Source organism: Urocitellus parryii, chromosome 7, assembly GCF_045843805.1.
Source record: "Urocitellus parryii isolate mUroPar1 chromosome 7, mUroPar1.hap1, whole genome shotgun sequence".
Lineage (NCBI taxonomy): Eukaryota > Metazoa > Chordata > Mammalia > Rodentia > Sciuridae > Urocitellus > Urocitellus parryii.
Genome location: NC_135537.1, coordinates 91,675,388 through 91,819,566, shown reverse-complemented (window position 1 = coordinate 91,819,566; position 144,179 = coordinate 91,675,388). Strand labels below are relative to the sequence as shown.

Sequence of the window (144,179 nt, the reverse complement as noted above, 5' to 3'; positions counted from 1 at the left end):
GTTTAAAGAAAGCAAGTATATGCTTTCAGTTTAAAAAAATAAAAGAAGAAGGACCACAGCCCTCCCACCTTGGTCCCCTGGACCTTGAATAGGCACTGCCAATTCCCTGGGCCTTACTGTTTCCAATGCAAGAGGGGTGGCATGCTGCCCAAACCTGTGTGGGAGATGCTGTGGAATGGAAATGATGGCTCATGACATTGCTTAACCTTGAGATCTTCTCCATGTCCCCTTCTTCAGGTCTGGGGCTCTCCTCCAACATATTCAAATTAGATTTTTTTTCTAGTGAGAGGAAGAGCTTTGATCTTTTCCTGCTTTTCCAAATCTACCTCCTGCACAGCATCAAAGTCCTGGTTGGGAAATCTGGGTCCTCACACTAATGTCACTGTCAGCTTGCTGTGTGTTTCTGGTTTCCTAATTTGTTACCTTGTCAGTTTTCACCAGGGATTATTAATATGAGTTTTATGTGATGTGGAAATAGATGATCAATTTTTTGTTTATACAAATCCCTAAAAGCATTAGGCATTCATTAAGAGACAAATGCATGAGGGAGTTATAAAAAAAATAGTTACTATAGTCCGAGGGATGGGCTTCTCTAATTTTCTATTTTTTAACAAAGGAAAAAAGGGAAGTTGATATCACAGCTAAGGCAATACCTGGCTTAGGTGCTGACCTTTCCTACCCCTGAGGTCCCTCCTTGGTTCCTCAGACTGTGACCAGCATAGGAAGCATTGCCATTTCATTTGTAGCTGATTAAGATGAAGTTATCCTGGAGCAGGCTGGACCCTTAATCCAACATGACTGGGGACCTTATAAGAAAATAAATTTGGACACAGATTTAGACATACACACCGAGAGGGCACCATGTGGGCCCTGAACACTGCATATCCAGCCAAGGAACTATTAGGCGCTAGGAGAGAAGCTGAGGCAAACCCTTCCCTGGAGCTTCCAGATGGAGCAGGGTCCTGCTGAGGCCTTGTCTTCACCTCTGGTCTCCAGAACTTTGAAATGCTATTCACTGCTCTAGCCAACCCATACGAGGCTCCCAGGAACCTCGACACCTCTCTGGGCCATCACCACATCTTCATGACCAACCAATCTGTTTTGCTTGGTGATCAGGAATTCTTTCCCCCACATGTCTTCAGGGACCAACTGGAGCTGCCCTCAAAGGCCAGCCTGCTACATTCCCTGCTGTAGAAAGGCACATGTGTGGTCAGGGACTTTGATCCAAACTCTGGGCACTTATTATTATAGTGTGACTTGGAGAATACAGCATGTACTAAGCCCCAGTTTCTTCATCTGGGAAAGGGGATGCCAGCTTCTTTCTCACAGGGTTGTTGTGAGCAATGGGTGACATAATGCTGAGAAGAGCTTTAGCAGAATGCCGGGTGCAGAAATGCATTCAATGAAATGCAACTGTTTTAAGTACTCTTCTCTCTCCTTGAGATGTGAAGAGCATCAATTTTTCTTCCTCTACTTCTCATTTATTGGATTTAATTAGGACCCTGATTTACTTTCTCTTAAGTAAAATTCTGAGTTGATATGGTGGCTGATGTTAATTATCAATCAAGTGTACTCCTTAATCCAAAGTCAAGGGGGATCCAGGCTGTTTTTGCTTTGTTGCTCGGCCATTCCTGGGTGCAGCATCCCTTCATTCTCAGGTGGTGTCCACATTGCTGGTATGGGGAGTGGAAGAATAGGGTCAAACCTTGCAAGAGGCCTGCCATAGTCCACCAGCCAGAATATAGTATAGTGGCCAGTGCTGATCACCAAGGCCCTAATCCTGAAAAGCCCATGAGAAGTGTGTGTCGTACTAGGAGCAAGAATGGAGGGAAATGGAACTGGAGGCAGCTGCCTGTCTGTACCTCAGCTACACATGAGCACATAGATGACCATCCATAAAATGTGGTAGAAGCAATGAATGTCACTGACTCCTAGGGGTGTGGCCTGAGCACTGGCCAGGTGAGAAGGTGTCCCACCAAGTCATGGTCCACCAACCACAGGGGACTGAGAAATGAGTGGGCACTGGGACCTCCCCACCCTTGATGGTTTTCCCACTCAGTGGTTGCTGCTGTGGAGTTTTGTGTAATGTGGGACAGATGGCACTCTGGGGAAGCAGGTGAGATCACTCAGCCTAACTGCTTATTGTGCAACCCCTCTCCACCCTGGCTCCCAAATTATAAAATTATAGGAGGGGAGAAAGTTGAGGTGGGGTGGGTTGGAGTGTAGGGTGGGTGGTGACACAGAACACAGAGGGCAGTGTCCAGCATACTGGGCCTGTGCTTCCATGTGTCTCTCCTGTCAACCTGGGTGTCTTAAAGGACAAGAAAAGCTATTCTGTGGTGGGGAAAAAGTGTTTGGAAAAGGAGTATCTGTGCTCCTACAGTACATACTACTTTTATGTCTATCAATCATCAATGTAAAACCCGAGTTGGATGCTAAAATATTAATGGCTTCTCCTTTTGGTAGAAATATGTTCTTATTTTAAATATGTTGAGGTACTAAGTAAGTGGGGGAAATACATTTCTGAGTGAGATATCATATCAGACTAAGTAACTGGATAGCTTATCTGTCAAACACCTATGTCAAAAAGAAGAAAACATGAAAAACCCACATTCACCTGTCAGGTTGAAATGTTTGATAGGCTGCAAGGTGCTATAGAAAAAATAAAGTAGGAAGTATTTGGGTAATTTTCAGCTTTGGGTAAATTTTTGAATTTGGTTTAAAAATTTTAGATAGAATATACTTCTACTATATGAATAATTGTGTAGTTATATGGTTAAATTGCTTCTAGTTTTACCAGTATTTAAAGAACAACCACAGAGAGAGGTAAATCAGCAGAGATGGGGAGAGAAGCAAAAATTCTCTGCTATCCTCTGAGGGTGGGTGTGATTGAGTGATTGTAACAGGGGACCTGTTACAACAGAGTCACCCATAGGAGTATTGGCCCAGGACCTTGTGAAAGAGGCCAACTGGCCAGAGCAGGAAGCCATAACTGTAAAATACCATGCCATTCTGCAGGGAACAGAAGTTGAGGGGTTTTAAGAGGTATCTAGCCTTGGCAGAGAGAAGGACATGTCTGGACCCAGGAGATTTTGCTGCAGATAAAGAAGTTTCTTCTCCTGAAGGTCCTCTAGAGAATCCAGGGCAGAATTCAGAAGAAAAAGACTCAGTTTTAGTGCCTGTCATGTGTGTGGGATGCAAAGCCACCTTATTACAGTGCTAAGGAAATAAAACATGCACAATCTATGTTCTTCCCTGGGAACCAGAACCCTTAGCTGGTGCTGTAGTCCAAATGTCTGTGCCCTCAGGAAACTGGACAGTGCCCCAGCCCACAACTATGCCCACCTGGGAGTTTTTTATTATTGCAAGGGCAGAGATTCCACAGGCCTTTCTGAGCTCTCAGACCAACTCTGAGAACTGAATTGACACTCAATAAATACAGTATTGAGCCAGACTGTTTTAATAGCTGAAAATGTGGGTGGGAATCCTCTCCCTGCAAACCAGAAGAAACTAACTAGGATTAACCTGAGAAAGAGGTGATTAGAAATAGATAAAAGCAGGAGTAAAAAGCTCTCTTTTGGCCTGGGATTGGCAGCTGAGGCAGCCAGGAAGATGGGAAGGAGGCCTCACTAATGAGCACTCCCATGACCCATAGGGACTAGGACAAGGAATCTTCTGCATAAAGCAGAACATAAGTTCTTTCTAGTAATCTGTCCCTCCATTTACAAAGGTACATTTAATTGGCCCAGTGTGGCTTTTGCCAGGAGCAGAATGGACCATGTCTAATGTAGAAGAGTATTTCTAATTTAGGTAAAGAAGTAGGGTGCTGTAAGGAAAGGGTAACTGTGCTGGGAACTGCAGGGAGACAGAGATAAGCCATAAAGCCCAAGATATTGGGTGCTAGTTGTTTAAAAAAATTCTCAAGTGAAAGCCCCATGGTTTGAGGGGCCAGTGGTATCTATGTGCTGCACTTTAGCCACTCAGCACCCCACAGAAGCCAAGGAATCACCACCCCTCTTTGACTTTTGTCTTCAACATCAGCAGTACTTGAGTTTGTAGGAAAAGATCACTGCATTTCAGTCTCAGTTAACTTGCCATCACCATCTATCTGCCATAGATTTCTCTTCCTCATGGGCTTGAGAAGAAAACTCCCAGATGTAGTTGGTTGTGACAGGAGCTAAGATGATGCCTCAACCACTGATGGCCTCATCTCTGAAATGGAATCCAGCTATACAAAACTGTTGACACACAGACACGCTTTCACATACAGGAGGCAGAAGAGCTGAAGGGAAGGGATGATGTGGAACGAGCATGTGAACTTACATCAACAAAGTGAGAAGAGACTCAGTTTTGGTATTCTCATCCCTGTACCACTTTTCTTTTAAGAGACAGGCCAGCATAGCGCAAGAGGCTCCAACCACCTTTGTCCAGCCACCTCTAACACAGGAACTGCTCACCTGTCATATACCCCCAGATGCCTGATATCATCAATAACCAAAGCCAGAGGGCAATCAGTGGATCTGTCAAGGGACACCAAGGCCCCTTCTATTATGACTCCAGGCCTCACACCCCCAGAACACTCTGACATCAAGAACTAAGCATTGTCCTTTGACTTCCCATCCTGGGGGCTTGGTAAACAGATCAGGTTGATAAGGGCGCATTCAAACTGGGGTCATGAAATCCTATCACCCTCATTCTGAATGTTCATTTTGCTGTATCTTTAGAAATCAAAGCCCTGCTGCACCCCCCCCACACACACACACACATGGCATCATTAATTTGAACTTGAGGCATTTATGATATGTGTCATATTTTTGATTTTGACTCATTGTTAGGTTAGAACTTTAAATCTTGGAAGAAAGAAAAATAAAATGACTTTCAGATTTTTGTGCACAAGAAGAAAGGGTTAAGCCCTAAGGTAAGCTTTGAGGACACATAAATACTGAAAACACAGCTAGTAGATTCCCCAATCTAAGGCCCCAGCCAGCCTGGCTGTGTGTAAGCAGTGATGGATGGGACCTGTAGGATTCCATGGTTATTCATGTCCCAAATGTTTCGCCCACTCAGAGTAGCCACCACCCAGTGTCATGTGCCCTGTGGGGTGAGCAAAGTCTGACCTCTTGAGCCATGAACCTGTGAACCTTGACTGAGCGCATTTCCCTGTTTTCCTTTATTCCGGGGCACGGTAGCTCTTCATGGCTTAATCACAACATGATTCTCACCCATTCTCTAATTTTAGAAATCTTTGCTGAACACCAAATATATTTAGGTCACACTCAGAAAGTATTTAGTTCACTCTAATAGGTCTGAATTTGTGCTACATTGACTTTGAGGGATGTCCTAGAGTTGGGATGTAAGAACACAGACTCTGCTGCCAAGTCCAGCCTGCCCCTCATTGACTGTGTGATCTCTGCATGTTGCTTAACCTCTCTGGTTACTACTTTCCCTATATGTGAGATGGCTACACCTACAAAACCCCACATCTTAGGGCCATTATGGAGACCAAATGAGGGGATAAATCCACAGCTTAGCCAGCTCACATGAAGTGACTGATGAACACTGGCTGTGACACCATTCCCAAGGGGACACAGAGCCTCCATCACTGATTGCAGAGGGGAGGGGCTGGCCTGGTTCCCGAGGCAGACACACTTGTGTCTTACCAATTTCTTCACTAGTACAAAGCTATTAAATGACAGGGCATGCTTAGAAAATCATTGTTTTGCATTTTTAGCCATTATTTCCACAAATGACTTTTTCATTTACACTGTCAATCTCCATGTTTAAGTGGGGTTGTTTTAATATACAACTGCACTTAACAGGCTGCTAATATAGCACAGCTCAGAGAAGTGCTGCTGTGCTCATGTCCATAATGAAAAAAATGTGTATTGTTCCTCATTTTCCATTATATTTTTTATGCAATTACAGAAATTTGATAACAGGATTTACAAAATAGTATTGGTAATCTTGGTCCTAAATAAGTAACAAATAGCTAATTAGAATATAATGCAATTATTTAAGAGAAGTCACTAATATGACTTTATTGACAATTATCTGCCCAGCACAGTCTTCCTAGAATTTGCATCATCTTGAATCACTGTGCTTTATATTTTCAGAAATCAACAAGATAAATCTAGGACATAGAAATTTAACTTTTGATATAAATTCAACAGGTCTGACTGGCTACAAAATGGATGTTTGGAAAGAAATGAAAAAAGGGCTGGTGTACTGAGCAAATATCAAAATCAAAAATAAAATCCAGAGTTTATTTTTATTTTATTTATTGTGGACACTTAAGGTGTGAAGTACAATGCTTTGCTATTCCTAATGCAGAGGTTACCACAGTCAGTCAGGGGAATACCCCCCTCCTCTCACACAGCACCTAAAATCATTTTTCTGAGAATAAATTCCTTCTGTGACACAATTAACACCTGGATTCCCTCACTCAGGGAAGAGAAGTAGTGTTTAGGTGTGCAGACACAGCAGGGGTTCCATGAAGAAAGGCTGGGAACAGAGGAGATGGGTGGAAAGAGGAGAAGACCAAAGCTGGGGTATTTTTTGGAGAAGAAGATGTGGATTAAATAAGAGGTTTGGAGAGAGCAGCTAAAACCCACTTGGGTCAAGAGAGTCCCTGTGATAAAGCAGGTGGTGGGGCATTTGGACATGGCCACCAGACAGTAAAAGCAGAATTTGCTGGAAGTTTTTTGGATGATTTGTGTGATGGTAGTAGCTTTTTACCTGGGGTGAGTCTGCTCTAGAGAGAGGGGACACAGTTGTGAGAATCACTGAGTGACTGGCACCCGGTCCCACTGTACACAACACTCCCAGGAATACGTGGCCATGTTCAGGGTTCAGGCTGTGCACATGACCTCCTCAGTGGCAGGGGCAGGCCCATGGTTCTTAGGCTGCACCTAGACATCTGGTTATGGCTCAACCAAAATGAGATTCACTACTTGCATTGGCTGAGTCTTGCCATCTGGAGACAGAGGTGGCATTGTGGACCATGGCACCATTCAGAGACTGGAGAGCACAGGTGGCACCAGGGAAAGGAGTCTGACAGCCTGAGTTGGGCAGTGCACTCCCTATTTTGTCCCAAGTTTTGGAAGACATAAGGCCCAAGAGACCCTGTGAATGTCCTTTCTTTCTGTGCTCATTGGTGTTTTAAGAGAAGGTGTCCCTGGGCACAACTGCCATCAGCAGCCTGGCCTCACCTTTGCTAACTGGCCCCACTCTGTGCCCAGTACTTTGTGTGCATTTTGGTTTTTGTCCAGGAGTGTTTCTCAAACCCGGCCATGTGACTTGAGGCACTATTAAAAATCCATCAATCCCAGGATTTGTTCCAACAGACTGATTCTGCAATGAGCCCCAGTGGTCAGCTTCATTGTCACACTGCTGGTTGTGGCCATAAGCAATCAGGGTGGAGACCCCCTGGCTCAGTGCTGATGTCTTTGTGGGGAAGACCCATAGTATGGATAAGAGTGTGTGACTAGCCATGGAGGAGCCTAACCACATGGACATGTGACAAGCATGAGGACTTGAGACACACTCCCAGGTGGCCACTTTCTCAGAGTATCTGCATGAAATATCACCATGTGTGAGTGGTGGTGGGTGGTCCTTTCAAGTCAGGGCCTGGGGTGCATTCCTAGTGATGAATAAATATTCTGATGACAGGGTTGTACTGTGAAATGGGAGGGTGAATGGTGGCTCTGGATACGTTCAACAAGGAGACAACAAGGGCAGAATATTGGTGGCCTCCAATCTCCTTTTGGCCACACTTCAGACCTGTGTGAGGACATAGAAAATGATGAGTTCATCAGACAGAGCTCTAATCTCTAGGGTATACTAAGAACGCAAAAAGTTAAACACCCAAAACCAAATAACCCAATCAACAAATGGGCCAAGGACCTGAACAGACACTTCTCAGAAGAGGATATACAATCAAACAACAAATACATGAAAAATGCTCAACGTGTCCAGCAATCAGAGAAATGCACATCGAAACTACTCTAAGATACCATCTTACTCCAGTAAGAATGGCAGCCAATATGAAGTCAAACAACAAGTGCTGGTGAGGATGCGGGAAAAAGGTTCACTCATACATTGCTGGTGGGACTGCAAATTGGTGCAGCCAATTTGGAAAGCAGTATGGAGATTCCTTGGAAAGCTGGGAATAGGAGCACCATTTGACCCAGCTATTCCTCTTCTCAGACTATACCCAAAAGACCTAAAAACAGCATACTACAGGGACACAGCTACTTCAATGTTTATAGGAGCAGAATTCACAATAGCTAGACTGTGTAGCCAACCTAGATGCCCTTCAATAGATGAATGGATAAAGAAAATGTGGCATTTATACACAATAAAATATTACTCAGCAATAAAAAAAAAAGATCATGGAATTCACAGGGAAATGGATGGCATTAGGGCAGATTATGCTAAGTGAAGTTGGACAATCCTTCCCCCCAAAATGTCAAATATCTTCTCTGATATACGAGGGGGTGACTCAAAATGTGATAGGGTGGAAGAGCATGAGAAGAAGATTACCTCTAGATAGGGAAGAGAGGGGGGAGGGAAAGGAAGGGAGAAGGGGAATTGCATGGAAGATGGAAGGAGACCCTCATCGTTCTACAAAATACATGTATGATGATGTGAGGGGGAAAAAAAGTATTGCATCACCTTAGATTGGGCACAAATAAGTGATGGGAGAGGAGGGGAGGGGAAGGGGGAAAGGAAGGACAGTAGAATTAAATAAATATTATTATTGCTATATGTATATATGTGACTGTATGACCAATGTGATTCTGCAACCTGTACACTCGGATTAATGAGAAATTATATCCCATCTGATTCAAATGTATTGTACTGTGATGTGTAACTAATTAAAACAAACAAAAAAATGATGAGTTCTTTTAACTTAAAAGCTTCTGTTCTAGGCTTCCTCTTGCCTCTCATGGCCAAGATGCATAGGTGCTTGAGACACTTATGATGGATGTGTTGTTGCTATTTTACAAACAGCACAACCATCAGCACTGTCAGATTTGAGAATATTCCTGCTACCTCATTAACTGTCACTCCTGGGCCTCCCTGACTCTCAGCCCCACAACTTCTGTTCTGTCTGCATGGATTTTTGTCACAGTGGGCACTTCTGTGGCAAGCATGTGGCCATCTGTGGGTGGCTATTTTCCTTCAGTGCAACATTTCCAAAGGTCACTATGTTTTTCTACGTTATGGTCTGGTCATTTTCTGTCACCTGGATGACCCGGTGAGGCTCAGCACCACACCAATGGGTGTGTCCAAAGACCACCTCTGGGTGGGATGAAGAATGCTGACTTGAACATCTGTTTTCAATTCTGTTGAGGAGCTGGTGAGAAGTGGCCCTTTCAGGTCATAGGGTAACATAATGTTTAGCTTTTTGAGGAATTGCCAAAATGTTTTCCAAAGTAATTGCAGAATTTGACATTCCACCTGCAGCCCTGAGGGCCCCCATTGCTTCCCACCTCCCCCACACCCAGTTTGCCAGGTGTCAGATCCCAGGCTCCCTCAGAGGCATAAAGTGGTTTTCATCATGGTTTCCTCTGGTAACTAACAAGCTGAACACACATAGTCATGATCAGCTTCATGTATTTTTAAGAAAAATGCCTGTTCAGAAGATTTGGTGTTTGCAGCCAGGTTGTCTTTGATTGTTGATGGGTCATGGCACTCTTTACATATTCTGGATATAAATCCTTTGTCAGATATGTGGTTTTCAGGTATTTTCTCCCCAATGAAAATTCTCCATTACACTCACAAAATTTCAGGAACAGACCTGCGGGCAATGCCTGAGAGATGAGGGAGGAGCACCTAGGACACACAATACATGGGCCTTGACCAGCCAAGAGGAAAGGGAAGTTGGAAGAAGCAGATGGGCAGAGAGAGACAGTAAGAAGTTAATCACACTTGGTTGAAATCATGGGAGTCAGAGTCCCCCAGATAAGCCATAAATTAGAAATAGCGGGGCAACAAGTAACTTTGGGGAGTAGAGGATGAAGAGGGCTTCTCTGATTCTGGAGGTAGATGTTTCCAGATGCTCTTTCAGTTTCTAGAAATTCAGTCTTGGGTCATTGAAGAGCTCTTGCATCTCTCTTTGGCTGGGTTCATAGGGCCAGTAGGGCATAGCAGAGTGACTGAAGAGATCATTAATAGTTATGTAGATTCTTTCCTGGAATAAGGCATCGAATGAAAAAGTCCCTGTCCTCATAGTGCTTACAGTCTATCTAGGACATCATAGTGTAAGTGCTAGAGAACTTAAATATAGGTGTATAATGAGAATTAGGCAGCCTGAGGCTGTAGAAAAGGAGGGGCTTATAGATTTAGGTAAATGGCATTTGCCAGTCTGACAAAGGAACACCTGAAAGAAGCCTGACAGGTGAAGGACTGAGCCTGGATCTTGGGGAACTTCCTGTGCAAATGTACTGAGGTGGGCCTGGTGCATAGCTGGAAAGTAGGGAGGTGAGCATGGCTGGTGGGTGAGCAAGGCCATGTGGGGTGGGGAGACCCAGGGTCTGTGAGGACCATGGTCTTTCTCCAGGTGGAATGGACGTGCGGGCATTGAACAGTGCTTCGCTGAACAATGAGGACAGGCATGGTGTCTGCTGTCACCAGGTTCCTCTGGCTGTGGATGGAGAGCGAAATGCAGGATGCAGGACTAGGTGCAGAGCAGAAAGGGCCCTCAGGAGTCCTGTGCAATGGCTGGAGAGATAGTCTGGTGGCCATGGAGGATGCAGCAAGTTTCAAGAGATCACACATGGGATGGGGGCACAGAGTCAGATGTGATTCCAGACTTCTACCCAAGTGACTCACAGATGGACTTGTGTTACTTGAATGGAGAAGGCCTGGGAAAGAGATGTGTGTGTGTGTGTGTGTGTGTGTGTGTGTGTGTGTGTGTGTGTCTGTGCGCGCGCGCGCGCGCTCGCGGGCTCGCATGCATCCATCCACCATTCAGCTTCTGACAGGCTCACTGGGGAGGGTCCATTCACCATCCATCCTGATCAGGGGTGGGTGGTGTGGTGTAACTTGTCCTGTGACATCCACTCAGTTGTGATGATTCTGTCTTGGTGAAGGAGAGCAGAAACTTCCCATGACTGGCAGGATGGTGGTGAGTACAAAAGGAATACTTCACCCCAGCTGCACAGGCCTGGGGCCCTAAAGCTAATGACCTTGCACTCAGGTGCTCTGCGCATCAGCCATCCATACCTCCTGAAGTTCCTGGTACCCCATAAGTCTTGGCCCCTCCCTCCTTCTCTTTCTTCTTCCTTGCTCTGGGGAAAGGTCACAGCCCAGGTGACTCAGGGCTTCTTCCCATCCTCCGGCACCTGCCTCTTCATTGACACTGGGTCTCACTGCCATGAGTGATGAATGGCCCAGAAGTATCACAACTTGGTGGCTTTTAGTACAGTGTGTGCTAGCAGCTGCCACCCATCCTACCTGTGCCTGACATGCCCCCCTCAAATGCCAAAGCAAGCTTTCTCCACCAGTGTGCCCTCCCCCCAACCAGGAGGCCAACCAGGCACAGCTCCCTCAGGGGTTCAGACCTGGCACCTCCAGGACCCTCTTTTGATGTGAGCATGGCTGGGATCAAATGAGTGTCCCCAGGTGACCACAGAGTGGGGGACAAGGGGACGCAGGAGGAGGTGGGATTGTGAGCTGGTCACATCAGGTAGGGTCTCATGGCCACTTGGGGCTCTGCTGACCAACATTGATTCCTGGGGCAGTGGTGTTGTGGGGGCTTCCTGAGAATGTGCAACAGGGCTGATTGGCCATGATGGATATCTGCTCTGGTAGAGGCCTGGGGCCACTTTTGGCTGGCACAATAGCCAGGGATGGTGGCTGGGGCCAGGTGGTGCCCACACATGACTCTGCTGACTGATGCTAGCTGGTGTGCAGGTGGTGGTGGTGCTGTGCCATCTGTCTGCACAGACACTCATGTCCACTGAGCCTGGTGATGGAGGTGCCTTGAGGAGCTTTCAGTGACCATTTGGTTTCTGGTCAGTGACCTCAGATGTCTCCACCCTGTCTATGCAGCTGGACTCAGCTGGGCATGGCTTCTTCTGATGAGAAGTGAGGCATGAGCGGCTTGAACAGCACCCGCCCTGTCAGGTGTGGGTGGCTGGAAAAGAAACAGGCCAGCTGCCCTGGGACATCTGGCACAGACAACTACTCCTAAAGACATAGCCCCAGTACTTCCTTCAAGGTCACTCATTATTAAAAGTCCGAAAGTAGTTATGGCCAACATTTCCAAATTACCTCCCATGTCCAGGCACAGTGCTTGATATTTAAAAAGGCATTTGATTTGCTGATTCTTACACCCTCTTTTCTCTTTCTCCTTTTTCTTGCCTTGAAATAGCTATGATGGTGAGAGCTTCAGCAGCCAACTTGTGCCCATGAGCCAAAGGGGTTAAGAATCAAAAGCCTTACTGTAGACATTATTGAGTCCTGGGCCAATGTTAAAATGATTTGTTCTCAAGCTTCTCAGTATATAAAGAATATAAGTGTTTGTTATTTGAGGTCCTGTGGTCATGCTTTATTATCTATACCAAAACACACCTCAACTAATACAAAAATATTAAATTATTTGATCCTTAAATGGACCCCTAGTTTCAAAGGATAAAATGGATTCTGTTTTGGGAAGTATTCAATTGATAAGTAGGAACCATTTTTCATTCCCAGGTAAGATCATTTCTATTTGGGAATACACCTTTAATATTGCATGCTGTGGATTATTTAGAAAATGAGCATAAATCACCCCAAATCCTACCTCTCAGAGATAAGCATTGAATATATATTTTGGGGGAATGATTTTAAAAATAAGTTTTCTTATACTAAGCTTTGTATAGTTGAGGCCATAAATTGCACATGCACAAACACTGGTGCACAAACACTTATCTCTCACAAATCTGTCACAGTGGACAACGTGCCATTTATATTCATGTCCAAATTGCCACAGATTCTAGTCTCTGGCCACTCAAGTGAGAACTCAGGCTCTTCAAAAAGTCTCTGTTTTTTTTTTTCTGTGAAACCCCACTGACATGTCACCAGCCCTTCCACATCCCAGTGGCATGTTCCTCCCCTGAGTACCAATAGTCTTCTGCCTGAGCAGGCTCCAGGGGCCCCGCAGCATGGGAAATCCCCAGTGACCATGCTCTTTCCAGAGCTGCCCAGGCCACCCTCAGCAGCATCCCAAATGGTACTGGGTCCCTCTGTTCCTCCCACTGCCAATGCCTCTGCAAAAATGGTTTCTCCATTCTTCCTGTTGCTCCAGTTTTCACCCCTGGCTGCCTGTGGTCCATTGCTTCATCTTACCCCACATCCACCAAGTCTGGAAATCCTTTGGATTCACTGTCAAATCTGTCCAGATTCTGACCCATGAGGCTGATCAATGACCTCCCCAAACCTGTCACCACACTTGGGACCTGGGAATATGTCATCTCCCACAGACAAGGGGCTTTGAGGATGTGGCTAAGCATTCTGGGGTACCTGGGGGCTCACAGTGGGCCTCAGAAGAGGGCAGCAGCAAGACCAGAGCCAGAGAAAAGGTGAGATGATGATAACAGAGGAAATGGGGTGGCAGGGACAAGATGACAGAGAGGAATCTGAAGATGAGACCCCGCTGCTTTGCAGATGGAAGAAGGGTCCGCCAGGCAGAGCTTAGGCAGCCTCAAAAGCAGGAAAAACTCAGGGAATGGTCCCACTCTGGAGTCTGGGGAGGAAGCACAGCCCCACACACACCGCTTCAAGACTCCTGACCTCCAGCTCTGGGAGAAGAAATTTCTGCTATTCAGCCGGGAGCTTGTCTGATTGGTTATGGCAGCAGCAGAAAAGGGGTTCACCTCTCACCCGGCCAGCTGCCCCCCAGGTTCTGCAGGAGCCTCATGTCTCCACTTCCTGGCCAACCTCTGCCCCTGAGTCCTATGTGCAGACAGAGTGGACCTTTAGGACTTATGGGTTCAATCATGGGTGTCCTCTGCTCAAACCCAGCAAGCCCCCCACTCTCCTCCTGTGAAAGGCAACACTGCCCTTGTCCACAGAGTGCTGCTCCAGAGGGTCACAACTGTCCCTCCACCTGCCCCTCCTCTGCCCCTCCACCTGCCCCTCCTCTGCCCCTCCACCTGCTCCTCTTCTGCCCCTCCTTTGCCCCTCCACCTTCTCCTCTTCTGCCCCTTATTTGCCCCTCCACCTGCCCCTCCTCTGCCCCTCCACCTGCCCCTTCACCTGCCCCTCTACCTGCTCCTACACCTTCCCCTCCACCTGCTCCTTTTCTGCCCCTCCTTTGCCACTCCACCTGCCCTTCCTCTGCCCTTCCTCTGCCCCTTCACCTGCCCCTCCACCTGCTCTCCCTCTGCCCCTTCTCCTGCCCTTGAACTGCCTCTTCATCTGCCCCTCCACCTGCCCCTCCACTTCCCCTCCACCTGTCCCTCCTCTTGCCCTTCTTCTGCCTCACCACCTGCCCCTCCACCTGCCCCTCCACCTGCCCTTCTTCAGTTCTCTACCCTCCTCCCTCTGCCCCTCCACCTGCCCTTCCTCTGTCCCTCCACCTGCCTTCTCCATCAGCCATCTGCACCAGCCACGTGGTTTCCAGAGGCTTCCCAGAGCATATGAGGGCCTCTTCCACCCCAGTCTTGGAGCCAAACATGTCCTCTGCATGATGGACATATTTCTCACACAGAAGCCAGCTTCTGCTGACACGGCAACTTTTCCGTCAAGTTTGTCTCCATCTGCTATTTCTGTGCTCTCAATTTCAATGCCCCTGCCCTGTCTCTCTCCCCATTCTCGTGGTACTTGTCAATAACATCCCTTATGATTCGCTTACTCATTAGAATTCTGACCCCCATAAGAATTTCAACCACACAGGAGAGGGACCATGGCTTTTACCCTGCATGTTCCCACAAATGAATGGATGGAGGGCAGCCCACAGTGTTCCTGTGGCCACCAGGGCTCCAGGAAGACTGTCCATTAGTTTTATTGAAATAACCAGCTTCCTGAAAGAAACCAGTGTGATCTGTGTGCACATGACTTAGAAAATCACCCAGGTCCGCTGTACTCTCAGCTGTTCCTGGGTGATTAGACAGTGGGTCCCCTCTCCTCTAAACAGAGACACTAGTCCAGTGGGAGGCTGGGTGGGAGCCACATGCCAGGCTTTCACTATTCTCACCCATCTTCCCTACGTCCACTGATCAGCAGCCCCCAGTAAAATGTCGAACCCACAACACGCATGTGAGGGCAGCTGCAAGTGTTCCTCCTGGGTGCCGCTGGGCATGTGTGAAATACAAAATACAAAAAAAAAAAGGGCTGGAGATGTGGCTCAGGTGTGGAGCACCCCTGGGTTCAATCCCCAAGACTGAAAAACAATATTAAAAAAAAAAAAAAACAGATGGTGAATGTGGCTGAGAGGCCAGCAGAGCCGCAGAGGGTTGGTGGTGTTGGAAGCAGGGAGGTCAGTGCCAGCGGACAAGGCCCTCGAAGAGAGGAGGCCAGAGACCAGCTAGGCCATGGCCAGGTGGCCCAGGAGGCCATCACCTTTGGGTGGAGAAGATGGAGGGTGGGGGAAACCCCAGGTGGCAGGTGCCTGGGGTAGGAGGAGCTCCCACTGCAGCTGTGCCTTGTCCTGAATGAAGGGCTGCCTCTGGTCTCCCTAGGGATCTCTGCCATTTTCTCAGCTCTTCCTTTGCCACTTGGTAGCAGCCACAGTGAGCAGGGCTGTGTCTACAAAGTCAGATGGCAGACCAGGTTGATCTGTGGGCTCTCACTTGGTGAGTTTTCCTGAAAGAAGCAACCACATGAAAAGCCACAGTTGCATATTCTAGGTTGCTTTTGAGTCCTTGGTAGGGACAGTGGCCATTTCAGGAGACATCTTCATCATATGAGTCTCCTCCCCAGCCCCACAGGCCCCTGTACTGAGAACCAAACCCAGGGTCACTAGACCCTTAGCCCTGTCCACTGTTGAGAGTCACAGCCGAAGGGGCCCCAGCAAACTTTCAGACTGCCAGCTGATGATTGGCTCACAGCAGCCCCAGCAACATCTAGCTGATTGGCTCCTCTGTGGTGATGCTCATTGGGCTGTTTCCCTGCCCTTTCAGACCACGGAGCTGCTCATTGGGGGACTCTTTTGGCTCCGCCCACGTGACCCAGCCAATTGGCCTCAAGAGCAGGAGGATTGGGGGGAGGTGGAGAGGCTTGTGGAGGAGAGAGGCTTGTGGGAAGCTGGTGGTGGCAGTTGGGCTCTGAGGGTTTTTCCTGAGAGCTGTTTCGTTTGGCGTGTGTGGTTCTAAAAATAAAGTTCGTTTCTTTTGACAAGTGGCTCCTGAATTGTGCCCAGCCAGACTGCAGCATTTGATGGCTTGCATGGGGAGCGACTGAGGGTAAGTGATAAGGTAAACTGCTTGCCCCTGAGGGCAGGGCGAGAGGATGGGTAGCCATTTTAAGATTCCTCTTTTGTTTTGCTTCACTTATGAGGTAGTAGAGGATAGAACTTCAGCATAATTTGCTTTTTGAGAGGGGGATTCAATTGGCCCACAACAAGGATAACTTCAGACATCTAATCTATCTCATGATTTGTTAGGGGGATCTTCGGGGCTAATGTATGAAAAAGAAAAACTCTTTAGAAATGACAGATATTATTCACATGACTAGAAGAATTTCTTCTGACCATTTGTTGTGAGGTTATAGTAATCTTTCATTAAACTTTAAATTGTCAACATGGGTACTTAAAAAAAGTTCAGAACTTATTGATTGCATTAATATACAATCATGTACCACATAATAATGATAGATTGTATATGTGCTGATGGTACCTTAAGATCACAATAGAGCTAGAAATTCCTATAGACTAGTGACATCATGGCTGTCAAAATACTGTAGCCCACGGTATTGCTTACATGTCTGCAGTGTGGTGATGCTGGTGTTATCAGACCTACTGTGCTGCTAGTCACAAAGAAGCATGGCACAGATAATGTCCAGAATTAATCCTGGTGATAATAAATGACCATGTTACCAGTTTATGTACTTACAATGCTACATGTTTCATCATTATTGTACAGTGTACCCCTTCTACTTATGAAGAAAATTTACTGTAAGACAGTGTGTAGGCAACAGCCTCATATATCTTGTGTTTTCCACATATCCTTTTAAAAAATATTTTATTTGTTATATATGACAGAAGAATGCATTATAATTCATTTCATATGTTGAGCACAATTTTTCATCTCTCTGCTTGTATACAAAGTACATTCACACCATTCCTGTCTTTTTCATATATGTGCTTAGAGTAGTGATGTCCATCTCATTCCACCATCTTTTTTTACCTCCTTGCCCCCTCTCTCCTCCTCCTTCCCCTTTGCCCTATCTATGGTTTGTCTAATCTTCCCATGCTCCCCCTCCCAATACCACTATGAATCAGCCTCCTTATATCAGAGAATCAGCATTTGGATTTTGGGGATTGACTCACTTCACTTAGCATGATATTCTCCAACTTCATCCATTTACCTGCAAATGCCATGATTTTATTCTCTTTCATTGCTGAGTAATATTCCATTATGTATATATACCACATTTTCTTTATCCATTCATCCACTGAAGAGCATCTAGGTTGGTTCAACAGTTTAGCTATTGTGAATTGTGCTGCAATAAACATCAATGTGGCTGTGTCCCTGTAGTATGCTGTTTTTAAGTCCTTTGGAACTCAGGAGTGGAATAGCTGGGTCAAAAGGTGGTTCCATTCTCAGATTTCCAAGGAATCTCCATACTGCTTTCAATATTGGCTGCACCATTTTGTAGTCCTACCAGAAATGTGCGAGTGTGCCTTTTCCCCCACATCCTCTCCAACACTTATTGTTTTTCTTCATAATAGCTGCCATTCTGACTGGAGTGAGATGATATCTTAGAGTAGTTTTGATTCACATTTCTCTTATTGCTAGATATGTTGAACATTTTTTCATATATTTGTTGATTTATTGTATATCATCATCTGAGAAGTGTCTCTTCAGGTCCTTGGCCCATTTATTGATTGGGTTATTTGTTTTTTGGAGGTTAGCTTTTTGAGTTCTTTATATACCCTAGAGATTAGTGCTCTATCTGATATGCAAGTGGTAAAAATTTTCTCCCAAGCTGTAGGCCCTCTATTCACCTCAGTGATTGTTCCTTTTGCTGAGAAAAAGCTTTTTAGTTTGAATCCATCCCATTTATTAATTCTTGATTTTAACTCTTACACTATAGGAATCTTGTTAAGGAAGTAGGGGCTAATTCAATATGATGAAGATTTGGGCATCCTTTTTCTTCTAGTAGACTCAGGGTCTCTGGTTCAATTCCTAGGTCCTTGATACACTTTGAGTTGAGTTTTGTGCATGGTGAGAGATAGGGTTTTAATTTCATTTTGTTGCATATGGATCTCTAGTTTTCCCAGCACCATTTGTTGAATGAGCTATCTTTTCTCCAACGCATATTTTTGGCACCTTTGTTTAATATAAGATAACTGTAATTATGTGGGTTAGTCTCTGTGTCCTCTCTATATATTAGTCTATTTTGATGCTAATACCATGCTGTTTTGTTACTATTGCTCTGTAGTATAGTTTAAGGTCTGATATAGTGATGCCACCTGCTTCACTCTTCTTGCTAAGGATTGCTTTAGCTATTCTGGGTCTCTTATTTTCTAGATGAATTTCATGACTGATTTTTCTATTTCTATGAGGAATGTCATCGGGATTTTGATCAGAATTGCATTAAATCTGTATAATGCTTTTGGTAGTATGGTCATTTTGACAATATTAATTCTGCCTATCCAGAACAAAGGAGACCTTTCCATCTTAAAAGGTCTTCTTTAATTTCTTTCTTTTAGCATTCTGTAGTTTTCATTGTAGAGGTCTTTTACCTCTTTTAAATAAAATACTTTCCCAAGTATTGTATTAATTTTTTGAGGCTATTATAAATGGGGTAGTTTTCCTCATTTCCCTTTCAGAGGATTTGTCACTGATATATAGAAATGCCTTTGATTTAAGTATTCTGCTGTTGCTTTTCTATTCTGATACTTTATTGAATTCATTTACTAGTTTTAGGCATTTTATGGTGGAATTTTTTGGGTCTTCTAGGTATAGAATCCTATGGTTGGCAAATAAGGCCAATTTGAGTTCTTCTTTTCCCAATTTTATCCCTTTAATTTCTTTCGTCTAATTGCTCTGGCCAGTTTTTCAAGAACTATGTTAAATAGAAGTGGTGAAAGAAGGCATCCCTGTCTTGTTCAAGTTTGTAGAGGGAATACTTTCAATTTTTCTCCATTTAGGATGATAGTGGCCTGGGGCTTAGCATAGATAGCTATTACAATGTTGAGATATGTTCCTGTTATCCCTAGTTTCTAGTGTTTTGAACATGAAGGGGTGCTGTATTTTGTCGAATGCTTTCTATTGAGATGATCATATGGTCCCTGTCTTTTTTTAATATTTATTTTTTAGTTGTAGTTGAACACAATACCTTTATTTATTTATTTTTATGTGGTGCTGAGGATCAAACCCAGGGCCTCAAACGTGATAGGCAAGCACTCTACCGCTGAGCCACAACCCCAGCCCTGGTTCTTAGTCTTTCTCTATTGGTGTGATGAATTACATTTATTGATTTCCTTATGTTGAACCAACCTTGCATCCCTGGGATGAACCCCACTTGATAGTGGTGCACTATTTTTTGGATACATTTTTGTATTTGATTTGCTAAGATATTATTGAGAATTTTTGCATCTATGTTCATTAGAAATATTGGTCTGAAGTTTTCTTTCTTTGATGTGTCTTTGCCTGGTTTTAGAATCAGGGTGATATTGGCCTCATAGAATGAGTTTGGAAGTGCTCCCTCTTTTTCTCTTTCCTGAAATAAATTGAAGAATACTGGTATAGGTTCTTCTTTAAAAGTCTCGTAGAACTTGGCTGTGTATCCATCCAGTCCTGAGCTTTTCTTGGTTGGTAGACTTCTGATGACGTCTTCTATTTCATTGCTTAAAATTGATGTTTAAATTGTGCATATCATTCTGATTCAATTTGGGCAAATCATATGACTCTAGTCATATGCCTTGTATATTTTCTATTTTAATGGAATACAAGTTTTCAAAATAATTTCTAACTATCTTCTGTATTTCTGTAGTGTCTGTTGTGATATTTCCTTTTTTATCTCGTATTTTAGTAATTTGACTCTTCTCTCTCCTTCTCTTTGTTAGCAATGGCTAAGGGTTTGCCAATTTTATTTAGTTCTTCAAAGAACCAACTTTTTGTTTTGTCAGTTTTTTCAATAGTTTCTTTGTTTCAATTTTATTGATTTCAGCTCTGATTTTAATTATTTCCTGTCTTTTAATTATTTACTGCTTTTGGTATTGATTTGGTCTTATTTTTCTAGGGCTTTGAGACATAATGTTAAGTCATTTATTGTTGACTTTTTCTTCTTTTAAGGAATGAACTCCATGCAATGAACTTTCCTCTTAGTATTGCCTTCATAGTGTTCCAGAAATTTCAATACATTGTATCTATATTCTCATTCACCTCTAATAATTTTTTAATATCCTCCTTGATGTCTTTTGCAACCCATTGTTCATTCAGTAGCATATTATTTAGTCTCCAGGTGTTGGAGTAGCTTTTATTTTCTATTTTATCATTTATTTCTAACTTTATTCCATTATGATCTGATAGAATGCAGGGTAGTAGCTCTATTTTTTAATATTTGCTAAGAGTTGTTTTGTGGCATAATATGTGGTCTATTTTAGAGAAGGATCCACATGTTGCTGAGAAGAAAGTGTATTCATTCATTGAAGGATGAAATATTCTATATATGTCAGTTAAGTCTAATTTATTGATTGTATTATTGAGTTCTATAGTTTCTTTGTTCAGCTTTTGTTTGGATCCTGTGGTGAAAGAGGTGTTAAAGTCACCCATAATTATTGTGTTGTGGTCTGTTTGACTCTTGAACTTGAGAAAAGTTTATCTGATGAACATAGATGTTCCACTGTTTGGGGCATAGATATTTATGATTGTTATGTCTTGTTTATGAATGGTTCCCTTAAACAATATGAAATGTCCTTCTTTTTCCCTTTTGATTAACTTTGGCTTGAAGTCTATTTTATTTGATATGAGGATGAAAACCCCTGTTTGCTTCCACAGTCCATGTGAGTGGTATGATTTTTCCCAACCTTTCACCTTCAGTCTGTGTATATCTTTTCCTATGAGATGAGTCTCTTGGAGGCAGCATATTGTTGAGTCTTTTTAAAAAAATCCAATCTGCCAGTCTATGTCTTTTTATTGGTGTGTTTAGGCCATTGACATTTAGGGTTATTATTAGACATGATGTGTATTCCCAGCCATTTTTGTTTGTTTTTGGCATTTAACTTAACTTGGTTTCTCCTTTGATTAGTTTTTCCTTAAGTGTAATACCTTCCTTCACTGATTTTCATTGTTGTTTTTCAATTCCTCTCCATGGAATATTTTGCTGAGGATGTTCTATAGTGCAGACTTTTGAGTTGTATATTCTTTTAAATTTTGTTTATAATGGAACGTTTTATTTCATCATCAAATCTAAAGCTCAATTTTGCTGGATATAAGATTCTTGGTTGGCATCCATTTTCTTTCAGAGCTTATTATATTTTGTTACAAGATCTTCTAGCTTTCAGGGTCTGGGTTGAAAATCTGCACATAATCTAATTAGTTTCCCCCTATATGTAATTGATTCCTTTCTCTCATGGTTTTTAATATTCTCTCCTTATTCTGTATGTTAGGCATTTTCATTGTACTGTGCCTTGGTGTGGATGTTGTGATTTTGTACATTTGGCGTCCAATTGAATTTGAATTTGGTTTGAATTTGGTTTTCCAATTCCTTATTCATGTTTGGAAAATTTTCTGATATTATTTCATTGTATGGATTGCTCATTCCTTTGGTTTGGAACTCTATTCCTTCCTCTATCCCAATAATTCTTAAATTTGGTCTTTTAAATGTTATCCCATATTTCTTGAATGTTCTGCTCATGGTTTCTTACCATTTTCACTGTGTTGTCTACATTCTTTTCAAGATTATATATTTTGTCTTCATTGTCTGAGGTCCTGTCTTCCAAGTGGTCTAATCTGTTGGTGATAATTTCAATTGAGCTTTTATTTTGTTTTTTTTTTTACTTCTTTCGTTTCAAGGATTTCTGTTTGGGTTTTTTTTTTTTTAAGAACCTCTGTCTCCCTATTGAAGTAATATTTTGCTTCCTGTATTTGTTTATGTAGCACTTTGTGGAAATGTTCCTTTGCTGCCTGTATTTGCTCTTATATCATCCTTTAATTCACAGAACATTTTAACCATGTACATACTGAACTCCTTCTCTGTCATTTCTTCTGTTATGCTTGACATAGATTCTAATAATGTGGTATCTTGATATGTTTGGGGCACTTTCTTCCCTTCTCTTTTCATATTGCTTGTGTGTCTTCCCTTCTAGCACTGTGGATTTGAGGTATTACCGTTTTTACCCTACAGGGCTACAGTGCCCCTGTTGGGATTCAAGACCTATTCTTTGAGATGAAGGACAATGTTATCAGCTACCAATGTAAACAGTATACACCCTAAGAAGAAATGTTTGCTATTAACATGTTTACATTTTGGTCACAATGTACAGAAATGGTGAATTCAATTACTATGTACAGTATACTCAGTAGGTTTGTAAAAGGGTTTACAGTTTTTGATGGTGGACAAAGAACCTGGGGTGAGGAGAAGGATAATACACTGAGAAGGTAAGAAGTGAAGATATAGATTTGTTGTAACTTAGGAAGTGTGAAAGAGAAATCTAAAGAGGAAGGTTAGTAGCAGGAGAAGGGAGAGGAAATAATTTTGAATAGACAAGTATGTGGGAAGATAGTAGAGTACATAGAACAAATACACATATAATATTGAGAAAAGTTAAAATAGTAGAAATTGGTGGGATAAAAGAAATTATATATATATATATATATATATATATATATATATATATATATATATCTCACAGCTGTAGTATCCTATTCAGATATCCTAGTCCTCAAAATCCTACTTCATGCAAAGTACTTGGTTTCACATATGTAGTGGATGTGAGAGCAGGAGAATAGAGAGGGAGTGGGGGAAAATTTTTTTGAAGGGAGAAACAGGATTATTTTGGTTGGACATCCATATCTTTCCTGCTTCCCTTCTCATCTAATAGGTGGGGTCCTCTGTTGTTAGCTGGTATCTCCACCCTCAGGATGGTGAAGGTAATCAGGTGACACTGCATCAGGGTAACAGCTGCTGGGGAGAGGGGGGAATTAGAAACTGGGTACCTGGCCAGTGGGAGTTCCAAACTGGGTGTTGCCCCCCACTGAAGAGGGTAATGAAACTAGCCCAAGATGGAGGGGCCTGCTTTCAGTGGTGGGCTGTCAGGTCATGTGGCAGGTGGGCTTTCAAGTCGCCTGGTGGGAACCAAGTGATGGCGTTGGAGGATGGGTTCAGAGATGAGCTTGTGCAGTGTGTGTGGCTGTCAGCTGACTTTAGAGCCTGTGTAAAGTTCTTGGGTTCAGGCAGGCCACTGCACACAGTATCTACACTGTTGCAGAGTCACAAGATGGAGGCTACTCTGATGCTTAGGCCTGGAGCCCTGAATGGCATGGTGGTGGTGATTCCCATGCAGGAACAGGAATATCACTGGTATTCTCACATTTTGAGTCCCAGTTCACAGAGCAACACAGAATTCTGCCTCCCTCTGGCCCACCATCTTGGATTCCTTTGCCACATCTCTTGATGGCATGATTGACCTAGACTATCTAGGTTTGTGTAAGTGCATGCTATGATGTTCACACAAAGACAAAATTACCTACTGATGCACTTATCAGTATATATCTCTAAATATGTAACAACAGAACCCATAATTATGTACAACTATAATCAACCAATAAAAATTTTGGGAAAAATATCCCTATTGTCAAATAATACACAATTGCACATTATCCTTCTTTAGCCTTCAAGATGGACAGGGAAAGAGCTATCATTCCCCTTTTAGGGGTGAAAAATAGAGGTATTATATGGCATGATCAAATGCATACAAAATAATAATAGAAGCTCTGACACTGAATCTTGAATGCCACATTCCAACTTGTGACTCCTTAGCCATAAAGATGCTGAGATGATGATTTCTCCCCAGAGCCTCCGTTGCTTATTAGGTGGCCTGTTGCAGAGAGCCAGAAGTTTATCCCTGAGCCACAGAGACTTGCCATTTCTGAGAGACTTCTGTTCAACTGGCTCTAACTCTATGTGTGGTATGACAAGAAAGGAGGTGGTAAAAGTGGGTGAGAGTAAAGAACACTTCCAATGAGTAGGTGAACTCACAACTTAGTCAACAAGGCATGAATTGAGTGTGGCATACAGTATAATAGTCATTTGGTGCAGAAAATTACTACCAGCTGTACAAAGCCCAAGAGTAAAGAGCTGATCAGTAAATGGTTGTCTGAACAACTAGGGAGACAGCTCTAAAATAAAGCCATGTTCAAGGGCCTAAAGGCTATGTTTTATTATCCTTGCTCTGGGATGAATCCATTACACTTAATAATTTCTGTTACTCAAGTTTCTTGGCCTGGTTAACAGCCCCTAGGAACATTGGGTCAAGGGTCTGTGGGAAGTCTGACCAACAAAGGAACAAATATGAATGTGAGAGACCCAATTGCTGGAACTGCTCCTCAGTGTGTACCTTCTGCTTTCTTTTTTTTTTTTTTTTTTTTGTAGCCTGGTTACCACCCTGTCCTTTGTCAATGCCCATTTCTTCAATGAAATATGATATGTCAAGAACTATGTAATGTTTTGAACAACCAACAATAAAAATTTTAAAAAAGAAAGTCAAGAATCAATCCAAAGAGGTTTTCACTGACTAAAGTGGGGGCAATTTAGTGTTGATACGAATAACAACATGCCAAGGCATTAAAACCTCTAATGTGTTAAAAATCCACAAGTTCTTAAAGACATTGGAAATAATATTCAATGGCATCTTGGGAGCTTGGTGGAGGAACTTACACATTTTTCTTGAAACTGGTAAATAAAGGAAAGAATCAAGAATTAATTTGCTTTCCTGTAGGAATAATACCTCAGATAAAACAGTTATTAGGGAGTTTATTCCTCTTCATAGGAGGGTTCTGAACAATAAGTGAAAAAGAAATGATATTTTCCTTTTGCAAATCCCTAAGCAAATAATGGTCAATGATCAATGATGGACACAAACAACATCAAAACAGAGACAATGGGACATATATTCCTCTTGATAAAAGTACAAATCACTACCTTTAAAGGATCCCATAAAATCCTTGTTACATCAGATTAAGCCTCAAGATCCAAATACCAACTTATAGAAAATACAAAGAAATGTCCAATTACACTATGGAATGCAATCAGAAGAAATCTAGAATGTCAGAAATTCCACAGGAGAAACTCTGGGGTTCTTCAACAAATGATGAGACAAACCAGGACAGAATGTGATCAACTGAATCACCGGCCTCCATTTTTCATCCCTCCCTACATCCACACCCATATCCTTGACTGTAGCAGAGAGACATTATAAAGTAACAGAAGAGGTTGAAAGTGAAAGTGCCGAATCTCTGAGTGGAAGCTCCCTTGCACACGTGTCCTTTTCTTGAGATGCACTTCCTCTGGGTAGATGTTGATACTTCAGCCTGGACGTGAGCATCTTAGTGGCAGAAACAAAGGGCTGAAGACAGTAGGCCATAGCCCAGTATTCTGGGCAACACTTATGTTTTAGACTTAATATGTCCTCCCAATTTGTCTATGTTAGAATCCTAAACCCTGGGGTGTTTACATCTGGGGTCTGTGGAAGGGACTTAAGTGATAAGGTAGAGACCTCATGAATGGGATTATTGTCCTTATAAGAAGAGGCAGCAGAGAGGTGGCTGCTTTGCCCTATGTTATCTGCTCAAGACAGCTGTGTTTCAACCAAGAAAAGAGCCCTCACCAGACACTGGGACTACTGGCACCATGATCTTGGATTTCCCAGCCTCCAGACTGTGAAAAATAATGTTTGCTTCTTATGCCACTATCATATGGAATTGGTCATAGCAGCCTGAATGATTATAAAAATACGCAACTCTAAGAAAGGGAGTCTTCTTCCCATCTCAGTTCACCACCATCATCACCACTATAATCAAGACTATAATTGGCCCTTGAAAAACATGGTTTTGAACCATGTGGGTCCACATCTATGATTTTTTTAAAGATTTGTGACAATTTGAAAAAACTTGCATATGTATTGTGTAACCTAGAAAGAAAAAAAATTAAGAAAAAGTATGTTGCATAAAATATGTCAATGATATAAATAAAATATACACAAATGTATTATAAAAAGTCAAAATTTATCAAAACGCACACATAAATACTTATAGACTGTGCATGGTACCATCTGTAGTGTACAGAAATATAAATAAACACAGTATTAAATTATAGCTGCATAAAATTAACTGTAGTACATACTATATACTACTGTGATAATTTTGAAGCCATCTCCTGTTGCTATTGAGGTGAGCTCAAGTGTTGCAAGCATCCACTTAAAACTCTGTGTGATGCTAATTATGGCAGGGTGAACAGTTCATCTCTCTAGTAAGTGTGGTATTGGAAGTAAAAAGTATCTTTCATATAATGCTCTCATTTTTCATCATATAATGCAGATAACATAAAACTACATGTTAATAGACCTTTTATGTTGTTGTAAGCCTTCTAGGAAGTTATTAGTAGTTAAGTTTTGGGGATGTCAAAAGTTACACTCAGATTTTGACTCTGTGCATGTGTGTGTGTGTGTGTGTGTGTGTGTGTGTGTGTGTGTGTCCAGCATCCCTAAGCCCCACATTGTTCAAGGGTCAATTGTACCTTGAAATTTCCTGAATTTCCTAAAGATAGGGTAAGACAATATGAGGTCAATTTAAAAACAAGAAGGAGCAACATATCTTATTCAACTCTACTCCAATCTTCAGTAGCTTGAGAATCAGAGAGTAAGACATATCATCTGGTCCCTAGAATGGAACTCTTTATTCTCATGGCAAAGAAAAATAGCATCTCAGCATCACCATTTTAAAGTCTTTATGCAGAATTATTCTGGGCAGAGATGGACATCGCTCTTTTGCAGGAGAAAGACTCCTTTTTTAAATTGGAGTACTTACCAGGTTCCAAGTATGAGCTTCTTCCCTGAATGAATTCCTAAGGAAGCATATGGGTCCACATCACCAATATGGTAGGACCAGTGGATCCAAATGTTGTAATGTGGGGATCACATGCACGTTTTTCAAAAATATAGAATATGTACTCAGTTGATCTTTCATTAAGGGAGGAAATTTATTTTGGAAGGTTTACAGCCTAGAGCAAGGAAGGGAGCATGTGAGCAGATACTTTGCTGTAGGTCTTCACTAGCCAGAGAAAAATAATTGAGAGAAATCCAAAACATCAGGACCACACTCAGCCCTCAGCATAGATCATAAATAAAAGCCATCAACCTCCAAAGACCCAGAATCACCTCAATCAGCAATCAGTCCAGACGTTGCAAGAATGTGTGATGATCTCTTCCATCCTAAGAATTTCAGAGCCTTAAGACTTAGGTTATACTTTTCAAAAACGGTTCCAGCAATAATTTTGGTCCCATGGGCTCTTCCAGCACCTTGTGTGTCCTCATCAAGAGGTGGAATTGATTTCTCCCCCCTCCTTGAAACTGGGCAAAGTTTTGTGTCTAATATTATGAGTGCAATGCAGTGGAAGCAACTGCATGACCTCTGAGGGTAATATCAAAGGATATCCCCCTTTAGATACTATGTTGGAGCCTGGCCACATGCTGTGAGGAAGCCCAATCAAGTACAGACCCTTATGAGGCAATGGGGAGAGGAAAGGAGGCCTCTGGCCCATAGCCAGCATCAGCCAAAATACATGAGGGAATAAGCCTTTAAGATTAATCCCCAGGAAGCCAGGACCAGAACAATCTACTCTTTTTGGTGCCTTCCCCAAGTTCCCAATCAAATCTTCAAAAAGCAGAGAGTTAATATGTGGACTCATCTTCTGAATCTCAAGGATCTCAAGAGCCTAGAACTCCAGAATTCTGACACCACTTTGCTGGTTTCCTATTTTAGTCAGAATGACCTCAGTAATATGTGAATAAAATGGCCAGAATTATATTTCATGCATGTACAAATATATAATGATGAATCCCACTGTTACATATAATTATAATGCATCAATAAAAAGTAAAAAGTAAAATAAAATGACTAGAGGAGTTAGTTCGGGTTGGAAGAATATTATGGATGATTTTTCAAAGACTTTGAGGTCAAGCTTTGATGGATAAGATGTGGATTCTTTAGAAGAAAATATTTAAGAGGCACAAACTAGGACAGACCACAGTGGAAGCAGGAAACAAGGTCACCTAGCATAGGGCACATGACAGTGGATTGGCAGAAGGCAACAGAGAGAATCAGATGACTACTTGAACAGGGTTCATAGTTATCTAACAAATTGTTTAAAATTCTAACAAGAGTAGGTTTGTATTCTCAAGAAGAACTTTTTAAAAAAAACTCAAAAATAACTTTTCTCCAGGACTACAAAGTGCTCCAGATATTCATAAATATCATCTCAATTTAACTTTTCAACAACTTGTGTGAGGTATTTACCATTTCAATCACTATTTTCTCTTTTATTATAAAAGAGATAAAGTGTCATAGTAGAAAAATAGAAGTATTAGAGTAAAAGTAAAACTCCATTTTATTTTATTATTTTATTATTCAGTAATTCTCCCCACCTCATAAGTATCTACCAGAACATCTCAAAGTACCAATTTGTATACTACATCTTTGTAAGTATGCCACTAGTGTTCTTAGAGCTTTTTCTTTGTGGTAGTATACTTCTATTTGTAGAGAATCAGATGTGACTGCGTTACTATTACTGTCCTTGATGGAGTTTGCCTGCAAACAGGATATTCTGTCGAGATATAGAAAGGCAACAGCGGACATGCTTGAAAACGAGGTTTCTGCTGTCCTTGGGAGGGCTTGCTTGCAAACGAGGGGCTCCTTCAAGGTTTAGATAAAGTAACAGCGGACATGCTTGAAAACGAGATGTTTGCTGTCCCTGGGAGAGTCTGCTCGCAAACGAGAGGCTTCTTCAAGGTTTAGATAGGTAACAACAGACATGCTTGAAAGCGAGGTGTCTGCTGACCTTGGGAGAACTTGCCTGCAAACGGGATGTTCTGCCAAGTGGGCTAGGAGGGCGCTGAGAAAAATTTTTTATCTGTTCTAAACAAAGAGCAGAGCTCAGCATATTCCAGGCCGAGAGTAGATTAGCCATGAGAAGCGGGTCACTTCTGATTAGAAAGTAAAACTTCTGTGTGCTATGTTTAATTAGCTGAAAGACCTGATTTATTGAAGTTGGAAGGCTGCCTTTTTTGTTCACAATACTATAAAAAGATTGCTTGTACACAATAAAGGACTTTTTTTCTGCTGCTGCTTTGCTTGCTCTGCTTCTTCTTCTTTGTTTTCCCATGCTGATCTGCAAGTGAATTACTGCAACATCTATTATACTTCCATATTTATACACATTTATGTTTTAAGAACATAAATGGAATTGTTCTATTTTTAAAAATTTTTTGTTTGTTTTAATTAGTTACACAGGACAGAAGAATGCATTTATGCACTTTGATATATCACACATAGATGGGATATAATTTCTCATTTTTCTGAGTGGATATGTTGCAAAATCATATTAATTATGTAGTCACATATATACATTCAGTAATAATGTCTGTTTCATTCTAGTATCATTCCTATCCCCACATCCCCTCCACTTCCCTCTTATCACTTCCTTCTGCCTAATCTATGGTAACACTATTCTTCCCTAGTGCCCCCCAGTTTATTGTGAATTAGCATCCGCATATTAGAGAAAACATTCGATCTTTGGTTTTGTGGGATTGGTTTATTTCACTTAGCATGATATTCTCCATGGAGTTGTTCTATTTTTATCATGCATGTTACTATTGCATTTGATAATCTATTTTATATTTCTCCCCACATCAGCACATATGGTGTATCTCATTCCTTTTAAAAAATTTTCAGGCACTTTAAAGTCTGTATGCACCAAAAATTATTTAGCTTTCCCCTCACTGATGAACCTGACTTTAGGCCATTACACACAATATTACAACAATTTGATTTTTACATATATTGTTGGGTACATGGGAATATTTCTTCTATAGAATGAATTCCTTTAAGTACAATTCCTAGCCAAGGGCAAATGAACTTTAAATTTTGTATTTTCCTAACTTTTAATATGAGGAAACATTAAGAGGTTAAGAAATTTTTCCAAGGTTACACAATTAGAGAGTGGCAGAGCCAAGATCCATACTCAAAATATCTGATTCCAAGTCCCATGTGTTTGCTAATGTGTCATGCTATCTAGGGAGAGCCAGAGTCAAATCTTAGCCAATGCCTATTAAATGGATCCCTGTATTTCCTTAAAGCTGTTGTCCATTCTTTGGGAAACAAAAAGGAATAACAAAGCCCTGGTTACTTCTTACATGACCTTTAAGCAAACACTTTGTATCAGGGTATATTAACTGCTATTACAAACAAGCCCCCAAATCTCAGCAGAAAACCCAAAAGAGGTTTATTTGTTGCTTATGTCACAGTTCAGAAGAGAATGCAGTGGAGAGAGGGGCTTTGCTCCACACAGACATTCAATGGCCCAGCCCCTTCCTCAAAGGTGCCCAAGGTTTGGGATCACTGAGAACAGAGAAAGTGCTCTGCCTTAATCACGTCAGCCTGCAGGGGTCATGCCAATTCTGCTCATATTTCATGGGCAGAACTCTGTCATGTTTTTGGACTAAACTGCAAGGAAGGTTGGCTATTAAGTCTACCTGTATGTCCAACGGAAGAAGAAAGCATGGTGTCAGTGAACATATAGCATTTTCTCCATCCCAGTGAGAAATTAAAACACATAGAAATGGAGTGGGTGTCTCATGATGCCTACATGCCAAGCCACACCCTGAGCGCCCTTTAGTGAAATATCGTTTAATCTTTATGACAACTCTGAGTCGGGACTCTTTCCTCTTTCACATTTTATAGATGAGAAAACTGAGGAAGGGAAATATTCAGTTACTTGCCTAATTTCACACAGCCAGTAAATGATGGTGCAGGGAATCGGATGACTGACTCCAGGATTCTACTCTCTGGAGTTTGGTTACACGGCCTTTTTAGATCTCAAGTCAGCTTTTCTCATTTTGAAAACACCCCAGCAGCACTGCTTATATTACAAAACTGTTTTGCATTCAACTTTTTTTTCATGTAAATGTATTTGAATTTTTTTTTCTACCAAAGTTCTTTATTGCATCCTGGCCTTGACCCAGGACCTAATTAATCATTTCTTTGGCTCCCAATTATTCTCTGTGGCAGCAACAAATACCTCTCCAGAAAGAAAACCTTTGAGCTGTGCCCTAAGAGGAAGTCTGGGAGAGAAAAGTATGGGCCTTATTCCTGTTTGAGTCCATTGTTTACTTAACCCAGTGGTTGAATGATAAACAGGCCTTTTGTTTCATTTTGTTCTAAGGCTGAAGAGAAAATTAAATTGTTTTAATATAATGACTAAGAAGAGAAAGAATGGGAGTTTGACCAGGACTCTGAATATGTGTGAAAAAAATATTATATATGCCCTTTTTCTAGCAAGTAAGAGGAAAAGGAGGTTGAAGGCTGAAAGAGGAAAAGGCGATACTGATCAAGGAGAGGAGACAGAAGGAGGAGCTTCAGGCACTTGCTGACTCTTTGAAGAGAAGATCAATGCTTGTTATGCTTGGAGATAAGCAAATTGGATGCTCAAATGATGGTCTCAGCTAACCTAGTACTGAAGTACTAACAAACTAAAAATACTGAAATATTTGCAAACTGGTTAGTTAATGCCCATTACTAACAGCCCCAGTGCCCCACCATCACACTAGGTGCTTTGTCTGACCCTTGTGATCAAGACCTCCACTTCCCCTGAAACAACAAAAACATTACTTGAGACTGCAGAAGCTTTCTGGGTCCAAGATGGCACCATCCCTCCAGATTGTTAAATATTTTGACTACGATCCCTGTGCAGAAATCCTTCTCTGGAGACTGGGAGATAGGCTGCTACCATTCTACGTATTCCTTGCTTTGTTCACCCCGATTGACCCTGGCTGAGGATCTGATGCTCTGAGAATATGAGCCACGAAGTTCAGTCTAGAGTCAACAATTAACTTGCCTTTGGCTACCCACTCAAAACCATTGTACCTAGAGTTCTCATGTGCCATGTCTGAACTAGAGGTGATGAAAATGGACAAGAGCTGGGAGTTGGGTAGGATCATGAGAGCTTTCAGGGTGTGAAGAGGCTTTATTGTTCACATAAAATATTCATACAATGACTGCCTGTTTGGGGTGCCATACAGTTTATATAATGGTACACAGTTTTTAAAACTCTTCAGCAAGCATCTTATCCTCATGCTGAATCTTTCAATAAGGCAGAGCACAAGTGATATTCCAGTTACACAGAGCAGGAAATATAAGTTCAGAGATGTGACTTGCTGAGGTCCTAGAGCTAAGATTTGACCTGTGGCTACAGATGCCAAGTCCAGCCCTGTAGAGCCTGTGAGTAACAAGCCCTTGTTATGAAGTTCCACATTTCTCATTTCCCCATCTCCTCTTCCTGGTGGTTGTAAACTCCATAACCAGGCTGCATAGGGTCTCTGCTGCTTCTATTTCATACCAGCAGCTCACAACTCCTCTATGTGCTTTCCTAGGGACTGGAGGGGGGCTTCCAAGTGGCAGTGGTCCAAGCCCTTGGGGATGTCCACATGTCCTGGTCTTGACAGCCCACCTGCAGTCAGGACCCAAATGATTATAAAGTCCTGGGGAGGAAAGTAAGGATGGTCTGAAGTTCATAAGAAGAGTGATAAAGTTGAGTCTGATAGCAGTCAGAATCCCCGGGTTTGTGTAGTGTATTACTCCTTTTGATTGTATTTCAGCCTTATTCTTTCATGTGTTTTTCATAGTAATTATTTTAGGACATCAGAGGACACATTGCTTCCTACATTTTGTACTGAGAAAATGAGATCTGAATGACTTTCAGTGACTGACAAGGTCATATACACAGTGGGTGATGGAAGGCCAGGCTGGGGCTCCTGTGTTTTGGTATCCTTTCCAACTCTCATCACTGCCCCATACCACCTACTGTTGCACACGTGTCTCATGCCCTTCCAGGGAGGAAAGAACCTGTTTGGGTCAGAAAACGCTGACTCATCAGCAGTGAATCTCCATCATCCCAAGGTGAGTGGGAATGCAGGAGATAGGTGGCATGGAACAAACCAAGGACTTATTTATGATTTGAGAACATATTCTCAGGTAAGAAATCACCACTTCCATCATGTTTTAATTTATTTTGAATAAAAAGTAGGAAAGGAGCCTGAAAAGTAATGAATATTTACCACTTCCACTACTTTACCTCATTTGCACATCATGACAACTGTTATGTAAGAGGAGTATTAACCATTCCACATAGGTGAGAAGATGGGGTTTGAGGCATTACATAATTTTCTCAGTCTTACAGCTAGGAATTTGCCTTCCCCAATGCCATGAACACAGTTTTGTCACTGCAGGTTTGTCACATGAGGCAGAATATGGATCTGGCTCTATCCCTTGGATTTTGTGGGATTCAGATAAGTTATTATTTTGGTTCCTATGACAAACTTTGATTCTAAAATGCAGATAATAAACCTCATTTTTATGAGAATACAAGGATTCATATTAATAACTAATATTTGTTGTTGGAGCAGGGGAGCATGCCTATGTTTCAGCTACTCAGAAGGGTGAGGCAGTAGGTTAGCCTGGGCAACTTAGTGAGACCTGTGTCAAAGTGAAAAACAAAAAGGAATGGGCATGTGGCTCAGTGGTAGAGTGCTCCTGGGTTTAATCCCCAGTACTCAAACAGAAACAAAAACTAAAACAAAAAACTGTTTGTTGAGCATTTGTTACATGCTAGTTACTGTTCTAAGCTCTTTCCACCTATTATCTCATTGACTGCTCCAAACATTTCTACTTTCTTAGCCTCACTTTCCAGGTGAAAAATGGGAAACAGAGAGCATTTGAGACATACATCTGAGTAAGGAGCCAGAAGGGCCAATATTTGAAGTCCATGCCCTTCATTACTTGACTGTGTCTCTGATTTAAAATGGCCAGCACATGCTAGTAACACAGTGAACAGTGTTGCTTTACCATCATGGCTGGTAGCCTGGCAGCTGAAGAAAATCAAAGTGAACCTGGGCTGGGGAATTCCCCAAAACCAAACACAATATAGCTTCAATTGCCCACATAAGGGACATAAATGAAGGTGAGGTACCCATCCCCCACAGACAGAAGGTATGCAGCATCGACAGCTTCAAATGCCACAGAGAGGAAGGGAACCTAAGAGTCTTTTGTTTCTTTTCCAAGCTTAGATGGAACTTAAGGAAAACAGTATAACTCCTGATATGTGTGAAACATTCAGAAGGCTGAAGAGTCTGTCATAAAGAGCAAAGTATTTGTAATAAATAAGGTGGATGTTAAAAGAACATATCCAGACTACACACATGCACACTTTTTATCCCATCTCTCACATACTTTGCAAACACTCTCTTCGGCAGCTGGTGAGCTATTCCGTTTCCTCCCACTCAGCTGAATGCCAGTTGTCCCACCATCCCAACCCAGCCCTCATGATTTCTGCTTCTAAGAGACAGCTTGACTCAAAATGCCATCTAGTCCTGCTGTCAGAGGGAGGACTAGGACTTGTCCAGCAGGGAAGGACAGAAAACAACAGCCAGAGCCATTCTCCCAGGACAGCTGTGCAACATAAGCATCTGGGAAGTGTTGTGTTTTTGTCTTCAGGTGAGGCTGTGACCTCTGGAAATTGCCATCCTATTAGAGCGTATTTCACAGGTCAGAGGGGTCTTCAGTATCAGCCTGTGGTCTCAGTTTTCCTTTCCAGGAGTTAAATATCTAAGACAAATCATGCTTTTTAAATGACTTATCTGTAGTTGGTTATTCTTAGTTATTGATGCATCATAAATGCAGCATCCCTTCTGTATCTTCATGGGATTGATGCCAGAACCCCACCTCCACCCTTGGGGACACCAAAATCCACAGATGCCTAATTCCCTTATGTAAAATGGTACACTATTTGTGTATAACCTATGTACATCCTCCCATATACTTTAAATAATCTCTAGATTACTTCTAATACTTAATAAAAAGTAAATGCTATGTGGATAGGCAAGATAGTAGAATGAAACAGACATTATTACTGTATGTATATATGTGACTACATAACTAATATGATTCTGCAACATGTACACTCAGAAAAATGAGAAACTATATCCCATCTATGTATATCAAAGTGCATAAACGCATTCTACTGTCATGTATAACTAATTAAAAGAAATAAAAAAATTTTAAAGTAAATACTATGTAGATACTTGTTATACTGTTTTGTTCAGGGAATAATGACAAGAGGTAAAGTCTGTCCATGTTCAGTATGGACTTAATTTCTTTTTAAATATTTTTGACTTGCAGGGGTTAAATGCATGGAGGCAGAACACATGGATACAGAGGGCTGACTGTACCTCATTTTGTCCCAATTTCGTTCATATTTAGCAAGAAAATTCTGAAACCCAAAGGACCTAATCTGATATTCTTAAGAGTTCACTGAATTACTCATTCAATCTCCTTTTACCTGTCAATCTCCTGTAATGTGATCATGATAGTCTTTGGTGGAAAAGTCTATTCTGCCTCCTTTATCTGTGAAGAGACTGATCCCACCCATAGCCATGGAGATGTGTCCATGACCCACACTGGACAAATCAGAGCTCAGCATCATCTGTCCATAGGGTGAAATCCAAGTCAAGCACATCTTCCACCCCAGCCAACCAGAACCCTTTTACTGCCATTTTTCAAACTAACGTTGGAATTAAGAAGGCTCCTTATTACTGCAACAGGAGTCAAGCACTGTCTCTGGCCCCAGTGCCAATTCATTGAAAATGGAAAGAGAAAAAGCTGACTGGACTTCTGTGGATTCCTGGTTTCTACTTGCTGGTGGCATGACCTAATAAATCTCTTTTTTCCCCTAATACATGTTGTTTGAATTGAGCTTTTTTGACTAAAATAATGACTAGGGTTTGAAGTGTAGTGATGCAGGGGAAGGAACTACTAAGTCATCTAACTCTTGAGACCTTTTAATAGTATAATAGTATTGCCACCAAAGAGGAACAGACTTTTAGAATTTATATCTTGGTCAGGACAATATATTACCAAGGTACAAAAAACTTATAATTTTAAATGACCAAATAAATAAATAAATAAAAGGCATGTATTGTGATTCATGCAGCTGAACAGTCCTGAAGTAGATCTCATACACACAGACATTCAAAGCTGAACCCCAGAGCTCAAATACTGCCATCCACAGGGAAGGCCCTGTTCACCCCTCATTTTTGGCAAATGGAGTCAACTTCATCATGAGCTCTATTCAGGCCATAGGGGGGAAAATACTGTAAGGCAACATACATACCCCAATTTTGTCACCTGAAGACTTATGTAGTTAAAAAAAAATGCAATCTGAAAATGTCAAATATGGTAAAAATCAGAATTAAGCTTCCATTTCTGTGTAACAATCAAAAAATACTCTATCTCTACGAATATATGTGTATTTGCGTGTACCTGCATGTATATATGACTGCAAAAGCACAAAAATGCATGAAAGGAGACATACCAGATTGTTAAAATTGTTTATGTGGGTGGGAAGTGGAGGCAAGGAAAGGAAAGTGGAAGACCAGCTCTGGGGGATGCTCTTGATGATGACAGTTGTCTACACTGTACATTCCTTTTTCATGGCTTTTCCAGCACCTGGAGGGTGCCCATGTTCCTCGTTGCATGGTCACTGTCCATCTTTAAAGCCAGCAATGACTACTTGACTTCTTTTACATTGCATTACACTGACACTGACACTTTTACCTCCCTCTTCCACATTTAAGGATGACTGTGATTACACGGGGCCCACCTGGATGACCTAGAATGATCTCCCCACTTTAGGGACTGCTTGTCATCAGCCTTAACTCCATTGGTCACCTTAATGTCCTTCTGCCATGTGATAGAACGTAACCACAGGTTCTGGGGATTCAAAAGTAGACCTACTTTGAGGACCCACTATTGTGCCTTCCACACATAATGATCCTTGGTAAAGATGTGGATGCACAGATAAAATGACAGCATGATAAAGTGGAAGATGGGTCACCAAAATGAATAGTGGTTTTCATAGGCAGAAGTCAGTTCTCTTCACTTTTTTCCTCAAATGTTATATAGTATTTGATCTTCTTGAACATTTATAAATCTGCATACAAAAGAAAACAATAAAACTAGTTTCATTAGTAAAAATTATCAATGTTAGGGGGATGTGTGACCTGCTATCTCAAATATCTGAAGTACTGGACCTGAAAGGTGTCTGAGAGGTGGGGAAGAGCAGTTTCACATAAGCCTTACCAATGGGATCTCCCTCCCACCAAACACCTTTCTTCTGTACACAACAGGAGACCTTGAGCCAAGGCAGTAGAAAAGCTCCCATCTGCTAATAATCCAATCAGAGAGACTGAAAGCCAAGCAGAATGTGCAGGCTGATGGATGTGCAGAAGCTTGCTTTTTAGTAGCTCCACATGGAGCTGGGGGAATTAGGGAATAAAAGCCCACTCTGAAGACCTCAGAATATACATCCCAAAGGAAATCACTTGCCCTACCACTTCCCTATAACCTACTCCAAAATGTTTACTCATTTCTGTCACCCTTCAGCTATCCCTCTCCACATCTCTGGTAACTCTCATGCACATCCCTTTCAACTTCTTCATTTCCTGGTGGCAGAGGGTCAGCATGACAGCAGCCCTCCAGGAGCACCCTCCTCCCATTAATTCCTCCTCTCCAGAAGACAATCTGTGACATCAGCATTTCCCCAGTCATTAGAGGTTTATTAAGTGTTCAGTGAAACATAGTATTCTGTGGTCAAAACTTGGGAAAACAGCACTAACAAAATTAAATCCATTGTTTCTCTGCAGGATAACCCAGAGCCTGCGATATGCACTGCAATACCCAGGGAGGTGGCTGTCATAGGCAGTGAGCCCACCTAACTGTGGGGCATGTCATTGAAGGAGAACTGGTGACATCATTGTTCAATATGCTAGAAGTGGTGTTAAAGGCCTGTGGATGATAGTGGGGCATGGGCAGTGCTTTATCTTGGAGCCTGAAAGAATTTTTTATTTTAAATCTGAAGAAAGGATGTGAAGAGACTTACCTGAAGTCACATAGCTTATTAATAGCAAAGGTAAGACTCCCTTTCCAGTTCCTTGCTCACTATTTTATGCCATCTCAAGTTATATCACCCATACACTGAAAGGAGGTATGCCCCATAGGGCAGATACATGGGAAACCACAAATTATCCTTGGGTATTATAAGACTTTCTAAATTGGAATTCTGGCTCTGTTATCTTTTGAAGGCATATCAGATAACACAGTCAAAGGGATGGGTTGTTTTACTGGTTGTCAAACAGTGGGGCATATAAAACGCAATGTACCCTAAAAACCTCTTCATCCAAAATTCCACCTGGGCCATTTATATGGAAATACAGAAAATCAACTATGGTTTTTAAGATTTGATGTACAATAAACTATGTATTATTAATAAACTACAAATTCAATAAGTTCAATGTGTGTAGACATTCATTAAACTATTCCCATAATTAAAATAATAAATTTATTCATTGCCCCCAATTATTTCTCCATGCCCAATTGTCATTCTGTCTTCTTGCCCCCCTAACTTTCCCTTCTCCCAAACAAATATCAATCTGCTTCCTATCACTATAGAGTAGTTTACATTTTCAGCTTTATATAAGTAGAAACAAAGTAATTTTTTAGTCTAGCTTTTTCTTCTTTCATTCAATATAATTATTCTGAAATTCATCAATATTATCATCTGTGTCAATAGTTTATTCACATTTATTGTTAAATACTCCTTTGTATGCATATACCACAAATTGTTTATCTGTTCAACTGTTGAACTTAGGTTGTTTGTAGTTCGGGAACATGACAAATAAACCTGCTATGAATGTTCCTCCCCAAACCTACATGTTGATATGTATTATCTTTTCTCTTACATGAAAGGAACAGAATGGTTGGTGTTTTAGTCAGCTTTGCATTTCTGTGACCAAAAGACCTAACAAGAACAACTTAAAAGTAGGAAAATTTTATTTTGGCTCACAATTTCAGAGGTTTCAGTCCATAAATGGCTAACTGCCTACCTCTGGGCCCTGAGCCCTGAGCCCTGAGGTCAGGCCAAATATCATGATGGAAGAGTTTGGCAGAGGAAAGCAGCTCAGGACATGGCAACCAGGAAGGAGAAAGAGAGAAAGAGAGAGTGAGTGAGCTAGTGCTCTATCTCTGTGCTCACCAAAGACAAAATATAAACTCCAAAACCATGCCCCCAGTGAACTACTTCCCTACCTGCCTACAGTTTCCACCTAGTTAATCCATATAAGTGGATTAGTCCACTGATCAGGCTACAGCTCTCATAATTCAATCATTTCCCCTCTGAAATTTTTTGAATTGTTTCACACATGAGCTTTTGAAGGACACCTCCTAGCTAAACCATAACAGCTGGATAGTATTTTATGCTTATACATAAATTTTAAAGAATATGTCAAATGGTTTTCTAAATCAATTGTACCATTCTACATTCCCAGTAGGAGTGTGTGAGAGTTCTATTTCCTCCATATCCTTACCAACACAGAACTAGGAAAAAAAGTCCTAAAACTCATTTGAAAGAATAAAAGACCCAGAATAACCAAAGCAATTCTAAGCTAAAAAAACAATGCTAAAGGCATCGCATCCCATGACTTCAAATTATACTACAGAGGTATAGTAACAAAAACTGCATGGTACTGGCCTAAAAATAGACACATAAACCAATGGTACAGAATAGAAGACATAGAAACAAATCCACACAGCTACAGTCACCTGATCCTTGATAAAGGTGCCAAAAACTTACTTTGGAGAAAAGACAACCTCTTTAACAATAGTGCTGGGAAAACTGTGTATCCATATGTAGATGAGTGAATGAGACTAGATCCTTATTGATTACCTTGCACAAAAATCAACTCAAAATGAATCAAAGACCCAGGAATTAGACCATAACTATTCAATTCCTAGAAGAAAACAAGAAGTCAACACTCCAGCATATAGGTACAGGCAAAGACTTTCCCAATAGGATCTCCAAAGCTCAGAAAATAATACCAAGAGTTAATAAATGAGATGGCATCAAATTAAAAAGCTTATGCACAGCAAAGGAAATAATTAAAAATGTAAAGAAATAACCTACTGAATGGGAGAAAGTCTTTACCATTCACTCTTCTGACAAAGGATTAATATAAGAATATCTATAATATATAAAGGAACTCAAAAACCTCAACACCAAAAAAAATAGAAGAAGAAGAAATAAATGGTAAATGAATTAAGCAGATACTTTTCAAAAGAAGAGATACACATGGCTAATAAATATACAAAAAATGTTCAATATCATTGGCAGTTAGTGAAATGCAAATTAAAACTATACTATTTCATCTTTCCCACCAGTCAGAATGGCGGTCATCAAGAATATAAATAATAAATGCTGGAGAGTACATAGAGAAAAAACACTTTTACACTGTTGGTAGGATTGTAAATTAGTACAATGGAAATTAGTAAGCACTTCCTCAAAAAACTAGGCATGGAATTATCATATGACCCATCTATACCACTCTTTAATATTTACCCTAAAGAATTAAAGTCATCATACTACAGTGATACATGCATACTCATGTTTATAGAGCACAATTCACAATAGCCAAACTATGGAACCAGCCTAGGTGTCTACCAACAGAGGAATGGATAAAGAAAATGTGGTACATATACACAATGGAACTTTATTCAGCCATAAAGAAAAATTAAATTATGTAATTTGAAGGGAAATGGATGAAACTCAAGGCCTTTATGTTAAGTAAAATGAACCAAACTCAAAGATCAAGGGTTACATGTTTTCTTTCATATGTGGAAGCTAGAGATGAAAAAGGAAAAGAAAATTGGCAAGGGATCTAATGAAAAATCAAAGGTAGATCAGCAGAATACAGGAAAGGAACCAGGGGATGAGAAGAGGAGGGTTGGGGGAGTTCTGAGAAGTTGTACTGGCCAAATTATATTGTTATACTGTATGCATATATGAATGTGTAACAAGAAATCCCATCAATATGTTTAACTATAATGTACCAATAAAAAAAGTGTAAAAGAAAATGTATGTACAAGGTCCTGGTATTGTTCTCCAGCAACACACACATACACACAGGAAAATATGCTTATGAGTCCTACGTTTAGAAGCAAAAGAAAGACAAGCATCATATGTAATATGAAAACATATTGTAGCACAAAGCCCACTGTTAAAGGAGACATATGTAAGAAAAATAGAAAAAATCAAAACTTATTAATATAATCCTCCAAGCCATAAAGACAAACAATAAGAGAGGAAGAATAGAACAAATGTTATTCAAAACAAATAGAACAAATTTATTAAAATGATAATATCCAGTCCTTACAAATCTATAATAACCTTAAATATAAGAAGATTAAATTCCTAATTAAAGACACAGATGGGCTGAATAGATATAAAAAATCAGATCCAACGATATGCTACCTAAAAGAAATCTCTTCATTAGTGAAGACACAGACTAAAAGTAAAAGAATGTTTATATATATATATAACAAATGGCAACAAAAATCAAGCAGGAGTAGCTACTCTTAAATTAGACAAAATAGAATTATAGAAGTACTATTAAAAGAGACAAAGAATATTACTATATAATGATCAAGGGATCAATTCAAGCAGAAAATATAACAATTACAAATATATATGTACCCAATACCAGAGCACTCAATTTTATAAAAGAAACATTATTATATGCAATGGAAGAGGAAGAGCTCCAATACAATTGTAATGGGAGACTTCCACACCCCAGTTTAATAAGTAGACAGGTCATCCAGACCCAAACCAACGAATAAACATCAGAGTTATACTGTGGATCAGATAGACTCAACAGACATTTTCAGAATAATGCATCCATCAGCTAAAGAACACACATTCTTTTCTTTAGCACATAGAAAATTCTCTAAAATAAACCATATATTAGGGTCACAAAATAAGTCTCAACATATTTTAAAAAATCAAAATCATAACATGTTTCTGACCACAGTGAAATAAAACTAGAAACTAACAACAGAAGAAACTTCAGAAAGCATTCAAACTCATGAAGGCTTAACATTATATTTCTAAATGAACCATGGGTCATTGAAGAAATAAAAAGGGAAATTTAAAAGTTCTAGAAAGAAACAAAAATGGAAACATAACATACCAAACTTATGAGACCATCAGGGCAGTAGCAAGAGGGCAGTTTATAGTTCAGTGTGATATTATGTCTATTGATTTGCTTCTGAGTACTTCCCCTCACATCCACTTAACTGTGAGGTTTTCTATTCTGTCTGGTGGTTCTGATACTAACCTCGGCCCTAGATAGATGAGCCGCAGGGGGTGTCTCCTTTATTAGTTTCAGATGATTCCTCGCTTAGGAATAGTTTAGATAATTTACTTACATGCATGCTTTGACTAGCATTCCTCTGACTACTCAAGGGGCACCTGCTTTGATCTGCACAGTTGTTTCTGCATAATCCTCTCCCACTAGTGTTCTGTCCTGTACACCTTAGATGCCTTGTCTCCCAGACTTTCCACTTCATCTATGCGGTGTATCAAGTCCAGAGGACACTGCTATGGCTCCTTCCTCTGGGCTGCTGTCTTTCTCAAGACTCACCTCATTTGTTTTCCATTCCACATGGATCAATGTCCTTTGTTGACTGATACCCAATATCTTAAAAAATAGTTTCAATTTTCTGTTTTTGCTGTCTTTATTTCAATGTTGTTGTTTAAGGTGGGGAGGTTAATTTGTTCATTTTTACTCTATTTAAGTGAACACAAAAGTTCCTGATTATAGAATTTTGATAAGGCTGACCCTCATCATTTTTTCACAGGTGTTGCTTCTTCTTTTTCTTCTTGTTTTTTTTCTTTTCTTTCCTTTCTTTCTTTTTTCAGTTATAGGGATCAAACCCATAGTCTTGTGCATGCTAGGCAAGTGTTCTACCACTGAGCTACACCCCCAGCTCACTGATGTTCCTTCTGTTCACTCTTTAAAATGGTTCCCTATGCAATTATTCTTCACCCATCCCTCTCTCCCTGAGAGATCTCATTCTGAAGTTTCAAGCAGAAATCATATGTTAAATCTCAAATTTCCAACATCTTCTCAGTCTGTCTTTCTAATTCCTAAACTATTTATCCAATGATTTTCTAGTGATCTCTATACAAGATGTCCCATTAGCTTCTTGAACTCAACATGAATAGCCCCCTCCTACATATCTCTACCACTTCTTTATTTAAATCTCCCTGTAGCATTCATTGCACTATTTATAGCTAGTTTTTTTTTTGTTGTTTCTTTCTTTTCATAGATTGTTAGCAGAGATTATATTGCTGTCATTGCTGGTTTTTTTAGCACCTAGTATAGTCCCAGAGATGAAAAGATTCTCAATAAACATGATGAATTATATTACATCACAGCTACAAGAGGAACTGTCAGAAAGAGGGGAGAGAGACAGTCTAAGCTAAGAGCTCTCTTACTGAAAAGGATCTGCTTTCTCCCTGAAAGGGTAAATTGGAAAGCAGAACCAGACTGGGATACCAGCTGATTTCCTACCTCTGGCCACTGTAACAGAGATGCCCAGAGATAAACAAGAAGAGGAAATGAAGTGGAAATCATGGAACAAAGCCAGTTTTCTGAGCTCCCAAATGCTAAACATTGCATCTTAGAACTGTGTCTAAATTAACCACTCCTATTGCCTCCTTCTGTGCTGAATATGCTTATACCAAATGCATTATACATTGCTTTTTGAAGTGTTTATGAGTCATTTTATGCAAAGATGTTCCTCTCATCAATCATATTATAAATTCCAACTAGATATAACAACGGCCATTTATTCAGTACTTTCAGGGAGGAAGGAGCAAGGACCCATGTCTTTCCTGTATGGAAGATTCTTCCTCCCATGAAGAGTGGCACACAAAATGTTGACCACTGTTATGATTTGGATGTAAGGTGTCCCTCAAAAGCTCATGTGTGAGATAATGCAAGAAGGTTCAGGGAAAAAAAATGATTGGGTTGTGAGAACCTTAACCCAATCAGTGAATTAATCCCAGTTAATTCACTGAGTTAATAGGAATTAACTGAATGGTAACTGAAGGCTGGTTGGGTGTGGCTGCAGGAGGTGGGACACTGGGGACATGGCTTTGGGGTATATATTTGGTATATGGCGAGCGGGTCTCTATGCTTACTGATCATGATGTGAGCTGCCTGCCACACTCTCCCACCATGGTTTTCTGCTTCACCTCAAGCCCCAAGGAATGGAGCTGGCCATCTATGAATTGAGACCTCTGAAACTGTGAGCCCCTAAATAAACCTTTCCTCCTCTACAGTTGATTTTGCCAGGTCATTTCATCACAGTGGCAAAAAAGCTGACTAAAACAACCACCTATGCTAGAAGTGAAGATGTAGGGCAGCGTGGGGTCTGCAGCCATATCTGGTCATGAGCCTCATTTCTGCCACACTCCCCAGGACACAAATAACCTGCTCCATTACACTGGGGAGCTGCGCTGCTTCACACTGGTAAGCCCCTTTTTTGTGCCCAAAGCTGTCCCCAAAAACATCCTGACCCAGGTGCAAACACCCTGGCAGAGGCTATCTGTCTTTGGGAAAAGCACTCCACATACTCTGCTTCTGTTCACACCAGCTGTGGGAGCTGGAGTCCACAGGAGACTTGGAGAGTGTCCCAGCAGGTACCAGGGCTTCTTCTGGCAACCAAATACTAGAAAGATTCTCCATCATCTTGTCTGATAACCAGTTCTGGTTCTGCTCAGGGAATAAGTGTGAAGGCTCAGCCTGCCATCTTCTAAAACTCACAGTTATAGAGTGTGAAGTCATCAGACCTGGCTCTTAAGGCTAGTAGTTCTAAAGAAAATCTGACTTAGCAACTTAGAGATTTAAATAAAGAAAATCTGACTTAGCAGACTCACATCCTGAACTAATATAGTTTAATAAAATTTTCCAAATTAGAGATACAAGGCCAAAAGAGACTTAAAATTTACAGAGTGATTTTGGATGCATTGGAAAAACTATATTTGCTCAAACTGACAATTGTTTAAAACTGATAATATCCAGTGTTTGTTAAAAGGTATGAAAAAACAGCAATTCTCATATACTGTTGGTAAAAAGATAAACTGGGACATCATTTTGAAGGGTACATTAGAAGTATCTGTCAAAACCTATTGTGAGTACGCCTTTCAATCTAACAATTCCAATTCCAGCTATCTGTTGTTGAGAATTCTGTTCACATGTGCACAAAGATGTATACTCAAAGATGCTCAATTCAGCAGTGTTTTCAATGTCAAAATGTTACAAGCAACCTTATGAAATACTAAGTGACAACTCAAAAGAATAAAGAAGCCCTTTGTATCATGACATTGCCTGAGAGATGCGTTTAAATGACAAGTCATTACAAGACAATATGGACAGATAATCATGCCCATGAAAAAATAAAAGAACCATGGGGCACGATGTCTGTGTATAAAATGCATTTCTGTAAGGAGGCACAGCACACTGCTTATGAGTCTGAGGAAGGGCATGGGTGGGAAATAATGAGAAAAGGAAATGATAAAAAGTTTTAAATTTTATTCTGTGTTTGTTTTGAAGATAGATGACAGGAAGTGACAATAGGGAAAACAGAAATGATGCTTCTCAATTCTGTCTTTATCATAGAATTACTTGAGGAATTTTTTTTGTGTGTGTGTGCCAGGAATTGAACTCAAGTTCACTTTACCACTAAGCCACATCCCTAGCCATTTTTTTGTATTTTATTTAGACAGGGGTCTCACTAGGTTGCTCAGTGCCTCACTAAGTTGATGAGGCTGGCTTTGAACTTGTGATCCTCCTGCCTCAGCCTCCAGAGCTGCTAGGATGACAGGCACGTGCCAACGCATCCAGCTGAGGAATTTTTTTTTTAATGTGGTTTTAGCTCAGGTTCTTTAGGAAGCAGAGGCTGAGTCAAGGATTAAAATGCCCAAACTTGATTTGGGTTTTTTAAGCCTGAGGTAAAGAAGATACAGAAATAAGGGAAATGACAAGGAAAGAAACAAAGCAATGTTGTACAGTCATATCTTACTGGCCAGCACTTTGTGAAAGTCATTAGAGACAGAGCAACTGCTCCATCAGTTTGATCCAGATGTGTAAAGAGAAGCCCACCTTGGAGCAGTTAACAGAAAAGGCAGTTCCCTCCTGTCTCCCATTTCTCCTTAAACTAAGTTCTTATGGTGAGCTGCCTCCCTGCATCATCCAACCCACAGCTGCTCTTAGGAAGAAAGGTCTTGAGAACTGGCATTAAAAAAAAAAAGTCTACACAAAAAGAGATGGCTAGGAGTAGCCAGAGCTCAGCATGTGGCCATGAGAGCCATGGTCCTTCCAGTTTTACCTTGAGCACAGACTAGCACACACAGATGGAGTTTGGAGAGGTGGAGAGGGGATCAGCAAGGGTCTGGCAAAGACAGAAGCAGCAGAACAGGGTCAGATAGACATGAAGAGCCTTCAGAAACAAAAAGGAGATCAAGGGAAGCTAAGAAGGTATACTAAGCTGGGTCCATTATAGTTCTGACCCACCTCATCCCTGACCAATTAAATCATCCTGTCACTGAATATGTATTATTTAGAAGTTCCCTAGATTATTTGGATATTGAGCCTGCATTGAGAACCATTTCTTTAAAATACCTATCAAAATAAACCTCCTGGTGCAAATTTCACATCATAGTGCCCCATTTTCCCTCTTTCAACTGAAAAATGACAAAATCACCTGGGAGGACATTTAGGAAGCTGCCGTGCCTCATCAGAAGCTTGTTATTTTAGAGCAAGTTCTGGAAGATGCAAGCATTTCATGACTTGATGTCCTGTTAGACAGAAGGTTACAGAAATTTTTGATGCAAAACAATGAAATTTTCCATTAGGTTACATTTAAACAGCAAGTTTACAAAGGTTAGAGAGAGAAACAGCAGGTTCCTCCGTCAGACTAAATGGGTTTTGTTAGAAAAAGTAATAATCAGTTCACTGTCTTGGATTTAGAGGGCACATTCATCCTCAGAACCAACACTGTCACATTTTATTTTTTCCACATAAATTGTGTTCCAACCATGTGCATCCAGAGGAAACCAAAACATGAATAAAGTGATTTCTTGAGCTTTTCCTAGAAATGTGTTTCCTGGTACAAACCTCCCATTTTTACATTCTGTACTCAATCTATTGCATGCTGATCTGGACAAAGGGCAAGAGACCTCCTGGGAAAAAAGTTAGATATTGCAATGCATTGCAAGGCTCTTGCCTCTCACTCCACTTCTCTCTTTTTTTTTTTTTCAATTTTTTTTAAAGAGAGAGTGAGAGAGGAGAGAGAGAGAGAGAGAGAGAGAGAGAGAGAGAGAGAGAGAGAGAATTTTTAATATTTATTTTTTAGTTCTCGGCAGACACAACATCCCTGTTGGCATGTGGTGCTGAGGATCGAACCCGGGCCGCACGCGTGCCAGACGAGCGCGCTACCGCTTGAGCCACATCCCCAGCCCTCTCACTCCACTTCTCTACTTAAGTTTCACCTTAGTCAGTTCAGAAATATGGATAAAAATTATCACACATTGGTGGTGAGTCTGCAGTCTTCCAGGAATAAGATGAAGGTACATATCTGGAGTAAATCATTTCTTCTATCTGCTCACAATTTCCCATTTATAAATGTAGGAGTAGGTCTTGATAATTTTTTCAGTCCTTCTAACTCTGAGGATTTGCATTTCCAAATTCTTGGAAAATTTCCCATATGCCTCTGTCAATATAGACTCTTGGCTGTGAATTCTGCCCACAAGGGTTCCAAAGACACCATAAGTCAAGAAAAAAAATACGTTAAAATAAAATGATCAAAATGCCAATTTGAAACAGGCTCACATACTGGTTGTACAATATGCTGCAAAATGATGGAGTAGGATGTGAAGCCCTCCTCTGAGAACTTATGATTCCTTCTGTTATCAGCAGACAAAAAGAAAAATTGATAACAATGACAGAACCCCGGTGCTGAGAAAATGGATGCCGAGTAAATTTTTTCAGACTATAAATTATAGTTTTGAGGGTTTTGAGGAATATGTTTATTGATGATAATTATGAACTACATATGGATGAAATTAAAAAATGCTAAATAATGAGAAGGACCCAATTCCTTGAGTGCACCATCTTCTTCAGACTGTCTCCACACACAAGCCAAAGAGTTCCTGATGCCTGCAACTCAGACACAGAGTGCTAGAGACCTTGTTTCAGAAGCAGATGCAAGGACCATGTATGCACTTGGGAGTTCACGTTCTCATGTGCCTTGTGCTTCTCCTTTCTAAATTCAAAATATTACTTTTAAAATTATTTAATATCTTTCATTCCTTATGGGTTAAAAAATTCATAGGGATGGAGACAGAGGGTCTTACCTCTGATTTCTCTATGAATACCACAGTGACTAGTACATAATGTATACCCATAAATATTTGTTGGGTGGTTGGATAAATTAATCAGAGAACAAATATCTTCTTTTGGAAGATTTGTTGTGTCTTGCTATAAAGTACACAGTGACCATTTTAAGAAGGTCATTGGAGCAGGAATCATGTAATGGTGGAGAGGTGAAAATATAATTTGACCAAATTCTTGCTAAAACTGCTTATCACTATAAACATAGAAGGTCAACTCTGGATTTTCTGGCATAAGGCATAAAGAGACTTCATCATGTGGACAAAAGCATACTGTTCTGCCCAAATGGAAGAATATTACCTCAGTGCTCTTTTATTAGTACTCCAAGGAGTACTGGCCAACCTAATGGAAGCATCCGCACTCACTCACCTACCCTCACAATGAAGCAGGTACTTGGGGGATCTGACAGTGAGAGCCAGTTTCAACACACATCTAGCAAAGGTGACTTGAGTTTGGCTGGCATTCCTTCAGCCTGTTTAGGGCTGTGTTTCTGACCAACTGTTCTAACTCACAGCTTTTTAGCTGGCTATCTTCTTAAGGACATTGAAATAAAATACCTAAGTGCCCTGATGCAATAAAAACATACAGACCATTTTAAGACTTTTGTGTCAAATGAGGAGGAATTCTTCATTTCTCAGCACACCATTGAAAACCAAATATCTGTTTCCAAATATTTCACAAATTACAATGATGTCAAGCACACTGATTCTAGAGCACATTTCACTGGCTCATCTATAACTGGTGTCACTCCATTGTTCAAAATCCTTATGCCAAGATCTTCATTCTGTATTTTAAACATCTTCAGGCATAAATGGCATCTTACTTTGAGGATATATCTAACATAGTATAAGTAGATCCACAAATAGGAAAACAAAACAAAACATGTATTTTTAGCACAGTGACTGGTGGCATGTAGGAAAATCTCAATATTACTACATGTGTGATTTTATTTAATACTCTCATAAACTTTGGAACATGAAGATTATTTCCATTTTACAGATGAATAAATATAGACACATATAAACTAAGTAAATTGCTCAGGTTACACACCAGTAAAGTGTCATGTTAGATTCTCAAGCCCAGTTATTTACACTGCAAACCCCATCCCCTTTCACTACTGTATTACAGCATCTGATAAGTAGAAATACCACTGCTTTTTAAATCCAATAGTACCAGGCATGAATAACTAAAAATGCCACCCTTGGCTGTGAGGCACTGTCAACCCTCTAACACATGTAGTAGCATTAGAAACCCTGGAAGCTTCTGGAGATGTGTGCCATGCCTCTACTCAAAGAGTTTACAAATAAGTACCAGTTAGGATGGTTTTTGTTGCATGCTATATCAGTTCCACCTAAATTTCCTCAGCAATTATCTCATAAAACAAGATATTCAGTGAGAGGTAGCTTCAGGGTCAAGGTTAGGGTTAATCAGCACCTCAGTAATATTATTATGTCAGGTGTCTTCTTCCATCACTCAACCCTGCCATCTTCATTCCAGTAAAACTGTCTCACACATTCACAATTACAATACTGCTAGGTGCCTATGTACTAAACAGCTTTAAATATTTTTCAAGAATTAATTTAGTTGATCTCAACATTCCTATTATACAGATACTACTATATTGAGTTATGTTGAAATGCCTCATTGTCACAAGACAGCTGCAATAGTGCCAACTATCAAACATAGACCAAAGGACAAAAAGCAGTAAAGAAAAGGGGCATTGACTCCCGTATACCTCCCCTTCCCAGAAGCTACTGGGAAGAATTTTCTAAGGTTCTATGATCAAATTAATCACTAGCAAGAAGAATGAAAATTATCATAGTTACTTTAAGCAAATCATGATTTACACAGGCTCTCCCAGAGAAGGTTCCCCTATTTTTCTATATACATGGCTACAAATGTAAGCATCCCAACAAAAAGTGTACTCTAACATAAAGTCTACCAATCACAGCTAACATCTCATTCTTCACTGTAGCTGTAATGTTCTCAGGCAAGGTCAAGGTTGATGGGTTCTCAAAAAAGCAAGGTGGTCAGGCTGGAGATTTAAAGGACTTGCTTATATTGTTGGTAGATATTAGAATAAGCGCCCTCTTCAAACAATTGTAGAACAGTAAGGAAATCTGGGATCTGGGTTGAAACAAACAAACAAAGCAAACATCAGCTCTTATAAGAGACAAAGCCAAGATCTGAGTTTCATAAGAACAGCAAGTGTTACTTAGAGTATCCATTTAGAGTTTACACATGTGGGAAAAGAAGCCCCAGTGTGATTGTAAAGAGAGCTGCAGGGCAGGAGACATTCCTGGTGGGCTGCATCATGCTGTGTGAGGTAGAATTTACAGCACATTCCTCCACCACCACCTTGCCTCCAGCATGGCAGACTGCCTTCAAGCTTTACTAGGATGCATGTGTGCTTTTTGTGTAGCCACTAAAAACGTGTGTCTTTCACTGTGGAGTGTGGGTGTTTATACATGTTCACGTGTGCTGTGATTTGCCCACACTGCAAGGGCCTTAGTATATGGATTCAATCGTGTCCCTCTTCCCCAGTTCACTTTCATCCTGGCTCCCAGTACTTCGGGATGTGACTATGTGGACATAGAACCTTTACAGGGGCAATTAAGGTAAAACAAGTTCAAATACTGGGCCCTAATCCAGGACTGGTGATAGATGACCATACAAGAAGAAACCAGGGCACAGAGAAAACATATGAGGAAAGATTATGTGAAAAAAGGAGAGAGAAGTCTCCAAATGAAACCTTGGTTTTAGACTTCATCTATTATTTTAGCCATTCAATTTGTGGTATTTGTAATGGAAGCTCTAGCAAATGACAGGTTGAGAAAATCTGAAATCCAAAATGCTCCAAAATCCAAAACATTTTGAATACAAACATGGTATCACAGTGCAAAATTTCACATATGACCTCATAAGTCAAGTGGAATTCAAAATGTACAAATTAAAAATATTGCATTAAATTACCTTTAAGCTATGCATATAGGTATATATGAAACATAAACAATGCCTTGTTTAGAATTGAGTCCCTTCCCCAAGATGTCTCTGGTTCCAAGCATTTCAGATAAGAGATTGTCAACCTGCAGAAATACACTTACTGTGTATTACTTTTGCCTTTGTACAGGAAAAAGTTACATACAAAGTATTTACACATGCCTTCCAATGACTGGCTCTCTTCCTCCCTCTGAATGTGTTGCAAGAATGAAAGATAATGTGTTTGAGCAATAGTGTGCTCTCATCTTAGCCATCTGAACTGAACCAGATCAATGTTGAGACTTTTGGGTACACTGTGCAAAAATAAGTCTTTTAAATTAGTCCTTCAGTGTGACCCAAGCAGCTGCTTCTGCCTGTCCTGGTTCTTACATTAATAAAAAGCATTTTTTTGTCATCACCATGGACATTAGACTTACCTCCTCTCTCCTCTCCCACAGTAAATTTCACAGGAGAGAAATACTAGAAGTAATTTACACAAATCCCACAGAGAACCTCTTAGAACTCAACTTTGCCCTTTATTATTCTCCCTCAAATTGTTTTCATAAAATTGGTACCTTTAGAAGTCATCCTTCCCCCACAACATGCACCCAAAGTCTCATCTCCTTTATTCAGTGGAAAAGACTCTTCTACCCATCCTGACATTGAGGTCAGATGGCAACAGACCTTAAAGGAAATTTATCAGAACATTTTCTTAACAAAAGCCAATGCGTTTTTTTTTTTTGTTGTTGTTGTTGTTGTTTTTTTATTGGTTGTTCACAACATTACAAAGCTCTTGACATATCATATTTCATACATTAGATTGAAGTGGGTTATGAACTCCCAATTTTACCCCAAATGCAGATTTTTATTAGTTGCTCAAAACATTACAATGATCTTGACATATTATACATTTGATTCAAATGGGGTATGAATTCTTATTTTTCCACGTGTAGAGATTGCAGTATCACATTGGTTATACTATAAGCTATTTTGATAGCATGTGTTGAGAGAATAAAATTCTTTTCCTATCTTTATGAGGAAAGAAAATAAAAGGAAAACAGATGAAGGAAACAAAGTGGTTGCATACAAGAATCTTAGATCCTTCAATTTCCTCTTGTTAGAGAGACCCGTGTTTTGTACCCAAAATAACTGGACAAATTTCCCAGCCTAGAAAGACCAGACTGTGAAAAATCCCACAGCTTGCTCTGGCTGATGGTTGGCTGATTCCATTCCCAGAGAGAGAGAGAGAAAAAAATTCTGTTTTCCTTTTGAATTAACATTAACTTGCATTAAACACACACAGAGAGAGTAAAATTATATTTAGGAATGTTTAGCTCTGGTTTCTCAGCAGGGGTAAGTGCCTCAATTTCCTGCAAATCATTGTCAAGTGTCTAGACAGGAGAAGTGGAAGCGAAGATAACAGATTCTGAATTTCAACAGAGAGTCCATGGAGCTAAACCTGGTTCAGCTGTGCTTTTTCACTTGGCAACAAGTGATAACCTCTGAAGCCACATATCTTACTCACATGTTGTATTTGACTCCTGATAAGAAAAAGGAAAGTAGGAAACCACGATGATCTGCTGATAAACACCCTGGCTGTGTATTTGCTTCCCACTTTTTAAGTTAACTGAGCCCCAGAGGAATTCCAACCCCTACAGGCCTATCTAGTATCTAGAGAGACTTATGAGCATTTGAAGCTACAGATTAAGAGGAACAATATTTTAAAAGTATTCATGAATTGTTTAATGCCTCAATTTTTAATATGGCTGAAAATCAATCAAACACTCATTGTAGGAATTCCCAGTCTCAATACCCTATCTGATAAAGTGTTTTAAAATCTCTTCATCTGTAAGAGCCCATCCACTCCTCAGAGGCCAGCAGTGGCAATACACCACACTGGATTTGCTGTGGGCATCCCCGGGATGGGTAGCAAAGTTTTTTGCCTTGCAAGCATTCAGAGAATACCTGAGGGCCTCATCTCCCACTGTGCCACAAGACTGGGTCACTTCACTCACTTGTTCAGTCTTCATTCACTCAGAAATCCATCAGCCCCTTCTTCTAGTCCTTTATCACAGCGGGTGGGGATTAAATAAATGGGTGGGTCCTGAAGACGAGTTGCCTCCTTTGGGACTCTGACTATTGAAGAGTCAGATTATTTAATTATCCCTTCTCTGTGAAATGGGGATAATGATAGAGTCACCTCTTAGGATTGCTGTGAGGGTTGGAGAGTCAAAGCTTCAATACACTTCATCTTCCGTGTCAAATAGGAGGCTCAAACAAGACAGATGAAAAGAAGACCTCTTTAGGGATGAAAAAGAGAACCCCAGCAACTGCTTAAGGATTGAGAGCCTTCAGCAAATAGATACCTCCATGGTTCTAATGCATGTCTAGACATAATTATAATGAGCTTCGACAAGAACGCCTAAGCAGTGCTGGGTTAGACCTGGCACAAGTCATTGAATAGTTCAGCCTGAAGAACTGTAGGAGTTTAAAGAAGAGAGAGGTCACATTGATGGAAGGGGCCAAAAGAGATTTCATGGAGGAGGCTTCGCTTGTCCTGTGCCACATGGATAAGAACGGTGTCGATGAGCAGATGGAGGAGCAGCTTACTCAGACACCAGCATCTGAGGCTGAGGGGGACTATTGACACACTACATTGAACATCTGGACCCATTTTCAATGGTTGGCCCAGGAAGCTGGCTCACTACCACCCTTCCCTGAGCTTCAAGGCTGCCCATGGGTTCATCCCTCTGGGAGATCTCACTCCCCCCCCCCCACCCCAAGTCAGCCTCCTTTCCACACTGCCGCTCTGGATCTCTGCCCTAACCCATTGCTTTCAAGGTAAAACAAGTCCCTTGGCCCTGTGCTCGATGATCACTAAAGTGCCTTCAGTGACATCTTCCAGTGTACTTCTCTTGTTTCCTATCATTCTGTATCATCTAAGCCTCCCCTTCATGCTTCCATTTGCCCAAACTCTAGTGTGAAATTACCTCCATTGTTCTTGCTTCAGCCATTAAGTTCATTTATCTGTGAGCAATTTATTGATGAACTGTCTGGTTCTTTGCTAATTTTCTAATTATTATTTATTTGTTTATTTTGCTAACATTCCAGTCTCTTTGCTCACTTCCTAACTGACTACATTTTCAGGTTTTGAGCTCACAGACTATATATGCTCACCCTCAGCAAGTAGATGAATTTGTAATATTCCTTCAGGTAGAATTTGATAGTATTATTTTACTTGAAGGGTATGCATGAATGTGTGTGTGTGTGTGTGTGTGTGTGTGTGTGTGTTATTTTGTTTTTAAGATTGTGGTTTTCAATATGAACTGTGAGTTCTTCCAGATCAGAACTTGTATCTGATTCTTCCTGCAAGCACAGTAGTTGATTAATTACTAGGGTGATGGAAACCAGGAATGTAAATTTACAAGACCCATTTAAACGATCCAATTGGGGATAAGTAAAACATAAGAGAAAGTTGGATTTCAACATTGGTAATGACTGTGGATCAAGTTTCCTGGAAAATAGACCCTGATACTCAGCTGCTGCTGCTGCTGTTGGTGTTTTGAGATGCTGTAATTGCATTTGGCCAATACCTCAGGAGATGAAGGACAAGGGATGAGGACAAAGGAAGAAAGAAGTTGAATTGTTAATCCCATGGGGAGCTCAGCTGCTGAGGCCATTATATTGTCTTAATTTAAGCAAAAGGGTCAGGTCTTTGCATGTGCACTTAGACTACTCCTTGGATATAAGGTTGTGCCTGGGGAAAGGGACTCACTTTGGCTAAGACAATTGCTTTTGGCAATTCCTAGGGAGGGATGCAGCTGTGAGCTGTCAGGAGCCAGCATTCCTAGCAGCTGGGGGAATGAGTGCCTTGGTTCCCAAGGCAGAGTTTGGTGATGGGCCATTATCTACTACACTTGGGTTGCATGAAAACATGAGCTCTTGTCTTACTTATCTTAATCACTGCTTGATCCTCATCTATTCTCTGGCTATTATGTCCCCATGCTTGATTTGACTTGAAGAATATTCAAAGTCTAGTCCTTCATAAACACTTTTTTGCAGTTTTTTTCTTTTGTTTATCAAAAAGAAAGAATCAAAAGCTGCTTATTAGCTGGATCAGGAACTCGTCAGTGTCCAAATCATCAACACTTGCTCTAGAATCAGATAAGTAGCAAACCCATCAAGTGATTTCCACAAATTGAAGTGAAGGGTCTCCCAGAAGATTCAAACTCCATGGGATCCATTTGAGGCAAGATTGAAAGAATAGTCTTGGGATTTCAGCACTTTTCAGAAACACCATCTGACCAAACACTTGGAAAGTCAAGAAGCCTAGGCTAGAGTCAATTTAATATGGGAAAGAAAACTGTCCTAGGGAAACTGTAGTAGGAATATACTCTGCAGTGATCAGCCGATTTGCAGTGGTCCTGAAGAGCTGCTACTTCCTTTGGGTGGTCCTTCCTTCCTATCCACTGTTTGTGAGCCTCTCTGGTTTAGGTGTTCTATTGTGAATGTTGATGATTTGAGAAATTTAACAAAAGCCAAGAATAATAAAACAAATTCCCAGAATTCAATGCTGTTTTACCTTTTATTGCATTTGTTTCTCTGGGGTTTTTTAAATAAAAAAAAATATTACAGGAAAATTCAAACCACCTCTACTTTCCACAGGGAAAGGGGATCATAATTTTTTCCCCTTTTGGTACTGGGGATTGAATTTAGGGATGTTTTACCATTGAGCCAGCCCTTTTTATTTTTAATTTTATCTTGAGACAGGGTTTTGCCAAGTTGCTAAGGGTTTTGCTAACTTGATGAGGTAGGCCTCAAACTTGGGATCCTCCCAATTCAGCCTCCCAAGTTCCTGAGATTACAGGTGTGTACTACCACACCCAGCAGGATCATGATTTGGTTGTGCATTTCCTAGTTCATTTTTAATGTTTTAGGTGCATATGTTGGGACTAAAATCAGAATTGTATGACATATATCTCAAAAAGCTGTGAGAAAGAATTTTGAGTATTTTTATCATGAAGTAGTGAGAAATGTTTTAGATATGTTTAATATGCTATACATGTATAAACGTATTGAAACATTACATGGTGCCTTAGTAATATGTGCAATTTTAATGTTTTTAATGTATCAACTAAAATAGTTCAATTTAAAAATAAATACATATGTTGATATACATGAAAAATACAAAATATTGTTGTATGTGGTTTTAGGCTTATATAAATGGGTAATAGAACTTGTATTATATTATAACTTGATTGTTTTTCATTAGCTTTTTTTGGAAATTTTTCATAGTGCTGTTTGGAGACTTACTTTATTTTTAGCTGCTCATGGAGGTCTGTCAAAAAGCTATACTATATTTTATTTATTCATATTACATTGATGGGCATTTGGTGACTTTGTCTTCTTTTTGTGCACTTTATTCCTTCTTGACAGATCTACATGAATTAAATGTCTTTTAATTGTAATTGTTTTTTAAAATTTCCTGCTGAGATTTACCATGCCTCCAAAGAAGAATTCCTATACTATCTTTGTTCTTTGTCCTCTGCCTCAGCATTGACAAGCACCAGGTGCTGATTTCCAAAATTCGTATTGTTTTCTGAGTTGATTTGTTAATAAATTCCAACCTATACCTAAAAAACAGATTACAGAAGTGCCAAATATGGGAAAAATAAATATAGTTCATTAGGCCTCAAAACAAAATTTAAGCTACTTCTATAAATTTATCCAAAGAAAATAATTTTAAAAAAAGAAAATAATCTTTCATGGAGATCTTTTGAAGGAAAAAAATGAGACATAAACACACTGGCCAAAAATACAGGGTCTTTAGATAAGTAATGCAGCATTAACTCAAAATAATATTATTTATATTTTAACATGATGATTCTAAAACTAAGAATTAGATGGAATCACATGGAATTGATCTTTCTAGCAATTTTATATCATCCATTTTAAGAGTAACAAAGGAAAACAGATGGTGGTATAATGTTGGATGAAAAAAATGCAGTGAACAAAATTGTATCCACAGTTAAAAGTGTCTTTGCACAATTGGACAAGAACTTGAAGAGAGAACAACAACATTAAAACATCTATATTAAGGAAGAAGAGTGGGAGAAAACTAACTTGTCTATCAAACTTCCATCTCCAGGACCTTACACATTATTAGCTCCTTAATTTCTTTCTTCCACATGAAACCAGGGAGCTTTTATTATACCCTTCTATACTTATAGATGACCAAATGATTCCAGAGACAAGTACAGTAGTCCCCCCTTATCAGTGGTTTAACATTCCATGGTTTCATTTACCCGCAGCCAACTGAAAATCTGAGAAATAAAAAAAAAATTCATGGCTTTAAAATAACCTCTATTAATACAATTGTTGTTTTATTATTAGTCATTGTGGTTGATCTCTTATAGGGTCTAGATTAAAATCAAACTTATTATAAATGTAAACATATAGGAAAAAGCATAGCATATATAATTGTGAGTATTAGCTGTGGCTTCAGGCATGCTCTAGGGTCTTAGAATATACTCCCCACCCATGGATGAGGGTGGTTACTGAAAACTGCTCAATGTCATAAGTCAAAAAGCCAAGACAGAATCAGTGTCCCAGCCTCTTGATTCCTAAGCTTCACTTAGAGGGATAATAAGAAAACATCTTTTCTTTGAAGTTCTCATAATAGTATTTGTGCAATAAATAGAAACTTGAATTAAAACTTCCTAAAGAGGGAAGAGTAAGTAAGAAGGGTAATGAGACCTCTTTCCCTATTCCCTTCTGGTCCAGAGTGACAGAGCACCTAGAAGGAAGGCTCTTTGCTTTTCCAGCTGTGCCCTAAGGGTTCCTGGTGTAGAACAGAGGACTGGGGAAAGAGGGTGACAATCAACAGACAGCTCAATGAATTGAGAATGGGATAAGCTATGTACTGCCTCAGGCCACTTGATCAAAGCTTTTGAACAAAGACTTCTCAGCTGTTATAAGATGCAACAGAAAGCAAGCTGAAACCCTGAGACCACGTGGAGGTGTATAGATGTCCACAGGGACAGTATTCTTCATTCCGTCCCAAATCAGTGCAGAGAGAAGGAACACTGTGCTGGGAGTCAGGGCTTCTAGGTCCCTTGGCACAGTTCCTACGCAGATGTATGACCTTATAGTTCTGTTTTCTCAACTCTGATATGAGAGTTTGAGTCTCCTATGTCAAGTGCTTCTCCATTTCCTTTTCCTATCCAGAAAGGAGAGTTCCAGTTTGGGTACTTGAAAAAAATCTGTCTTAGATGTTTGAGTGTTGATGGAGACACTCATTCCTCTCACCTTCACTCATGTAGAAGAACGAGGACTTTCACCAACATCTCTACCCTCCTCCCTGCCACTAACGTTATCCCTCCCTATTAGATATTATCAGAAAAGCTTTGTCCTAGATCCAATGAATAAAGATACTCTGACACAAAGGTGGAAAATATCCTCTGCCTATGCCACCTCATCCCCTCCACTCAGCAAAGAACCTAGGCTGCACTCTGCTCCCTCATGAGGCAAGAAGTGTGCCAGAGAGTAGTAGATCTGCCACCGCAGTGAGATCTGGAGGTTTGGCCTCCTCCTCTGCTTTCTGCCCCACCAATTACTGGGTGATGCAGGCAGCAGCCTTCCAGAAAACTGGATGGTTAATAGTAGACATGAAGGCCCCAAAGAGGGCACCAAGAGTTTAAACTTGTCACATGGCAAAGAGGAAGTAGTGAGAAGCTCCTTTAGACTCTAAGGCCAATCTGTATTCTCTAGCACAGAAGATCAGCAGCCCCAAATTTGGGGGTTAATAAAGCTGATTCTGGAATATGATATTCGCCAAGCTCTATTTACCACTAATTAAGAGCTCAGAATAGAAAAATGGATAATTGGCACACAATTATGACCAAATATCAAAAATAGAGCCAAAGTGTAGAGGAACTATAGTCCATGACCAAATATAACCTCTACACCAAATTATTCCTTGAGAATGAAGGCATTGATGGAGAGAAGGCAGAAAGTGGATAGCAGAACTGAAACTAAATTTCCTCATTGAGTTTTCCAGGAAACCGAGAAAAGTTAAAATAAGAGCTCTAAGCTAGGATCCAAGAGGTAAGTGGAAGTGTGGATGAGTAAGCCAGAGCCCATCTAGGGGTATATCCCAGTTTCCTAGGCACTGTCACACATGGAAACAGTACACAGGTAAGGTATATAACTCTTTCAGTAGGGCTGCATGGGACGTGGGAGCAGGATGGATAGGTGGGCTATGCAGCCCTGAAATCAAATGCCACCATCACCACCTCCAGATACATGAACATAGGTAAAATCAAATAATTACCACCCTCAGTTTTTCTAATTGCAAGACAAGGATCATTACAGCCCCTCAAAAGGGTGGTTGGGAGCATTTAACAAGATAATCCATACAAAGTAAGAGCATCTCCCTTCTGCTATACTCAGATCACAAGTTGTGAGAGGGCAGGGACCATTGCTGCACTTGCTAATCAGTGGAACCCCATGACAGATATAGGTAATGGTGACTGCTGTTATTGGCTTTGTGGTATAGAGGAAGGGACTTGAAGAAAACATCTGTACTCTCTTTAACCTAACCAAACCACCTTACCCCCTGTTTGAAGTCAGATAAATACATTGCTGGGATAAGCTTACTTCTTTCCTATCTAAAGAGAATGTTTTTCCATGCTGCTTCAGGAACCATCACTGTATGGGTAGATGGGAACTAATCTCAGCCAGCCAAGCTAGAGTCTTGGATTCTTGCTCCCCAGACAGGATGAGCAAGGCAGTGTGCTACACACTTGCCCTAATTTGATTGATGTGATTTGATTAATTTGATTTCCTTTGATTTGCAAATACCTTTCTTATTTTCACCAAAATTCAAGAGAAAGAAAACCACCAGGTGCTAGGAGATCATTTTCCATCTCATAATAAGTTGGGAGTGGCTGGGGAGGAAGGAGACTGTTAAGAGTAAGGACTAAAGGAAGAGATGATTTTTCTTATTTAAATGACTTACTTTTTGAAAATAAAATTGACCTCTTTCTTATATCCAGACTAAACAGTTAGCAATGAGGGGTTTGGGGTCCTGGAATCTTGCCAACTAGAAGGAAAATTGAGTTCCATTCATAGTAGAGTTGAGTGAGTTGCTTAACCAAGCTCCTAGTTTTCCTCTGGGATCAGATTCTTGGTAGACAGATTTTGTTATTAGCCATCTTGTAGCCTCTGAATTGCCACCATCACACAACATCTTTGGTGGCCAGTCCCCAGGTGACCATCTGTAGGCTGGCGTAGCATCAGGAGCATCTTGGATGATTAACAGATGTGCAGTCAAGTTTAAACACTGAAGCTGTCTGTCTAGACAGCTAGTCAAACTTCTTCAATCTCCCATGAGTCCTGCTCTGATTCTCCCTCCCACCAGCTGTGGAAATGACTGACATTGTGGAATCTGTAGAGATCTCTTACTTTCTAAACACAGAGTCTTAAAGTAAGAGAAGAGAGAGAACTGAATGGTGACCATCTGACATCTCCCTAGGAAGGGTTCACCAGTGAGAGATCTTGGTCAAGGACCCATAATATATGACAGAATAAGAACTTGAGCCTAGGTTTTAAGGTTCCAGGCCATTAATACTTCCACTATCTGGTTGGGCTATTGAGGAATATTTTGCTCTTTTCCAACCACTTACAAGCATATAAAGTAAATTCTGTATTACCTCACTGGGACTATCATACCAAAGTACCATAAAATTGGTAGCTTAAACAATAGAAATGGATTATCTCACAATTCTGCAGATTGATTTATAAATCAAATTGTTAGCAGCATAGATTCTTCCTGAAGGCTATAAGAGGAAGTTCTGTTCCAGGCCTCTCTCCTTGGCTTGTGAATGGCTATCTTCTCCCTCCATGTCTGCATTGTACTCTCTCTATGCATGTCTTTCTCTATTTATAAGGATGCTAGTTATATTGGATTAGATACCACCCTAATGACCTCATTTTAACTTGATTACCTCAGTGAAGACCCTATCTCAAAATAAGGTCATATTTGGAGATACTGAGGGTTAGGACTTCCACAAATAAATTTATTGTGGCACAGAAGGAGAAACACAATTCAATCCATACCCAACTCTAAGTCAGTATTTTCCAACTTTTAACCATGTTTCAATCATTATCACACTGAGAAACTAATGTGACTCCATTTTGAGAAACCAGCCTCTACCTTAGAGCAAAGCCTGTCCAAGGAAGGGGGCTTGACCCTTGTCCTTGGAAAAACCCACTGAGCACTCCTAAGCACATACCCACCATGCTGAGTTGTTTGTCTGTAAATAACAGGAGAGATCTGAGGCACCAGGCGTCCCTGACTCAGTCAGTCTAGGTGAGGACCCATAGCAACACTCCTAGCAACCACCAATCAGCATGAGACAGGGAAAATACCCCAAGTAGTTTATGGTGGTTGATAACATGTTGGGAAATCATTTAGTTCAGCATGTACACCCCTCGTGGCCTAAACCAATCACCCCTACCCAACTTGTTCCCACCATTGAATGTGCTAATCAATGTTAAGAGTTGTTGTTTGATTTTCCCGCAGTATGGAATGATTTGCTATGTGATGTTGTGACACATAGAGTATCCCCCCAAAACCTATAAAATCTCACTAAACAAAGGACCGGAACTCACTCCCTGGGACTGCTGTGTTGGGAACGGTTGTGAGTCCAGGCTCAAGCTTGCAATAAAGACTCTTGTGTGCTTGCATCGGATTTGGGTCCTGGAGGTCTATTGGGGTCCCCTGAATCTGGCATAACAACACCTTTCCTATATTTACATATCATAACACAATTACCCCTCAATATTTTAAAGCTTCTTGTTTTACTGAAATAAATTTATTTTAAAAGGTAACTTTGAATATTGTATGAATAGTAAAACCATATTTTTTTCAAATGATTTGTGAATATGCAGGTTTGCACAGATTCTAGGTAGGATAAGGTCTTATGGGTATTTAATAAATAAGGCAAATTCCATTTGAGAAGTTGTAGTTCTTACAATTCATTGGGCTCTAATCATTCTCAGCATCACTCCAGCCTTTATAGAATCAGCCCACCTAATTTTCTTTATGGCAGAGTCACAGAATATTCTAAACATAGAAAGTGTTTTAGTCAGCTTTTTAGCTGCTGTGACTAAAAGACCTGATAAGAACAACTTTAGAGGAAAAAAAGTTTATTTGGGGGTTCACAGTTTCAGAGGTCTCAGTCCATAGACAGCCAGCTCCATTCCTCAGGGCTTGAGGTGAGGCAGAACATCATGGTAGAAGAGTGTGGTGGAGGAAAGTGGCTCAGGACATGGTCAGGAAAGTGAGAGATTCAGTTTGCCAGATACAAAATATATACTCCAAAGGCACATCCCATATGCCCACTTCCTCCAGCTGCACCTCTTTGCCTTTAGTTACCCCTCAGTGAATCCCAATCAGGGGATTAATTCACTGATTGAGTTGACTCTCATAACCCGATCTTTTCACTTCTAAGCCTTTTTGCATTGTCTCACACATGAACTTTTGTAGGACACCTCATATTCAAACCATAACAGATGAAGACAGATCCATTCCTCACTTCCCTGTTCTCTAGTAACTTGTCAATTTGCTTAAAGTGATACAGGACAGTTAAGGAACAGTCTTGAAGAGACAAATGAAGGTGAGTCAAGTTGACTCCATGCAGCTCATTGGCTAAAGGGCTTGTAAAAAAGTGATGGAGCCTGCTGCTGGGATGGCATGGAGGGGGTAGCAGTGGGATAGTACATCACTCCCATCATCCCCTGCTCATGCCCTGGTCATCAGGCTGCTAGAAAAATGATCAGGAAGAGTAAACATGGCCCTGGATCTCCACTTATGATAGACATGACCAATTTTTCATGGACTTCTTTACTATTGAACCTTTAAGGAATCTGAATTCTTTTCACCTTAATAGTCTATGAAGCCACCACTACTTTATCAGCATTGAGCAGAGAGGAAACCACCAGGCCAGCTTCTATCTGGTAGTTCAAGCTGCCTTCTCTGGCCCCCACAAAGGGCCAATTCTATAAGTTGCTTGGAAAAAGCTCTCCACCTCCTTCCTCTCCACTCCTTTCTCACCTCTGTCTTCTAACTAAGACTCAGCGTCAGGCACTCTTCTGAGAAGACCTCTCTACAGAGACGTTGGCTATCTAAATCAATTCTTAACTGCCCCCACTTGGGCTTCACTTGTGTGATTCATGTTATGTATCATGGCTTATTTGCTTATTATTTATTTACCTGGGCAACATTTTTTCCACTGGAACATCAGTACCCATCTTGTTTACCATCCTGTCGCCAGCATACACTATGAACTCAATGAGTAATTGTTGAAAGGATAATAGAAAGAAAAGGGGAAGAACAAAATAGTTCAAAGGAAGGGAGAAAAAAAGAGAAAAAAAGGAGGATAAGGGAGAGTAAGAGAGGAGACAAGAGAGGAACTTTCCCTAGGCCACCCACAACTGGCTGTAGTACAGGATGCATAGAGATTGCTTAGCAGTTTATTTGGAAAGTATATATGATACCATAGAATATTTTTTTTCACTGCCCAAAATAGGAATGCCTCCTTCTCAGAAGCATTGGGGTGGGAAAGAGTGAGAGACTCTGCCCTAGTCTCTGGCTTTTTTCTATTCTCCAGAAGTGATTCATCTGCTTGGCAAAGATGCCCATCTGACCATTCTCAATGGGAAAGGGCATCATTTTCAAGTCACTATCTACAAAGGGCCCAGTCTCTTGCCTCTTTTATAAGTCTCTGACCTCAGCACAGTGAGGGTCTGGCTCTCTTTGGCTGGCTAGTGATTATCTTCTGGGTAGACACATTTCCTCCATGTTCCTCCCACACTCTAGATTTGGGGGTGGGTATTAGTACACTCAGTGGGTTCCAGTCAGGTCACATTCTTTCAATAGTTTTGCCAATTATAATTCAGTCATTTATTACCCCCCCCATCAGAAACATGACAGCTAAAGAGAAAGAAAGATACTGACTGATAACAGTTCTGCCCTGCAGCCTAACAATGCCACTGGTAGACTATAGAGGCCCTTTTGGCAGGTCGACAAATAATCCTAAGACCACTGTTTTGGCATCATGCTTTCACTCTTCCTGAGATTACAATGAAAGTCCTCCAACACCTCATAGATCAGAAATATAAGGGAGATGCAGAAAGCAAAGGCCCATGGAGCTGGTGAGGTCATTCCAGTGGGGGTCTACCTCATGAGAACTGCTTTATGGATGAGTACCTGAAGATGGACATCAGGCCCTCGAGGCAGACGTCCTGTCAGATACTGAGAACATTAGCAAGAATGTGGAATATTCCCCGAGTGGCTTGCTGCAGTACTATATGTGATATAGGAATACTGTCTATGGTTCTTAGGAATTTGGAATTTGGAAAAGCTTTCCAGTATGGAAGCTGCCAGTATCTCCAAGGATATACAGAGCTGTTCATGTGGCCAAGTTTGTTTTTATCATTACAGATGTGAAAGACTTTTTCTTAATTCATAAGTGAGATTGGGGAAGTTTCATAGGAAGTAGAAAATGATATGCAAAAATAGAGAGTCAGAGTGCACCATGTCACCCCTCAGCTTTCCCTGTCCTTACAGAAAATAGGTCTTTCACAGTGCTTTCTCCTGCTGGGTAGGTGTGGCAGCCCCCTCAGCTCTCTGCAGGGGACTGTGTTTACATCATACTCATCTTGGTACCACCTTGTCATTTGGCATTTCATTCTAGAGACATTAGAAGCAGATTAAATAGTTTGAAAATCAGCACACTCCACATGTTAAGAAGACATTCCTTCTAAGTGTGCCCACTCTGACAAGAGCTGTCCTGGGATGAAAGCCACCACCATAAGGAGATGATGAGGATAATACTAACAGAACTCAAATTATCCATGGCCATGATGGTTATCATGACAGCACTTGCCAGCTGCCAAGCTGAGCATTGCACATGAGTAGCCTGTTTAGCCCTTCTAACAGCCCTACAAGGTAGTTTTGAGTAGTAGGCCCATTTTCAAAAAAGAACATTGAGGCACAGGAAGAATACCTGCAATGTCAACCCTGATTTCTAGTAATTTCCTAACTGGTGGGCAGTCAGAAGGTAAAATGGGGATGATAATAATTGAAAATAGAAGACCATACATAAAACCAAAGAAGGTGGGCATCGATGTGAGTGGGGTATGTGTGAAAAAGAGAGAAAGGGTAGAATTTAGGTGTAGTAAGACATCTCAATCAGATGAACAAATGTTTCTTTTCTACATAAATTTAATGGGTCTGATCCAGTGGTATTGATGAACGTTTAACAAGATTTCCAGGTGGAGTATTCCTGATATTTTCATAAAAATAAATAATGAAAACATACATCAAGATGTCATTTGGGTTGTGAAGGATGAAACTTCTTTGCTGAATTTGGCAATAGTTTTCAAACCTTAGAAGAAAACATGCCTTATGTTTTCTTGCTATTCACAAAATAAAGAATATATACAGAGAACACTAATTTAGAACAACAATACTATTCAATGGTATTTTCACTTCACAGACACAGTGGCCATACATAATCTCAAGAGTTCAGGTAATAGTAAAATGTGAGGAAACAATCAGGAAGTGATGAGTTCTGAGTATGTAAATGGACTAAAGAGGGATCAGTGGAGTAAAGGGAGGGGAGCTGCATGGGACAGGGAGGGTGGGAGTGCTGGAGACTGAATTGGAGAGGGTTATGTTCCATGCTTTTGTGATTATGTCAGGGTGTATCCTGGCGTTGTACATAACTAAAAAGAATAATTTTGAAAAGAATATATACACAACCAATTCTTAAATTACTTTTTAATGCCCATACAGGAGTTAGCAACTATAGCCTACGGAACTCTATTTTTGTAATGTACATTAGCTGATTGGCTTTTTCTTCCTCATTCAGAAAGGACTATAAAATAGGGGGTGGAGGAAACAATTACTATGCCAGGTAAAACCTAAAATATTTACTGTATGTTTGTTGACCCTAGGTCTTTTCAATCAACAAAACAATAGATAAAGTCTTGATTTTGAAGCATTGCTTATTTCCTTGGGCAAATACTTCCTCTGTGGCTAAAAATATAATGCAGATCTGGGAAGAAATGCACAGCCAATACTATTCAATAGTATTTTCACTTCACAGACACAGTAGCCATACATAATCTCAAGAGTGCAGATAATAGTAAAATGTGACGAAACAATCAGGAAATGATGAGTTCTGAGTGTGTATTACCTTTAACAATATAATTTATTCATCATAAATTTCTAGAATTTTATTTTTCATAGTGGTTGTGTTTAATACCAGGATCACATAGTTCTGGAAATTATAATAGCTATATCTAACAGATAAAAATGAGCTGGCACCAGCACAGCACAGTGTGATTACAGAAGTAGCTGATTGCTTTCATTGATGTTGATGCTAAAGTAGTCCAGGCATTTCTATAAAATAGGCAGGTCTTTAAAGAGGATGTTCACTACAGCTTTGCTTATAATTGTGAATATATTTTTTTAAATATTTCCAACTATCCACTCATAGAAGGTTAGATAAATAAAATATTTTGTATTTGAATTATGGAACATTTGAATTATAGAATTCATGTTACGCCATAATGATAATGTATAATGTAGCTGTATATAAATCTATGTGGATAGATCTCAAAAACAGAATGTGTGAGAAAGGAAGTTCCAAAAAAAATATACAGATATAAATTTATTGTTGATTTAAAAGTGATGGATGCAAACCTGTATATTGTATGGACATATCAATGTAAGGTAAAATTATCAAAACATGAACAGAAGGATGGGTTCTGGGCTATGGTATCAGTTGCCTCATGGGCTATAAAGGGCAGGTGAAAGGTGGAATGGAACAGGAACACAAAGGGAACTCAGCACCATCTATTTATAGTATTTTGATCCATTTTTTAAAAAATTAAGCACGTATTACAAATGTTGATACTATCATACAGTGGGAATAGGGTACTTGTTATTTTAGGGATTAGATGAGGTCATAAGAGTTGAGCCCTTGTAATAACATCAGAGACTTTGTTAAAAGAGGAAGAGAGACCCAATCTAGCATATTTGCTCTGTCTTGCCACATTACAGTGCAACAGGAAGGCTCTCACCAGATGCCAGCACCATCTTGGATTTCCCAGATCCTACAACTGTGAGCTAGGTAAAGTACTCTTATTTCTCAATGGCCCGGTTGTGGATATTTTGTTATTGCAACAGAAAATGAACTAAGAAAGCATTCAAACAGGGTCACATGCACTTGCACCATCTTCACTGGTTACTGCTCAGATCAAAGTCCAGTGTGGGGGAAAAAAGAAGTTGGTGAGTTTCCTGTTCATGTTGCTCACATTGCTTCTGTTGCAAATCATTACCGCAGTGTGAGAGTGGTGGTGTCATTCTGGCCTATTTAGATTGATATCCACTATCATTGTTCTAGGACTAGAGTCCAATACATGTATAAGGACAAGTTCCAGTGTATCTGAACTCTTCTTGTAAAACAAACAACAAATATAAAAAGGTGCAGTTCTAGAGTCAGAACTTTTACTTGCATCTCCTCATTGAACTTTCAAAGCAATCTCCAGAGAGGTAAAGTTACTTTCCACAAATCATATTCTTAATAACTGATGGAGTCAATACTCAAATTCAGAACTGGCAATGGTTTTATTTCTGGCCAATTTGAGCTTCTCACACATTCTTTCAGTGTCATGTCTTTGATCCTTCATTCTCTGCCTCTATAATTTTTTGAGAGAGAGAGAGAGAGAGAGAGAGAGAGAGAGAGAGAGAGAGAGAGAATATTTTTTTAAATATTTATTTTCTAGTTTTTGGTGGACACAACATCTTTATTTTATTTTTATGTAGTACTGAGGATCGAACCCAGTGACCCGTGCATGCCAGGTGAGCGCGCTACCACTTGAGCCACATCCCCAGCCCTGCCTCTGTGACTTTTATCAGTTGCATTAAAAGTTAATTAAGTTAAACTTCTAGGTCATTTCCAAGATTAAAACTCCAATTGGAGGAATGTCTTTTTTATTTTTATGTTTTATTTTATTTTTTGGTACATATTAATTATACATAATGGTGAGATTCGTTGTAGCAATATTCAAACATACACAAAAATAAGCATAATTTGATTAGGTTCACTCTCTAATACTTCCCCTTCCATCCCCTCCTCTCTGCCCCTTATCACTTTTCTCCACTCTGCTAATCTCCCTGTTAATTTCATGGAGTCCTTTTTTCCCCTGTTTTTTTTTCCTTCTAGCTTCCACACATAAAATATACAGTTCTTTTCTGAGTGTGACTTATTTCACTCAAAGTTATGTTCTCTAGTTTTATCCATTTTCTTGCAAATGATATAATTTCAGTCTTCCTCATGTCTGAATAAAACTCCATTGTGTTTATCCTTTCCTCTGTTGGTAGATATCTAGGCTGATTCCATAACTTGGCTATTATGAATTGCATTGCAATAAACATAGGTGCATATGTGTCTCTAAAATATGCTGATTTTAGTTTGTTTGGATAAGTACTAAGGAGTGGTATGGCTATATCATATGATGGATCTATTTTTAGCTTTTTAAGGGACATCCATACTGATTTCCATAGGGGCTGTACTAATTTGTATGCCACAAACAGCATATGAGAGTTTCCTCTTCCCCACGCCCTTACCAGCGTTTAATGTTATTTGTATTCTTAATGATTGCCATTGTAACTGTGGTGAGATAGAATCTCGGTGTAGTTTTGCTTTTCCCTGATGTGTAAAGATGTTGAACATTTTCTTTGTTTGCCATCCATATTTCTTCTTTTAAGTAATGTCTATTTGATTCACTTTTCTATTTATTGATTTTTTTAATGTAGAAGTTTTTGAGCCCCCCCTTCTATGTGTGTGTATGTATGTATATATGTATGTGTGTGTGTGTGTGTGTGTGTGTGTGTGTGTGTATAATTTTTCCTAGATATTAGGCCTCTTAGAAAGTAACTGGCAAAGATTTTCTTCCATTCTGTGATTCTCTCTTCACTTTGTGAATTGCTTCCTTTGCTGTATAGTAGCTTTTAAGTTTGACTTTATTCCATTATTGATGCTTTCTCTTATTTCCTGAGCTAAAGGGTCTTATTCAGGAACTCTTTGCCTGTGCCTATATATTGAAGTATTTTCCCTATTTTTTTCTTCTAACAGTTGTAATGTTTCTGGTTTTATAATCAGGTGTTTGATCCATTTTGAGTTTACTTTACTATAAGGAGTGAGATAAGGATCTAGTTTCATTCTTCTACACATGGATATTCAGTTTTCCTAGCACTTCTTGTTAAAGAGACTGTCATTTCTCCAATGTATGTTTTTGGCACCTTTGTCAGGGATCAGATGGCTGTAGCTATGTGGGTTTGTCTCTGTGTCTTCTATTCTGTCCCACTGGTCTATAGTTTGCTTCTATGTCAGTATTTTTAAAATATTATGAAATAGTGCCATAAAAGAATATATGTAACATATGGACCATAATAGTTGCATTAACCAGGGTCCTCCAGAGAAACAGAACTAATAGGACACACACACACACACACACACACACACACACACACACACACACACAGTTGGCAAACTGCAAAACTAGGAAAGCTTATATGTTGTTCAATCTGAGTACAAAAACCTGACAAGTAGGGAGGGGCACAAATCTGTAAATCCCAGTTGAAGTCCAAAAGCCCAAGAATCAGGAGCACCAATGTCTTAAGAGAGAAGAAGATGGATGTCCCAGTCAATTCCCTTGCTGAGTCTTTTGTTCTGGTCAAGTTCTCAATAAAATCTACCTTTATTTGTATGGTTGGTCTGTACGCAGATGCTAATCTCTTCCAAAACACCTCATAGACATATATAGAAATAAAATTTCACCAGCTACCTGGGCATCCCTCAGCCCAATCGAGTTGTAATTATCCATCACAATAGTAAAGCTAGAATGCTACCAACACTGCTATACTCCTGTCCAATCCAATCTCCCTACTTTCCAAAGTAACCATTGTTGAGTTTTAGACTTATCATGTCCTTTTAAAAAATGTTTTATGAATGTATTTCTAAACAATATATTATTTTATTTTTCTCTTTTACAAACTTTATAAAAATGATGGCCCTATGTCATCTTTCTGTGACTTTTTTCATTACGATTGATTCTACATGTAGATGGATATTTGGTAAAGATTAATAGGCCTGATGCTACCAAGCATCAGTGAGAATTTAGAGTAACCTGAACTTCTGGCCATAATATAAATTAGTATACACACATTATAATAAATATATTTACTACCTCCCAGCATTTCATTTCTGATAGATTGGGTCTTAATTCCCAAGAAAGTACATGTATTAAAGGCTTGGTCCACAGCATGGTGTTATTGGGTGGTAGTGGAACCTCTGTGAGGTGGTGCCTAATGGAGGTCTTTTAGTCATTGGGGATGTGCCCTTCAAGCAGATACTGGGACCTAGCCCTTTCCTTTCTCTTTTTCCATCCTGGTCATGAATTGAGTAGCTTTGCTTTACTATATACTCCCCACAATATAACACACTACTTCACCACAGCCCCCAAAGCAAAGAGGCCCACTGATCAAGGACTTAGATCTCCAAATCCATGAGCTGAAAAAAAATCTTTGCTCCTCCTGAGTTGATGACCTCAAGTGTTCCTTATAGTGTCAGAAAGCTGCCTGCCTTATTCTCCTAAGCCCCCTTCCAGGCCTACTGTTGCATATGTGCACATTTAAGTGCTGAATGTTTTTCATAAAATTTTAAGTCATTATCCAAAATGACTCATTCTCTGTATAAAAATTGTTAATAACACTCAACAATTTTTTTCTTAATGCTCACATGGTGTCCTTTTGCTCCCCTGCCTGCAGTTGAAACAAAAGCAGTTAGCTCCCTCTGAATTCATTTGATTTTTGAGAGAAGAATGAATGAGAACAGAACATATACAATTTAACTTTGCACAGTTAAAGCTGGCTTTAATCTCAAATCTACTAGTGGCACTATGGGCAAAACACAGGGTACATATAACTTTTATCTTGGTTGACACTAAAATGACTTAGTCACTTTAAAAATGATCTGAAGAATTGCCTTAGGGAACTGTTTTGAAAACACATCTAATTCATACTGCTTCATGAATAGAAAATTACTTTTTCTTAAAAAAGGAGTGATTAAAAAACATACATAAGGAATACATAGATAACCAAAAATAATTCACGTGATAGTAGTATTCTGGGTGACAAACAGCACTGTGTAATGTCACCTAGAAGCAGTGCTTGGGTCTGGTGTACAAAGACCCAGAAACCCACCCTATGAACATATTCCAAGATATGATATTCAATGCTTCACAATGAGAAAAAAGCCACAGCTCATACAAAAGCATTTTCATAAAATTCTCACAAATGTTAAACAGTATTTAAAAAATATAAAAGAGGATGCACAGATTTTTCTCTGCATGCACAGGCAGTGCTTGGTGAGAACAAATTTAGGCAGGCACAGTGGAGATAGGACAGGAAGTGTCTCAAAGAGGAGTTAAGAAGCTGTACCTAAGCAGCTATAAGTTTATAACTTAAAAACAGTTAAAGGTTTAAAAATATGAGAATGTACATATAATCAACCATGACATTCAGTCCATAAATGCCTACAGATCACTGTTCAGCTTATCTGTCCTGGTAGAGAGAGAGTTTTTGAAAAAAATTCAGGAATTCATGAATAAGTTGCTGTTGGTCCAAGAAAACGTCGTAAGGTTTAAAGCAGACTTAGATTTAAAGAACAATTGTTCTCAATTTAAAAATAAAGTAGTACAAAAGGGCTAACAAAACCCTAACAGTGCAAATCAATGCAGAGAAAGTCTGTTGCAACTCTTTTACAAGCTGGCCTTCAGAACACAGGAAACAGAATTTAAAAAAAAATTTTAGCCTTAGTTTACAATACAATCATTTTTAAGTATAAAAATTTCATAAATCAGGTCTTCTGTGGATCATATACAATCATCAAGGCTAAATTTTATATTTTACAAACAAGTCTAAAAAAGGAGGAAGTCTGGGAGAATGGTCTCTGGATGTTACTACTGGCCTCAAAAAAGTAGTGCTACAGATTTCTGTGCAAAGAGACTATGCTGTTCAAACATTTTCCTATTTCAAGGCATGAAAATATTATACTGGATAGATGAAACAGGAAAATTTCTTGTAACAAATTAAAGATAGGTGCAAACACACCAATCCCTGTCTAGCAGTAGTATAAAGCATATTGGGCTCAGAATTTGTCTGTTGCTAGCACCTGGCTTTCATACTTTATCCTTATTTCAAATAATCAGATTGAAAATTCAAATCATCATTAAGAAATCCCTAGTGGCAATACCTCACTTCCCTATATTCAGATTTTTCACAAATTTACAAATAAAACTGAGGCTATCCTCTGTAGGTACTTGACTACCTCCTGCCAGGAAGGTGAATGCCATTAACTTGGGGCAGGAAAGGCAGTAAGAGCTCCAGTTGTGCAAAAAGTGAGAAGTGGTCGGAGGGGATAAGTGGGTGTGGGCAGCCACTGATATTATTCTCAATTAGCCAATGGTGGTCCAGAGGTCCCAGGATGCCTAAAGTGTTCAGTTGAGGTTTAGAATAGAAGATGTAGTCAATTATACCCTTGAAATCAAATGTGTAATTTGTGTAAGGCATCAGGCCACTCTCATAGGCACTCTTTAACTTGAAACCATGAGTGATCCTTCCGTTGGTCATTCCATTCTTCCAATTGAAGTTGAAGTTTATAAGACTTTCATTATATCTCAGTTCCTTAAAGTCTTTATGATTTGTTTCTACTCCACCATTGCTCAAATATTCTACAACACCAGAGTCAGGCAAAGAATTAAGATCTGCACTTAACACAAGTGGAATAGTTCTAAATTCTCCCAATGCATTGGATTTGAGACTTCGAGAAGCTTTATCAATAATGTTCTTTACTTCTGAGAGGAACATCATAGTTTGTACCAACTTTCCATCAGAGTATTCAGGGTCCCAATGCATATGAGCATTAGCCACAAGAATAAGTTGCTTTTCTGTTCAAGATGTGGCTTTCCAGATGACATTTCAATCAATTCCTTTCGAAGTTCTAGCAGTACTGCAACTCCAATGTTATCTTTTGTCATGACTCTGTTCAGCATAGCTTCAGACCCTTCTGAATTTGCCATTGCTAGCTGATTAAATTCAACAGTGTGTTTCTGAACCAAAGTAAATTTTTCAGTCTTGAAGAATATTGCACAGCCATCAACATGTTTTCTTTCTTGTTCTGACATTGTCCTAGCTCGAGATTTAGGACTAAAGAATCCATTATAACCACGTTCTTTCAGTTCTACCAGAAAAAAAAAACTGTAATATTGTTCTGTTTCAACCTCCTGAAGACTTATAATATCAGCATTGCAGCTCAAGATTTCTTGAATAATGGCCTTTTTCCTGTAGTCCCAATTTAGTGCCCATGATGGACAGTAGCCGTATAACTGCTGGGTCGCATATTTATCACAAAGAACATTATAGCACATGACAGAAAACAAGGCAGTTGGCCTTGTTCTATCTGGTTCTTGCAACATAATCCAAGATCTTGGAGGTGGTTGTTCTGTTGAAACTGACAAATTATCAAGCAAATAATTCAGTAGCCTTTTTGTTCCATCTGGTTCCTGATAGAGGTTCAATATATCTTGGGTAAGTGGATTTCCTTTTAGGCCTAAAGTCTGCAACTGAAACAGTTTTCCCAGCTCAAAAGGTAGAACTCGTAACAGGTTGTTATTTAAATGGAGCTCCCTGAGTGATACCATGTTTCTGAGTTCTGCGGGTAAACTACGGATTTTATTAGAGGACAGGTCCAGATACACCAGATTGTGAAGCTTGGCAATGTCTGAAGGAATGCGGGACAGGGAATTGTCACTCAGATGCAAAGCTGTCAAGTGAGTTAGTGACCACAAAGATGAGATTAAGCTTCTTACTTTTCCGCTTATTTCAAGCTCTGCCCAATGTGATTTCTTTCCATTTGCTGCTTGCTCAGAGGACATGATTGTGTACATCCTCCGAGGGTCAGGAGAGTCGTATTTTAATTTGGGCATGCCTCTCATTTATTAGGCATTGGATTTGATCCTCAGCACCACATAAAAATAAGTAAATAAAGGTACTGGCATCCCTCTATAACATTTTATTTTTTTCTTATTCATATTTACTTTCTTCCTCTCCAAAGTTAAATTCCAAGGCGCAAGTAAGCAAGAATATTCAGTACTAGCAATGATGAGACAATTCACCTCTTGAGGTGCGCCGCCTTCCTCCGCTGCTGCCACCGCCTCCTCCCTTTGAGTGCAGCGGGGTCTGACCTGTGGAACCACCATACCAGGACCGCCCGCTGCTGCAGCGCCACCATCGCCGCTCCTCTGCCACCTCAGCTGCTGGTCTTTGTTTCCACTCCAAGAGCTACCGCTTCAGCTGCCCGCCTCAGCCGCTCAGACGGGCCACCACTACGCCCTCCCGCCCTCTCGGCCCCCTGGCTCGTCCTCGTCGCTGGGCCCACCATCGCTGCGCCCACCGCCTTCTCCTCCGTGCCACAGATGCCACAGCCACCTACACCGACGCCTCCTCCTTCGCGCCCCCCTCTTTTTCATTGAAAGCAAACAAGCATCATGGTGGCGTCCGCCGTCCCCCAGCCAGCAAGCGCCCCGACCGCCAATAAATTTCTTAAGTCATATAATCTGCCCAGATTGAGTCAGGAGGTCATAGACAACCTAAACAGACCAATATCAATTGAGGAAATAGAAGAAACCATCAAAAGATTACCATCTAAGAAAATCCCAGGACCGGATGGGTATACAGCAGAGTTTTACAAAACCTTTAAAGAGGAACTAATACCAATACTTTTCAAGCTATTTCAGGAAATAGAAAAAGAGGGAGAACTGCCAAATTCATTCTATGAGGCCAACATCACCCTGATTCCTAAACCAGACGAAGACACCTTAAAGAAAGGAAACTACAGACCAATATCTCTAATGAACCTAAATGCAAAAATCCTCAATAAAATTCTGGTGAATCGGATTCAAAAACATATCAAAAAAATTGTGCACCATGATCAAGTAGGATTCATCCCTGGGATGCAAGGCTGGTTCAATATATGGAAACCAATAAATGTTATTCACCACATCAATAGACTTAAAAATAAGAACCATATGATCATCTCGATAGACGCAGAAAAAGCATTCGACAAAGTACAGCATCCCTTTATGTTCAAAACTCTCGAAAAACTAGGGATAACAGGAACATACCTCAACATTGTAAAAGCAATCTATGCTAAGCCCCAGGCTAGCATCATTCTGAATGGAGAAAAATTGAAGGCATTCCCTCTAAAATCTGCAACAAGACAGGGATGCCCTCTCTCACCACTTCTGTTCAACATAGTTCTCGAAACACTGGCCAGAGCAATTAGACAGATGAAGGAAATTAAAGACATAAAAATAGGAAAAGAAGAACTTAAATTATCACTATTTGCAGATGACATGATTCTATACCTAGCAGACCCAAAAGGGTCTACAAAGAAACGATTAGAGCTAATAAATGAATTCAGCAAAGTGGCAGGATATAAAATCAACACGCATAAATCAAAGGCATTCCTGTATATCAGCGACAAATCCTCTGAAATGGAAATGAGGACAACCACTCCATTCACAATATCCTCAAAAATAATAAAATACTTGGGAATCAACCTAACAAAAGAGGTAAAAGACTTATACAATGAAAACTACAGAACACTAAAGAGAGAAATTGAAGAAGATCTTAGAAGATGGAAAGATATACCCTGTTCATGGATAGGCAGAACTAACATCATCAAAATGGGGATATTACCAAAAGTTCTCTATAGGTTTAATGCAATGCCAATCAAAATCCCAACGGCATTTCTTGTAGAAATAGAGAAAGCAATCATGAAATTCATATGGAACAATAAAAGACCCCGAATAGCAAAAACAATGCTAAGCAGGAAGTGTGAATCAGGTGGTAGAGCAATACCAGACTTCAAACTATACTACAGAGCAATAGTAACAAAAACAGCATTGTACTGGTACCAAAACAGGCGGGTGGACCAATGGTACAGAATAGAGGACACAGAAACCAACCCACAAAACTACAACTTTCTTATATTTGATAAAAGGGCTAAAAGCATGCAATGGAGGAAGGATAGCATCTTCAACAAATGGTGCTGGGAAAACTGGAAATCCATATGCAACAAAATGAAACTGAACCCCTTTCTCTCGCCATGCACAAAAGTTAACTCAAAATGGATCAAGGAGCTTGATATCAAAACAGAGACACGGCATCTGATAGACGAAAAAGTTGGCTATGACCTACATACTGTGGGGTCGGGCTCCAAATTCCTCAATAGGACACCCATAGCACAAGAGTTAATGACTAGAATCAACAAATGGGACTTACTCAAACTAAAAAGGTTTTTCTCAGCAAAAGAAACAATAAGAGAGGTAAATAGGGAGCCTACATCATTGGAACAAATCTTTACTCCTCATACTTCAGATAGAGCCCTAATATCCAGAGTATACAAAGAACTCAAAAAATTAGACAATAAGATAACAAATAACACAATCAACAAATGGGCCAAGGACCTGAACAGACACTTCTCAGAGGAGGACATACAATCAATTAACAAGTACATGAAAAAATGCTCACAATCTCTAGCAGTCAGAGAAATGCAAATCAAAACCACCCTAAGATACCATCTCACTGCAGTAAGATTGGCAGCCATTATGAAGTCAAACAACAACAAGTGCTGGCGAGGATGTGGGGAAAAGGGTACACTTGTACATTGTTGGTGGGACTGCAAATTGGTGCAGCCAATTTGGAAAGCAGTGTGGAGATTTCTTGGAAAGCTGGGAATGGAACCACCATTTGACCCAGCTATTCCCCTTCTGGGTCTATTCCCTAAAGACCTAAAAAGAGCATGCTACAGGGACACTGCTACATCGATGTTCATAGCAGCACAATTCACAATAGCAAGACTGTGGAAGCAACCTAGATGCCCTTCAATGGACGAATGGATAAAGAAAATGTGGCATTTATACACAATGAAGTATTACTCTGCATTAAAAAATGATAAAATCATAGAATTTGGAGGGAAATGGATGGCATACATTTTTAGCTCCCTTATTTGTTTTAACTCATTTAACCCTAGCAACAATCTAACAACAAATCCACTGGGTAGGTGGTATTAACTTTTTTTTGTGTGTGTGTGTGTGAGAGAGAGAGAGAGAGAGAGAGAGAGAGAGAGAGAGAATATCTTTTTTGTAGATGGACACAACAAAATGCCTTTATTTATTTATTTTTTTATGTGGTGCTGAGAATGGAACTCAGGTCCAGCCTGTGCTAGGCTATCGCTCTACTGCTGAGCCACAATCACAGCCCCTTAACTTTTTCTTTTATAGATGAGGCAATCATGACATAAAGAGATTAAGAAAACTACCCAAGTTCACTCAGGCACAAGGCAGCACTTGAATACCAAGCTAGGCAATCTGATCCCCTAAGATATGTAGCTAACTGCAATGTTCTACTGCTTGGACAAAAAGATTCTTTTGTTCAACACTCATCATCTATGAAGGTGTCTGCCTGAAAGATCACTTTGATGCTATAAAATAAAAACGTAGCCTTCAGGTAAAAGCAAAGAGTCTGAAACAAAGACATACAATTTAATCTGCAAAATAGGCAGAGTGCATGGAACAATTCCCACATTAAGAGAACATTAGAGTGGCCTTGAGCATTGGTCTGTTCAGTCATGGGTACAAAGGCAAATGTTCTGAGATCTATCTTTTTGGGAAGTCAGTGAGGAAGGAGTACATCTTTGTTCATGGTGCTATAACAAAATACCTTAGATTAGACAAGAAATAAACAATACAAAGTTATTGTTCACAGTTCTGGAGGCTGGGAAGCAAAGATCAAGATACCACAGACTCAGTATCTAGAAATGCCCATTCCTCCATGGATGGCACTTTCCCCATGTGATTATGCAGTGGAAGGAGCAAGGGAGTTGACTCCAGCCCTTTATAAGGGCACAGATCTTGTTCATAAAGTTGGAGCTTTTAAGAATTAATCACATCCCAAAGGCCTCACCTCTCAAACTATTTCATTGAGCATTAGGTTCCAACATGTTAATGGTGGGGGACACAGATCATGGTAAGGTAGGTGTTAGGATATAGGGCATAAACAGTCATGCTCAATTTTCTTTTTTTTTCTTCTTCTTTGTGGTACTGAGGAACCAAACCCAGGGCCTTGTGCATGCTAGGCAATCACTCTATATTCACAGCCCAAATTTCTAGCTAGAAGTATCTTCAAAGGTCCCCTTTTACAGAGTAGTTTAGGATAGAAGTACATTCTAGCAGGGCCAGAGCTGATAGTTATATGTAGTCAGAATATTACTGGAGACCTGAATAATCAATTCATTGGTAACATGTCTTCAGGCCTTTTTATGGGTTGAATTGTGTCTCCCCAATATTTACATATTGAAGTTCTAACACCCAGTATCTGAGAATATAAATGCATTTGGATATAGAACCTCTCTTTTTTATGTAAATTTTAAAAATTTATATATAACAGCAGAATACATTACAATTCTAATTACATATATAAAGCACAATTTTTTCATATCTCTGATTGTATACATAGTATATTCACACCAATTCGTGTCTTCATACATGTACTGTGATCATCAAATTCCATCGGGTGGGCCCTAATCCACTCTGACTGCTTTCCTTATAAGAAGAGAATATGATACATGAACATACCAGAGACATGTGCCAAAATAAAAAGTCATATGAGGGCACAGTGGGAAACTGACCAACCCTAGCAAATGAAGACTGTCCCTAACTGAGGATTCAAGGTAAAAGAAACAGTCTATAACAGAGAGATGTCAGCTCTGAATCCACCTGGGTAGAGTTCATTGAAATCTAGGCAGAAACTGAGGATATACCTCAGTGGTAAGGCACTTCCCTAGCACGCATGAGGCCCTGGGTTCAATGCCAGATATCACTGAACTACCGGAAAAAAAAAAAAAAAAAGAAAGAAAGAAAAAACAAATAAAGGAATAAAATCCGGGCAAGTTACCATGGTTCCCAGACAAATGGGGAACTAGAATACTAGAAATGTTAACCTGAATGCCTAGGTACAAGCAAAATTTTTGGAACAGGTCAAAAGACAGTGTTTGACATACAATTGGTGCATATACCTAGAACAAAACCCTAGCTCTGCTACTGAGTAACTATGTGACTTCGGATATGTCTTTCATGTTTCTGAGCCTGAGATTCCTCATTGTGAGACTCCCTACCTCACCTTTAGCAGTTCAAAAATCATGGCAGGTAGTCAACAAATGGAAGCTATTTGGTGAGTTTGGATGCATGGTGCATGCCTAGGGGTCAGCCCTCAACTTCCTGATTCATTCTGCATGGCACTGGCCATGGGGGCCTAGCCTTCTAATCTCTGCCTGCCTGGAGGGAGGTTCACTTCCCCATAGGCTGTGCCAATGGGTGCAGCAGTTCAAGGCCCCTAGCTGAACAGGCTGAGGAAGTCTGGGTTGTTTTCCCTGTGCCCACATACATGGACAGTAAATCTGTCCAATAGGGTCATCTTTGAACAGAAAAATTCTAGTGTCCTCTTTAGTGCCTCCTCTAAAGCACCCTGACCCTTTAGTGCTCCTTTGAATATTGATGAGAGAAAGTCCTAGATCAGGAAATTCCAGGAATAATATGCAAGAAAAAAGTCATCATTTTAATATATGGGTGTCATTTGCCTAAAAAAATAGTTTTTGAATAATTATAAACAAATCTAAGAACAGCAAATGAGGGATGCATTTAGAACCTTTCTTTAGAGAGGCAATTAGGTTAAAATAAAGCCATTACATTGGGCCCTAATCCACTCTGACTGCTATCCTTATAAGAAGAGAATAGGATACATGAACCCACCAGGGACATGTGACAAATGGTCCAGACCACTAAAATGAAATTTAAAAGGTGTTTTTAGTTGAGTATGATTCTAGAAGAAGAGTTATTTTAAAATGGAAGCTAGACTTTAAAAGTCTTCTGAGATTCAGTCATATGAGAGAGGGGGATCTTACAATTCTTCCAACAAAAATGATTTTGTTTGCTCTTTCTGCTAAATAAGAAACTGATTTATAATATCTAGCCTTGAGAGCAGAAACTACTTTGCTATGACAAATATCACTGCTGCAGCCAAAGTTCCCCTCATTGCAAACTATTTGATAATAAGCATTTCCAGAACCACCAAGAATTGAAAAACTATGAATGCCATTTCCTGGTTGAGGGACTAGAGCAAGCTGAATGATGGGTGTCGAATCACAACAAGCATGTTCAGGGATGGAAGAGGTCTGGGCTGTTGAACTTAGTTGAGTGTTTACTCAGCACATAATGGAGGATGGCTGGACAGGGGCAGAAGAAAAGGAGCCAGGATCATGGAGGAATCAAAATCATCACCAGGAAAGCAACTACAGATGTTAAAATAGAAGGGTGAGACAAGGAAAATGGGAAGGTAGCAGTTTTAGCAGATGTGAAACTAAACCCAGGTGGGAGAGCAATGTAAAGTCAGAACTGGGGGTGAGACTGGTGCACTTGGGGCCAGGTAAATAAAGTGTATGGGGTTGAGTATCTACTGAAATCTATTTTCCAACATACATTGTCAGAAAAGGCTATCCTATGGAGAGATGCACATTTTCAACTATTGAACAAAACCATCAAAAAGTATTCTAAGTGAAATGCTCAAGTTCCATAAAAGTAAAGAAATTTAGAATTTTACTATTTATGCCTATAACACTGTTATACTGGCATGTTTTAAGTCCTAAAAAGTTTAGGACTAAAAAATTGTAACTAACTGACAAATTTAAAAAGTATCTAAAAACCAGAGGTTATAAATGGAGTATCTTTGGGCTGGGTCTAGATGTGCTTGGCCTGAACAGCATTTTTTAAAACAAACTAATTATTATTAGTGTGGAAATTCTGTTCCCTTTGCCTTCTGCCTTACATTTTCATGAGTAAGGTAGCAGTGGGCAGAGTCTCCCTCTAAGCTCTCTGCTTTCTTTCCTTGATGGGTAAGAGGTTGGCTCTGACATTCATGGGTCCTCATTTTATAACTGAGTAACGTTATTCTATTAAAAACCTGAGAACACCTTGATCTCTCTCCTTTTCACCTTTTCTCCCCTTGGAAGACAGCTCTGCAAACCTGTGATTTCTTCTGAGAGTGGTAATTAGAAAATACATTTGGCTGTAGATTCCAGCCTTGTTCTCCAATCAGCTTTATCAGTAATAATGATGACATCTAGATCTCCATCTGTCTAATTCCTATGTCACTTCTCAATTGATAATGAATACAAGAAGAGAAGAGAAAGAGTATTATTAATTGGTTCCCTCAAACTCCAAAAGCTTACCAACATGCCTACATTTAAAGATTGAGAATTTTTTTATGTAGATCAATTTCTGACTTTTGTTGAAAAATGGAAGGTCTGGCAACACTAGGATATTTGCACACATATTTGCCAAAGATGCATAATAAATGATACTTTTATATAGGGCATAAATGCTCCAATTTGCCATAGTCTTTACCACTCTATATTATCATACATCTTACACCCAGGCACTTGATTTAATCATCTCTTCCTGGCATTTAAATTTGACATTTATACTATAATCATATAAATATCCTCCTTTAGAAAACTGACCTTTTTCCAAGTTAGTGGAATTCTCATTATTGGATAGAATCATTAGCAAAAAATTTGAAAACAATTGGTGTGGAAGAGCCTGTGTATCCATCTGATTGCAAAGCTAATGTGTGGTGGCATTCTGACTCCTGACTTAGCAGTACTACAGAGTTCTGTGGTTTTATACCACTGCACTTCCAATGCCATATGGACTGAGATCATGAGAACAATATTTTTTCTGCTTTTAAGTGAGAATGTACCTGCCAGCTAAGAAAAAAACTTATAGCAAAAAAGAAAAAAGAAAATCCTCCATTTGTAGTTCGTGTTTGGGGTTCAGATATTGTACAGGTTTGTATCTCTCTGGCAAAAGCAAAATAGAGAATTGAAAAAATTATTGAACTAGTTCAAACAAAACACATGTCAAATGACCCAGGTAATTTACAGAAAAGCCAATGTTTTCTCTGAATTAGACTACTTGGAGAATTGCCCCAACCACTTGTATTACTTAGGTCATAGCAACTGAGAATGTGTTTTTACAAGTAAAACAACTGTAGTTGTACTGGCCAGGGAGGCTCATCTCACAAACATAATTTTGCTGCATCACTGTGGGCCACAATTACCTTTAATATAATTGGTTGTGGTGATAATGAAACTTATTAATTTCATGGTCCCAAAGCAATTTAATCACATTACACAGATATGATTAACATTAAATATTTTCCCAGGTTCATATTTTAAGATAGCAAAACGACTAGTTCATCAACCAGTTTCTTGGCCCAAATGACAATAGCTAGTTTCACATTTTAATTGACTGCAAGTTTGGAATTTTTAGATCTTCCTATAATCTAGAGGTCTTACAAACTGAGATTTAACTTCATTAACTATTTTCTCCTCTTTTTTTTTTGTTGTTGTTTTTGGAACATAGCATTTGCTTTCACATATCCTAGTGGGATGACTTCTAAATAAAAGCTTTCTCTCTGTGGTCTCTTTTCTGTTTGAGAAGAAATTCTCTTTTGGCTTAGCTTCTGAACATTTCTGACATGGCTCTCTCTTGAAAAGTGAAGCATCCCCCAACTCTACCCAGAATCCTAGCCACCATTATATAATTGATTTCAGAAAATAAACACGGAGTAAATATGACTCCAGATGTAAATCTAGGAACTCAGCAAGTACTACAGACTAAAGTCTTTGGCTTCATTTCTTGCTGTGAGTCAGAGCCAGGAGGTTCCCATTAAGGTGTATATGAATTGTATTATTCCACGCTGAAGTTTGTCTATAACGTAATGTTGTAAGGCAGCCAAGTTCTTCTAGCAATCTCATGTACTAATATTCAAAACGTATCAGTGTCTCATTAGATCCTTCATTTGTAAAATGCTTAATGTTCTGTCCAGCAAGCTATAGTCACACATATATTTTGTTTTAGGGCAAAGTAAAACCCGTTTTAAATAAGTTTATTACTCCCATTGTATTAGTACCTATCAAGTTGTCACATTCATCTGGAATGAGTTGCCATAAAAAGAAAAAATAAATGCACAGAATTATGTGTGGAACAAGCTTTGATATAGTTAAAGTAATAGGAGGGGCACTTACAAGAAAAATTTGTTCTATACCCCCCATCACTATCCAAAACCAGTGGGGGTGGTGAATTTCTCAAGCTAAGTTATTTGGCAGAACAAACACTGTTCAAGGTAGCTCAAATCATGAAGAAAAAAGGCAAAAGATCTTCCCTCTGCAGCTTTAAATCACCCTCCTTCCCTCGAGGTTTTCCTTTTAAGTCAATCCCTGAAGGATTTTAAGCAAATATATATTTTTTAAAGTTCTGAATCCCAAAAGATTTAATAGTTACAAGCAAAGAGTTAACTGCTAATCCACCTCACACATTTCCTCCTATTCTTCAAAAACCACTCCATCAAATGTTAACTTGTGAAGATGTCCCTCATCATTAGGTCATCTCTCACCCTGGCATTGTCACCACTTTCAAAGACGAATGACCTGGAAAGGGGATGAAACATACTGAGGTTTAAAAGCTCCCATGGACTCATGGTCCCAGTATCATAGCTGGAAAGTTCCCTTTCTTTCCGTTCTAATCCTGGGCTTCTGTGAAAGGACAATGACTGTTTCCTCAGCTCCAAAAGTGAGACATGAAAGACCAGGGCTGATAGAAATTGAATTCTATCCAATCTATACTATCCAGGGAATACTATCCATTCCATGTTTTCTAGTGAGGAAAAAGGCAGACCATAAGCCACTGAGAAAGAAATTCATTATGTGCAATGAAGAATTAACTCTGGTCTATTAAGCAAATTCTGAATGTATATTGTTCAGAGACCTTGAGGAAGTAGTCAGGTGTTCTCCATGGTCACTAAGAAAAAGGGAATTAAATAGCATTGGCATATCAGAATATAAGGTTATGTACTAAACAAAATTCACTAGGAAAGCATCTTCTTCAAACAGATCTCTAAGATAGAACCACAGACTGAGAATTTCTAATTCAAAAGCTTAGAATATAAAATGTTCTAAAATCTGAAACTTTGGGGTACAAATGAGACACCCAAAAAATTTTGGAGCATTTCATATTTTAGATAAGTTATGCTCAACCAGTAAATTCCATGCAAATATCCCCAAATCTGAAAATATCTGACATGTAAAACATGTCCCATATCTTTTAGGTAGTAGATACTCAGCCTATAGTAATAGTAATCATTGCCTTCTCTAAGCAAGCAAATGAATTAAATCTCTAGAAGAACCTGTGTATCATGTTCCCTATTGTCTTTCTACTCTTTAAATTCATTTCATAAGTCTAACAGCTAACAGGTGACAAATGGCTTTGTCCTTGGGTGTGTTGCTCCAATCAAACATTGCCACACATTGTCTCACTGTTTGTGTATGCCTTATTTCTTCTATTAGATTGAAAGCTTCTGAATGCAAGAATTACTGGCTTACTCAGCTTTACAAGATTATACCATGGAGACATATGTTATGAGAAGTTCAGCTTCTGTGGTTGACATGTAAGGCAAAACTCTGCTATACCAAATCATCCTTGGAAATCTTTCAGAATGGGGGAAGGAGGAGACCCCCATTCATTAAGTCTGACATGACCAGGTTTTCTTCAGTGTTAGAACAGGCCAGTGTATCACTGGATCCTTTATTTATATGAAGCTTTATATGCTAATATTTTGGTTGATCATTAGTTGGCTTGTGATTAGGTCTATATTGTTTGAAAAATAGAAATGTAAACATTAGAATCTCATCCAATTTTCAAGATATTTCAACCATGAAAATTACACAAAACCAGTCACAGAATGAGGAAAGAAAGCATTCACATCTCTCATCTCATGCTTACTGCACTCAGGATCCCTTCAGGAAAACAGAATCAATGCTAGCTGTTTCCAACAGAGGTGATTTAATGCAGGGTATTGGTTACATTATGACTAAAAGGCTGAAAGAGCAAAAAGGACTGCTCAGAGAGCTCTGCTTGGCAAGCAGCTACCACTGATAAGACTGGGAAATAAAAGAGAAGACCTAGTGTCATCAGAACCTAGAACCTGGGAGAAGGGTCATCAGAGAGCAGATACTCAGCTCACCAAGTAACCTCTGCACAGTTTGCTCAGAGCCTCCAAGGAGGACATCACATGATTACTACCTGGGCTCTGGTGGCGAATCTAAGAGGAAGTTTGGAGCTACAGAACTGACATATAAACATTGAAATAAGTTGGAGTCCTGCTTGCATACTACTGCTAAAGAGAACTGAATAGAACTAGAAACAGAAGGAGTTTTTTCTGCTTTCCAATAACCTTTCAATTTCCCTCAAGTCAAAAGAACCAGAAGCCAGACAGCAAAAATGTCTGGGGAATGCAATTTGCAGACTTCCACTTCTGGTGTGACAAAGCAGAATATTAAAGCCTCAGCTTGTGACTGAGAGACAGGAGGTAAAATTACTCTCAGCCACAATTTCTGAGTGAATGACAGGCTACATTTCCTTCCTTTAGTTCCTTGTCTGCTGCTATAACAAAATGCTACCAACTGGGTAATTTATAAAGAAAAGAAACCTATCACACAATTCTAGAGGCTGGAAAGTACTAAAGCATGGCACCATCAACTGGCAAAAGTCTCCATGTTGGGTCATGACATTGTTAAGAGTGTCACATGGTGAGAGAGTGAGAGAGTGAGAGAGAGTTTCTGTAACAAAGCCACTAGCACAATAATACACTAATCATCATGAGGGTGGACCCCTCAGATTAATCACCTCTTAAAAACCTTACCTTTTAATATTGTTGCAATTCAATTTTCACATGAGTTTTGGAGGGGACATTCAAACCATAGCACTGTTCTAATTATATTATTTTTCTTTTACCATAGTTGGATTCTAGTAACTTAAACATATGCATGATGCAAACTCACTTTTTCTTGTAACCTTATAGTTAATTAGCCAATACTCTGCTTATAGCATGTGACTAATGGAGATACTGAATGGATAAATGATTTCTCCTTGGCTTTTTGGTGCTGGGTGAATTTTCTCTGATTATTAGTATTGTTTAACCACCATTGTAAAATGAGTATAAAGAAAATAAATAGGAACCTAAGAGCAAATTCTGCTGTTGTTCACTGACACTGCAACTGTACCTATCCAAACAGTTCAAATGGCTTCCATCCCTGGCTGAATCTCCTTCTCTACTTTGAACACACTATGGAAAACCTCTATTGCAACTAGCTACAGTTGCACAGCTTAAGAGTGACATCCAGTGGCTTATAACTTAATCATTTTTGTAATACATCTGGAAAATGAATCAGTTCTCAATTATCAACATAAGTAGAAATATGCATAATATATAAAACCCTAAACAGAGATGAATATTAAAACTATTAGATTTACTTTTAGAGATTATAGAAGTAGATTTTCCTCCCTCATTGTTTGAGATCTTATATTCAAGTTCATTTTTCCTTTTTCCTTTCTTGAACACATGCCTGCCAAGGAAATGGGACAAGTAGGAACAGGAATGGAAAATTAACCAGCTCTACATCTGGACCCAAGACCAGAAATTCAATATCCAGGGCCCAAGACAATATAGAAAATTTAGCCTGGATCCAATTTGAACTAATATCTAAAGATGTCCAGTGTGGGGGCAGGTACTACAGAGGGTTCCATTCAGAGACAATATTAGAGTTGGGAGGGCTCTCATGGTCTAGGGCATTGGGATACTCAAAAAGGATTCCTAGAAAGCAGCTGGGACAAGAGGCCTAGGGTCATGATAAGGTATAAGGTTATAAGGTCATATATAAGGTCAGGACAGCAACTACACTGTCAAATTCATGATGGTACTACATTTGATGACATGCAGCAGGAAGCTAAAGGTGATTTTTATATGTGGCTTGGGAAGTTGATCTCATTCCAGTATGAAGACAATATCAAAAATAAATAAACAAACCAACTCTATGTGTGTTTTAAGTTCCCTCTGCTTCCTTCTATAGAACAGTCAAACCAATAATTCCATGACATTTCACACTTGAATAAAGAAATCTTCTCATCTCTATTTAGATAGACCTTAGCTTGAATAAAACTACCAGTTCAGAATCCAGTGACTTGAATATGTTCTTCTGCACAAAGGAATTCATCCCAGACTAGCTCCTCCCATTTAATATTTTCCAGAGGCAACTCAGCTAAAATGTATTTATTTGTAAATATGCAGCAGCAGTGATTTCAAAGGAAAACTCATGGTAGTTGTAGTTATAAATATTCAGACACTGAATATGACATAATGAATCCCACTACTATGTGTAATTATAATGCACCAATTAAAATGTTTTAAAAAAGAAATATTCTGACACTTCTTTGATTTATCTTAATTTGAGAGCAGGATACAAAGAGTATCCTGAATGGTGGTTCATGCTGTCAATATATGGTATGAGGTTTGTTGTTGCTCTCTTCTAACCAAATCCCACAGGGCAGTGGGATCTGATCTTTTTCTGACTATAGAGTCTGTAACAAAATAGTTTCCACAAAGTTTGCTTTCTTATTATATCAAAGCAATGGGCATAGTTAGCCTCTCCTGTGGAAATTTCCATGCATTTCTTAGAACATATGGAAACTGCAATAGAGAGCAATGAAAATTCACAGATGCTTACAACATCAAAAAGTTCTTTTCTTTAGTGAGAGTATGCCCTCATAATGACAGAGAAGACAAGGTTGATGATGATCTTACCCTCTGCCAAGACATTTGCATATTTCTGTGGAAAATGGAGCTCTCAGCAATCAGAGGAAATAATTTAAAAGTTCAGACTCTTAAAATGATGTTTTAATTATCAATGAAAAGGGTTATGTCTAACAATTAAATAGAATCTAGGTGATATACAACTTTCACTTTTATCCATTAATCTGACCTAGCAACGGCTGGTTGGCCAAGAGAACCTAAGGTAAATATCTTAACTCAAATAGAAACTTCTTTATTACTATTTTGTCTAATGATATTTTTTCCAAAAATGCTTCTGCTAAGACATCATATTTTAAAAGAAAACAGACTGTATCACAAGTCTAAATGCAAGAACTTGCTTCTCTTGCTTCTTGTCCATCAGCAGCCTGCCTCTCTGTTTTTTCTTGATCCACCAGGGCATTCTCCTACCAAGCAGAGACCACCACAAATGGGTTGAATCTGGGGAATACTCCAGAACATGAAATGGCTGCATGATGGCAGATTTGGTGATAACAGAAGATAGTACTTTCAGGACACCCCTCAGTTCCATTAGCTCCATCTCCACTGACAGCTCACACCTGATTCCAGCTCACTTCGTGGTACAGCTTGTGGGCAGACCCCCCTTCAAGGGAAAGAACTGACCTTATGATCCCTTTGTCTCACACAAGGTGGGAAGAATTTCAAGGGACAGAAAAGAATCTGCAAAGAGGTCAAAGTTATCTTTCAAGAATTGACTTCAAGCAGTGATAAGACTTTTGAATTAATTTCTGTCTTTGTAGAGGGTGAGAAAGGTCTTGACTTAAACAGGCAATGGAGAGTTAAAGTGGAGAAAAATATACTTGGCTGAGGAAGTGGTATGGTATATGTAAAAATGAAAGGAGGCTTGTAACTGAATTTTTCTTAAACACCCGATTTGGAATTTCTACCATCAGTTTACCTAAGGGAAAAAGAACAAAATGCAATATAAAGTGTTTATTAAAGACCCAATGGGGCATAGATTTTATTGAGGCACAAGCATAAAGAATATTTGCCAGGAAAGCAGAATATAATTCTACCAGCAAATTCAGCCTATAAGCTCAACTTCTATGTTTTCTGAAAATTATCACAGGATCAAACCCTTATAACAATGTTCTCATTTACATATCCAAATGAGGACTTTTCTTATAACTCTTGAGAGAGAAGGATTTTTATTAAGTATTATTTTATACTCTGTAACGTATTCCCAGTTCAATCCCTACCTGGGCACCCAGAAATGAATCCCTGCTTGTATCTCTAGTAAATCAAGCCACAGTTATTTGACTACTCAGAAATTTCAGCTCATTGTATCCAGTTAAGGCTTCCATAAAGGAGAGAGGTAAGATAGACATATGACCTTGAACAAATGGCATTTATACTGAGTGCTCAATATTGTTTAAAAGGTGACTACATTATAGTGAAATAAATGTATTAAAACTAGTAAAAGTAAAATGAGTTAAATGAAAATTTTTAAGAAAAAAGGATATAGGCTGATGAAACCTTTGAATAAACAAATAAGACAGAGGAGATGACTTTACATTCTTGTGACTGCAAGAATAAGAATAATCAAGAGCTCTGTTCAAATCCAACCAACAAAAGAGACTCTAGGACATCCCAGCAAGATGGAACCCTGTCCCACTCACAGTCTCCTGGGCAATGGAACCTCCTTTATATGCTAATTGTATCATTATAAGACATGTTGAATGCAAATGAAATAAACAGAAACTCACAGAGAAGTCTGTGGGTTAGCCAGCTCCTCTCTGGAGACAGACCAGGAGAGGAAAGTGGGAGGGTGACATGGAGGATGATATCATGGTATAAAGTACTGGGCTTGAGGGCTCAGACATTCCTCAAGTCCTGCAGATGAAACTGTCATACTGTGCTCTAAATATGGTAATGGTCAGGCCTCCTCTTACTAAATCAATATACTTAGATAAGTACACATCTTCAGACCCAGAGAGCACAATTTCAGGGCTCTATCTCACATAAATATTTGTACATAAACAAAAAAGACATATAGACAAGGATTTGCAATGTAATATCACTTATAATAATCAAAATTTTAGTAACCTAAATACCCACCAGTAAGGACATATTAAATGAAGTATGGTGTCGCTATACTGGAAGTTAAGGGCAATGGCTAGGACAGAGCCTTCAGAACTAGGCTGCTTGGGTTCAGAGCTCAGACCCACTGCTTACCAGCTATGTTATATTGTCCAATGTCTTAACTTTTCATTGACTTGGTTTCCCCCAAAGCTAAAAAGAAGATGATAAAAATTTTCTTCTTTTGTATGGATAATAAAATAAAGTAAGGCACCATTCTTAAAGAGCCAGACCATTGTTTGACCTATAACATGTACATAACTCATATTAGCACAATTACTATTTTGAACAGCTATGGTTCCTTCCATTGAAAACTCTCTAAAACATATTGTGAGACAAAAAAATGATCGAACAATATGTTAAGGATGATCTTAATTTTTTTAAATGCATACAAATGTGCATCTGCAAGTACTAAATGCATAGACGAGAGTGTGTTAGGACTAGCCAACAATAGACACCCCTCCCTAGAAAAAGAGTGGGAGTGGAGGTCAGAAGATCAGGAAGACCTTCCCTTTCTTCCTCTCTATAGTTGTATATTTGGGGAGCCATTTTCTAAACACATATTTAACTATTGCTTATGCACTTTAAAATATATATACTTTTGAAAATACCATAAAGTGACACAAATAAGTAAAGAATAAACAGGAACAGTGGAAACAAAAATGTTTGAACAAGTGAGTGCTTGCATTGTTTCAATAATCTAGTTTTCAGGGAAAAAAGGAAGCAGAGTTTTTCAGTCTATGGTCAAGGTCTAACACAAGGACAAGATAAGGATGAGTCAAGTGAGGTGCCTAGGACAGAAAACTTAGAGAGGAACTCACATTTAGGGAAATGACTTTCAGGACTTTTAGACCTCACACTAGTCTAACATTACATTGAAAATATGCCTAAAGTCAAAGGACCAGCTTCTTAGAGAAGTCTGGAATAAAACCAGTATCTGAAATGTATAATGGTAAATTTCTTTCTCTCTCCACACACACAAAAATAACCACTGAGTTTAAGTCTAACATATCTCATATACAATCTACTAATATGCAAACTGAATGAAAGTCCTACCCTCTTCCTAGCTTTTCTGTTTTCCTTTGGGAATGTCATCCTGAGAAAGGAAAAGAAATTGTTTGGAGTGTATGGAGAGAGTCTTTTTAAATGCCTGAGTGTTGACCTTTGGACTCTCAAATGGTTCAACAGGGAATTTACTCTCTTCCTTTGACCAGAGTGATTTCAGCATAATCATTTGTAAAATTAGCTTCACAGGTTAGAAATGCACAATATGAGACTGGCTTAGAGTAAGATGAAATGACCTAAACCATATGCTCTGTGTCTGAAATGCCCCAGAATGGCCCTATCATTTGCTTATGGAACTCACCTATTCTGACTGGTCAGTATCTATGCCTTGCTGTTTATAAATAATTTTGAATATCATCCCTGGGAAAATGTAAGACTGTGGCTCAACAAATAGTTTTATGTTCAACCAATCTAGCTGAGTTCATACCTATAGATATATAACTGGGTGGCATCTAGGTAACCACTAGAGGGTAAAAGTTCATGAATATGATACACCAAACTGAATCATCTCCCCAAACTCCATGCACTTTTCAAATTAGGCTTTCATTCCCCAATGGAATTGATCACAGATTAAAAACCACATAAAGCAACTTAAAAGGGGGATCAAAATTTAGTAAATGGGGCAAGGAAGTAATTGGGGTTTTACCGTATAAAACAAAAAAAAATTTAAATAAAATTACTCACCTTTTAATAATTTACAAATTTGTTGTAATTATCTTCTGATTACTAGGACAAATGTTGAATCAACTTTTGATTGTACTGGAATAAAATTCTGTAATAAACTTTATGTGAGCTAATACAATAATACCATTTGTTTCATGACTGAGTTTCTAAGCACTTTTTAAAATAAAAATAATGCATTTAACAAATATTTCCCCCAAGGCCATCTCTTAATTATTTGATGGCCAAATCTTTCCTTTTTGAAGTGCTACTGTTTTTCTCTGGTTTGTTTTGTTTTCATTTGATAACTGGACTCACAGTGCATGTGAGTAGGAACCAAGCAGTTCTCCAAAGATGGCTTTCATTGATGACATTAAATCTTGTTGCAGTAAGGCAGCCCCCAAGATTCCTGCCCCCTGGTATATATAACTATATAATCCCCTCTCCTGGAGTGAAGGAGGAGACTGATTATGATGAGACAGTGACTCCTATAATTAATTATGTCTTATTATACAAGACTGGAAAGAGAACCTCAGGTTGGCCTGGTAGAAGTAAGCAGTCAAGTACCTATGGAAAGGGACATGGCAAAGCCTCAGAGCACCCTCTAGGAGCTAAGAGCTGTCCTAGCTAACAGCAAGAAAATGGAAACTTATGTCTTATAGCCATAGGAACTAAATCCTACCAACAACTAGTGAGTGTGAAAGAAGACCCCTATCTCAGAGGAGATCACAGTCCTTATTAACATTGTAATTTCACATTCAAGAGACTCTGAGCAAAAGATCCAGCTATCCCATACCAAGACTCCTGCCCCACAGAAACTGAGATGGTTTATATGTGATGTTTTAAGCTTCTAAGTTTGGTAAAGTCTTACAGTAAGAGAAAACCAATACACTTAAAATTTCTCAAGTATTTATATTGTTTGAATGTTTAGAGAATCTCTAAATTTAAAAGTAAAATGGCAGAGTTATTAGCAGGTTAGATTAGGACAGTTTCCACAGTCAAGAGGAATGGGTTCTGAGGAGGGGTTTTGAATGGTCAGCTCATTGCTGAATATTTTAGTTCTATGATGACTTTTGCTTCCCTAAGCTTCCCCAAGCAACCCTGTAATTCTAAGGCAAAGGACACTTGGAAACAAGGACTCTTTCCTCACATTTAAGACAAAATCCCTAGTCTAAAAAGTGTTTGCTCCAGTCCTCTTCCTGCTCCCCTTTTCCCTTCTTCACAGGTGTCGATCCTAAAGGAACCCACTAATAAACATCCAGTGTAAGAGACTCATTCCAAGAGTACTCAAAATGAGATCCCAGGAAACCCAGCCAAAACTAAACTTTTACAACAATGTCATCTGTCTTTTGTTCCAAAAGATCCACAACACATTTGTGAACAGTGTTAATAAATGGTGTATATCTTAAAGTAGACACCGGTTTTATTGTATTATATTTTCAAAATTTTCATAGCTTTTTGTTTCAAAATAAAAAGAGTCTGTATAGTGCTTTTGGTAGTATGGTCATTTTGATAAATATTAATTCCACTTATCCAAGAGCAAAGTAGATCTTTCCATCTTCTAAAGTCTTCTTGGATTTCCCTCTTTAGGGTTCTGCAGTTTTCATTGTAAAGATCTTTCACCTCTTTTGTTAAGTTGATTCCCAAGTATCTTTTTTTTTTGAGGTTATTGTGAATGGGGTAGTTTTCCTCATTTCCTTCTCAGAGGATTTGTCAGTGATATACAGAAATTTCTTTGATTTATGGGTGTTGATTTTATATCCTGCTACTTTGCTGAATTCATTTACTAGTTCTAGAAGTTTTCTGATGAAGTTTTTTGGGTCTTTTAGGTATAGAATCATATTGTCAGCAAATAGTGCTAATTTAAGTTTTTCTTTTCCTATAAATATCCCTTTAATTTCTTTCATCTGTCTAATTTTTCTGGCCACCTATAGCACAAGAATTAAAACCAAGAATCAATAAATAGGATGGAATCAAACTAGAAAGTTTCTTCTCAGCAAAAGAAACAATCTTTGTGAACAGAGAACCTACATCCTGGGAGCAAATTTTTACCCCTCACTCATCAGATATAACACTAATCTCTAGGGCATATATAGAACTCAAAAAGCCAAGCACCCACAAAAACAAATAACCCAATCAATAAATGTGTCAAGGACCTGAACAGACACTTCTCAGAAGGGGATATACAATCAATCAACAAATATATTAAGAAATGCTCATCATCTCTAGCAATTAGAGAAATGCAAATAAAAATCACACTAAGATAGCATCTCACTCTAGTCAGAATGGCAGCTATTATGAAGACAAACAACAATAAGTGTTGGTGAGGATATGGGGGAAAAGGCACACTCATACATTGCTGGTGGGACTGCAAATTGGTGCAGCCGATATGAAAAGCAGTATGGAGATTCCTTCGAAATCTGGGAATGGAACCACCTTTTGAACCAGTTATTCCACTCCTCAGTCTATATCCAAAGGACTTAAAAACAGCATATTACAGGGACATAGCCACATCAATGTTTATAGCAGCACAATTCACAATAGCTAAACTGTGGAGCCAACCTAGATGCCCTTCAGTGGATGAATGGATTAAAAAATGTAGCATATATACACTTTGGAATTTTTACACAGCAATAAAAGAGAATAAAATCATGGCATTTTCAGGTAAATGGATGGCATTGGAGAAGATAATGCTAAGTGAAGCTAGCCAATTTCAAAAAAACAAATGCTGAATGTTTTCTCTGATATAAGGAGGCTGACTCATAGTGGGGTAGGGAGGGGGAGCATGGGAGGAATAGATGAATTCTAGATAGGGAAGAGGGGTGAGAGGGAAAAGAAGGTGCAGGAGATTAGCAAGAATGGTGGAATGTGATAGACATCATGTATAAAGTACATGTATGAAGACACAAATTGGGTGTCAACCTATTTTATATACAAATAGAGATATGAACAATTGTGGTATAGATGTGTAATAAGAATTGTAATGCAAAAAAAAAAACAAAGTACATGTATAAAGTCATGAATTGGCCTGAACATACTTTATATACAAAGATATGAAAAATTGTACTCTATATGTGCAATAAGAATTGTAATGCATTCTGCTGTCATGTATTTAAAAAAATAAAATCAATTAAAAAACAAAAAAAGAAAAAGAAAAGTAGGCAAAGAAGAAGTAAACATGACTAACAAAGAAGCCCAAAACAATACCCTCTTCTCAAAACTATCCAAGAACCCCTAAACAATATCTACTTCTCAACACAAGTAGTGGAATTTAGAAGACAGTGGAACTGTATCTGGAAAATAGGGAATGGAAATTATTGATTTATAATTTAATGCCCAACAAAAATTTAGAAGTAGTCAAAAATAAAGATACTTTTATTTTTTATTTTTTTAAAGAGAGAGGAGGGAGGGGAGAGAGAGAGAGAGAGAGAGAGAGAGAGAGAGAGAGAGAGAGAAGAGAGAGAGAGAGAGAGAGGAAAGAGAGAGAGAGAGAGAGAGAGAGAGAGAGAGAGAGAGAGAGAGAGAGAGAGAGAGAATTTTAATCTTTATTTTTTAGTTTTCGGCGGAGACAACATCTTTGTTTGTATGTGGTGCTGAGGATTGAACCCAGGCCGCATGCATGCCAGGTGAGAGCGCTACCACTTGAGCCACATCCCCAGCCCTAAAGATACTTTTATATAAATAAGTGTTAAAAACATTTGTTAGAAGCAGGCTCACGGTAAAGGTATAAATAAGTTACTCAAGTGGAAGGAAGCTAATTGCAGGCTGAAGCAGAGATACAGAAGTAATACATAACAATGGGAGTTCAGCAAAAATGTCTATGGATACATCTATATCTCTTAACTTCATAAAACAATAATGATAATTAATTATGGGTCTCCATATCCAAACTTAGAATCCCTCCCCTGCTCTCAAATCTTTTTCTCTTTTATACCTTTTTTCTATGTTATGGATTTTTACTATTACATTTCCCTTATTGGTTATATATTCTTACTCACACATAGTGGGGAAGAGCTCTATCACTGAGCCACATCCCCAGCCCTAATATTCACCTTGAATTTGAATCTAACATAAATGTTTGCTTTTGTGAATTCTTAAGAAAGTCAAGGATGTTACTTCTGTGCTATTATAATCACATACACATCCTTTTAGAGATATTTGCCAATTTTCTTCCACTTTTCATTGTTGATTTTTGTGACCATTCAATATTTGTAATATTCTGATACTCATCCTTTATCTGTAATATATTGCAAATTTCTCTCAAATATCTATGTATATTTTCTCCCATATATCTATGCATCTGGGAAAACAATACCATAATCAAGATATAGAATATATACTCATCATACACAGCAGTTTTTTTCTTGTCCCTATGTAACCCCTCCCTCCCCTTCTCTTCACCCCCACTGCTTTCAATTATGTACATTACTGATTTTCTGGAGTTTTAGATGAAAGAAATCATATAATGTGAGCTCATTTTTTGCTTGTTTTTTTTTTCTCAGTGTATTTGTTTTGGGATTTATTCATGCTGTTCCTTGATTCTTTCTACTACTACTGAGTAGGATACCCTTGTGTGAACATACTAAAATTTGTTTATCCATTCAAATATTGTTGGACAACAGAGTCATTAAAATATCTTTTTCAACTTGAGCTTTTTAAACTTGAGCTATCCTAGTTAGTCTATAGTATCTCCCTACAGTTAGTGATCCTGAGCTACGTTTTGTGGGCTTATTAACCAAAGTTGTCTGTATCTATGCTCATTTGAATTGTGTTATTTTCATTTTCTTATTATTGAACCATAAGAATTCTTTGTATATTCTTGATACAAGTCCTTTGCCATATAGATGTGTAGAGAATATTTTTTCCAGTTTATAACTTATCTTTCAAAGAAAGAAGTTTTTTTTCTTTTCTTTTCTTTCTTTTTCTTTTCTTTTTTTTTTTTTTTGTACATCTCAGCAGCAACATATACTCCGAGAGTTAGTTGAGTAAATCCCAGAATCTGAGCTCAATTGTTTATGCTATTATTGGAACAAGATAAATTACTCTTCAGTGTTTCTACCAGTGAAATATTTATACATCTCCATGATGTCAAATAAAATATTGTCTAGAACAGCACAAAGAACCCTTAGTTAACTGTCATAAAGCTGTTGACTTTATAATGCAAGCCTATTAGAAGTAATGAAGTTGTCATGCTGAAAATCTGCAACTTATTTAAAGTTCAGATATTATGGGCTCTAATTAAACTGAGTTCATCCTCCAAAAATCCATTTCAGAGACAATCATAAAGCTAAGACACTCCTAACCTGCTACACACAACTTGAGGCTGCTACTGACCCTTTCAGCTATGTGAGGTCTGTGGAAAAGTATTTCGTTCTTCACCAGGGCCCTACAAGTTTTCATCTGCAATGTCACTGATTTCATACCTGATTCATATAACTGTTAAAGAATTTCTTCCAAAAGTCAGTCTAAAATGTTTGCTCTCTAGCCTCAGTTGCAATAATTCCCCACAGGAAAAGAATCAGAAAAGAGTGTGAACAAGTGAAAGGAGGGAACATTGTCTTCCCAGGGAATGGCTTCTGTAAGACAGAACAATTCGACACTAGGGAACTCTTAAAAGCTCCCCAAGGAGAAACATCCACTTAAGTAGAAGATGCAAATCCATTTTTATGCAACAACATTGAGATATGCAGGATAATAATTGAAAGTGTAATATTAACTGGTGTGTTCAAAGAGGAGGCTTCTAGTCATCCTTTGCTGGAAGTCACTGCTCACAAGATAGGCATCTATGCTCAAAAAAATGCAAACAGTGACAAAAGAATCAATTTCAAGCTTTAAAATCCAAGGGCTAAGGAATAAAATGAGTATGGCCTTCTCCAGTTTCACTTCCTCTCCCTCTCTGTACTCTGATAATTTTCTGAGCTAATATTCTCAATTAAAGCTCCCTTTACTCAATTCTCAATAAATATCCAAGATAACTAAACACAATGAATGATTCCAGGTTAAATCTTAGATTAGGAAAAAAAAATTGAAAAGGAGACTGCTGGAAAAACTGAAAAATCTTTAATATGTATGTATATTGGTGTCTTTTTTCATTGTGTTGCTATAACAAAATACCTGATGCTGGGTAATGAGAGAAGAGGTGGCCAGATGTGGAGGGGCATCCTTGAAGCTCCAGTTACTCCAGAGACTAAGACAGGAGGATTACTTGAACTCAAGAGTTTGAGGCCAGAGTGGCAAAAATAGTAAGAGCCCATATCAAAAAGAAAAAAGGACTGGGAGTGGTGACATATGCCTGTAATCCCAGTGACTTGGAAGGCTCTGGCAGGAGGATCACAAGTTGAAAACTAGCCTTAGCAACTTTGAGAGGCTCTTAGCAACTTAGAAAGATCCTGTATCAAAATAAAAAATAAAAACACCTGGAGATGTGGCTCAGTGGTTAAGCACCTCTGGGTTCAATTCCCCATACCCCCCCCCCAAAAAATGGTTTATTTGACTCACAATTCTAGTGGCTGGAAGTCATCTGATACAAGTCTCTGGTGAGGGCCTCTGCCTGCATTATAACATGTTGAAGAAGCAGAAGGGAAGCAGGCATGAAAAATAAGACCAACATGAGGTGGCCTCACTTTAACAATCCAAGCTAATGGTAACTAATCAATTCCATCAATCCCTCCAAGAATGGTGTCCCCTTGTCCCAAAACACTTCCTAAAGTCCCCATCACCTTTTAACACTGTTACACTGTGTACCAGGCTTCCAACATGAGTTTTGGTGGGGACAAACAATATTTAAACCATAGCTATTAGTAATGACATTGTGTTAATATTAAATTTCCAAATTTGAGAAAGCAGAAGAATGCCTTGTTCTTGTGGGGAGAAGTTGTGTGAGTGTGTGGACAGAGAGAGAGAGAGAGAAAGAGAGAGAGAGAGAGAGAGAGAGAGAGAGAGAGAGAGAGAGATATTAAGCAAATGAGGCTGCAAGTTAGCCATTACTATATTTAGATAAAGGATTACATATATTTATTATTATTATTACAACTTTTCTGAAAATTGAGCTTTTCAAAGTTGGACACTTTTGTAGATAGGCAAAAATAGAAGCAGAAAAAAAAGTCAACAATGATATTCTGGTCAGGGAGTCATAAAGGAGGCTAGTGTTAACTGTGAAAGGAGAGTGATGATGAGATAGGAGAGGGGAATTCCCCCCCCACACACACACACACACTGCCCACCTAGATCTGGGGAGGCAAGTAGCATTGCATGAAGGGATAGGTGAGAAGGGCTGCATGGATTTGTGGGGCCAAGAGAATCCAAACTGGCCAGCCACATCACCCAAGGCACGGCAGGGCAATGAGCTGTGCATCATTTCCTTGGCTGTAGAGAGATGTATGAGTTTCTGGCAGCTAACTCACCTCCCTAATGCCACGATGCTGCCTGCCACTCAGGAAGAATGGAGAGAAGGGATGCTCAGCCTGCTGAGTTTAAGTCAGGAAAGACTGAGTTCATCCACAAGGGACTAACTTTATGGTTAGTTCTACTCAAGAGAATGAGGGTTGAATATTGATGTGAGGTTTAGTACTTAAGAAAAATGTGAAGTTTTACATTTCTTGTATACCTGTGTTTCTGTAGCCACAACAATATGTGCTAACAAGCAAATATAGCTTGAATGTTAGCAATTTATTCTGCCTTGGGCATTGGTTATTTAATCTGTATTTTGTCCCAAGGATCCCCTGTGATCAGGATTAGTAGACTAAGACAAGAAGGGAGGAGATGAATTCATGTATATGAATACTGAACATGAAGACTCAGCGTTTTGTCTTATAGCCATAAAATTCCTCTTGGGAAGTGCTTCTCTGGTAAAATCACAAACACTCTTAAAGCAACCAGTACAGTAGAGCATGGAAAGGTTTCATAACATTAAAATCTAATCTTGATGATTACATAGTTGTTTCTTTAAGTCAGACAAGGCACCTTATATATATAGTTGCAGAATTTTAGAAGATTTTACAGTTACAATCATCAACTTGTGTTTTAAATGTCAGCCTTCAAAAAAAAATCAATAAATATTCCTTGTAGTTTGTGTTGTTAAGCTAGATTTTTACTTGGCAGCACTCAAGGTGAGGATTCTTGAAACATTAAGATAACGATCTCTTCTCTATAGATGTTTAGTACCTCAGGGATTCAAAGATCAAGTTGCTTAGAGACCCCATGGAATTTGCGGGAAAAGCAAACTCTAATCTTGACATCTGTAATTAACGTTTTATTTGACTCTGAACATTTAGTTTGCTAGCAGGTTAGCTTAGCTGTTCTTCCAAGCTGAATAATGATTTTGCTACACCACATCCCAAATGACTGAGGGTGGGGTGGAGTGCTCTGGGGCTCTCTAGGGACTCTTCTCTCTTGGGCACAAAGTCAAGCTCTTGCTCTTATTATTAATTCCCAGGATATCACACCAAAATATAGGCATGGAACCAATACTAAATGATGGAAGAATTTAAATTTGTGAAGGCATTGGCTATAGGAAACATGAGTTGGGAAAACTAAAACTAAGGGAGTCAAATGGGAAGTCTTCAATGTTGTCAAAACAAACCAAGTCTAATGGTTGAATGGTTTTTGAAAAAGGTTTTTTTTTTTTTCTAATTTTTGGAAATACAGGTTGAATAAGAATCTTTTAAAAAATTTTCCTATTTGCTATAATTAGTTATACATAACAGTAGAATACATTTATGCACCTTGATATATCATACATAGATGGGATATAATTTCTCATTTTTCTGAGTATACATTTGACAGAATCATATTGGTCATGTAGTTACATATATACATACAGTAATAATGTCTGTTTCATTCTACTGTCTTTCCTATCCCCACATCCCTTCCCCCTTCCCTTCCATCACTTCCTCTATCTAACCTAAGGTAATGTTATTCTTCCCTAGTGCCCCCTACCTTATTGTGAATTAGTATCTGCATATTAGAGAAAACATTCAGCTTTTGGGTTTGTGGGATTGGCTTATTTCATTTAGCATGATATTCTCCAACTCCAACCATTTACTGTCAAATGCCATAATTTTACTCTTCTTTAAAGCTGAATAATATTCCATTGAGTATATATACCACATTTTCTTTATCCATTCATCTATTGAGGAATACCTAGGTTGGTTCCATAGTCCAGCTTTTGTGAATTGAGCTGCTATAAACATTGATGTGGCTGCATCACAGTATGCTGATTTTAAGACCAAACTTAACACCAAAAAAAAAAAACCCAAATAACCCAATCAATAAATGGGCTAAGGAACTGAACAGACACTTCACAGAAGAAGAAATATAATTGATCAGCAAATATATGAAAAGTATTCATTGTCTCTAGCAATTAGAGAAATAAAAATCAAAACTACTATAAGATTGGGAAGGGAACCACCATTTGACCCAGCTATCCCACTCCTTGGTTTATACCCAATAAGACTTTTAATTGTAAAGATTCATAAAGAAAGCAAAAGTGACCCCCAAATAACCCCTGATATAATAATTTGCTCTATAAAACCTTTCTTTCCAATCATTGTATACATTTTCCTTCTTCCTCTGCTCCATTATGATAGGTCCTTCTGAAATCTACTTTCCTCTATTGAATTTACCCTTACCCTGTCTGCACAGTTGCTGTGTTAGATTATTATGACGTGTTGGTGGTAAGAGCAAAGATTCAAGCCAAGCTGTCAGATGTCAATCTCAATACAACTCTTACCTGCTGATATCTCAAGCAAGTCACTCAACCTCCTTAGGGCTCAATTTCTTCATCTTTCAAATGAGATAATACCATCTATCAGAGGACTGTTGCAAAAGTTAAGTGAGTTAATCCTTATAAGACACTTAGTACAGTAACAGCCAAATAACAGTGTTCAATTAATGTCAGCTATTTTCATTATATGGATATATGTTAAGCAGTTTTATTAATATTGAATTGATAAATATTAAATTTTTAAAAAAATATTTGACTTTTATAAATTGTCCATCCATTAATATACTTGAAGGTATACAGTTGTCTAATAATTTCCTAAGGATACAGTCCCTCAAACATAGTTGCTGGACCAAAAAACATCCACATTTTAAATTCTGAGACTTATTTCTGAGTTTCTCATCAGAAAACTTGTTCCAGGCCATGTAGGGAGTGCTGTTTTCCCACACCTTTTCTAACACAAAATATTAATTTTCCAAACTTAGAGGAAAAAAATTCCATCTTTAAATTTGTATTTCTTTGATTAGTAAAAAGAATTAAAAATTTAAATATTTTTAACCATTTATATATTTTTTGAAATGCAAAACTACACTGAGATTCCATCTCACTTCAGTCAGAATGACAATTATCAAGAATATAAGCAAAAAATAAGTCTTGATTGGGATGTGGGGATACTTTGCTGGTGGGACTACAAATTGGTGCAACCACTCTGGAAAGCAGTACGGAGATTCCTCAGAAAACTTGGAATGGAACCACATTCGACTGAGTTATCTCACTCTTCAGTATATATCCAGAGTACTTTAAATCAGCACACTATAGTAATGCAACCATATCAATGTTTATAGAAGCTCAATTTACAATAGCTAAACTATGGAACCAACCTAGGTGCCCTTCAACAGATGAATAGATAAATAAAATGAGGTATGTGTACACAAAGAAGTATTACTTAGCCATAAAAAAGAAAGACTTCATGATATTTGCTAGTAAATGGATGGATCTGGAGACTATCTTGCTAAGTGAAATAAGCCAATCCACAAAAAAATCAAAGGGCAAATGTTTTCTCTGATATGTAGAAGCTAACCCACAATAAGGAGTAGTGTGAGAGGAAGAAGAGACGTCCAGTAGATTAGACAAAGGAGACTGGAGGAAAGGGAGCAGGATAGGAAAAGGAAAGACAGTGGAATGAATATGACATAATTTTCCCATGTACATATATGAAAACAACACAGTGAATTCCACCATCATATGCATCCATAAAATAGGATCTTAACTAGAATAAGATATATTCCATGCTTGTATAATTATATCAAAATGGATTCTGCTGTCATATATAACTAAAAAGAACCAATAAAAATTCATATTTTAATGATTATTTTGATTATTTCCCCCAGAAATTAACTGATTTTTTGTTATAGGTGTTAATTGTCCGATATGATGTTTAAAGAAAAAATTCCAATGACAAGTGAGTTTGCCCATTTCCAAGCATTTTCTTTTGCATTCTCAGTGACTGTTACCAAATTCTTCTCAGTTTGAAAGAAATGTATAGTAAAGGCAAATTTTCTACATTTGCGAGACACATCTCTTTAGTAAAACCTATAAAAATGGAAGAAGTGAAAAGATATCAGGGGCAGGAAGAAAACTGTTGTTAATGAGAATGAGGTAATGAATTATCTGCTTTATTTATTTTATTTTGAATAGGTTTTTATTTGATTTACCATTATTTTGATCTGTCCCAAATTGCTAAAATGAGCCTCAACTTGTTTCCTAAATATTCTTGGAGTCCTTATTTGGAGGGAATATAAGTCACATAGAGTACCTTTTTCAAAAAGCTTCCATTTACCTTAACATCACTTGGAGTTTAATTATATACATACCCAATTTTGGAGCTTAACTTTCACACTAAGAATGAGAGTCTCCAAAGATATAGGCCAGACAGCTACATATTTTAAAGACCCTTCCCAGGAGATTCTTACAAATACCAATGTTGGAAGAATTTAGGAAAATGCCAGTTTAATAACATCTATTTCTTAAAAAATAATGAAAATCATTACTAAGTACCTATGTGCCAGTAACTATTTGGGAAATTAAACACTGAACTAAAAAAAAAAAAAAAAGTCCATGTTCTAATAGAGCTTACTTTATAATGAAGAAAGTCAAACAACAGACAAGTAAATGTATATTATTACCCACAGTGGTAAGTGCTATTACAAAGAATAAAGCAAAGAAAAAGGAAGGAGATGTGCGGTAGGTTCTTCTTTATATTCTTTATATATTGATCAAGAATCAAACTTTCATTGGTCTCTTCTGTAGACAATAAAGTTACTCTAATATCAAACTTAGTGACATTCCAATTTCTCAATTCACTTGAGTTAGGGGCTGTTCTCTATCACAACATGTGCTTGCTTCCTTCTGTCCTCACCTACTGATGAGGTAGTCCTGCAGACTACTGGCCCTATGGAGTATTAGAAAAAGATGGATTCAAAGGCGAAAGGGCCAGCCACCTCCATAACAAGATCATTAGCAAATCAAGTGTGGTGGACAGGATAGACAATAGTAAAGCAGTGGCAAAATATGAACCAAGGCAACAATGATAGTCCACCCAAGCCTAATAAATGTTTGCCGGAATCTTCAAGAAATGTACAGGTCATGGCACTTGGAGGCACCCAGCACAGTGGGTAGCACCAGCAGTTGCTGAGGCTCTGCTGGAAAGATGAGCTTACTGAGCATTCTCACTCATGCTTGGAGTAAAGAGAGGTCTAGGGGTGTGATCTAGAGGGATAAATTGAAAGGTTTGAAAGACCTTGAAACAAATCACTGGGCAAGAAGTTTTAAGACTCTAAACCTGAAAATTCAGCCAGAAACCCATACCAACAGATCTGCCTCTGTCAGAAATAGCTGGAAACAGTCATAAACATATTCCTTGGCAGTTAGAGTTGTTTGTATATCCCTGAGAATTCAGATTAGAGATTCTTAACTGGTATCCATGCATTTACTGGTCCACGACCCCCTGAAGTAAGCATACCTTCTATATATGTGTTTGCAGAGGGCAGGGGAGCAAAGAGCACTGTGCATTTTTTCTAAGATGTTCCATATATTTCACTAAAGTGAACTATAACCCAATAAAGCTCAGGACCAAGAAGCAGCATCCTATAGACCTTAAGATGGAATACATAATTCCACCTCAGAAGGCTTCTAGTTAGGATGACTGTCACTGGCTTTTTCCACATGGACCCTACAACACTGACATCCTCCCTGAGAGTTGTAAAATGCCTCATGCCTTATGAGTTAAGTCCTTTGCACAGGGTGGTAAAAGCTTCATGTTCATTATTGAAGACCTGCTTTAGGCACTTTAAGAAAACATATCACTGTGCTAGTTCTCTATCAATTGATAATAAACCACTCCAAACATTGTGGAGGTGTTTACTTACAATTCTGTAAAGTCAGCACTAAGGGCTGGGTTCCACTCAATGATTCTTCTGCCTAGAAATCAAAAAACCTGAGTTTAGAATCTCCCAACATCACTTTTGTCACATCTATTAGACATAACAGGCTAGAAGGCCAGCCTAGGTTGAAGGGGGTTCAAAAACAGACTTCATCCCCTGATGAAAGGAGAAAAAATAAGACTGCCAAGAGGCTCCACACCGAAGCATCATTGTGAACATCTTTCAAACAATAGCACACTTGCATACTGAAAAATGGATATCATCTGTGATGTGATTGCAAACATCCCCCCAAAAAGTTTAGTGCGAAAATTGTTAAAACAAAAATCTCAAAAAATTATTGTTGAAGTCTGACCGTGAACACATCTCTTTACTTTCATGTGTGTTTATGAATTTTTAAATAAAAAGGATAAAATAAGCTATTAAAACACACCCTCTCAATTAATCCTTACAATATTTTTCTCCTCTCCTTTTACATATGGGGATACTGAGATAGGGGCAGCCGAGTAACTAGTCTTTCTAAGGTCACTCATATAATAAGAGTAGCTAATAATGAATGAAGCACCAGCACCTTTCCAAACACATTGAATATCACATCCTATATAATCCTCACAACAGCCACAGATGTATTATTATATCCATTTCTTAGATAAGAAAACCTTTCTAAGTTCACAGAATAAGCAGTGAAAGTATGATTTAGATCCAAGAAATGTGGCTCCAAAGTCCTTATTCTGTAAAGAAGTTAAGCTGAGATTAAAATCAAGCTTTGTATGATTCCCATTCTACAGTGCCAGCTTGGGACCTCTAAAGCTAGGTGCTTCCTCCATCATATCCTTCAGTCCAAGACCTCTCTATATTTCCTCTCCCAAATCTGTTCATTGCAAGACTGGATGGATTTACTTGTCAGTAGTATTCTCCTAAATATCCCAATCCCCCACACTCAATCAGAAATTTAACTAAATTGTTCCACATAATGCCCTTGTTTTCTTCCTATAAATAATGTAATGTGTCTATTAGTACTTTCCATACTGTGAGGTCTGATAAAAGGTTCACTCATTTTCCAACACACATAGTGTTCTAAACCAAAATCATTTGAAATTTATTTTAAAGACTTTCCAAAGAAGCCAAATCTTATGGTAAAATTCCTTTTTGAAATTTTCCTTTCTAATACTTACAACTATCAATGTATAAATGTATTTATTTTAGGATGAGAATTGTAAGGTTTCAGAGGCATCATTGTAAAGTGAGAAGCAAGAATAACCATGAATGAAGCTTCTTTCCAGGTCGACCTGAAAACAACTGAATGGTGCAGCCTGGGAATTTGTCCATTCTCTTCCTTCTAAGTGGAGGTGCCACTTCTGAGTACCCTCCTATGAGTCAGAGCATCAGTCACCCGAGGCTGAAGGCACTGCTCATTATTCTCAACCCTAAGAAAGCCAAAAAGCCAGAGGGAGGGATTTACTCCTGTATCATGTGAACTGTCACTAGGCTCTGCCTGAAGGGCTTCTTCCAATCAGCAGAAGTGTTCTAGCCTAACTGCAGTACTGGTGTGTAAATGTAGATTAGGGCTAGGGGTGTGTGTGTGTGTGTGTGTGTGTGTGTGTGAGAGAGAGAGAGAGAGAGAGAGAGAGAGAGAGAGAGAGAGAGAGATATGGATGGGGTCCTGAAATCTAGAAACATGCCAAAAGTTTATAAATGAAGCACTCCTTCTAAGAATTAACTGCTGATACCGACCCCCACACACACTCAAAAAAAAAAAAAAACCTGCCTTGATGTTTTATTGAAATTTAGTATATTTCTCCAGGGTAACAGAATATCTGGACTTGTGTCTCTTCCATTATTGAGAAGAAATAAGTAAAACGGTGCCTTCCTCACAGAAGCAAAATATAGGATTTGCTTATCAAGAGCATTCTCTCAAGCAGCCCAGCTTTTCAGGGAAGATATCAGAGAACTGAAGATATTGATTCACTGATTGACTTCAAGCTATCAGTGGTTTTTGATGCTTTACCTTCTTAAGAAATAAAATTAAGGTGCATGAGAAAGTGGTGTCAACTAATTACAAAATTTAGTACAGACATATGTAAAGTATATGGGCTATGTAGGTTTGAGTGTATAAGCATATGTATTTGGGTGTGTATGTTTGTATGTGTGGAGGGAAGGAAGGGGAGAGAGAGAGAGAGAGAGAGAGAGAGAGAGAGAGAGAGAGAGAGAAAAGACAGAAGAGAGACAAGACAGAGAGGCAAACTCTTTACAGACATACTCCTTAATCACCCAGGTCTCAAATTCAGTCTAAAAACACATAAAACAGTCAAATATTTAATAAAAACACAGTTGGAACTTGACCTCAAATATGTGTAGGTGAATTGTACATATCAGGTTTCCCAGAAACAGAAGTCATAAAAACACATTATTTATTAAGAAGTGTTTTCTCTCGCCCTCCAAGTAAACTCTTCCCCTGGCAACCATGCAGCTGTTGCCTTCTGGACACAGGTTGGGCGTGGGTACTAACTTTTATGCCTTTTTGTTCCCTAGAACTGGACAAAAGTACTCTAAATTTTGAATTCTCTTTAGCTTTCAGAATTTCAGAGAAAATAAAAATCCATACCAGAATATAGGGAAAGTTGATTAGCCAGATACTGTGAGGAGGTCATCCTTGAGAGATTTGGGGGACTTTAACCTTAAAGACAGTGCCACTCAGCCTGGGATGCACTCTTGGTCACAGCTCTCAGCACATGCCCCTGGCAGTCACGGCCACCAGACATTCTTCTTTTACTGTGGGAAAGTGTCAAATCTTTTCTCTGTGTGTTTTCATATTTGGGTCACAGGAAATGGTCTTCACATCTCACTCACAGGAATGAATGAAGTGTGAAAAGATTTTAATATCACATAAATGCTTCATGTCTTTATCAGATTGGATTTGCTTTTGTTTCTTGCATATAACTGCTTAAAAATTTTAACAATTATAAAAGTAATATTAAAACATGTACACAAGATAATAAAAGAGAAGAGTGGGAGAAGCCATCTAAAGTCATGAAAAGACAACTAACTATTGATAGCTTTTCTGTTTGGAAGTCCTTTTTCTTAAAATATGAATTACAAATTTTTCATTATTGAGGTCATCTTCATGTTTTTAAGAAAGGAGCCTACAAAATTATTTATAATTTTATCACAAATAATTCGGAAACTTATAAAATAGTTGTGACAATGTTATAATTTTGTTATAAATAATGCTTCCTGAAATAAATAGTAAACAACAATGAAAACTGATAAATAAGCCTAAAATTGTATCTATTATATAATTGAAGGCCACTAAGGGTAATGGAAATAATATCAGCCTTGGTTAAATTCAAAAGAGATGAGTTTGTGTGCCAGCTTTGACACCAACCCATAGTGTGATCAAGAACAAATTACTTTACTTATGATAAGTTCAGTTTTATTTGTAAATTATGGGGCCAGCTATTGTCCATGAAGTCCCTTCTAGTGCTAAAGTTGTGTGATACTAAGTCGAGAAGATCCAAAAGTTGAGTTCTACTTCTCTATATTTTGCCTACACTTGCAGCCACATTCAAATTGCTAATTCCATTTTCCATTTATAGATGAGCTTATCCAAATGATCAAAATTAATTCTTCATCAATGAAAATACAGCCAAAGAAGAAAATCAACTTAAGAGTTATTCTGTTGGTCACAAATTCATTCATGCCTTAAACAAACTAATTGAAATATGACAGAAATGACAGAACGTTATAGCTACAATATAGCTGAGTTCTTTCCCCCAAGCAAATATCAGATTATCTAGAGCAGGATTGAGAATTCCATTTGAATAAAAGAAAATCACAGAATCAGGTTGGAGGACAATGAAGCCATACCATAATCAAATCTTTCTGGCAAATTCAAATGCATACAGGAACAATGCATAGAAGTAATATAATTGTCTCCTTATATCTGACTCACCTTAATGAATAATAATAAAATGAAAAGAGGCAGTGGTGAACTGGAAAAAGTACAGCCAGACCAACACAAAGATCAGAATGAATTACTGAGATGAGGAATGTGGGTACAGGATAAAGAAACATTTTGATTTTCCAAAACAAGCTGACAATCCAAATGTGTGTGTGTGTGTGTGTGCGCGCGCACTCCATACATATTCCATTTCTAATTTTGGCTAATTTTTCCTACACTGTATGTGGCAATGTTGGGCTACTAATTTGTACACAAATTTACATGGAAACCCAACTTGCTCCACTTTCTGTAACAAGTATTGCCCAGAGATAGTACTGAAAAATTCCAGAAAAACTGGAAGACCAAGACAATCGGGAAAAACAAGGATTAATCCTGGAATGTGCTAAAACAATGTCAACATTTAGACCCAAGAAGATAGATTTTTAGAAGCATTTTCTCCAAATTGTTTTGAGTTTGTTCATCTAGGAATAAAATAGCTGATAATGATTGTTTTATTCATAAGTAAATAGAGATGCAGCTTTTTGCTTTTCAGTGTTGGCATCTTAAAAGATAAATTAACCCATTTTATGTGGACTTAAAGATCTATTCTCCACTTGATCTTAGCCAAAAGGCTGAGAATCCATGGAGGTCTATTCTCAATATATATGATTATCTTGAATTCAGGTGTGACAATTAACCCAAAGCCTCTTTTTTTCCAGCCACATGAGAAAGGAGGAGCATGGTGAAGAAACAGTCATTCCACCACTTTGCTAATATGTGTTACAATACCTGCCCCTTCTCTTGTTCCTATAAAAACATCTGTGCAAAGTGGGCCCAGCTGATCTGTAAGTGTGTTGCATGATTCGGGCCAGCTTCAGCCCTTCCCATAGCCCCTTTGTTTTGTCTTCTTGCTGCCAATAGACATTTCTCTTTTAAACATCCAATGCTTCCTGAAAAAAATCACTGTTATCAGGTTTAAAGTTAATTTGCTTCACCTGTTTCACCTCCTTCCATTAGTTAACTTGGACTAGCACTGAGAGATTTGACACTTCACCTGTTTGCCCATCTTCTACTTGGAGGAAATTATAAGGGGATGCTCAAGAGTTGTTCATCAAAATGTCAGGCACCAATTTGATAAAATAACTACAACTTCTGCTTTCTGGAAATTGTTGTGAAATCTCACTCCTTTTCCCTTTGTGGATACTGCTGTTGCCCAAGAAATACACCAACCATGACTTTTAGTCCTTCTTGAGATGAAGGGGAGGAAGGAAATATCAGGAATGAGCTAGAGGTGAATAGTCCTTTGAGTTTCAGGCCAAAAGGCATCCAGACTGCTTAAGAAGCCTCCTGAGATTAAGGTTCTTCCAAGACTGTCAGGAACTTTGAAAGTTTCCATTAGTTAGGACTCCCTAGGCTAGGAGAACAGTTCCAGCTGGGAATAATCTTAACTCCAGCCAGGGCAGAAGGTATCTGATATTCAGGTAGATTAAGGAATTATAATGTGAAAAAAGAATAAGGAAAAACAAGTCTTAAACCATAGAAAAGACTCAAAATGACAAAAAAAGAAAAAGAAAAAATAAAAGAAATCCCAGCACTACTGCAGCTAGGATTCCTGAAAGCAAATCCTAGGCTCCAGATTCAGGTACTCACCTCTTCTGTATCCTATCTCCTTGCATAGCCATACCCCTCCTCTTCTGCACTTTTCACAACACCCCTAGAAAAAGGAAAATCTTCTTGGCTCACTGGGGGATTTTAAGCAGTCTTTAATTCTTAATATGCTGATGCCTTTTTTTGGGGGGTGGCTGGGAGTTACTGGGGATTGAACCCAATGCTTCATGCATACTAAACACATACTCTGACATACATCTCCAATCCCTGCATGTTTATCTTCCACTGATGCAGCTAGAACGGGTCAGAGCTAAAGTAAAAATCCCAGATTCTGAGGACTAATGGGATGGTGCTCTCTCCAATCCAAATTTGACTGCTGTCTTTCCCAAGGATAAGCCATGTTCTCCTACCAATGAGTGTTTCCAAGCATGCATAAGGCACTGGTTTTGATTCTCAGCACAGCATATAAATAAATAAAACAAAGGTCCATCAACAACTAAAAAAATAAAAATTAGAAATTAAAAATACAAGGTTCCAGTTCAATTTGAATTTCAGATAAACAGTAAATAATTTTTATTATTCATTGCAAACATTGCCTGGGCATACTTTTAAAAAAGTTTCATTTATCTGAAATCAAATTTAACTGGATATCCTGTATTTTATCAGGCAACACTACTATTGCACCGAAATTTGTGAAAATGTTTGAACTATAAGGCCTAATGAAGAAGAAAATTCATTCCACAAAGCTATTCAATAGGAATTTTAACAATGCATAAAGCTCTTAACAGCCAGGAAAAAAAAAGGCTAAGGGACTCACTTGATCCTACCTCTTTATATGATCAGCTGGTCCAGTGATTCTCCACCATGGCTGAATATTAAAGTCACTCAGGGAACACCTAAATATTTCTGATACTTACATTCTGCCTGATGCCACATGATACCAATAAGCAGTGAAGCTGAGAACCATTAAACACAGTAAATGATATTTGATAATAAACGACCATGTGACTGGTTTATGTATTCATAATACCATGCTTTCTCTCCTTATTTTAGAGTGTACTCCTATCTATAAAAAGTTACTATAACAGTATGCTGTTTCACCAACAGCAGCCTCATCCATCTCATTTTTACCACAACTCTTGAATACATTAAGAGTCCACATCAAGTGATTGACCTATATCATCTAGTTTATGCAAGTTTACTCTATGGTATGCACACAACCACAAAAATCATGTAAAGATGCAATTGAACGTGGCCCTATTGTTAAGCAATCAATGACTAGATAATAAAAATGCTGGTGATGACACCAATTCAATTCAGAAGCCATACTTCATTTCTGTATAGATTGCTTCCCCTGAGGGGAAGATAGTGACACCAACCTCCAGACTAACACACAAGAAAGCAAAACATAATCTAGGCTTAAATGTAGTTATAAGGAACTCTGACCTTTGCTAAATGCACACTGACCCCTGGAACTGTTTGTCCTCTAACATTTAAAAAGTTACTCAACCCCAAGAGATTATTCAGCCCTGATCTAACACACAATGAAAGAGCATTACTTTAGTGCCAAAACTGCAAAGATCTGAATTTCCAAAGAAGCATGCTTTGTGGGAGGATGTGGGCTTTGGCCCAGCTGCTTGGGTAATCTGAAAGCCAGAGGAAGATATGACTGTAAGAGAAGACACCTGATGAGTTCCAGGACTTCATTTCAGAAAAGTATTTCACCAGACTGACCAATTTATCAAAGTGGCCAAGTGCTGCCAGCATCATGTAGCATGTTATGGGCAAGTTGATGGGATGCATTTGTGATAAAGCCACAGTTCTGGCAGTCTGCCAGGTGGTGGACCGTTAAGTACAACCATTAGTACAAAGAAAGGAGACAGCTATTTTAGAACTGCCTGAAGTCTCATCACCCTGGTAGGAAGAAACAAAGATTTGAGGTGCTGGGGATATAGCTCAGTTGGTATAGAGTGCTTGCCTTGCATGCACAGGTGCCGGGTCAATCCCCAGCACCACAAGAAAAAAAAAAAGAAAGAAACAAAACAAAGATTTGACTGTATGGGCTATCTCAAGCCCACAAAGCACTTTCTCCTTTTCTCATATTTTGAGAATACTTTGGAAACATTAAATTATATTTTAGAAAACAACTAACATTTCTCTAGCATTTCTCAAGACTGTGCTTTTGGGCCTTTTTAGTTGCTCATTTCATAGCTAAGGGATTTTAAGGATTAGTGAAATCATACACTCAAATATTTTCTATGTGTGAAAATGAATAGGTCATGTACCACATTGTTTTTACCAGGATATAAATAAACCTGCCCAGGACCTGAGGAAATATTAGAAAAGTACAAGTTGTAAAACTTTAAATTCATCAAGCATAGTTCTCCTTTGAAGAGAACTTAATATATAAAGCTCTGTATTATACACAATGAACATTTACTTCTGCCAAGGTTTCTTTGCTTTGTAGTCATCTCCAAAACAGCTATTTTGCATTCTAAATTCACTATTTCATTTTAAATGCTTGATAGGGATCTAGCACTTGACTAGCATCTGCAAAGCCCAAGCTTGTTCCCTAGCACTGGAAAAAAAAAAAAGAACAAAATGTTTGAATTGGAATCATAACATTAAGGGGTGAATTCTCAGTGAGGAAATATTGGTTCAAATGAAGAACACCTATAATGTCATAGGTAGATAAAGCAATTGAAATTGCAGAGGATATCAAATAATCCAAACACTTATTTAGTATACACTCCCAGGGAGATTTTTTTCATGAAAACTGATTTTTAACAAATGTTCAGCATTTTCCACTAAGGATAAATAATCATAATTCTTTTACAAGTTACTTTAATCTCTCAAGGAGATACAAAGGTTTACAGATTCATTATTTATATCTATAAATTGCATTTAATATTAGTGCTTTGAATATGTATTTTTTATTCACTCATCAGACTCAATCACTGGGATGTCCTGGACAATGTGGCACTTGCTGGGAGAAACTGTAGTGAGGTGAGCATCCTCCAAGAGCTTCCAGTTTAGTGGAGGAGGCAGACATAAACTACTCAAATTATCATAAGTGTTTTGAAAGATAAGCACAGAGTTCTATGAATTCTATGTGGAAGACAAGCCCTAGGCTAGGAATTCAGAAAAGGGTCCCAACAGAAAAGACATTTGAGTCAAGACAATGCTCTCAAAAATAACAACTAATATTTGCTGACAGAGTGTTAGCTCATTTAAGCTTCACACATACTAAATCAGGTACACTGATTATCCTATTTTGTACATAGGGAAATGGAGGCTCTGAAAGGCCAACTAGTTGGTTAAAGAAAACCACGGCTATGAAGTAACAGAGCCTGCAGTAGGAACACAGATCCTGACTCTTGAATGTGTGTTATATGCATATGACTTAAACATTAGTCATAGATCTCTTCAGAGGAAAGAATGAGAAAAGTGAATTAAGTAGAGAAAGAGTATTCCAGATGAGGGGTAACTATGATTTTGAAGAACTTCAAGGGCTGGGGATGTGGCTCAAACGGTAGTGGTAGCGCGCTCACCTGGCATGCGTGTGGCCTGGATTTGATGCTCAGCACCATATACAAAGATGTTGTGTCCGCCAAAAACTAAAAAATAAATATTAAAAAATTCTCTCTCTCTCTCTCTCTCTTTCTCACTCTCGCTCTCACTCTGACTTTAAAAAAAAGAACTTCAAGTCTCAGGATTTAAAAAAAATATGTGCATTTGGCTAATCTAACTGAAACCACCTCTTCCAACAGAATTTAATTTCTGTGCCAGGAATATGTTTTGTTCAGAAAAAATATTTGCAAAGACTGTCACCTAGTGGCAACAAGCAGGAGACCAGGAAATTGAATTGTCACAATTCCCACTGTGATAATTAGATATCAAAATGAATAATTGTTCCAGGCAGGCAAATTTGACTGTTTAATAGTAACAGCGGTAATGAAACCCAGTCTCTTTGGGAGCTACAGTGTGTAGGACCATCTTCAGCTCTTTAACGAGCTCTATTTTGCTCTTGATAGAATAAGTCCTCACTCAAAGCAAGTGTGTGCTATCCCAATATGGTCAGCATTTGTTCGTTAACTTCTCAGCATCAATTTCTCTCACTCCTGCCAAAAGCACTGCATTTGTTCTTTGAGTGATTCATCTTTCCTTTCATTTTCAGCCATACTGGTTCCTTACAATTTATTCTACCATTCAGCTCTGGGATACCCATCACCTTGATTCCGTGATTGTTTAAAAGATGGGTATGTGAATGAATCCAAGCCAATGAGATTTGTCACTGGGACTGCAGAAAAGTGGATTTTTTATTAATACCCTGTGTTATGGACTGATTTGTACCCCCAAATTCATATGCCAAAGCCCTAATTTCCAATGTGAGTTGATAGGGTCTTTAAGGTTAAATAAGGTCATAAGCGTGGGACCCTAAAATACAACTAATGTCCTGTAAGAAGAGGAAGAGACACCAGATATGTCTCTCTGTCTCTATCTGTGTACACACATAGGAAAGGTCACAGGGAGAAGGAAGCTGTAGTACCTAAAGCAACTATTAAATAAGTTTGTGTCAAAATAAACACAGCTTGTCAATGCAATACAACACCTCCTTCTACACCACTTCTGCTAACTAAATGGTCTAAAGCAGTCACAATGAAGGAAAGATAATAAGCGAGCTACATCTGTCTATCTACATTTTGAACAGCTATAATATTAGGAGTTATGATGGGAAGTAGGCCGGATTTTTTTGTTGCTGTTTCCCAGTATCTAGAGTCCCCTTCTATGCTGGGTAATCACTACTGTGGAGGAAATGGCCTCTCGTTATATAAACTGAAAATTACGGATAAAAGGTTATGTTTTTATTTGTCTGGCCTTTGGCATTTAAGGAATGGTATCTGGACCTTATTGGGGTATAGGAATCTGCATCTTGAACTATAAATCCGTAGTATGTTAACAGAAGCAGAGACTATTTAGAATTCATTTCACTTGTGACATCTAGTGTCTAGTGGTGGTACTGATAGCACTCTCATTAGACCATTCCTAGACAAATTGCAACTAATTTAAAAATCATAACTGACTTTAACAACTCTAAAATTGGGCAGCCTGCACAACCACAAGTTCAAAGACCTCCTTCGAGCAACATGATCAGATAGTTATTTATGGATAGTAAACAAAAATAGGGCATATTGATAGCTTAATGGGTTACAGCTCAGCACTTTGACTGATTTGAATCAGGTAGCTACTTAGGATAGACTGAAGCTCAATCGTAGAAATTGACTGAAGGCCAGCTATTCATTAAACATTTAGCAAGAGTGCTTTCATATTGGTTTGGTTTACTGAACCCTGTACAGGAGTCTACTCCAAATTTATTTCCTCCTACAAATTTTATCTAACAATTTTTATATGAGTAGCTTCTATGATAATGCTGTTCCCTCTTCCTGAATTCATTCCTCCTTAGCTCTGCCATCCCTCAAGACTTTTCTTAAAATGTCACCTACACTGCGAAGTTTTAAATGACCAAACAAAACATATCTGTCCATATAATATTTACTGTAAGGCTTATACCACACAAGTGGCGTTCATATACAGCCCTATAGTTACTTTTATATTTCTCAATACTCCACTATGTTGTAAGCATCTCCCAGAAAGTAGTTATCATATCTCTGAATTCCTTCTGCTATGTCTACCTCATGGTGGCCACTCAATCCTTTACTTAAATGATGATACTGAGTTTACTTTCTCCTGTAAAAGGAGGAGGTAAAAAAAAAAAAAAAAGTTAAGAAAGACCTTTGGATTAGTTATTTCATTTCATTACTGGTCCAGGCTAGAATAGTGTCTTCCTGACTTCTGAGTTGAGGAATCTTTGTTAAATGACAGGGGAAAGGTATTTATTTCATTTATCAAAGAACACAGGGTTGATTAAAAATGAATGAGCATTTGGTTCATTCAGGTCCCAGATGCATCTGTTATCTTTGTTGCTTGTCTTAAAACTGAGATTAGTCTTTTGTAATCTGGTCAACTCAGTCAGAATAAAAGTATCTAAAAGAAAGTGAAAAGAGGAAAAATCAAGGAGAGTGCGGCACCTCAAAACATAAAACAAAAATTCAATGAAAGCAATCAACTCTTGACAAATTTCAGCAGAAGGAAGAACTAATTATTGACTACTTGATGTTGCAAGATACAAATCACTGGTGGATTTGAGGTGTAGCTCAGTGGTAGAGCACATGCTTAGCACATACAAGGCAAGTAGTCCAATTCCCAGTACACACACACACAAAAAAAAATCACTGGTGATCTTGAGGTGTCATTTCACTATATTGGCTGGAATTGAACCCCAGCTGAAGTTGGAGCAGGCAGGGATAAAATGTAAGAAAATGAAGTTAGTAATTGTAAACATTTTTTTTTCAGATGTTTTGTTACAAAGAGAAGCAAACAAATGGGGTTGTACCTGATTGGAGTCAGGGAAATTGTTGTTGTTGTTTTGCAATGGCAGTTATTACAAAATTTTATCTATTATTATTATTATTACTATGATCACTTTGCAATGGCAGTTATTACAACAGTTTTTTCTGTGGAGAGGGACCGTCCAACAGAAATGAAAAAAAGCTGATGATGGAAGGGAGGGGAGCCACAAACCAAGTCCTAAAATAGGCAAGAAAAGATGACCCCATAAAGGTTACTAGGACTCAGCAGTGTTCACTAAATGTTGGACGCCATTCTTTATGAATGCTTAAATTTTTAAATAACGTATAGACACTAGGTTAACAAAATAAGATTATTTAAACATGCATGCTCTCAAGAGCCTGGATTCTGGAATCGGACTGCATTAGTTCACACTGAGATTCTGTCACGTAAGACAGCCATTTTTTCTTCCTGGGGCTTGGCTTTCCTCTGAAGGTGACAGGTATCCTGTGCACCTTATTGGGCTGTTTGACGTGTGCAACTTGGCGCCAAGGCGCTACAAGGTGGGGCACAAAGCCACATGGTAACCATGGACCCACGTCGCCACCCAGACTCCAGGTCCTAGAACCACAAGAGATTCTGCGGGAAGATCCTCCGAGGGCACGCGCGCAGTCCGTTGGTGGGTGGACAACGCTGACAACGGCCCCTAAGGTCAGTCCCACCCATCCCCGACAACCGACACTGTCCCTCCAGAAGGCCCTGTCATAAAACCACAAGCCCCACAAACATAGCAATTTTAAGCAGACACCTAGACGAAAGCCTGGAAAATCACCTGAGGTAAAACTGACACGCCAAGAGGCCAGGTCCGCGCCTGCGCCAGCCCCAGCCCAGGGCTCGCCACACGCACCTGCGCAGTCGTTGCGGGGGGCGGGGAGGGGCGGGGCGCTTGTGCCAAACGCTCCTCCGCGTTGGCTTTTCTCGCGCTGTTAGAGGAACGTTTCGTGAGAAGTGAGAGTTCTCGCGGGAACTGTGTTCAAAAAGCCCTGGCGCTTAGAGGACTACTAGGTAAATGAATGGGAGGGCAACTCTCTGGCAGGCTGAGGTTAGCATCACGGATCTGGACGTCCGGACCTCTCAGCTCTTGCCAGCAGCTGGGGGAAGGAGTGAGGACGACAGAGGTAAAGACTACTGAGAGTGGAGAGGAGCGGTAGGCGGCGGGGAGCAGGGCTTGAGGAAGCCTGGGGCCTGGGTCTTGGCGGAGGCTTTGGTCGGAATGCCTTCGATCCCGGAACCCTAAATTCTTATAAGCTGGCTTCCAGTCGGGCCCCAGTCTTCGGTTGGACGTTCTCGCTTCTCTGGGGAACTCTGGATAAATATGGAAGGCCAGGCGGCTGCTGGGGGCCTCAGACTGATGGCCCCTGGAGGTGCGTTGTCCAGTACGATGGCCCCCTAGCCACTGTGGCAACCCGGATTAAATGTAAATTATACACTGGATTTTAAAGGTAGTATCCCACAAGAGCTGTATCTCTGACAATTATTATGATTACGAGTTGAAATGGTATTTTGGATGCGTTGGGTCAAGTAAAACGTCAAGAAGAATTTTGTCCTTTGTTTACTTTTTTAAAACGTTGCTCGAAACTTTCAAATCATGCGTGTCTCCCTGCCCTATTTGTATTCCATCCATTATCATGTTTAATGTTCTCAATAAGCCTGTAAGATGGTCATTACCCTCCTTGTATTGAAGATGATGAAACAAGGCGTTAAGTTACTTGTCCGAATTCGTGCCACCAGTAAGGGATGGAGGTGGAAGGGCCTAGGCAGCTTTGACTTCTAGAGCTTACTGTGTTCCAATGTTTTTTGTATGCTGTTTTGGGGGGGTGGGGTGGAGCGGTGTACCGCAGATAGAACTCTGGGGCCCTCAACCACTGAGCCACATCCTCAGCCCTGTTTTGTATTTTATTTAGAGATAGGATCTCACTGAGTTGCTTAGGGACTCGCCTTTGCTAAGGCTGGCTTTGAACTTGGGATCCTCCTGACTCAGCCTCCGGAGTCACTGGGATTATAGGCGTGAGCCACTGCGCATGGCTTGTATGCTGTTTTGAGAGGCCAGACAGAAATGTGAGCACCAGGCTTTGGAAATGGACTCTGGTTCCCATCTCATTTAGCTCCTGAGTGACTGATAACCCTGAGCAAGTTACTTAACCTTTCTGTGCCACATTAAGATTGCATGTTTAAAATGTAAGTTCTTCTACCCTATGAGATCTTTGAGAACATTGCTAAGAAAATGTACATAGAGTACCAAGCAAAATGTATGGCACATATTAGTTTTAGTTCGTCCAGGGCTAAAGGATAGGTTAACTCTTTGTAGGTTGATAGATTAATTCTTTTTTCACTCATTAGAGCTCAGCTGAAAAGTCACGTAATGAGGGAACAGTTCCCTCTTGTTATAGGCTTAGATACCACCTTAGTTACAGCTCTCCCTTTTGCACTTATCACACTTGTAACATTATAGTTTAGTTATTTGATTTGATGCCTTTCTACTAATGCACTGTAAAATTCAAGAAGACAAAATATTTTCTAGTGTTTGGATCATTATTTTATCCTCAACACTAAGCGCATTGTCTGACATGTAATAAAATTCCAGCAAATTCTTTGAATGAATGAGAACTAATTTTTTGGCTTCCTTGTGTATTCCTTAATAGGAGGCCTTGAGGTTAACCTCATTTTTATTTTGATAGATGGAGATAATAATAATGGCTTAACATGGGCTCATGAAGAGCATTAAATGAGATGATGTATTTGAAGCACTTCTTTTAGCAGGTGGTAAATCCCCAACAAATATAAGTTATTGTTAATAAAGCAACAGTTAGCTGGCTAGCTTCACTGTATATACGTTTTGAAAAGGTCTTGCATTTTAAAGTAGTCTGCACTGGTTAGTTTATGGTATCTATTTTACCCTATTATAAAACCCTATATCTCCTACCTACTGATTCTTAGTTAAGAACTTTGTTTTCTAATTCAGTGATAAGTGAGGCATTTAAAAGGTCACACTAGGGTTGGGGATGTAGCTCAGTGGTATAGCACTTGCCTAGCATGGGTCAGACAGGCCCTGGGTTCAATCCCCAATACCCTGCTACCAAAACAAAAATGAACAAAAAACCAACTAGGTTTACTTCAATATACACCCTACTATATCTCCCTAGTTAATCAGCATCTATATTGTATGCTTTGTTTTCATTTTAGAGAAGATATCCATGCTACATTCTCAGTACATTAGACCTCATCCTCTAGTCAAGGACATCACTCTGGCAGTTCTCCAGTATCTCCTATGTCATCTTCTGTCCTGAATTTATCCTAGGGTATACACACGTATTGTTTTGTATCTTTAAAATAGTAAGTAAATTTGTTTCTACTTCCATTACAGCTACTATTCTATTTGCTTTTTGAAGCAAAACTGTATTTTCTGTCACTTTTTCATCTCCTACCATTCTCTATTATACTCATTTCAAGTGGGCTTTTACCCCATCTTCCCACCAAAATTCTCTTGGGGTCACCAGTGACCTCCATAAATTCAAAATCCAGTGGCCAATTTGACTTAGCAGCAGCGTTTGGTATGATCTCTCCTACCTCCTTAATACACTTTGTTTATTGGCTTCTAAGACAGCACATGCTCTTGATTTCCTCCTTACCTGACTGTTAACTCCTGAATATACTTTACATCTTTTTCCTCACCTTCTAGTAGGGTTCAGTCCTTCATCCTCTTCTCTTTGTTATGTTCATCCTCTGTTGATACTCAATCTGAAGGACTTGTGCTGATAACTTCCAAATTTATATCTCTAGCCTACACCCCTCTCCTACACATATATTCATTCAGCTGCCTGCTTGACATCTTTCATGCAAAACTTGAAATCCTGGTCCCCCTGGCCCCCAAAAAACTTTACATAAATATCTCAAATGAGGGCAACTCCATTCTGCTAGAGCCTTGAAGGTATTTTTACTTTTTAAAGGCATTTTTTTTATTTTGCTATATTCCATATATAAGAAAATCATGTTGGCTTTACCTTTAAAATATAGGCAGAATCTGGGCATTTCTCACCTACTATGCCACCACCTAGCATGAGGCATTATCTCAGATGGTCTCTCTGCTTCCAGTTTTGTTCCATCCTAACTATTCAACACAGCAGTGAAATGATTCTTTTAAATTTTACCAAATTGTCTACTTCAGACATGCTAGAAGCCAAACTCTTTATAATGGACTGATCTGCTGGCTCCTTTATTATCTGTGACCTAAATTCTAGTTCATATCTTGGACTCTTTTTCCATATTAGGGTTTCCCATCTGCCTGGAACATTCTTCCACACAATGATGCATACCTATTTCCCATCTTTTGCCTCCTATTTACACCACATATCTCTTTTGAGCTTTTTTTCTTCCAATTCTATTTTCTAATGTATTTAATTATTAAGCTGTTACTTATTATTTTCCCCTCTTAGAATGTAAGTTTAATGAATGAGTAACGTTGCCAGTTTTATGCCATAATGATCTGAAGTGCCCAGAATGAAGCCTAGCTAATGGGGCATTCAGTAAATGTTTGTTAAATGCATGATTCTATAAACTTAAGACATAGAGAATCATCTGATGCTCTATGAAAGCAAAGTCCAGTTTCAGTTTGGCTTAAAGGGACTAGGGCCAAAGAGGAAGGGACAATAAATGAGGTTAAGTTAAAGTACAGTTATCCTATGTATAAAGTTGTAAGGCTTAGCCTGGAAATTGCTCTGAACATAGTTTCTATTTTACATACTCTGTTAAGAGTAATTAGACAAATACTGTGAATCTGTTTCCAATGAAACAAATACATTCAGCAAAGTAGTACTACTATAAAAAATAAGACAGGATATTCTTTACTTTATCTTGTGAGTCTGTTTTAAAACTGTCTTTTTTACTCTTAAGCAGCAGTCATGCATGCATACCATAAAGTTTCTTGGTTTCTGTCATTGCTCTCTTTTTACTTTGATTATTTTGAAAGTAACACAATTATGAGACTAATTCTACCTTAGTAATTATGGACATCTAATATATAACAATTGAATAGTTTCCTAATGTTGAGTTTCTTAGGAGCACAATTGAGTGTATCTTTTTTTTCTGTTCTTTTTGGTTTGGTCTCAACTCAAGTAAAAAAATTATCAGAACAATTTTTGCTCTTAGAACAAGAATGCAAATTTGACTCCTTACAAGTCAGGAATAAAATCTTAATATTATGTTTTTATATGATAGTAGCACTGGGGATACATGGTTCCTTTATTATTGGTTTTATTGTAGGGGTTTTTTTTGTTGTTGTTTAAGCTCAAAAAATTGTATTTCTTCTATTTATACTAGTCTAAAAACAGGAAAAGAACATGGAGGCAGATATTGCAGATCTTCGAAGCAAGCTCAAAGAGATTGAAAAAGAGCGTCTAAAAGCTGCACAGTATGGTTTACAACTATTGGAGAGCCAAAGTGAATTGCAAAATCAATTAGATAAATGTCGTAATGAAATGATGACCATGACTGAGGTAAGACTGTGGATTCCTCTGTTTATGAGGTTGTGCTTAGCTATTGAAGGTTTATTTTGTCTAGCAGTAATTATTTTATTTTCTGAAGATCTAATTTCCTATCTATGCCATTTTCATTAAAGGTGAATAAGTTAATGAATTCCTGATATTCTTTCCAAAGCAGTGTGTTCTGAATTTCAATTATGTTTACTCTATCTACCACAATTTGCCTACCATATTTATCACTAAGTTTTGTTTGTCCACACTCTACATAGGTGACCTCACTTATTTTGGAGCTTTGAATATCATCTAAATGCCCCCATAGTAGTTTAGCAACCTAAACTGTTTAATTAACAATTAATTAAGAGTTCAAGGGAGGAGCAATAGTCCTCCCTTGAACTCTTAATTAATGTATTCAATTGCCCACTTAAGAGTTTTTCAAACTTGATATAAACAAACAGAATATTTAATTCCCTGTCTACTAATCAAACATTCTCTGTCTTTAGCTTATTTATTTAGTAAATTGAATGACATTCAATTGCTTGACCCAAAAATCTAGAAGTCTCACATTTAGTCCACAAATTCTTAGGGACATGATTTATAAAACATCTATCTTAGGCCACTGTCTTCTTTCTCCCAGCCTTCTAACCAGATTGCCTGCTCCATCATTGCCATTCAGATCATTCTTTCTCAACATAGAATCATTCTTTCTCATGGGAAAGCACAAGAGATTATGTCATCTCCTTTCTCAATCTGCATAAGGCTTTCAATTGTATTTACAAAAGACAGTCTGAGGGTTTATACATCCCTATGTGATTTGACTTCTGCTGGACTTTTGCAAACATAGGAAACTGCTTTTCCTTGTTCAGGCTATCCTAGTCTTGCCTTATGGGTTTATATGAGCTCTTTCCTCCTGCTTAGTTGTTCCTCACCCACTCTTCATAGATTGAATCCTCAATCTTCAGATTTCAGTTAAATGTCACTCATAGAGACCAGCCCTAACTAAAGTTGGCATCACTCACTCTTTTGTGGGGGGAGTTCAGGGGGTATAGTTACCAGGGATTGCACTCAGGGGAACTTAAGCCACACCCCTAACCCTGTTTTGTATTTTATTTAGAGACAGGGTCTCACTGAGTTGCTTGGCACCTTGCCTTTGCTGAGGCTGGCTTTGAACTTGTGATCCTCCTGCCCCCCTCCTGAGCTGCCAGGATTACAGGTGTGCACCACTGCACCTGGTAGCATCACTCACTCTTAATTCTTTGCAGTACTTATTATCTCCAGGATTGCAAGGTCCATAAGAATTTTGTCTTGTTCACTGCTATATTCTCTAGTGCTTTGCACACAAATATTTATTGAAAAAATGAATAAATCAGTTTAATTTAGTAAATCCTCAGTGGTATAAACTAAAATTGAAAATTATAAATATAGTACTTTTGGAGAAATAATGTTACTTGTTTTAGGTCTTTTTTCTAGTTTCATTTTATCTTATACTTTAAAGCTTCATGAAGGAGTTTGAACTAATACTTCTCTGTCAATGCCTTCTACAGGGTAGTGAAGCAATTACCATTTCTCTATCATGGACTTTACCATACACTAGGCCCCCTCCTTATTTCTGGTTTCACTTTTCTTAGTGTGAATTACCTCTGGACAACTGTAGTCTAAAAATATTACATAGAAAGTGCCATAACTAAATAATAAATTTTAAATTGCATGCCATTCTGAATAGTGTGAGGAAATCCGGTGCCATCCTACTTTATCCCACCTGCTCCACCTCACTTCCTCTCCTCACCTAGGCATAGTACAATGAGATATTTTGAGAGAGATCATATTCACATACTTTTATTACAGCATATTATTATAATTGTTATTAGTTATGTTACCAATCTCTAACTTGCCTAATTTAAAATTAAAACTCATCAAGATAAGTGTGTACATATGTATATATGGAGTTTGGTTCAACTTGTGGTTTCAGCTATCCACCCAGGGTCTTGGAACATCCCCTGCATATAAAATGCAAATGATATCTGATCGTGTGTGGAGCTCAGACACCTGAATGATCTGACTAGTTAAACAGTTATTCACTTCATGATGTTCTCTGCATCAGAACGTAGTATGTAAGCATGTGTCCTAATACTTTAAAAACCAATATAGACATTACTTCCTTCAGGAAGTGTATTCTGAGCTAGCACTTACCAGTTACTGTGACTTAATGTAATTGCTGAATTGTGTGTTTATTGTTCCTTTAGACATTGATCCTCCTTGAAGTCAGGCATCATTTTTTATATTTATCTGAGTTTCTCTGTTACCTGGCATATTTTCTGGGTTCTTAGCAAGTATGTGTGGAATAGATGGAAGGTTGAATGCCTAAGACCTTGTTTCTGGTCTTTTGTTACCAAAAGTCCCTTTACTTTTTCATGTTCTCTCTCAGATGGACTCCAGATTTGAAGGTTGTGCTATCAAACTGTACGAAATAATAAGTAGCTTATTTTCCTAATCGTCAAACAAATGCCTAGTTTTGGGTAAGCATGAGATAAGACATGCTGCTGTGACAGTTGATAATGCAGCCAAAATCAGGGACATTTTAATGTAGCCTGATGGTACTCATCATACAAAGTTTTATTCCGATTTTGGAATCCAGAGAATGCCTCCCCAGTTACGTTTTGCATTGCGGGTTACTAGGGCATCAGAGCCCCAGATTGGAAAGTGGTAACCTTGCATCTTTTCTAGAGTTGATGCCTGTACTAACTTCAGCCTGAGTGTTTTTGACATTACTGTACTTTCAGAATATACCTTAGGGATTCACTAAAACTGATGAGCTACAAAGTTATTCCAGATTTAACATGTGTTTGTACCTCAGAAAGCAGCAAATGTATGAAACAAGAATAAGCCAGTTGAAGGTGAGAACTGATTATATGTAATAGCTTTAAGTGATTTTTTATGTAATTGAATTGTAATTGAATCTATTTTCAGAATTATGAACAAGAAAAATATACTCTTCAGAGAGAAGTTGAGCTCAAGAGTCGCATGTTAGAAAGTTTGAGCTGTGAATGTGAAGCTATTAAGCAACAACAAAAAATGCAGCTAGAACAATTAGAAGAGCAGCTAAACAGAAGCCATGGACAGAAAGTGAATGAACTAAAAAACAAGGTTTGAATATATGTATGTTTTCAGAGCAAAAATACCCCATGTTGATGCAACCATCTGTTAATGTAAGGTGATAAAGATTTTTCTCAAGTACCACTGTGAAAATAGCATAGATCAGTTTTCTGTCATTTTAATGTTGAGAGTAGAAACACTGAGAAACAAAAACTTATAAAATGACTTATAAAAGTGAGACTTGTATCAATATAGCCTTCTAATTACATATAATTTTCCAATTTTGATAACAGCAATTTTCTTATGATCCATTTATTTAGTAACTACTGAGGCATCCTTGGTCATAGTCAAGCAGTCTCCTTTCAGAAAGAGTGGTCCCTTAGCCTTTACTGCAGCTAGTGGTGTGCTTTGTAATTCTGTAGAACAAATCAGTAGTTCCTTATAAATTACTATATATTAGTATTGATACCTTATAATTTATTTTTTGAGGAAAAACATGATCCAGTTCTCAAAATATATTTTTAAGGGAAATCCTATTTTTTATCTCCATATTATTGATGAGAAAACCAATGTTTAGGTAGATCAAGCAAATTGGACAAGGTGAGAGCTAGAAATTGTCAGTTGTGAATTGAAGCAAGTCTTCCTCACACCAAATTCTGTGTCACTGAGTGTGTACATAATCTGATGACACATTACATACTAGCTCCACTTCATACATAAACACGAAATAGACAACAGCTGTTCATGAATGCCCATTCCTTTCTAGCACCCCCACCCATCCAGCCGTCAGATTGCTACTTAGGAATCCAGAACTTCACCATGGCTCCTCTTCGTGTGGCATCCAGACTTTTACAAACCCTTTCTTTCAAAACTTGCTTGACTTTTTATTGTCTTCTCAGAAGTCTCTTTCAATTTTTAGATTTTTTTATGTAACTTCTTCTAAGATTTTTTTCCATGTCTGTACTAGCTATACTGCTGCCTTAATTCTTTATTGATTTAGCTCTAAGTGTTTTTCTATTTTTAGTAATGAAATCACATATTTGAGTTGGTTTATTTTTTCCTAATAGATGGTAAAACAAACAAATAATGCTTTTGTGAAATACATAGTCATCCTGCACATTACTGACAAATAGTCTAGCTTGTCTGGAACTAATCTGGTTTTAGACAGTAACGACTGGTAATGATGCATTTTCATTTCTCCCAGTGGGTTTTTTTTTTTTTTTCATGTAGCTTTCATTACATAAACAAATTTAGCAGTATAGGGCATATTTTTTCAGGGCCTGAAGTAAGGACCAACTGTAAAGATGGTTTAGGTGGTAGAGCAAAGAGTATATCAATACAAAATTTTCGGTCTTACTGATGTTCTTAAATCACTTTTGCCAAAAGTTTGGCTTTTTTCCCCAGTATCTTCTCTTGCTTCTCATGTTGAATTCATCAGCCTGTTGTGGGGATTTGGCCAACAGAACCTTGATGTAGGCTGCTGTGGCTCTAGTCCCCACCATCCCCTCTCCCCTAGACTGTTGTGGTAGCTTTCCAATCAGGCTTCTGCTTCTGCATGGCTGGTCACAGCAGCATTTACACAGCTACACAGTGCTTCTGGTAGCTTTAATTCATCCAAACTACTTGGATGGCTAGAATGGACTGTTTATAAAACAAGGTAGGTCACTATTGGAGTGTCCTTGGAAGCTCTACTAGTCTCTTGTACAAGTTTGGATCATTCAGTGATATTTTACAGAAAGAAAATACCTTTTGATTTATAAAATTGTGATTTTTTTTTATACTTTAGATAGAAAAACTGAAAGGAGAGTTAGATGAATCTAGGCTTAGTGAAAAGCAGCTAAAGCACAAAGTAGACCACCAGAAGGAACTCCTGTCTCATAAATCGGAGGAAATACGGATGATGTCTGAGCGAGTCCACGAAAGCATGTCTTCAGAGATGCTGGCTCTTCAGGTTGAGCTGACTGAAATGGAAAGTATGAAGGTAATTTTTATGGCATGTGTTTTCTTAGATTTTTAAATTTTTCTTTTGCATACATTTTATGTGTTTTTATAATAATTCTAATGAGCTAGTGTGGAGGAAGAAATGTTTTTTTGACCTACTTTGATCTAACTATCCAAAAAATGTTTTATGTAGTTTAGGAGAATTACTTTATTTAAAAAAATAGTATTAGGTGACCTGATTAAATAAGGCAGACACAGTACCTTTAGATTAATGAAAGCTCTGAAAGGACATAGACATTTTCTGATCCTAGTTTGTGTCATAATATAAAATGTTAGTACAGTGGAAGTTGAAATTTGTGTGAACATAGATTTTTCATTTCAGACTATGAGTCATTAAAAATTAAAGCCCTGAATTCACAGTCAGAAAGAGCAGTCTCTAGAGCCTTTTGTTTCGTTCCCTGCTGAAAAATTAAGTAATTTTTAAAATTTTAATAGGTATCTGACAACTTTGACAGGTTTTTGTAGTTTTAATTTGAATGTGAACCACTACAGATAAGTTAGCTGAGCAGCTGCTAAATGAAAGCATTTTCAAGAGAATTTTGTCTTTCGATTTCTGTTGAATAGAATGCTCTCAAGGAAGAAGTGAATGAACTACAGTACAGACAGGAACAACTAGAATGTCTTAGTACTAACTTAATGCGCCAGGTAGACCGACTTAAAGAAGAAAAAGAAGAGCGGGAGAAAGAAGCAGTTTCATACTATAATGCCTTAGAGGTATTATGATTACAGTAGTATTGTTTCCAGTTTTTAAATTGTTTTCATGCTAATTTAATCTCTGTTAGCTAAATTGTTTTCTTTTGAATTTAGAAAGCTCGTGTAGCAAATCAAGATCTGCAGGTGCAATTGGGCCAGGCCCTCCAGCAAGCCTTGGATCCCAATAGTAAGGGCAACTCTTTGTTTGCAGAGGTACTTACAAGTATTCTAATAATTGAATTGGGTAAACTATTGTTTCATTTAGTACAAGAACAATTAAACATATCAATGTTTTCCAGGTAGAAGATCGAAGGGCGGCAATGGAACGCCAGCTTATCAGTATGAAAGTCAAGTATCAGTAACACCTATTATACAGATTTACTTCAGCTAAAGCTTGAGAACTTAAAGTAGGTGTCTGGGTTGGCAGATGGAAGATAAAGACTTTTTATTTATTTTAATAGATGGTATTCATATAATAACAAATTTTTAAGTTCAAATTGCCAAAAGAAATTTCCACAGTAAAGAAAGTCAATAACATGTCTTTGTGTAATATATGAGTTTTATGCAAGATTTAATAATTACTAATTACTGAAGAATACGTTCAGTAAATAATTTGTGTTTAGCTTTTTAGATTGGTAAGTAAAAAAGACTTTCATATAGAAAATATTCTTATAATCCAAATTTTTCAAGAATAAGTATCTCATAACTTAAAGGGAATTTATGCATGAATCACCTTGGAATAATGCATGAATTTTGGCAGCGGGGGAAGCTATTGTTAAACTTTAATTATTTGTTGTTTCTTTGTTACTAGAAAACCCAAAGAAATATATTTTTAACCAAGTGTTCAAATATAAAATTAAAGATTCATCCCACTAAGTTATTCACAAAATTATATATTAACATTCCTTGGTTCTTCTTTTCTGTTACTGTAGCAAAGAAAATGAAAGCAGCAAAAGTGAATTGTCCATACAGCAGAGGAAAGCATTGTTTGAGAGCCAGTGGGCCCTGGATATCGAGCGAAAACTTTTTGCAAATGAAAGATGCCTTCAGCTTGCAGAAAGTGAAAATATGAAACAGAGCTAAGCTAGATGAATTAAAGCTGAAGTATGAACCTGAAGGTATGCAAGTTTCCTATGTTTTTGTCTTTTAAGTCCTAAGTACCTCTGAGAAAGTGTATCAACATTTTTTTCAAACTATAGCTTTTAGCAAATCTCATTACAAACCAATTTTTCGGTTATCAATCTGTAGTTAATAAGGGAAATTTACAGCTGAAAAATTCAAAGGGAACTGGGTATGCATGAATGTGATATGTGGCTTTTTAGGATGTCTAGGCTTCATCATACTGACACTTGAGGCTTATCCACTTAAAATCGTAGCATGTTGTCATACCGAAAAGTTAAATAAGCAGCTAATGTTGGAAGTTATGCTAATTCAGATTATTTATAGAAGATCTAAACACAGTTTAGGTTTAAGTGCTTGTGATTATTCTTCCACCGATGAAAGTCTGAGGAGGCATTGCAGGATTCAGACTCCTTTTGTGTTTGTCTGCCACCATCCCATTGAGCAGAGTTGATTTATGTGGCCTTGCTGTCACAGCAAGGCAAGATTGAGAAAATTCAATCTTGATTCTCAGGGGCCATGTTCCAACTAAATATTGGGAATTCTATATTTTTTATTGACATATAATAATTGGATATTTATTATGTTTCTATTTATATATACATTGTGTAATGATTAAATGAAGGTAATTAGCATGTGATCACCTTAAATATTCATTCTTCATTGAGAACACTCAACTTCTACAAAATCAACCTAGTTTGGATTCCACAGATGAATAGGAATGTGTAGTGTTTGCCTTTTTGTGCCTGACTTATTTCATTTAACACAAGATCCTTAGTTCATTCAAGTTGTCACAAATGACAGGATTTCATACCTTTTTTTATGAATGCATAGTATTCCATTGCTTATACATATCACATTTTCTTTCTCCATTTATGGGAGTTCAGATATCTGGAAAAACACACACACACACACACACACCTAGTATTGGGATTTCTGGGTCACATGTTAATTCTATTTTTAATTTTTGAGAAACTTCCATACTATTTTCCATAATGACTACTAATTTATAGACCCACTCACAGTATATGAGAGTTCTCCTTTCTCCATATCCTCACCAGAATTTCTTTTTTTTCTTTTGGATAATAGTTATTCTAACTTGGGTGAAATAGTTTCTCATTGTGGTTTTAATTTGCATTTTTCCTGATGTTTAGTGATTTAGTGGTGTTGAAAATTTTTTCGTAAACCTCTGTATTCTTAGAAAAATGTCTGTTCAGGTCTTTTGCCCATTTTTAAAATCAGATTATATGAAGGTTTTTGCTATTGAGTTCTCTTAGTTCCTTATAGATACTACATAGTAATGCTTTGTCAGCTGTATAATTTGCAAGCAATTTCTTCTATTCTGTAGTTTTTCTTCACTTTGTTGATTGTTTTCTTTGTTATAGAAATTTTTTAGTTTGATATTATCCGGTTTGCTTATTTTTGCTTTTGTTTCTCCTGCTTTTGAGGGATTGTCTAAAAAACCTTTGCCCAGACCGAGGTCGTGTAGCATTTCCCAATGATTTCTTCAAGTAATTTTATAGATTTTAGTTGATTTTTGTATATGATAAGAGAGAAGTCTGGCACAAAAAGACAAACACTACATGATCCTATTCATCTGTGAAATTTAAAAAAGGTTGATTTTGTAGAAGTTGAGAATGTTCTCAATGAAGAAACAATGAATATTCATGGTTCTACATGTGGAGATCCAGTTTTCTCAGCACCATTTATTAAAGGACTGTCCTTTCCCCAGTATGTGTTCTGAGCTCCATTGTTCTCTTCACTGTTTTTGTGCCCGTACCATGCTATTTTGGTCAGTTTAGCACTGTAGTATATTTTGAAGTCAGGTACTAGCATTGTTCCAGTTTTGTTCTTTCTGCTTTTTAACTATTTGAAATTTTATTGTTTAAGACAGGTTAGGATTATTTTTTTCTTTTTCTGTAAAGAAAATTATGGAATTTTGATGAGGATTGCATTGAATTTGTAGATTGTTTTGGGTAGAATGAATATTTTAACAATATTAATTCTAGTTCATGAATATGAGATATCTTGCCATGTTTTTCTGTCTTTTCAGTTTTCACCAGTGTTTTATGGTTTTCACTGTAGAGCTCATTCATCTCCTTGATTAAATTTTTTCCTAGGTATTTTATTTCACTTTTTTTTTAAAAAACATAGCTTTTATAAATGGGATTACTTTCTTTATTTCTTTTTCAGATAATTTGCTATTGTTGAATGGAAACACTACTGACTTTTATATATTGGCTTTAGTATCTTATATCCTTACTGTATTTATTAGTTCTAATAGTTTTTAAGTAGAGTATTCAGAATTTTCTGTAAAAGATTGTATTATCTGAAACAGGGACGGTTTCCTTTACAATTCGGCTGCCTATTATTTCTTCCTTTTATCTAATTTCTCTAGCTAGGACTTCAAGTTCTGTGTTGAGTCATAACAGTGAATGCTGGTGGCATCCTTGTCTTGTTCCAGATCCTAAAGGAAACACTTTGATTTTGACCCTGTTGAGTATGATGTCTGTGGGTTTATCATCTATGGCCTTTAATATACTGAGATGTGTTCCTTCTATGCCTAATTTATTCAGAGTTTTTATTAAAAAAGGATGTTAAGTTTTGTCAATTTTTTTTCTATTGAAATGATTGTATGGTGTTTGCCCTTTTGTCTGTAATGTGATATATCAGCTTGTTGATTTGTGTTTTAAGCCATTCTTAGATCCTAGGGTTAATTCCATTTGATTGTGGTATTTAATTATTTTGATATGCTATTGCCTTCTGCTCTCCAGAAATTTTTTTTTCAGGTTTTCCAATTTGTTTGTATTTACTAGTTCTTAAAATTCTTTGTTTCTGTGGGGTCAGTTTATGTTTCCTTTTTCACCTCTGATTTTTTAAAATTTATTTGAGTTTTTTTTGTTGTTGTTGTTGTTGTTTTTGTCTGGCTAAAGATTTATTCATTTTGTTTATCTTTTCAAAAACCAATTCTTCATTTATCTTTTATTTTCTTTTTTTCCTCTATTTTGGTTATTTGTGCTCTGATCCTTACCATTTCTTCCTTCTACTAATTTTGGTCTTATTTTTTTCTTATTTTTTTTCTAGTTTATTGAGATGAGACATTGAGATCTTCCTTCTTTTTAAAAAAAATTTAAATTGTTTTTGAACCTTTATTTTGTTTATATGCAGGGCTGAGGATTGAACCTAGTGCATCTCACGTGGTAGGCAAGCACTCCACCACTAAGCTGTTCTCTTCCTTCTTTTTTTGAAGTAGGAGTTTATTGCTATAAACTTCCTTCTTAGAACTGCTTTTGCTGAAAGCATAAAGTTTTGGCATATTTGGTATATTTTCATTTTTACTTGTGAAAAGAAATATTTAAATTTATCTTTTAATTTCCTCATTGACTTATTGGTTGCTTCTAAGTATGTTTAATTTTTACATCTTTGTACAGTTTCTGATGTTCTCTTTTGTGGCCTGACATGATACCCTTGAGAACATTTCATGTGCAGTTGAGAGGAATGTGCTGCAGCTGGTGCATGGAAAGGTCTGTAACTTCTGTTAGCTCCATTTGGTCTAGAGTACAGTTTAAATCTGATGTTTCTCTGCTGGTTTTCTGGCTAGATGCTCTTCCATTGCTAGAAGTGGGCTGTTAAAGTACCTTATCACTGCAAAAAAATTGCTGCCTATCGCTCTACATTTAATAATGCTTGCTTTATGTATTTAGACATATATTTACAATTGTTGTATACTCTTTTTTTTTGTTTGTTCTGTAATGGCCTTGTCTCCTCAGTTTTTGACTTGAAGCATATTTTATTTAAGTATAACCACTCCTACTCTCTTTTGGTTTCCATTTGAATGGAATATCTTTTTCCATTTGTTCACTCTCTGTCTATATTCCTTACAAGTGAGTGTCTTGTAGGCAGAAGAGTCAGATTTGGGTACTGTCATGTAATTACTTGTTTTCTGGTTGTTTTGTACATCTTTGTTCTTATCTTCCTGTCTTCCTTTGTTAAGTGATTTTTTTTTCCTATCAGCATGTTTTGATCCCATGGTTTTTATTTTCAGTCTATCTATTTAAGGTTTTTGCTCTGTGATTACCATGAGGCTTTCACAGAACATCTTATAATTACAACAGGTTATTTTGAGCTGCAACAACTTAATTTCAAAAGCAAAAAAGAAAAAAGCCTTCTACTCTTCAACTCCATTTCTCTCCCATATTTTGAGTTTTTGATGTTAAAATTTACATCTTTTTATATTACATATCCCTTAGCAGATTACTGTATTTGTATTAGTATTGTTCTTTAGGCTTCTTACTAAGGATATAAATGGTTTACATCCCCTAGTTCCCGTGTTATTTTGGATTTATCTGAATGCTCACTTTTACCTGTGGGTTTTTATACCTTCAGATGTTTTCATATTAGACATTCTCATCTTTTTTTTTTTTCTCTTTGCATTTGAAGAACTCCCTTCAGCCTTTCTTATAAGATAGGTCTGTTGCCATGAGTGCATTTAGGTTTTGTCTGGAAGGTTTGTCTTCCCTTTACTTCTGAAGAAGCTTTGGTGGGTACATTATTCTTGGTTGGCAGATGTTTTTCCTTCAGCAGTTTGGATATCATCTCATTCCCTTATGCCCTTTGGGTTTTTGCTGAAAAGTCCACCAGTCATATTGGAATTCCCTTCTGTGTCACTTGCTTCTTTCTTTCCCCTTGCTGCTTTCAAGTCCTCTTTGTCTTTGACCTTTGAGAGTTATTTGGGTTGAATCTGATTGGCAACCTTTGATTATCCTGTAATTGGGTGTTTGTATCTTAGATTTGGAAAGTTTTCTGTTATATTTTTGAATAAACTTAATTCTAACCTTTTGTCATTCTCTAGATCCTCTTGGACACCAATGACATAGATTTGCTGTTTTAATGGTGTCCCAGAGATCTCATGAGTTTTCTTCATCCCTTCTCATTCTTTTTTCTCCTCTGTTTTCAAATAGCCTGTTATCAAGCTCACTAATTCTTTCCTCTTCTTGATCAGTTCTGCTATTAATGCCCACCAGTGGCGTTTTTATTTCATTTATTTATCAGCTCCAGAATTTGATTTTTAAAAATTATTTCAATCTGTTAAATGTCTCCTTATAAAATTTTCTTAATTGGTCCTCTGTTTTCTTGAAGTTTCTTGAGTTTTTTTTTTAAAACCAGATATTTTAAATTCTTTGTCTGCCAAATCATGCATATGAATGTCTTGAGTTTATCTTTGGCAATATGTTTTGTTCATTTGATAAGGACATCTTTCCTTGGCTCTTTTTAGTCCTTGTAACATATATCTTTGTCTCTGCATTGATGAATTAGGTATCTCTTCTTTTTTTTTTTTTTTTTTTTTTTTTTTTGCAGTCTGGACTTGTTTGTGACTATTCTACTCCAGTAGGCTTGTTTAGACATTTTTAACAGACTGCCTATGGTATTCCATTTCAGCATTAGAGGGCACCCTGAGCTCAGGTTAGATGCAGGTTTTTTGACAACTCTGCTGCTGGTGCAGTTTCCAACCTGGATGGACCCATGGGAGATTCATGGAGTACACTCAAGGCATGTGGGAGAGCCAGTCAGGCTCTTGAGTCCAGAGGATCTATGAACCCCGCCTCCAGCAGTAAACATTTCTAAACATTCTGTCTGCTAGCATGTCTCCTCTGGCAGGGATGGAGGGCCAGTGCCAAGTTCTGTGTGCTAGTTCGAGCCCTACTTCTCCTTCCTTCTAGCTGGTCTCAGGAGCATCCCACGGAGTATTCTCAGTGCTTGCTGTGAGCCCATGCAGTGAGACTCCCACAGAGGGACTCTGGTGGTGAGGAAGTCAAATATCTATTTCTTGCTTACTTTTTTCAGTGTACACACTGAGTTCTGGGGGCTTTCTGCAGGTGGTACCATGAAAGCTTGGGGACAAGGAGTTGCAGTAACAGGGAACCTTTCCCCTTGTGGGCTTCACAGTCTAACTTACCTGTTCTGGTTTTCTGAGTTCTTGTGAATGTATTTTTGTGGCATATAATTATTTAGCTTGGTCATTCTGAAGGGGATTTATCACTGGAGATTTCTACCCGACCTCTTCTCTTACTCTAGCCTTTAAGGAAAAATGTTTGGACAGTTATTAGAGCAAGTCACATCACTGAGAAAAAATAGCCCAATACACCCTCTGCCTCTTGTATACTACAAAAAATGAACTTTACTATGTATAAATTTTAAAATAAAAGGCCAAATGTAAAGAAGTCCATGAATGTGATGGTCCTAACTCCCTCCCCTCCCCAAAAGGTATTGTCAACATGTATTAGGTTAAGGATTCTCAACGGGTTTCTGCCCCCACCCTGTTGACAGGCTGAACTCTGTTCATTGTGGTCAATAGTGTGGAAAATGTCAACAATGAGAAGTTTTTTATATTGTTTTAAAAGACTTCTCTTTCTTTTGTCCTTTTTCTCTTCCCTGATCCTAGTAAGCTCCTGTGAGTAAAAATTACCCATTAGGAATTTCAGGGGTAGTGTGCTGAACTGAACACAGCAAAGGGACAGGAGGATGGTTAGTAAATCCAGATGATCTGGGTTTCAAAGGAGCAGCAAGGGATATCCAATATTTAGAGTTTGACTTGTTCTTTTCATTTAGTCCTTGTAACAGACAAAGCAAAGTAAGTATTTTTAATCCGCATTTTGCAGATTTAGAAACCTTAAAATGTAGGATGATTAAATACTTTCCTAAGGTCATCCAGCTGCTAAGTGCCAGACTTGAATCTAAACTCCCTGTTTGCCACTGCATCTTTATCTCCATGGCACCAAGGTCTCCCTTAGGAACCATCTCCCCTTAGAATTTTTTACCAAAATACCACAAGAGAACATTTTATTCATTCCTAGAATTCCTGTATTGAGTTCCCAAGGAAAAATTTATGGTCAAAATAACCTATAAAAGCTTTAATTAATGCAGGCTATGAAAAAGACAGAAAAAGAAATAGATTTCAGTGAGGTGATGAGTGGATTTTGAAAGAATAGAAAAAAGGAAAAGACTTTATGTATAACTGCTCTCCCTTGGTCTGTCTTTTGTTCATTGACTGGATTTTTCTAATGGTTTTCATTCTCAGAGAAAATCGAAGTTCCTATACTCAAAAAGAGGTGGGAGGTGCTACCTCTGGATGTGACCCCTGCTGAAGACGAATGTGCCAGCGGTGCTGCCAGGGAAGGAACTTCTAGATTCCCACCTCACAAGGAGACACAGTCCTGTCCTAACCCTTCAGAAGGTGACTTGCAGTTACAAAAGTCAGTGTCTGCAAACACTCCCACTGCCCCTCTCTCTCCTCACAAAAATCTGCCCGTGGATGTGCAGCCAAAGAAGGAGAAGAAATGTGTGAAGCTTGCTCACGCCTTAAGTGAAAGAAGTGAGAACACGCCTGGCTCTCTCAGGTCAGTGTCCTCTTTTCAAGGCAGCCAGCAGCCCTCCCTTTCTCTCCCTTATCGCTGCATGAGCTATGCTCTTTGTCTCTTTATCTGTCTTCTCAATATTGCATGCAGTCTAATGCCCCAGTTTCATCTGCCCGCCTTCAACTTCTCTAAAACTTTGAGAAAGACAAAAATGATTGCAAGGGGAAAGGACTCCTGAAGAAGGGAGTCATTAGAAAGCCACACATCTCTCTTGTTGGTTTGAATAAATGTGCTATTACTTTTCTCCTGGTAAAGGAGTAGCCATGAAGGAACAATCAACTTACCTTCTCAAAGGTTTTCCAGTAGTCTGAAGACAGTTTAGTTAAGAAAATGTAGGTGAAGTTTTCTATGGCTTTTGATGATGTTTATACCAGTCCTTCAGACATTACTTTTAATTATTTTGACATTTTTAAATATCAAAGGTAATTTGTTTCCATTTTTTCTAAAACATCAAAGCCTCCAATTTCTGCATAATTGAATTTGTGACTTAAAAGAGAAAGTGTCAGATATGTGTATCTGAAGGACCAGTTGAAGGGCCTTGTCCTTTAAAAGGAATAGAAGTGAGAAGGTAAGAGCAAGTGAACAGAGGGAAGAGGATGTAACTGGCTGCAGCTGGAGTTCTGGGCATGCACAGCAGGATCTGGGTAGGATAAACAGAAGTGAGTGAGGGAAATGGAGGGGAAATCAAGATGAAGGTTGTGTAATGCAATGGCAGGTATATTAAAAATAAATACTTTTAGACATGTAAAATTCAAACTTGTTTCTGTGAAAATAGCCAGCTTGGGTTGTCTCCAATGAAATGAGATTTTTAAGGTGCTACTAGGGCTACTTTGTTCTTAGAAAGAAGGGAACAGAGTCAGGCATTTTCTGTGTGCATTTGATCAAAAAAGTAAAACAGTCCATCATATGTAAAAGAACTTTCTTGTATGTTTTATCTGATTTTTCTTTAAATTTTCAGTGCTACTAAATGTACTCAACAATGATAAAACTCTAGCTGCTGTTGTTATTGTAAGGAAGACTAATTATTTCCTTCCTTGAGTTTTTTGTATAATGTTGTAAGTCACATAAAATAAGAGCTTGATATTCTTGAGGAAATGACAAATGGATGCTACCTGACAGTACCCATAGCGCTAACTGTTCTGAGGCAAGTTCCGCAGGCCGTGCATGTGTGTGTGTTGCTCACTGTGGGAGTGTGCATATGACCAGTGCGGGTTTGCGTGGCTCACGGTGTGTGGCCTGTATGGTCTTCCAGAGGTGGATTTCCAGAACCGATCAGTGCATATCTTGCCAGCTATGTTGCCTTCATTTCTTCTTCTGCCCTTTTGTGCTTGAAAAAAATATTGCTTCAATGTATCTAATTAAATTGTTTGACTCAAATTGCATATTGGAAACTATTTGCCTTGCTAGTTAAACAAAAACAAATAAAATACCACAAAACACTTGATTTTTGTGTGTGTGTGTGTGTGAGTCCATCTGCTCACTGCAGACATTTCCAACCTTGTGTCTTGCATGCTTAACTTAGATACATAATCTGAAGATGATTTTATAACAAAAGTGGCTTTTATTGGAAACTTCACTGTTGCATGCTTTATAAATTTAATTGATGCTCTTCTTTAAAGTGTTCCCAGGCCTATTTTATTATCTCCCCACTGTTTATATTTTTCTTTAACTATTCTCCTAGTTGAAACTCAGTTTGAGTATGTTTTCATTGTCTGAGACAGACATCTGTGCAGCCAGGATCCCATGGTGTTTTCATCTTGTGCATGGGCCTTTTGTGTGTCATGTTATCTTTAAAATACTGCTCCAGCATTTCAATTTTTGTGTTATGTGTACTTATCATGATAGATATCTCATCAGATTTAATTCTTTAATCTAGGCCTTAACAGGCCTTTTTTATCAACCTTAACATATTTACCAGACATTTAAAAATTAAGTCTATTGATAAGAATAATTCCTTTCAAGAGTCATTTAGTATTTTAATGGTACTGGAGTCAACTAATTTTTTTTCTTATTAAAAAAAAAAATAGCACCATTCCTCCTTAGAGGCTCAATATATTACGGGGTTGTTTCTCTATTTTTTTCCCTAACTACATTTGAATTCAGAGTGGATACTTTAATGCCTGTAGGTTAGCCGCTGAGTCAATGCTTCAAACAGACGTTAATGAAGGGAAAGAACCTGCAAGCAAATTGGAAAAAGAACCTTGTAAGAAATCACACCCTATTGTATACGTGTCCTCCAAATCCACTCCAGAGACCCAGTGTCCTCAGCAGTAAGGACTTCTCTCTGATCAGAGGGAGGTACTACTTGCCCTGAGGTTACTGAGGAGTTTAGTTAAGAGCCAGAGTGGTGCCAGAGTTCGAAATACTCAAGTCTCCTCATTGTATCAAGAGCCGGGATTTCCATGCTTCTCAACCAGGCTTTCAATTTTGATTGTGATTCTAAGGAGAGTTTCTTAAGTGATGACCCTTCATGGATCTTCTGTGATTCACACTGAATAAACTGTTAACGGAAGAAAGACTATACTTAATTTAAATCTACATGCAGTGTAGTGTCTGGATTTTTTTCAAGTGAAGTGAATATTTTAACCTACCTTCAGAGCCATATATTCAGAGAATGAACTAATATACTGTTATATTTTCGTATGTAATCTTTTTATGAACTTAGTTTTTCATTATATTGTAAAAATAGGAAATTTGATTTGAAAATATATATTGTTATAGATTTTGTCAATGTTTAAAGCACCTATATGTATCTTTATTTATATTCACTTTATGACTGAAGCATATGAGACAAATAATTTTTAAATATAAAATAAAATTGCAACAATTTCTCCTTTGTGTTTTCTTATTCTGTGTGGATAACAGGATATTATCAAAAAAGAATAAAGGTGTGGTCAAAAAAAGAAACTTCAGGGATTCTCAATTCCTTGATACCTATGATCTTACATATAAATATATGTATTTTATATATAACTTTATATTTTGTGAATATATACCTATATATTAAAAAGATTTAATGCTAAACTTTCTAAATGAATATAGATTGGTTCATAGCAATTTCATGTATATTTTCTATAGGTGGGTGAATTAGGGTTCTTCCATGTACATATACCTACATATTTTCACATTCATTCATATTCACAAGCATTTCTGAATCCAGTGTGCTGAATTAGAAATGTTTCATTTAGTAAATTAAGTCTGAATAGAAATCTAGGAGCAACACCACAAAGGGTTTGGGAAATGTTTTTTACAAAGAGACTTGCACAAATATTTAAAGAAATTAAGCAGCCAATTGAAGGTTGAAGAACTGGGCCAACAAGGTAATCTCATACATTGAGGCTCTGCCTTAATCCCTAGAAACTGAGGCAATTCTGTTGATCTTGAGTCTTCTAGGAATATATTGAAAAATCACTGCTGTAGATGATGGGAAACAAATAATGGATATAAGCAAAATAGTGTCCTCACTCAATTTATTTTAGTAAAAGCTTTGCGAAGTCATAATGGAAAATGGATTTAGAAAAAGCTAAGAATGGAGGCCAGAAATGGCAAGGTTTGTCATTGGATAGTACAGTTAAATACACAATCAGACTGAGGCGGTAGGTCAGTAATATAAAATGAGAGTTGGATTCAAGATACAGTTTAAAAGGAGCAGAATGGTCAGTAAGTGTTGAAAATGAGATGTGGGACTCAGATATTAGTGGATAAATGGTGGTGGTAATAGAATGTAGGAGTTGAGGGATTCAGTTCTGGTGGACACTTTTACTCAAGTACATGCAGGGAGCTGGGCGAAATGGCGCACACCTATAATCCCAGCTGCTCAGGAAGCTAAGGCAGCAGGATTATAAGACACCGTCTCAAAAATTAAAAGAGCTTAGGATGTACCTCAGTGGTAGAGCACCCATAGTGTGTATGGTTTGCAAAAGTAAGTTTTTTTATTGAAACTTAATTTTGAAAGGAAAATGTGAACTAACATATATATAGCCTTGTTCTAACAGGCACATTTCTCCCTCATCATTACTCCAAAAAGTAGCCTTGGTTTATTCACTATTAGACAGAACCTGGAGTACAGATGGCAAAACTATTTTGCCTCCTTGAGAAAGATGTTAGTAGGAGGGAGCTAATGTTTCATTTGCTAGATATTTTATGTTCTGCTTCTCTTAGCATAATAATGATTGTAGCATTCTAGGATATCTGAACCCAAATCTCAACTTCTCAGCATAAAGTTAGATTTGGGCAACTTTGTCTCTGGGAACAGTTGCTTTGGGTATTGCTTTTTTTTTTTTAATAGTTGTAAGTAGACGCATTAAATTTATTTTATTTGTTTATGTGGTGCTGAGGATCAAACCCAGCACCTCCTCACGTGCTAGGCAAGCATTCTACCACTGAACTATAACCACAGCTCCTGTGTATTGCTTATTTAATATTTTATTTTTTATAATTATTTATAATATGTAGATCCATAATCTACAAAATAAAATATATTTATAAGAAAGGTTGCTTTTATCCTTGTGTATGACTTACTTTTTCTCCCCTTTTATGTAGACAATATAGGTAGACTTTTCACCTCCTTTCTTAGATTAAAAATAGAATACTGAGAGATGTCAGAGAAAAATGGTGTATAGGGAGCTTCAATGGACCACCTGTTCCTCTACAAAATTAGCCAATTAACTAAGGAATTGTAGAAAGCATAATGTGACTGTAGGAACTCTGGAGATTGATCAAGAGTGTATAGCAGTATGGGAACAGTCAAGGAAAAAATCAGCCTGAGTGTCGGCATTGAAGGAGATCTCTGATGATCACTACCAAATATAAGTAGCAGTTACACAGCACACGCTTAAACCACCAGTGGGGTCAAATAATCACAAAGAAAATACTTTTAAAGATGAATTTTAAATACTTAAGATGAATGAAAGTGAAAATGTAATAGAACTTAGAAGGAGATGTGGCAAAGTCAGAAGGACTCAGCAGGAAATTTATGGCTATAAATTCCTGTGTTTAAAAAGGATCTCAGGGCAATAACTCAACTTTAAGGAATTAGAAAAAAGAAGATTGAATCCAAAGCTAGGAGGAAAGAAAAAATCAGAGAGACAATACAAAAATAATAAGATGTATGGAAACAAAACATTCATTCTTTGAAAAAAAATCAATAAAATTGGCAGACTCAATTAGACAAACCAAGGGAAAAGAAGAAAAGACTCTAATTGATGAAATTAGAAATGAAATTGGGACAATACTAACCATTTTATAGAAACAAAAATCAAAAGAATACTGTAAACAGTTATTAATTAGATATACCAATGAAGTTGTCAAATTCCTAGAAAAACTACCAAAATCTAAGAAGAAACAAAATTATAATATGGCATAACAAAAAAGAGATTGTAACAGTCAATAGTTTAAATAATAATTTTAAAAATAAATAATATTTTTTTAAAAACTTTCAGAATAAGATTCTGGGACCTACTGGCTTCACCAGCAAACTCAAATGTTTTCCAAACGTTGCCAAAAAAGTAGAAGATCATTTCCTAACTCATTCTTTTAGGAGAGTATTAGCCTTATACCAAAACCAAACAAAAACTTTAGAAGAAAACTATAGACCAATATCAATGATGACTGTGGCTGCAGAACTCTGTAAGGTAAAGGAATAGATACCATGGCTGTCAGGGCTTGCATCTGAATTGCCCCCCAAAGGCTCATGGGTTGAAGACTGTCCCCAGTGCAGATGTGGGTCTTTGGGGAAGTAATTGGATCAGGAGAATTCTGACCTTCTATATGGGTTAATCCATAAATCCATAGCTGAATGGGTTATTGGACAGTGGTGGGACCTAGTTGCAGGGAGTGGGTCCTTGGCAGTGTGTCCTTGAGGGCTGTATCTTGTCCAGGGCCTCTTCCTCCTTCTGTGTTTCCCAGCTGCCATGAGGTGAGCAGCTTTGCTGTGTCATACCTTTCTGCCATGATACCCTACCTCACCACAGGCCCAGAACAATGTAGCAAGCTGACCATGGACTAAAACCTCTGAAACTGAGCCAAAGTGACTCTCTTCCCCCAAGTTATATTTTGTCAGAGCAATGAAAATCTGACTAACACAATGACCAAGTAGGATTTGTTCCAGGAATTCAGATTGGATTAAAGTGAAAATCAATGTAATATAAATAGAAAGCTACCCCATGTTCAGGAATTGAAAAGCTCAATATTGTTAAAATGGCAGTACTCACTGTCTTAGTCAGTTTGGGCTACTGAATCCTAGGTGGTTCAAGCATCATTTTTCACACTTCTGAATGCTTGGAAGTTCAAGACAAAGGTGCTAATAGATGCAGTGTCATGAAGGCCCACTTTCTGGTGTGCAGAGCAATCATTGTATATTCTCATATGGTGAAGAACAGAGAAAGTAAGTGCATGTCTCCTTATAAGGTCACTAGTCCCATTCATGAGGACTCTACCCTCATGACCTGATTACCTCTTGAAGCACCCCCCCCTACCCCATACCATGGCAGTAGGAGTTAGCATTTCAACATAGGACTGGGGAGAGGGCACATTCGGTCCATAAGATGACCCAAGTGATCTGCAGAATCAATGCAATTCCTATCAAAATCCCAATGGCCATTTTTTTGCAGAAAAGCTAATTCTAAAATTTAAGTGGAATTGAAAGGCATCCCAATAGCTAAATTCAACTTTA

The 144,179-nt window shown here is 38.5% G+C and overlaps 1 long non-coding RNA gene and 2 pseudogenes across 1 annotated transcript; 1 reads left to right on the top strand and 2 right to left on the bottom strand.

Annotated features, from left to right (window-relative positions):
* Positions 1 to 68,459: 68,459 nt before the first annotated feature.
* LOC144255677 (uncharacterized) lies at positions 68,460 to 118,549 on the bottom strand. The gene is made up of 4 exons (XR_013343873.1): positions 118,484 to 118,549; positions 105,684 to 105,735; positions 99,033 to 99,084; positions 68,460 to 68,521 (listed from the first exon to the last, which is right to left on the bottom strand). It is a non-coding gene; the product is annotated as an uncharacterized LOC144255677 (long non-coding RNA).
* Positions 73,202 to 74,872, bottom strand: LOC144255939 (CCR4-NOT transcription complex subunit 6 pseudogene; annotated as a pseudogene).
* Positions 118,550 to 123,047: 4,498 nt separating the features above from the next.
* On the top strand, positions 123,048 to 139,780 carry LOC144256245 (protein Spindly-like; annotated as a pseudogene).
* The last annotated feature ends 4,399 nt before the right edge of the window (positions 139,781 to 144,179 follow it).